Source organism: Lagenorhynchus albirostris, chromosome 11, assembly GCF_949774975.1.
Source record: "Lagenorhynchus albirostris chromosome 11, mLagAlb1.1, whole genome shotgun sequence".
Taxonomy (NCBI): domain Eukaryota; kingdom Metazoa; phylum Chordata; class Mammalia; order Artiodactyla; family Delphinidae; genus Lagenorhynchus; species Lagenorhynchus albirostris.
In genome coordinates, this window is record NC_083105.1 from 92,437,972 (window position 1) to 92,582,150 (window position 144,179).

Here is a 144,179-nt window from a genome sequence, read left to right on the forward strand (position 1 = left end):
GTGATATTCTATTGTATATATGTGCCACATCTTCTTTATCTATTCATCCGATGATGGACACTTAGGTTGTTTCCATCTCCGGGCTATTGTAAATAGAGCTGCAATGAACATATTGGTACATGACTCTTTTTGAATTATGGTTTTCTCAGGGTATATGCCCAGTAGTGGGATTGCTGGGTCATATGGTAGTTCTATTTGTAGTTTTTTAAGTCACAGAGCGAACAGTGTTTGAGCTTTCTCCAAGAATTTGCAGGACTACTCCTGCACAGAGAGGCAATTCTTCCCTCTGCCGCAGACCCAGCTGTTCCGGTCAGTGTGGCCCAAAACTCGTGTCTGCAGTGGCTTTCCAGGTCAGCCGGCCCTGGAAACTGCCTCCCTGGCTACATTTCTTTCATCAAGGACACGCTGAAGACTGTTCACTTAGCCCTAGGTCCCGGTCTGCTCTATGCGGTGGTTTTCTGGAGGCCACCTGATATCTTGCTAAGAACACCTAGGTTTCAAAGGAAAAAAATAATGTAGGTGTTTCCTGCTCCTCTAATCAAAAGTTTCTCAGTCTTTGGGAAATGATTTCACTTCTCTGAAACTCACCTCCTCGTCTCTGAAAGGCTAATAATTTTAAATACTAGTGCTTACCTCAAGGGAGGGTATAAAACACCAAATGAGATGAGCGATGTGAAAGGCACAGCACGAATATTAACCATCTTTGTTAGGTTTTGAGGATGATGGACGATGACTTCAAACGTTGTAAATGCTGACCTTGTAAGGACAGTGTGAAGCTTTTGGAACTTTCTCAAATATACAGATATGAATTTCAGTTGAATTCACTATTTATGTCTCTTCTAGCATCTCAGTTTCCAATCCGGTCTGGATTTCATTCCAATCATTTACTAGCCTTGGACAAGTTATTCTAAGTTTCCTCTTGGGTATCATGGGGATAATTAAACGTGTCTCTCAGGGACGTTGTGAGGATGGTTTGAAGTATGGAATAGAAAACATCACCTAGTAATGCTTTCACACGCAAGGTTTTGACCAAGGAAAGAGGTCCTTCTCTGGGAACCTAGAGACCGGGAACTGAGCAGGGGCAAAGGGAAGCCTGTCTCCGGTGCGGCGCGAAGGCGGATATTTGTATGTTCGTACTCACCAGCCTGGGGCGGCCTCGCGGGAAGAGCCGGGCGCTGGCCCCGGTAGGGGGCGCCCGAGCGCCGCACTGCAGCATCCTGGCGGCCTCTCCGGGCTGAGCTCGCGTCCTGCCGCAGTCCCTCGGCGGCTAGTCTGAGCGAGTGGCAGCGAGGAGATCCTGGCCGCTCCGCCAGCACTTGCCGCAGCTGCCGCCTCTCCCACCCGCGATCGCAGCCCATCAGCTGGGAAACGCCCCCCCCCGCCCCCCGCAGACTGGGCTGCGCAGCGTGGGAGGGTTAGAGGTCCCGGAGGACCGATTCCGAACTTGCAAGGGGACCGCGGCTCTCCCGGGCCTGGAGAGTATGAACAGGTGAGTGTCACGCACGTGCCCAGGTGGCTCTTTCGGGATTGCTTCCTGCAGACCCTTTCGAGCCCCTGAACGCTCGGCCTCTGGGGCGGTCCTCCTGGTCACTGGGTCCTCCCAGGCGGGGGTTGTGGATCACTGAGAGGGAGATGTGAGCGCCGGTGCCCAGAGCTTGACAGCGCCCTCCGTCTGAGCTGAGACCGACCGAGAATGCCCTTTTGACTTAGGCTGCATTTGCTCCCTAGGTCGAGAGCAAGTGACCTGCAGTCCACGATGGGCTTGTTTATCATTCCAGGATACCTGTTGCTTTCCGAGCAACGGTATAGCCAGGGGTCTCGTACAATCATCCTCATTCCTGTGCGTACTGCGTTGTGATAAGGGAGAATTTCTGACAATGAGACCAGGAAAACTTGATTTCAGAGCTAGAGAAGGAGCGGCCCAAAGAGAATCTCATTCCCACGATCAGACTAGATTCTTTGCTTCCCTAAACACCTGCACTTTATTTTGATGAGACCACAAATATAGAAGTTACAAAACTATTACCGTATAAAGATGCTTGCCTTTTTTTTCCAAAAGGAAATAGAAAGCATGGACCTTGATAAGTGTAATAGTCTTGGGATTGATTTATTATGGATAAATCATTATTTTTAAATAAATATGAAAATAGGGCTATTAGTGAACTAAATGTCATAGCCCTATTGAATTGTAAGCTCCTTGAAGGTGGCCATTTAGCATAACTGCGGGATGAATCAATGCATGCATTAATGTAACACAGAATTTGGAGTCTAGCTTTTTTCTCTTCTTCTTTCTAAGCTTTCTTTTGGTACCTTTATGTTTAGGAAAAACCTTTAATCTCTTAAATACCTAAGTGTGATTTTAGCTTTAGGAGTGATTAGAACTGAGAAGTTTTTGTCCCAATAAAGCACTGTCCACGTAAAAGGTGGATGGCAGCTTCAAGACCCAGCCAGAATATTTCTGCACAACAACGTGAAAAAAAATGTTTTCTTCCATCCGTGTTATGGAAGGTCTTGGATCATGAATTATTTTGAACATCAGAGACTTGGCAACAGGTCCCTCATTAAAACAATTTACACATTTATCTTTGTTTTCTATCTTTATCAAATGTAACTTTTCACATTTTCATGTGAGAAAATGTTGAAGGATATATGTCAGTTTTGTGTCTTCCTTTAAGGGATTTTTCTAAACATAACCTAAGATTTACAATAACTAGCTACATCTTTATGAGGTTATGTATGAAAAATTTAACCTACACAATTTTTCTTTCTTATGTGAAATTCCTATGCCTCTGAGGCCATTTGGGAGTTACTGAAAAATTTAACTTAACAAATGTTTTGGTTTTTTTTTTTTAAACCACATTTGATGGCTACTTTCTTGAGGCGTAAATCAGATAGTAAATTATTTGGATTTTTATGTGCATGGGAATGAACAGTTCTGTATGAAATAACAAATTGTTGTTTATACAAGCTCCAGACACTTGCATGTTCTATGTTTCAAAGAAATGCTTGCCATTCTTATTCGGAATTTATTTAGTTAATACATCTCGATAGATTATGCTTCTGTGATGAACCACTGAACCTTAAGCATAGAGGCCTTTTCTTCTTTTTTTCTTTTTGATTTTCAAATTTTCTTAGATTGTATCTTTTTCTTTTTTTAACATCTTTATTGGAGTATAATTGCTTTATAATGGTGTGTTAGTTTCTGCTTTATAACAAAGTGAATCAGCTATACGTATACATATATCCTCATATCTCCTCCCTCTTGAGTCTCCCTCCCTCCCACCCTCCCTATCCCATCCCTCTAGGTGGTCACAAAGCACCGAGCTGATCTCCCTGTGCTATGCAGCTGCTTCCTACTAGCTATCTATTTTACATTTGGTAGTGTATGTATGTCAGTGCCACTCTCTCACTTCATCCCAGCTTACCCGAGGCCTTTTCGTAATGAATGCATATAAAATGACAAATAATGAAATTCTTTTTATCTTTAGCCAAAAGTGTGGGACTGGACAAATTCCAGATGTAAAAGCTTCTGGGTTTTGTACTATTAATGATCACTAGGGAGTTTGTTCATTATTGGGATGAAGTAAACAACAGCCAGTGTTACTGTTGACCTTTCTGTCCTTCAGAGGAAGCTCTGGCACTGTGGAAATCAGCAAATACAAAATTTGTGAGGTACAGGTCCACAGTTTAGATGCGTCATGGAGACGATTACACGTTAACGTCTTTGTAGAAACACTTTTTCAGAAAGACTTTTAGTTTTTTCTTTCTCTGGAAAAGCTCTTTTTGAAAATTTGTAGATGCCAAAACTCTGGCAGGAACAGTTCATGTGTTTAGATAACAGACTTGAAAGTGAAGTCTTGTACTTAGGTTGAAAACATCGATAGCAGAAGTTCAGAATAGGGGAGCCTGCAATTCACGTGAAAAATGGGAGCCTTAATATGAGTGTGCTGAAATATAACTACAGCGCCAGATGAAGAAGAGGAAGAATCGTATGAAACTTTTGCTGGGTCATTTGTCAGGTCATATCTCAAGGGGCGAATGCAGAGGATGCCACATTTTTAGAGTGATTAAAATGGCAAATACCAGAGAAGAGAGCTGCACATGGTCAGGAGGGAAGGTGAGGGTCAAAAAAACATAAACAAGAACAGATGTCCCATGAAGAACCAGGGAAGATGATTGGGTCTCATTTTCCTAGAAAGTAGACATCTAGAATGGGGCAAAGATTCCTAATAGCTGCTTGGCTACTTGAAGGGCTCTGAGTGAAAGAAAAGAAAAAGTTGATATAATGCTTCTCCTCCCCCCATACCTGGAAGTGATAAATTAGACCCAGGATGGTTGTTAGATGCTTGTCTGATCAAAAAGGAAGGCTGGATGGATTTTTCCATTGACTCCAAGGCTTTTTCCAATTTTACATTTCCATGGTACCAAGGACCTAGGTGTCCTTCCTGAAGCACCCAACTATATAAAATGTGCTTACATTGTATATAATGTCATTTCCCAAGTGTCAGGACAGTACCAGAAACTAATTTACTTGAGGTTGTCATAGAAAAGGAATCAGAAGTCAGCACATGTCATTTATCTTTTGTGTACCAGGGCCTTGTGCCCAGAAAAATATAAAAATATTACCTAGATGTTATATATCAATTTTGGAACATGGGTATCTGTCACATGACTCAACCATGTGATCCAGTGTGAACGGAGATAAAATTTAAACCTTGGAATGCAAATTCAATCATATTACAATGGGATACATTAATATGAATGTGTATTATTCAGCCCAAAGGGAAATAAGAGTTCCAAATGTGACTCTCCCCATGTGTGTATGTATATTGGATGTTTGCAGACATGTGGTAAATACATGTATTCACAGGCAAGTATTTGTTATCAATGACTGACAAAAAACATTCTTTGAGGAAGTACTTTTGAAAATGCTATCTTGTGTAAAAATGCATTTTTTAGAACCAAACAGATCTATGTGCAAGTCCTGGGTCTATCACTTTTTAGTTGAATGGTTTACAGTGTATTGCTAGAACCTTCTTGCAGGATTGTGGTGAAGATCACCAGGGAAGATGTTGATCGAGTGAATGGTGCTGGTACGTAGGGGATGCTTCAATAAATATGAGTTTCTTTCTCCAGTCAGTTATGAATTCCCAAATCTCTTTTGTTGAAGGATTGCTGATTTACAATGATATGGTGAAACCAAGGGCTGGAACCAAAAAGATCTTCTCAGCTCTTTAGTTTGAACCACAGTGAATTGCCTACCAGCAGCCGGCATGGCTAAAAGTTCAGAGGTCAAACTGGCAATATTTGGGAGAGCAGGCGTGGGCAAGTCAGGTAAGATTTTTGCGGTGGTTGTGTGTGTGTGTGTGTGTGTGTCTCTCTCCTGTTCTCCTGTGTTGCTCTTTCAGGTGAAGCCTCTTTCTCTTTATCTGAAATTTTCATTTTGCATAACCAGGTTTTGTGTCCTCTTTTGCTTCTCTATGGGAAAGAAGCTCTGCTGGTAATACACAAGGCAATGGATACAACACAGGTCTTGGTATTCTGAGGAAGGATGTTCAACTTCCAAAGAAATCAGATTGTAGAAATCAAAAAATACATTTGCTCTTTTTTTCTCTATATGAGATCTTGAAGGGCCAATGTAATATCTCATCAATCTAGATGCAACTGGCTCAGTGTCGAGCATGTGTTGGGTGCTGAATAAACGCTTGCCGAGGGAATATATCTTTACAAGAAACAGAATTGTATTATCACCCAACACGTCTAAAATTGGGGAGGACTGGTGAAAGCTGGGGCGTGTGTGACCTCAAGTAAGATAGCTATTGCCAGAACCTCTGGGATGAATTTAAATGATCCAGTTGTGGCCCACGTTGGTAATTCAGAGGCTTTTGTATTTCACACCTCAGTAAAGGTTTGCAGACTTTAAGATGAAGGGTGAAATGGTGGAAGTGAAAATGTATCTAATCCAATTTGAGAAATGGATCTCAGATCTTATAATTAAATGTTAAGTACATGTTGGTGAAATATCAGGGCAACGTGGTTTTTCAGATAACGTTGCTTTGATCTCTCACTGGAGGAAAAACTCATAATTGACTTTGCCCATTGAGCTCTTGGCTCTCAGCAAAGGACTCAAACAGACACCTAGTAGGTGTGTGTTTGTAGAGGGAAACCCATTCGGATCATCCAGTACAAGTCATCCACATAATCTTAAACAAACACGCACGAGCAGCTTTGAATTCTGTGACCAACCTCTCTTTCCAAACCAGCTCTCTGGCATATTTCAGCAATAAATCTTCCCTATTCTAAGTCTCTCTCTCTCTCTCTCTCTCTCTCTCTTTTTATTTTCTCAAGAGGGCTCTTTTCTGCCATCACCCTTTCCTCCTGCTTGCCACTTGCTCTGGCCTCTGGCAGAAACCAAGCAAAAAAAAAAAAGATAGTTGACAAGGCTAAGAAACCGCCAGCCTTCAGGAGATCGAAGATCGTTAAACTCCTCCCTGTTAATCTCCTCAGTGTTTCCTGATGGCGTGAGAACAATTTCCGTAGCTGGTGGAAGGCTCTGGAGAGTGAGGAAACTGTTCCAGTGAGTGGAGGACCAAGGCGATGCCGTGTGTGGGAAGACATGTTCTAACCAGAGCTGGTCTAAATTTTTCACGACCGAGGGATCTAGACTTAGAGCTCAGTGTTTAACATTCATGCATGCAAAATTTAACACAGGCAATAAGGGAAGGGGAATTTTTACCCTTATATCATTTACCAAAATAAACTCTGCATCATTTGAAAAGTGAAACATAAAAATAAAAATCCAGTGGAGAGAACCACTTAACTCTGTGTACCGTATACCCACCCTTTTTCATCTGTATTATCTCAGAGCAAACTGGGTATCTCTTCCTGTCAAGGCTGATGCATCAGTTAGACCTCAGTTTCCTTTGTCTTCCCCCAAGTTGTTTCAATTATTTCTTCAAGGATTCTTCTCATTCTCTACTGACATTTTCCCCTCGAACATTTCTTTGTCCACTACTCCATCTTTTTCTTTTCTCCAAGGTTATTGAACTTGGGTTCTGCCTCGCTGTCTTAACATTTTTGGACTTCCCATTCATTGCTTAAACATGGCAATCTTCCACTGTGATATGCTGCTGAAACTGCTTTTGTGAGGGTCACCACAGCTCAATAACCGGCCAATCTAATGAATCTTTCTCAGTTCTGGTCTTCTTAGAACTCTTGTTACCGTTCAACATAACCACTTACGCTTTCCTAAAACTCCTTCCTTCCCAGGCTCCCATGACATCACACTTCTTGGCTTTCCTGCCACCTCTCCATTGACCCTAAGCAGACATCTTCATGTGCTGCTTTTTACTGGCCTACCTCTCTCAAAGATTGGGGCTCTCAGGTTCTACATACCATCCTCTTGTCCTCTCACTGCAGACCTTCTCCCTAGGGGAAAGCCCTCAGACCCAGAGCTGAAGATGACACCTGCACACAGACTCCACATTCTGTTGACCTTCGTTTTAATTTATGCAAAGGGCAGAAGTTGAACTTGTTCATTTAGGTCCTTTCCAACTCGAAAATCCGATGACTTTTGATTAATGACTGTTCTTTGGACTGGTTTTCCTGTCCACCTTATATACATTCTACCATGCGTGTTTATTTTCATTTAGGTGAAAATGACAGTGATAGACCACATGCCTTTAAACAATTGCCTTTTTGTCTGTCATCTATAAACAGACAGTGTTTTCCTATTTCAACATGAGGCTGTTTTCCTGAGACCTTGTAACCACACCTTCCGTTTATAAAGTAGACCGGTTTGACTTATGCATGGGAGACGGTTCTGAGACCTTTTCCCATAGTTCAGTGAAAACAACCATAGAGTACTTCACATCTCATCTCTCAACTTTGAAACCAGACTGTGAATTCACGTTTATAATAGTTCTTAATTAATATGGAGATCTCTGCCTAATCACTGTATACCACCTTCACCTTCCTATTGTACAGATTCAATTTATCTTACAAGTAACTTTTGTTTTTTTAAGTCTGCAAGAAATTATACCTGCTGGAATGTAACTACGGCTCCTCACTTACGCAAATGCCTCCCCCAAATGGTCATGACCCATCCGTGGGCTCCAACAATCCATTTGTCACCAAACGTTCCTGCAAAGGGGCGGCAGCTTGTGATCTTGGAGTGCTAGAAACTTGAGCGTCTCTGATTTGAACCTGGGTCTGTGTGAATTGCTTCAGAGGCTTCAAGCCTTACCTGACCCATCTGCTTTCCTGCACGCTCAATACCAATTTGGAATTTGGGGTAAATAAGACCATATTGGCCATTTGCTAATGGAGTCAAGAACAGGAGACCTGGAGTCACACTATTAGGTCTGACTCCCAGTTCTACACTTTATTAGCTGTGTGAATTTAGCAACTTTAACAAGGTACTTAAATTTTCAATTTCTGCAATTATATGAAGGATGTAATCGTGCCTATTTCAAAGAGTTGTTGTTAGGACTGGCTGAGTTATTACACGCAAGTCTCTTAGAACAGTACCTGGCACGTAGTAAGTGCTCAAGTATATTAGCTTAAGTTATTACAATTTTTCAAGGTGTGCTCTTCTTCATTTGTAAGTTGTCTAGTGAAACCATACAATCAAACATATATCTACGGGCTTCCCTGGTGGCGCAGTGGTTGAGAGTCTGCCTGGTGATGCGGGGGACACGGGTTCGTGCCCCGGTCTGGGAAGATCCCACGTGCTGCGGAGCGGCTAAGCCTGTGAGCCATGGCCGCTGAGCCTGCGTGTCTGGAGCCTGTGCTCCACAACCGGAGAGGCCACAACAGTGAGAGGCCCGCGTACAGCAAAAAAAAAAAAAAAAAAAAAAAAAGATATATCTACATTCAAGTGGATATTTGGGTTTTCAGTAAAAGTCAGAAAGCTTATAAGAAAAAATTTTGTATTACTTGTTCAGCACACCCTAAACACACACACACACACACACACACACAGACACACACACTTTCTCAGTCTCTCTCTTTGTCTTAAATCCAGAGTCTGGTTTATGTCAATTACAGCTTGACCACTGCTGATCATAACAATACTTCTCCTGGCTAATATCTTGGAAATCTTGGAAAAACAGCCAGAAGTATTATGGTGTCATCAATAAATTAACACCGTTAAATTTGAAAGCGCTTCTGGTATGTGGTGGATGGTTTCCTAAGCCCAGGTAACAGATAAGCCTTCCATGTTTAAAACAGAATTTAACGTTAACCAGAAGTCTTTGGTTGACAGGTTGACATTAGAAGCGTCAGCACAGGCGAAACTTAATAATGTGTTAATTACAAAACACGTCGGGTATGTGTACACGTGTATGTATATTGCAGTATTTACAGGGTCTTTTGTATCAGGAGGATTCTTCTTCCTTCTGTCTAGTTTTGGCAGTTCTTGCAGTTCTGTCTTCAAGTGAGCTTCCTGGCCTGGCGAGTTTGCTGGTTCAGCATGAGGAACACTGTGTGGAATCTTCAACGTGGAGAGCCAAGTTTTCCCAGCCCTTTGCTTCTTCTCTTGCCCCAGCAGAGTAAACGTTTCCCTTCTCTGGCTAAGGGTAAGGCAGCCAGTAATAACACGGCATGTAGGGCATAGATTTCCTTCCTCGTGTGTACCAGCCTGTAATGTGGCAGGCTCCAAGTAATGAAAGCAAAAAGACCTGCCATAAAACCTAGAATGAACACCACATTTATGTAAATGCTTCCTGGATTCACATTATTCGAATGTGTAGTAAGTGGGAGGAGTCGAGAGAAAAACAACTGAAATTTTCAGTTGCGTTTCACAGTTGACGTTCTCATTTTAGGACTGAAATATCGTGTGCCATAGCTAAATATATTTCTTGAAAGGGATAGTCTCAAAGTTAATGGAGTAATGCTTCTCTGATTCAAAACCAGTTGATGCACTCGTCCGTGAAGGCTTAAGTTCTTAGACTCAGGTTGCTGGGCTATGAATTGGGTGCCAAACACAAACAAGCATGGGATACCATTTCCCTTGGCACAAAGAGATTTATTTTTTCTTCCTTTTTCTTGTTCTTGTTTGCTTTCCCCCCTCTCTCTCAATCATTAAAAGTTTTAAAAAGCCTTTTTCATTTTATTTTCAAGTGGGACGGGCAGGGACAATTCTGATTTTAATTGTGACTTTTCCAATGAGCACCAGATACTACTTTAACATATATGTTTCTTGCTGGCTGAGTTATGTTTATGAGATCTCATATATATTAAATAAAGACAATATCAATAGCATCTTAGGTAGGTCAATTTCCTTATGCTATAGAGCTCAGCTGTGTGTTTTAGAACTTTTTCTTTACCCAAGTAGCTATACCAGTTCGTTCCCTTCATTTATACTTCATGGTGTAGTATGATGCTTCTTAAACATCGTCTTCAAAGTACTTCTAAAAGAAGGAGGCGAAAGATCTAGGGGGTTGGGTCATGCAAGCATCTCATTACAATCATGTAACTGTTTTGCATGTTTTATTACTTATAGAAATATAGGCAAATTTTAATATAGATCCACAATATGTCTATGTTTGTTTGAATATAAAAACAATTTTATCCCCAAATCGGTGACTAAAATGGACTCTCCAGGAAGATATAGCAAATTGATCTGTGACTTCAATAATGCCTAGGCTTTGGGTCCAGTTTCAGGACCACGAGCAGAGGAAATAGCCTCAGCTGTGTGCATCACATGAATGTGAGCACCAGCAATGGTCCTGTGCCTCACTTTCTACCTACTTACGTTGCCAAGCAGCTCTTCAAGTTCTCGTTTATTCTTGTTCTAAGATTTTACAGATTATTTATACAGATATAAGATATATATATATATACACAGATATATATATATAAGATATATATATAAGATATATATATAAGATATAAGATAAGATATAAGATATATAAGATATAAGATATATATAAGATATAAGATATATAAGATATATATATAAGATATAAGATATATATACAGATATAAGATATATATAAGATATAAGATATATTATACAGATATAAGATTATTCCATATTCATGGTAATTTTTCTTTAAATATTTGTTTAGGTAAAAAGAGGGACAGGTTGTATTTCAGGTGGGTACAGAAGTTCCACAGCTCCTGGAAACGTGTGTGTGTGTGTGTGTGTGTGTGTGTGTGTGGGTGTGTGTGGGTGTGGGTGTGTGAAGAAGCCTTTCCTAAGTGGTTGTTGAAATTTAAAGATTACTGGAAGTCAGGTCCATTGGTTCCTGTGTAGATGGTGGTTAGAGAAGTAATTGTTTTTTAATGGACTGGGCCAAAGGGAGGAAGGTGGCATTGAGACAAGTTTGGATAATGCTGGAAAAATAGCTGTTCTCTTGTCATAAAATACCGTGATGTGGTTACCTGTGTCTTTCAAGCATTTATATCTTCCTTTACCTGCAAAGATAGAAAAGCAAAAAGAGACAAACAGCCGAAATGAGTTTATTTTCATTTGATTCTTCCACCCCAAGAGGAACAGAAGGGTGTTTTCAAACTGCAGGTGTATACCTAAGGATATGTACAAAGTCAGACTTCTGTGCTAGGCTTAAGTCATGCAGACTTTTCTTGCGTGCCCAGGAAGTTAAGCAAAGATGAGGAATCGTGCATATAAGGACTTAGAAAAAGAAAGGGAAAGGAAAGAAAGAAGAGGAAAGGAAAATTAAAAGAATCAAAATCAGTTTTTTATTGGTGGGTAAACATTTTTGTAGGCTGGCAGTGGCCAATTCTTAAGCTTTTCTCCCAAGAAAAATATAATTAGGAAAGAAACAATACTGGAAAACAAAACAAAATCAAGAACTGTTTTTCAAAGTCAAAGTCAAAGTCTCTGTCTCTGCTTTTTTCTGCTGGGATATATTATCAAAATTCAATTGTCCTTAATTTTTATCTGATGGCTAATTTATTTATTGAAATATTTTGCTGTAGTTTAATTATCAGTTACCAATTGGTTCCATTTTGATCATGACTTGTTTTCTTGGCAACAGACAAAGACTAAATTTGAGGGAGGGAGTGAAGAAAATTGTAAATCATCCTTGTAATTCCCCTTTTTATTACTGGTATTTCTCCAACTCATGGGTTTGGGGAAATCAGCCAAATTTTCAAGGTGGTACTGGCCTTGAAGCCAAAATTCCAGTGCAAACGCATCCCTATTGCTCCAGCTGCCTTTAAAAATTGATGTGGTTTCAGAAAAACAGCCATAATTTCTTCCATCCCATTAAAAATGAAAGTAGTTATATTATGAAGACAAGGCAGCCTGAAATAGGTAATTTCAGCTTGGAATACGCAAATAGGTAAAGCTCCTATACATACACATGAGAGAGATTCTTACCTAGATCACCCAACTTATTGGAGCCTCAGCCACGTCTAGACTCCCAGTTTATGACTGTGCGAGGCTTTCGCAACTTTGCTACTAAGTGTTTTCATTTTGTATCACCCTGTTCCTTTCAAACACCTTTAATTAGGAAATGAAATGATCATTAGACTTTTGTAATATGAATTTTGTAAAAAAAAATCTAAAGGGTTTTATTTTCATAAGAAATTTCCAGTAATCAGTGAATTATCAATGCATGGCAAAGCCCCCTGGGAGTACGGGGTAAGTTGCCAATCAATACAACCAAGATTCTCAGCAACCTGTATATGTAGGAAAGTTCCCCTGTAATGCAGTATTCCATTTGTTATAGCTTTGGATCAAGAGTAAGAAGACTGATGAATCATCTTCTACTAAAGGGTACATTTTCCGTTGTTATCAAAAGAGAATATGATGCGCCATGTCCTGTCAGTATGATCTAATGAAAAAGAAAAGCACCCAACCGAACCGAGTGAAAGGATTGGGCTTTAAACTTCACCTTCATCCCATCCATAACTCTCTCTTTTTATTCATCCGTCAAATGATACTTTTATTTGCTTTTTTTTTAGCAGTGATGCAGGTCGGATAGGCTGTGAAGGTACTTTGAAAAGTTACACGTGTGATATAAATATGGTCCTAATACTATCATGCTTTTATTATGGAAATCCGTGCAGTTCTTCCCCTGCGTTCCTTAACATTCGTGTTTGGAAAAGCAGTATGGTCGGTTTTCCGGCTGTCCATCGCTGGAGGCTGGATGAGCACGCTCAGGTCAGTAGTTGGCTATGAGGGTTCCTCCACTGAGTGTATAACGTTACAGACTATTCAGAGGTTGTAGATTCTATGCTGAAGGAATTTGCACTTTCAAATGTGTGAAATGAATAGACATTAAGTCAGGGTGTTTTTGTAGGCTCAGTATATAAGGGGGTCAAAAAAGGAGAAGAGTTTAGGAAAATAATTTGGACTTATGCCTTACTGGAGAAGGAAATATGGCATGTTATAGAATTTTTTGATAATCAAATCTTATCCTTATTAAAAAATAAAGCTTTAAAACATTTACATATTTTTGATAGAAACATTTCTCAAAAAATATATAAATATATGTATCTATATATTTCCCTATAATCTTAAACTATGTTTTTATTCATTCATTCAATTATTCATTCAACAAGTATCTGTTGAGCGCCAACTTTGTGTTCTAGAATACCTTGCACATAGTACAGGATTCTTGTACATTCCAAAAAAGCAGAGTAGTAACTATCTCTGCTCCTTATTATATTCCCAGAGCAGATGAAGACTGGCTCCTCAATAAAGTGAATAAATTGAGTTAGAGTACGTGGTCTATATGTGCTATATAATTTCATCAAGAATCATATCTTCTAAATGGTCTCTTTATTGTTGCCAAAGTGGTTTCCTCTCCTGCACTTGAATATCTCTGGTAACAGGAACTCAGCATGAGAAGAAATAGACCGTTCTATCCTTGGGCAACTGTATCAGTTACAGTCTTCCAGAGAAACAGAAACAGAACCAGTAGAACACACGCGCGCGCGCACACACACACACACACACACAAATTACGTCTTTCTATATTTATTTGGGCTGGCAAGAGTGAAATCTGTAGAGAAAGATGACAGTCTGGAAAGTCAGGGAGGAGTGAATGCTGCAAGCTAGAGGAAGAATGTCTTTCGCTCTGGGAAAGCTCAGTTTTTGCACTAAAGGCCTTCCAGGAATCAGATAAGGTCCACCCACATCATTCAGGCTAATCTCTTGTGCTTAAGGTCAACTGATTGTGGATGTTAACCATATCTACAAAATACCTTCACAGCAACTCCTACAGTAACATTTGATTGAATAACTGGGTCCTAGAGCCCGGACAAACAGGCACATAAAACTATCACAAGTCTTCCTGTCTGTTACTTTACCTTCTTTGCAACCAAAGGCTGTTCACCAGTTTCTACTCACTGACTTTAACCCCTTCAAGTTCCACAGAGCACTTTAAATTCTTCTTCCTTATTGTTGACAGCCCTTAACATATCTGAAGATAAACCAGCATGCCTCCACCCATGCCTGAGTTTTCTTTTTCATTGTCTGGTTCCTCACAGTGATTTCATTTGCTCTGCAGAGATCACGGTTTCTGGTCACAGCGTCATCCTTGCGGTTCCACTCCAGCTGTGCACTCCACGAAGTGTAGGGCTTGGAAATGAATGCAGGCCTTTCAGATGTGGGATGCCCAGACCAGATAAGAGCTCAGCTGTGGTTTTGCTACTAGATACTTTGCTTCTGCTAAGACATTCTAAGGTCACTGTTGCTTTCAGGGTGACGGTGGGTACAGTGATGGCTCATGGGGTGTATACTGCAAATGAAGTCTTTTTCTTTAAATATATGCTGTTGCTGAGTCAGATCTTCCCATACTTGTACCTGAGTATGTGTATGTTCCATTCAGGTGTAGAAGTTAATTTTTAGCCTCTAAAATACTGTTTTGTTCAATTTAATTTACTCTTCTGGCTTGTCAGGAGCTTTTCGGATACAGCATGTGTATCATCCTTCTCTTCTTTCTGTCATTTGGAAATATGTTGGTTTTGGAACATTTTAGGCCCTGGATGCTCTTACTGAATCATAGAATTTTCCACTTTGGTATTACTTAGCTCACTGAAATGATGAGGAATCCCAGTGAGTTTTTTGGATAATTTTCAGCTAGTAAAGAAAAACAAAGGTCTTTGACTCTTGGTGTGGGGACATTAACACCATATCACATTACTTCCATGTTCATTAAATAAGTTCTGTTTAGATTTGCCATAAAATAGGTTGTCTGGGAGGAAGCCTTACACACATTCTTGTCTTACGATTCAAGGTATCTTGCTATATAAAGTGCATAACAGTGATCAACTTTTATTGGCCCACATATCTAGTCTTTACAGAAAGTCATTTTCCAGAGAATCATTCCAGGATATGTATGTTTCTGTGCTGAAATAGCTGAGTTTATGTGATGCAAATCAGAGCTGAATTTTGGAAAGAGTTTTCTTCCTTAGATTATACTGGTAGATATCAAACTTTAGCATGCCTCAGAATCACCTGGAGGGCTTGTTAAAATATATATTTCAGGTCACCACCTCTAAGGTTCTGATTCAGCAGGTCTGTAGTAGGGCCAGATAATTTTTTTTTTTTTTTCGGTACGCGGGCCTCTCACTGTTGTGGCCTCTCCCGTTGCGGAGCACAGGCTCCGGACGCGCAGACTCAGTGGCCATGGCTCACGGGCCCAGCCGCTCCGCGGCATGTGGGATCTTCCCGGACCGGGGCACGAGCCCGTGTCCCCTGCATCGGCAGGCGGACTCCCAACCACTGCGCCACCAGGGAAGCCCGAGAATTTGTATTTTTTAACAAATTCCCAGAGGATGCTGATGTTGCTAGTCTGAGGACCAAATTTTGGAAACCACTGTTTTAAGTTTGCTAAGTACTCAGTTTCCATTTGAAATAGGTGTTTTCGGCTTTGGAAAAGCATACAGCTTTTTGTGAGCTACATGTAATAAACATTGAGTGCCAGGCACTGTCATGGGTACCAATGATACCAGGGTAAATAAAACAGACAGGGTCTCTGCACTCATGAAGTTAACATTCTAGCGGGAGTAGACTAGGCCAAAAATTACTCTGTTGGGGCAGAGCAAATGTGAGCTTTTCCTGTGGTTCCTTAAGACTAGAATTTTTCATTCGCTTCATGGTAAGGTAAGTTTTGTTTAAAAAAAAAAGTGTAAAGCTCAACAACTGTGACATGCTGAGCTTTGATTTTAAGATGATACTTTGGCAACAGTAGGGGTGGGTTGGGCTAAACTACAGTGTTAAGAGTCTGGGAGTTAAACATGGTCGAAGACCATGGTACCAAATATTCTACTGAGAGAAGCTACGTAGACCACATAGGAACTGAACCTAATAAACTTGAGCCTATGAACACAATGCTCCATCACTCAATTAAAGCCAATGTGGATTAGCTTTAATTAATATAAGATAGTTGTTCTTTCTCCAACATTTGGAAAAAAACAATTTTCAATTGCTTGCTGACAGTGGCATTTATAAAACTTACGCAATGGTTGTGTAGACAGAACTACGATATTGAGAAAAGTTCATAAGTTTCCACTGTTTTGGATAGAAAGATAACATCTTTTTCTCAGTGATGCATTTCCAGGTTTTTTTTTTAAAATGTTTTTTAAAGTTCTCTTCTGCTTTATGCCGTTGGACAGTAATGTAAGTGGTGAAGCCAAAAATTAAAAAGTAAGAATAAAATTGTGAATATTTATCTGTCTGAAAAGCATTTGACTTCTTTTTCCATTAAGAATCTTGTAAATTACAACTGAACCTAATAACTGAGCCAGCTTCCTAGTCATTTGGCAACATGTGTTGAGTTAGATGTTTTAAAGGAAGACTCAACCACACTTAGTAGTGTGAGTAATGGTTATCTGTTCCAGTGCCTGGGACTATTTTTCCATTCATATATTTTATAATTGGAAACTGTTTTTCTAGCAGTTTCCAAAAGAGGTGAAATCAAGAGCACAGTAACCACACATTTAAATCCTTGAGTCCCAAAATTTAACCCATGATTTCTTAATGTCGCCCACTTATCAATTTACAAATAGTTATGAAATTCCTCCTATGTTCCCAATTATTCCACCCTCTTCATCCTCCTGCCATATGCCTAATAAAATGCCAATATTTGGGGGGAAGTCCAGAGAATTATATGATTATCCTCGTCTCAGGGACCTTAGTGTTTTGTTGGGCCTGTATGACTTGCAACTAGAAATCAGCTGGTGATGGATTCCAGCACCATGATTGATTTTGACAAATTTGCATCTTGAAATATTTTTAGAAAATTGTCAGAGTTGCAAAAACAAACAGAGAGCTCTTGTGTACCCTTCACCTAGCTTCCCCCAATGATTAACACCTCACATAACCGCAATACATTATCAAAACCAGGAAACTGACATAGACACCGTATCAATTGTATGGCATGGTTACAACTAAGCTGTAAATATTAGAATGATTGATTTTTGACTCAATTCAGGCTCAGGACCCTTTTGAAAAGACAACAGCGATACAGAAGGAGAGACTTCAGTTGTTTTAAAATTAGTAATTGTTTATTTTACAGTCTGTTTGAAACAGGCTTTTAATAAAGGCTATGGACTGTAATTTTGTTTGATGCATGTCTTACATGTGGAATTTATGGAATTCATGGAATTTATGAGATTTAAATTTCCTCCTCCATCAATTTTTTTGGGTATTATTTTTGTTAAGAAAATACATCATTTGTTCCAAGCAGTGTCCTGCAAACTGGAATTTGCCATCTGGATCCCCAGAGTGTTGTGTAACACAGTCCTCTGTCCCCTGTATTTCCTGTAAATACAGGAAATTGGTGGTTAGATCCAGAGGCTTCATTTTATTCAGGTTTTCTTGTTGTTGTTTTTTTGGTTTTTTGCAAGGTGTTATTGTATACTTCTGTCACTTAATGTCTGGTAGCAATTGAAGCTCATTGTCTAGAGTAGACTTTCTAGAACAGCACTTTCCAACAGAAATTTCTGTGGTGATGGAAGTGTTCCATACCAGTCTTTACTTATTAGTGGGAAGATTTTTATAAGGAGAAACTTCCTCTTAACCACTGTGTTGCTCCTGTGAGGTTCAGTTTATATAGGAAAGACAGAAAAATTGTTTAATTCTTACTCTCTATTATCAGCTGTCAAAATAATAAGTTGGTTCCTTAGCATTCTCCAAAAGTGATGCACCCTCATCTTCATGTGTTTTTTGTTGTTGTCATAATTTGCATTTTAATTTATTGTAGTTATTCTTGTTGAGGCTCAAATTGGTCAATCCTTGGCCAGAGGGGGTTTATTCAAATGAAGCTCATCATGGGTTTTCAAAAGGTTGAAATTCAGTAAGCTATTTACTATCAGAAATTTATTTTTTGAGGTCTGTGCAAGTTAGTATCTTAAACTGTACACAAGACAGTGTTCTAGCAGTTGAGTTCAGGCCATAAATGCTATAAGAGTCAACAAGAGGGAGAGAAATCAGTGGGAAATACTTGGGGAAGCTTTGAGGGAGGCGGTGGGAGACTGAAATACCATACGTTCAGTGAGATTTTTATGGTTCCCTTTCATTTCTTATCTTTCAAAATTATGATGTTTTCTTCATACCAATTCACATATGTCATTAATATTGGAATTAGGAGGGGAAAGAGGACAACCAAGTAAAAAATGAAAGGGATAGGAACTAACTGATGCTTAGGGAGGGTGAAGAGCCTTGGGCATCCTGCTGATTCAGTTGCAGGAAAAGCCCTTATAAAGCTCCCCAGAGCCAGCTTTTCAGTCTTCATCTCCCTTCAGTGGCAGGAACACAGGTTTGGAGCCTGACAGGCCATATATTAACTGTGTGTGTGGTCAGCTTACTTAACTTCAGTGCACCCCAGTTTCTTCTTCAATAAAATGCAGAAGATAATAACCATCTTCTATTAGGGCTGCTGTACGCCAAGCCCATATGAGATCTGATGATAACCAGCAATTGCAATAATTAGCTCATGTTTATAGCATTGACTAGAAGCCAACCGCTGTTATAAAACTTGACACATATGAACTCACATAATCATAACCACTCCTCTATGAATTGGCCCTGTTATTATCCCTTCTTTACAGATGAGAAGCTTGAGGAGGGCGTAAATAACTTGCCCAGGGCCTTACAGGTAGAGACGAGACTCTAGCAGAATTAGGACTCAAACCCAGGCAGTTTGCCTCTGGTGTCTGTGCTTTTATCCACAGTACTCGGAAAATTTCCAACAAAATGCCAATGCAGAGTTGTAGATGCTCAGCGATTGCCTTCTTCCCTTCTCCCTCTCTTGTCTTCTCTTCCTTGTTACTTGGGAACATTCATTTCGATTCATCAGTATCCATGAAAAGCCCTTTACTTCACTGGAACCATTACTAGGGAAAATGAGGAACCAGAACAGAGGAAACGGTGCTTAAACTACCAAGAGATCTTCTAGCTTTATATTACACTTTTCTTCAGCTCAGTTTTTAAAATAATACTTCTATTCCAAATTCTGCCTATGATTTCATGCTGAAACCACTTATTGGGCTTTTGAGGCGCAGCTGTATGCGAAGGAGGTGTTACGGGAGAAAGGCGGAAGTTGTACAGAAAAATGGGCGAGCTTAGCACTGCATATGTGAAAAATGTGAAGCGTGTTAAACATATTCGGTGGGAAGGGAGGACACATTAATAATTTGACCTGGAAGAGCCCCAAAAGCAAAACTCAGAAGCTATTTAAAAATGTGAAAGTCCTAGGATGTCAACATTAAGGAAAATACATTGTCAAGTCAAAAATTTTAAATGATGGGGTGTGTTAAAAATATTGGATCTCAGAGAGTTGCTTCATTACTTATCACAATAAGAGGGTGTTTTTTTTCTCCACTGAAATGCAAGATGTTCTTGTGAACCAAATAGCTGGAGGAATCGGGCTCCTACACGGGGCAAAATGCCAGAAGGCTTCAAACATTTTATGAAGGCAGATTGGATCCCATCAGATAACTGGAAATCTTTTATCTGCTATGAATAATTCATGATTAATTATTGCTGGAGACTTCTAGGTCAATAAATATTATTGAAGACTACGACGCTTCTTATAAAGGCAAAGGACCCCTGTCATCATTATTGATGATTGTTTTTGACTCCGTAATTCATTATGCAAATTTACATTATGGTGGTGCTATTTTGGGTGTATAATTGGTGTAAACAGCCTTGATGGCAAAGCAGAAACTCTACATATCGTTTTCTTAGGTCATTTTTTTCAGAGTCAGTCAAAAAGAGATGCTGTTCAGTACAAATTAAGAAATTCCTCAAGCCAACCATCACGAGAAAACATGAGCTTTTGTAAATGGGTTTTATTTAAGGCATAATGAAAGAAGATTTCTCTTGTATTATCTTTTATTTATGCAATGCAGCATTGCCATAGTTAGTAAGTGAACACTTTTATCTTATTGGGTCACCTTCAGGATATTCATCATAATTTCCCAAATGCCTTTGTCTGTGTGCTCAGCTAAGACTATTGTTTAGTCCTGTGTACCTTGTGCCCAGTTCCAATAGCATTCACAATATCGATAGGTTTTATTTCTAACATGTTCTGGTTTGAATGGCTTAAAAATTACTGTAGAGTAATTTTATTACAGTGAAAGGGTTTCATTTTATTGAGGGACACATGCAAACAAAAAGAAAGAACTTGCCAAGAAATATCAAGTTCATTTTAATCTTGGAATGCTCTTTCTAGAAAGATGTATCGATAAAGTTATCGATAAAGTTATCAAATTCTTCATGCTCCACGTTTTCAACATACTGGACTAGCCATTAGATCAAATTAGATAATTGAAAAATCTCCACTGTTATTTGATGAGTGTGTGTATGTGAGTGTGTGTGTGTGTGTGAGTGTGTGTGTTGGCTAAGAATGCTAGTCCAGAAGATCAGAACCTCAACCAATTATGAATGGCGGTGGTTTCTACATTTGAAACACATGAAAAATTTTGAGTTACAAATGGGCTTAATACTTAGTCTCTATTTAGTCTCATGTTTAGCTTTTTCCTCCATATGTGGCAAATCTAGAATATAGGAATATAAGAAAAACATATAACTAGCTCTGCCCTGGGAGTAGAGAGTTGCAATCTGAATGGGAAGATTGTAATGGCATACAGTAGACATAGTGGGACATGCAGGAAAAAAAAAAGAACACTCATGGTCTTTTCAATAAACGCCTCAGAATGCCATCAGGAGTGGAAACCTTTGACAAAATGTGTAAACTATAGAAATAAAAACAGTTGAATTATTTCAAAACATGCACATTAGAAAAAGGCTACCTTATGTTGCCACCTAGAGCCTCAGCCTTGCCTGGTTTATCTGAAGTAGATAATGAGATTTGGGACTTTTGAGCTGATGAGATTTTGAGGAGATTTTTGGACTTTGAGTAGATGCTGTAATGGATTGAGAATATTGAGGACCTTAGGACGGCATGAATATATTTGCATGTGGAATTCCCTTGCGGGGCCAGAGAGAGGAACGAGATGGACAGAATAATGACCACAAAGATGTCCACGTCCTAATCTCCAGAACCTGTGAATATGTTACCTTACAGGGCAAAAGGGACTTTACAGATGTGGTTGAAGTTACGAACCTTGACATGGGGAGACTATCCTAGATTCTCCAGGTGAGTCCAGCTTAATCACATGATTCCCTGACATTGAAGAACCTTTCCAGGCTGAGGTCAGAGGCTGAGGTCAAGGGGAAGTGTGGCGAAGAAGGGATGGTCACAGAGATGTAATGGTGCTGGCTTTGAGGATAGAAGAAGGGAACCTTTAGCCAAGGATTATGGATAGACTCTGGAAGGTGGAGGAGGAAGGGAAATGGATTCTCCCCAAGAGTCTCCAGAGAGGCACTAATGACCTGTGTCAGACTTCTAACCTACGGAAGCGTTAGATGGCAAATTTGTGTCTTTTTCAGGGCACTAAACTTGTGACCATTTGGATTCTTACTCATGAAAATGGAGTGTGGCTCCCAGAAGCTTTGATTTCATACACTAAGAGCCTGCTGAGAATCAGTATGCATTTCACAGGATGAGGTCTCTGAGTCTGTGCGTACATTTGCTCCCTTACCCTGACGTTCAGAATCATCTGTGGAAACTAAGGAATGGAGCCCAAATCAGCCTTGAGGGCGACCAAATGGAAGGGGATGATCAATATCCTGAAGAATCATCACTGGTCAATTTCCAAGTTTAGAGAATTGCATTGAGTGATCACTTGAGTGGGCGTGACCCAAGGGGATTTGAGTCCTGCACCCCTCTTGGTAAAGAAGGGGGGTGCCTTTGAGAACTACACCCAAAGGAGGCTGCTAAACAGGTCAGACCGTATGGACTGATCAATAGAAGCATGCTTACTGAGAGAGGACAGGAAGGTAGAGAGCAGAGGAAGTAGATCCAGGGGTTGTAAAGGAAAGAGAGCTGAGGCCCCAGGGCTGGAGCACCCAGACCAAGAGACAAAGCGGTTTGTGACCTTTAGGCATCTCTGCTTTCTATGGGCCATGCGTGACCTGGTCATATTGAGGACAGAGACCCAAAGCAAGCAAAGCTGGGGACACAGGATAAAAGACTCAGGCTCCTTGATACAGGGAGCTCCATTCTGGTGCCCCTGGATAACACAGGATGCTGTGCACTGCATCTTGCTCTCCGCACTGCCTGTGCCCGTGAACACACACACACTGAAGACAGATGGGCTAGAGACCTCTGCTCTGCCTCAGTCCGTGCAGTCAGGCGTTTATACAGTGCAGGGCTGACGTTCCAAGACGACTTCAATCGGCTTCTGACATTTTATTGTCTGGCTTTGCGGGTCCATAAGAAACAAATAAGAATAGTTTACTTCCTACAATGCCGGGCACTTGGCAAAGTATTTTATTTCTCTTATCTCATTGAATAGCTCACCACAACACAAAGAATGTAGGTCTTGTTATAATTTCTCTCTTCCAGACGAGGCTCAGAGAGGTTTAACAACTTGCCCCAAGCATCTGTGGAATATATAGCAGAGCCAGAACTTGAACCTGCGTCTGCTGAATCCAAACGCCAGCTCTTTTCAGTTTCAGGCCCCACTCCTATTTCCATCGAGAAGAGCAATCCAGCCACATCAGTCACAGAAAGCACATCTCTCCCAGGTGTTTCTCTCCCAGGTGTTTCTCACCCAGGTGTTTGTCTCCCAGGTGTTTCTCTCCCAGGAGTTTCACATTTAACTCTTGGTGATCTAAGAGATTCTCACTGGTCTCCAAAAGAGGCTGCATTTTGTGACACCTACTAATAACTAGGATGGTTTTACAGCCCAGTAGCCAGACTGCTGAGGTTCAAATCCTGGCTGCGCTAGGATGTAAGTTACAGAATGCAGGCATTTGTGTGTGTTTTGATCGGAGCAATAGCCCCAGCCCCCAGACTAGCGTTTGACACATGGTAGGTGCTAAATAGATATTTGGAGAATAAAAGACTGCTTCAGTTGTGACTCTAAGTATTAAGTGGAAGAATCCATGAACATACTTAGAACAGCACCTGACAACGAATAAGTGCTCAGCCAATGTAAGCGATCATTATTGTACATGAGATTGACACCCTTGGTCTGTGGTCCAATAGGTCTGGGATCCCGCAAGATGCCAGCCATGAGGAGGTTCGGTTATTTTACGATTAGAACCTTTCTCCCTCATTCCTGACCTTTCTTATTTCTCCTCTCATTCTCACCTACGACTGTTCTGTTTCAGAGGCAACAATGAAAGATTACACAGTATTTCTAAAATATAAACTGTGCTATGAATGCTGAAGAATAACCTCTCCTCTGCAGTATAGTTATGTACAAAATACCTTTCTCTGAATGAATTACTGACAGTACTTGGAGAGTCGCCATTTCTAACGGTCTTTGGAAACCATTTCTCAGCCCAGAGAAGTGGCATGGGTTTTGTTTTTAGTGTAAACCAGACGCTCACAGATCATCAAAAGCTTTCCCTTCAATGTGTTTACTGGAGTTGATTCTTAGTATATTTTTGGTGCAAGGTCCACAGTCTTGGTAGCAGAGGAGACGTGATTGACCTTTCCACCAGGGTTTTAAACTTGAGCAGTGTTGCTAATATGAACCCAAGTGTGGGGTGCATCTGTTTGAGAAATACTTGCTCAGGGGAAAAGAATGATTAAGACAAGGTGTCATTTTCTAGCATGCTGGTGCCAACCTTGTAACAAGCTGATAAGGTTAATTATCTCCTTCCAAGGAGCCAGGGTCAACTCTTCAGTCAGAAAAGCTCTGCCTGGGCAGAACGAAATGTTCTTTTATTTCCCCAGAAATAAACGAAAGCTCTGCCTCTACACCATTTCACTGCGATGGGCGGTGTGCCCCTTCTTCTCCTGGGCTTCTTTCTCATTTGCCTTAAGATGAATCCTGTTCACCAAATCGTTAACCAGAGAGGTCTCACTTATGTAAACTTGTGGAGGAACAGCCCCCCTTTCTCGGATTTTAAATGTCCTGAAAGGAGGCAGGAAGTGATGGGATTGTATTCCTCAGGTGGTCAGGGCTCACACACTCAGCTTTGGATGGGGCACGTTTGCAGCGCACTGAGCTTCATGGGCGGATGGCTGCATCCCTTCCACGTGCTTGTCTGTTTAGCTTGTAATGTGGCTCACGATACACAAAACCCAAAACCATCCGACTGAGTGGCTGTTCGCCTTACGTTGTCCAATTTAAGCCATGATCTGGGGACAGGAACATAGGATGGAACTGAAGCTGTGAACCTTCTGGGGAGGAGGATGGCGTATGGACAGTGTATTCATCATCAGGGATGCAGCTTCTAGGTAGCTGCGTGCCTCAGTTTGGTGCCACGTGGCAGCCGATGCTGTTTCCTCCCACCTTCCTGAACTGATTTTCTTTTGACCTCGGTTCAATTTGAGACCAAAAAATGCTGATAGAGTTGGGTAATTAACGAAACCAACAGGAGAAAAATGAATAAATAACCCACAGCCAACCTTGCTGTGCATTAACAAGGTAAGTGGAGATTTTCCCACGGGGGGCTACGGAACCAGGATACAGTCATTTGTAGGGCAGGGCGAAAGCCACCTGCTTAGCAGGAAAAAAACATGAGTGGGCAAAACCTATTCAGAGATTACCGATGACCTGTGTTGATCCAACTCTTTGTTTCCTAATGAGGCACCCTTGGCATCCAGGGCATCGCCCCTTATGTTTGAGGGGGGAAGGGGAGGGGAGGTGATCCTGTAGTGTTGGCACTTCCTGCCTTTTCTGACACCTTAGGCTCATTCTCAGCCATACTGGACCTTATCCAAAGCAACGCACCTGAAGGCAGTGCGGGAATCTCCTCAATTCTGCCACCGTCTCCAGGTGGCTAATTAGAATTTTTCCATTTCAACCCTTATTTGTTCATTAGCCAAGATGATAACGATGTGCAGAAGGGCTAGACCCGAGTCACTTGGCAAGCATTAATTTGAGAGGCTCTCAGGCTTTCTGGGTCGTGCATTACACGTTTCCACAAAGTGTATTCTGAAAGGTAATATAGGTAGATGTTTCAAAAACCAAACCAAACCCAAAACTCTCTCCATTTCTGATGGATGTAAAGGGGTGACTCCTTCACATACGTTACCCCATGCCATCTGGCAACCGGAAATTGGTCTTGCAGAGGTAGTGGATTTCGAGTTGGTGGCGAAATCATAACATCACCGGTACGATTTTCTCTGTGGATTTCATCAAGTTCTCAGTGGTCAGACCAGCAACCCAGGATCCTGCAGCAAGCAGAGGGTGAAAAATGGACATAGCAAGAGATCCTGCTGTCAACAGAACTGCTTTAACAAAATAAAGCAAAGGAGAACTTCCTTCTTGGCAACTGCCTAGAGAACATCATGTGAAGCATTCCTGGAAAGATGGGCTCCAGGCTTTTAAACGACACCAAGACTCTATATACTGTGCATGAATCTGAGCTAATGAAATACTAGTAAAAGAGTAAAGCGTTCCTCATACAGATTTCACTTGAACACCATTTTTTTTCAGGAGATCAGAAAACTTATTTTTTTCTTTTATTAAAAATAGTCTAATAAAACCTATTTTCAAAAGTGTAGGTTCTGAGGGGAGAATGTATAGATTTGGGGAACTGAGGGGCAGCAGACCATATGCGAGAGGGGGTAGGAAAAGGGTGTTTCAAGAGATCTGTTTCTAGTGACTGCGAAAGGATCATTTACAATCCTGCTGAAATGTCTTCTGCCTTTCCTTCCTTCACGGCAGGCCTGGAATGTGCCATTGAAGGAAGCCAGGGTTTGTTGCTTAGAGCCCAGCCTGGATCCTGTAAGTGTGTGTCAGGCAAGCTGTGGGAGTCCAACTGCACACTGTCTCTTTTTCACCCTTCAGCATATAATTTAGCATAATCCTCTGAAGCTTTCAAAACAGGGAAATAATCTTAAATCCTTGCACCGAGTTTGTGAGTCAGTGTTTTGATTGTTCTTGTAAAGGTACGTACCTTTCTTCCTGTTGGCAAAGCAAAAACCTCAGATTCAAATTATCTTGGAGGAGGGGTGGGAGAGTTGAGGATGAAAAGAAGCAAGTCTCTTTTCCCTGATTCATGCCTTTTTATAGAATAATAACCTGAGTCGTTTGCCTACCTCTGAAATTCAGGAACAGGAGCATGAATGCAGGGGAAGTAATAGCCAAGCGTTCGGAGGCAGCTTTCTCTCCCTTGCGATGGTATTTATAGTTTCCCGTACTTACAGTACTTTTCCCTCCAAACCAGACCCAGAGTCAAAATGCCAGATGATCAGAAACATCTCCCAGCTCTAGGTTCAGCACTCTTTCCGCTACACTGTATTGCTGTGTCTCCATTATTATGTCCTGGACCCACAGAGTTTCTAAAACTGTCATTTTAAGTGTGTCTTTCTTTGGGGGAAATAAAAGAGGGGATTTCAGTGTGGGAGCATGAGAATGAGTGCACAGATAAGACTGTCACATGGCAGAGAGGCAGGTATAATTCTCCACTAAAAGGAACCAGAATTCCTTGGAGAAGGGGTTCCAGGGCTGGGGTAGGCAAGTGAAAGATGAACGTGGATCATCTTGTGGCACCAGAAAGTAAGAAAGTGCTGGAAAACGAGAGAGGAGGGAAACATATCCACCAACCTGAAAGGGCTCCCGATGGCCAGAGTTGGAATAATTCGAGCAAAGCAAATAACAACATAAATCCAATAATAGTATTGATTATAATTCAATGGATAACATGGCTCTCCTTGAGTCCACACTGATATAAACAAACAACCAGCTAAATAAAGACGAAGAAATAACAAGTCTTCTTTACAAAACAATTCCAGTTAATAAATATAGAATGAATGAGAGGAATAGAACATTATAACATCACAGGAGTAATTTATGCAGGCAACCATGGATGGATTTCGTGGGTGAAAGTTTTAAGCAGAAATGGGACACTTGCATAGTTTCAAAAGATCTCCCCTAAAATAAACATTTACTAATTGCAAAGGAAAAAATAGTAACGTTACAATGAAGAAAACTGGCATGCACCACCTTAACCGAGTACTAAAGGGGAAATTAAATAAGAAAACAACTAAATAAAATAATAATCACTAGGTGCAAGGCATATCGACATAGTATGATTCACTGAGAAGGGTACATCATATCTGTGGCAGTCTTTCCAATAATGTATAACCTCAATCTAACCGTGGATTAACACCAGACAAACCCAAATTGAAGGGCATTTTGCAAAGAGCTGGCCAGTACTCTTTAAAAGTGTCTAGGCTGTGAAAAGGAAAGTCTGAAGAGCTGTCACAGAGTGTAGGGAGACTAAAGAGACATGATAACCGAACGCAATGTGACATTCTAGATTGTATCCTGGAAGAGAAAAAAAAAAGGACATTATTGCAAAAGCTGGCGAAATCCAAATAAAATCTGTAGTTTGGTTAATAGTATGGTATCAATGTTAATTTCTTAGTTTTGATAATTGCACCATGGTTACATGAGATATTATCATTACATGAATGTGGGTGAAGGGTGTACAGAACTCTCTATTTTTATAACTCTCCTGTAAGTCCAAACTTATCTCAAAATGAAAAGTTATTGCATCGGTGATATTTAGTTATCTCTCTGTATTTTTCAACACTGGAAAATAAATGAGCGTAAGGCATCCGGGACAGTGGCAAGAGAGCTGCTTATAAGAAAACTTGGCATTTGTTCATTCAACAGTTATTCGGAAGCCACTAGGTTGAATCACTGTGTTCGTTTCTGGGATTTAGCAGCTAACAGGCGAGACCGTTCCTGACAAATCAGTGAGCGCCAGCATGAAAGTACATGGTTCTATGTGAAAACACAGAAGCAACACTTAACTTAGGCTTGGGGGACCAGAGGTCACAGAGCTGAAGGTGAGTACAAACAAGCCAAACTGACTGGGTAAAGATGGAGTGCAGGGTTGGGGGGAAGTAACAGGCAGTAGAAACAGTGTATCAACAGTAGAAGCAGGAGAAAACGTGGAACTTTGGAAAAACAAAGAAATAGTGAACTTGGCTGGATCCTGAAGCTCAAGGGGAGCTAGAAAGGTAAGAATCCACCTGCCGATGCAGGGGACCTGGGTTCGAGCCCTGGTCCGGGAAGATCCAACATGCCACGGAGCCACTAAGCCCGAGCACCACAACTACCGAGCCTGCGCTCTAGAGGCTGTAAGCCACAACTACTGAAGCCCGCGCGCCTAGAGCCCGTGCTCTACAACAAGAGAAGCCGCCGCAGTGCGAAGCCTGCGCACCACAACGAAAAGTAGCCCCCGCTCGCCGCAACTAGAGGAAGCCCACACACAGCAACGAAGACCCAACACAACCAAAAATAAATAAATAAAATAAATTTATTAAAAAAAAAAAAGGTAAGCAGAAACCAGATGATGTTAAGAAGCTTGTAACTTAACCAAAACGTGAGGGGCAATGAGTAAAGAGCTCTAATCAGGGAGTGATGTTATCAAATTTACATTATAGAAAAAGTACTCTGGCTTCCTTGTGAGGACCAGATTATACAGGGAGGTGGGGCAGAGGTGGAGGGGTAGGGACACCACCTAGGAGGCTACTACAACAGTCCCAGCAAGGGATGGTGACAGCCTTGACACCACAGTGAGGGCTTTAAAGAGAAAGTGGACAGATTTAAGAGGTTTCAGGAAGGCATAATCAGCAGAGGTCAATGCTTGATTGCATGAGGGTGGTGAGGGAGAGGGAAGATTTACCGTGGAGAATGTTCAATTCCACATCTAGACTCCATACGTCATTTCTTAGGCTGCACATAGATTGGTGCTATCATGTATGGCAGTGGCCTGTGACTCAAATATGATTATCTGGAGATCTATGATGATGCTTGTGTGAGTGTGACAGACACACCTTACGATGACCCCTAAGGAGCCATGCCCCTTCCCCTTGAATTCACGTAGAACCTGTGACTTGCTTCTAAACAATAGAAAATGGCAAAGGTGATGGGGTGTCACTTCTCTGATTAAGTTACATTACATAAGACTCTGTCTTAGCAGACTGGAGTGAGAGAGACACCCTCCCCTTGCTGGCTTTGAATAAGTAAGATGCCTTGTTGTGAGACAGCTGTGTGGCAAGGAACTATGGGTAACTTCTAGGTGCTCAGAGCCCCCTAACACACACCCTTCTCCCCCCAACAGTCAGCAAAAAAAAATGAATCTTAGTCCCCAACCATGAGGAATTGAACTGTACCAACAACCCGAGAAGGCTTGAAAATGCATCTTTCCCAAGTCAAGCCTCTGATGAGACCAGAGTCCCCAGCTGACCCCTTGGTGGCAGCCCGGGGAGCCCCTGAGCAGTGTGGTGGGACAAGAAGCTGCGAGATACTAAAGGGTGTCTGAGCCGCTACGTTTGCGGCCATTTGTTATGCAGTCCCAGAAAATAAGTACACTTGCTCCAGATGCCTTTATTCCCTCTTTTGTATTTCCTATCTTTAGCTCTGTCCATTATCAGGGTCTTCAACCAGGGATCTTGGTCTTGTTTTTACCTATCCTTATATTTTTCAGCTTTTTAACCTGGAGGTTCCGAATATCAAAGACTCTCTTTAGCTCTAGTACCAGAACCTGGGTTAACTTAAAAATTAAGGAACATCTTACTACCTTTGGACAACCCTGTATTATGATGTGTGCATAACCCATGACCAGTGACATTTGCTTTCAGGTTTTGGAGCAGCCTGAAGGTCTTCCCACCGTTTAATCTCTGAGGACCCATCGTAGACCCAAGTTGCCTTTTCGTGCTCTCCTATGTCCCTTACCATAGGCCCTGTGGCTGGAAGGTCTTTCAGGCTTTACTTAAGGTGTCAACAGCTGCTTTAATTCTTGCAGTTCTTTGAACCCCCTAATCTAATCCCTAAGCCAGACTCTATATAATGCACACCCAACTCCTCCCTGTCTTTCTATTACTAAGAATAGTAACATTTAAAATTAATATTAAGAAGTGGATAGATGATTATGAAAAGAGCATATGTGGAGATGTACGGAGTCGAAGAAATCATATGGATTTCTTAATGTCAAGATCTCTGTTCTGTATCCTTGATGAAATAGGTGATAACTAGGAAACTGTGGCTTTCTGCCTTATTCATAAATTTTTGAGGATGGGATTTACCAAACTCTTCACTTCATAACCCTCACTTATTGTGAAAATTCCTCTCCCAGAAGCCCTTTCTTCCTAACAGTCTAGTTGTAGAATCATTTACTCAATCAATATTTATATACTAGTCACTGTCTGAGGCTCTGGGAATATGGCAATAAACAAAATAGTTAAGAACAATGGAATTTACATTATCAAGGGTCAGAGATATAATAAGAACATGAATATTTGCAATGTACATTATGTCAGAGTATGATAGCTGTGATGGGAAAAAAATAAAGATGGCAATAGAAACAGAGTGTTGAGAATTGCAATTCTAAATAGACTGATCAGAGCAGATGTCAGGAAGAAGACTGCATTTAAGCAAAGATCTGAAGAAAGTGAGGGAGTGAGTCATATGGTCATCTGAATAAAGAACATTTCAGGCAAAGGGAACAGTGAGTGCAAAGATCTTATGTCTGAAAGGACGCCAAAGAGGAAGCCCAGTTTAGCTGGAGAGAGAGGAATGGAGGACGAGAGAGGTCAAGGAGACTCTTGAGGATGGTGAAACCACATAGGGTCTTAGGTCACTGTAAAGACTTTAACTCTTACTGGAATGACATGAAAAACCATTGGAATTTTTTAAGCAGAGGAATGACATGATATGGCTTATGTTTTAATAACACTACTCTAATTTCTACACTAAGAATACAATACAGTGTGCACTGGGGGAGAGAGATTGAAAACAAAGGTAGGAACAGAGACCCCAGTTAGGAGACTATTTCCGTAATCCAGGTAGCACAGTGCAAATACAGAACATCTCTATCAACAAAGAAAGTTCTGTTTGACTTATCGAGAAGAGGGACAGTGTGGGATACCCTGGCTTCTTCTGGTGACTGATGTCAAGAGATCCCTTGATCTCTTTACTCTGAAAGAACATGTGGGGTTGGGGTGTTCTCTTAACGCCTGCCAGTGGAGAGCGGAGAGCTATGGAAGGGATAATAGATTCCTCCTTCTCTCAGGTAGAACATTTATTTCTCTCTAAGAACTGTAATTGGTGCTGGAAAAGCCCTTTGAAGGAAAAGCAAATAACATCTTACTCTTGATCACCCGTTACATGCTAAATACAATTTTAATAAGACATTGGTATAAGCACACATTATGTGTACCCATTCTGTGCTAAATACAGTTTAAATGGTGTCTCATTTTTATCTCCACACTAAGTGTGTAAAGGATACCTTCATTTCTTGGTAAAGCCACAGTTCAGAAAAAAATTAATGACATGTTCAGTGTAGGAGCTATAGTGCTGGAGCAAGACTTGATCCCAAAGACCGTTCCCTTTTCATTGATGTACTTGTACTGCCTCCTTTCTGAGCATCTCTTCATGCATGATGATCAAAGAAGAATGTTAATAGATTCCAAACCTTTGTCTATGTGTTTGTGTAACTTCCTCAATATATCTGTAGAGACACTGTGACCTTCTCCAAGTAGCAGTGGTTACCCAACCTTGGATATTTGAGCAGAACGTGCTTTCTTATCCTTTGTCAAAAGCCTATTCTGTTAGAGTGTGAAAGACAGGCATCTCTTCAGAGAAGGCATTAACTCTGGCCATGTGAGAAAAAGAAAACACTGGCGGAAGTACGTGAACATTGGATTGGGTGAAGGAGGGGGCAGAATTTATGGTCTTGACTTTGCCGCTAATTAGCCTTGTGACCTTGGGCAAGTAAGTTATCCAGCTCTTTGTATATCTATTTCTCATCCTTATAATAATACTACTGCTCGTCCAAGAACCCATTCTAGCTCTGTAACTCTAGAACCCAGCTTGGTGTTCTTTATCCTTATTTACTCTGGTGGGAAGAAATTTTCTAGGTTCCTGTACCTTTGGTATTTATTTCCTGATAATGCAGAGGAAAACAATATGCAGTCTTATAAAATTATGATAAAATCTTACTTCAATGTAGTTCCCCTAGTACAATGCAAACAAGGTCTCGGGGCTTCCCTGGTGGCGCAGTGGTTGAGAGTCCGCCTGCCGATGCAGGGGACGCGGGTTCGTGCCCCGGTCCGGGAAGATCCCACATGCCGCGGAGCGGCTGGGCCCGTGAGCCATGGCCGCTTGGCCTGCGCGTCCGGAGCCTGTGCTCCGCAACGGGAGAGGCCACAACAGTGAGAGGCCCGCGTAACGCAAAAAAACAAAACAAAAAACAAGGTCTCAAAGTATTTCATTTTGCTGCTAGAAATAGCCAAAAGACCAAGAAAAAGCAGTATATGTGTATGACCTTAATTCCCATTTGTACCTAACATTGTCACACTTAAGAGCTAACAGTGTTATGGCTGGTCATTGAAGTATGAGCAAATTAGTAATAGTGCTAAAACCCCAGACCTAAAGAACTTTCTGGCTGCCAGTCAAATCATACTTAAATGTTGCATTAATATATTCATATTTAGCATTTGGTTGTGCTAAATACTACATTTACTCTCAGGTTCGTTGTAAGCTTTGCTCTCCCAAAAGAGTAGTGCCTTTTACTTAGGATTCATCATGGTGCCTTAATCCTACTTGTTGACTGGAATGCTGGTTCTAACACCTCTTGAAATCCTCATTTTCCTGAAGTCTATTGTTACTTCTTTCCCACCTTCTCAAAAATTATCCTGGTCATAACTCCCAATTTAGCCTGGGGCAGTGGAAATTTTTACATATAGTTAAGAGACTTGAAGAGTGAGAGAGGAGATAGGCCGTCTAATGATCTCTGTAGGAATCTGAATTGAAGCCAAATTGTCCCCTGCGTTAATGTTTTTTAATAGGAAGAAAAAGAAGAAAGCAAAAGCGAGCACCCAAGTCCTCCTCCATTTTCTGCTTCAGAGCGAAGCTAACAAGAGGCTTTTCCTGGGTATTATTCCTTGACAGGCATCATTTTGGCCGTCCCCAGGGCCATCGACTCTTCCCAGCTGCTCCATTAATCTCCGGGAAATCCCCAGAGCTGCAACTGTCACTGTAAAATTAAATGCTTTGTTATTTTCTGCACAGTTCTGTACTTCGGCAGCTTATTTTCATTAATCGCAGGGCCTGTTCTTTGTCACTTATCCCATATGGCTGTGACAAAGTAGCCTCTGATCTTTAGTCTTTTTTTTTTTGCGGAACGCAGGCCTCTCACTGTTGTGGCCTCTCCCGCTGCGGAGCACAGGCTCCAGGCTCAGCGGCCATGGCTCACGGGCCCAGCCGCTCCGCAGCATGTGGGATCTTCCCGGGCGGGGGCACAAACCCACGCCCTCTGCATCGGCAGGCGGACTCTCAACCACTGCGCCACCAGGGAAGCCCTTTCGTCTTTTTTGTTTCTTCCTCTTCTCCTTCTGAATCAAGGAGTTTCCCCCTGTTCTTTCTTCCCCCATTCCTCCTCACCTTCTCCCCGCACCCTTCGTCCTCCTGCATCCCCTCCCCTCCTTCTTCTCCATCTCTCCCCCCTCCCCCTTCCCTTCCCCTTCCCCCCTCCCTCCCTCCTCCTACTCTCCTCCTCTCCACCCTCTTCTCCCTCATCTCTTTGACTCCAAGACAGATTCTCTAAATCATGTATCAGATTGATATCACGATTTTTTTTAAAAAAATTTATTTATTTATTTTTGCTGTGTTGGGTCTTCTTTTATATTTGGGCTTTCTCTAATTGCGGCAAGTGGGGGCCACTCCTCATCGCGGTGCGCGGGCCTCTCTTATTGCTGAGCACAGGCTCCAGACGCGCAGGCTCAGTAATTGTGGCTCACGGGGCTAGTTGCTCCGCAGCATGTGGGATCTTCTCAGACCAGGGCTCGAACCCGTGTCCCCTGCACTGGCAGGCAGACTCTCAACCACTGCGCTACCAGGGAAGCCCGATATCACGATTTTTTATTTTCCTTCTAACCTGTTTCTCCTCAGACGAAGATTTAAAACTTTAGAATTTAACGTGCATGGCTTTTTTATGTTTCCCGCACAGGGGTTAATCTTTGGCTGGAGCGCACGGCTCAGCAGACATCCAGACACTATGGATGGCTGTCAAAGCTGAACAGGAAAAAAATCAACCATTTCACTTCTCGATGTTGTCATCATGCTAGTGATTTCTTAATTGTGGTAACAGAGACCACACTTTGATAATAATACAGGAAGATCTTTTAAAATCATTATTGTCCCGAGAGAGTCCAACCTCAGAATTTTCCCCTAAGATACCTTATTATTGCTCAAAAGTGATGCCATCGCTTTCATACACACTTAAGAGGCTTCCTGACACTAAATGAAGTGTCTTCCCCCAGTGGCATCTGAGGAGATCTAGGGGAATGAGGGGTTCTCAGGGTGGATGGTCACTGAATTGAACTGCAAGTTCCTTAAGGAACTTCCCTACCCATTTTCATGTCCTCTGTCAATTGATTCTCAGCCTTTGGGTGCACGTTAGAATTAGGTAAGGGAGCTTCACAAATCTTGATGTCTAGGTCACAGCCAAGACCATTGTGAGAGGGGATTGTTAAGGGGAGAGGCTATTCGTTTCATAACTCCAAAGGAGAAATTGGTGATGAGAAATGACTAAGAGCTCTCACTGGAGGCCAAGTGATCACACAGTTATAAATTGGGTACCTGCCTAGCCGTCTCACTTTCTCCTTATGTGGAGCAGGTGATGCCTAGGCTCTGGAGTGAGACCTGGATAAGAACTAGCACTGACGCCTGAAACCCGCAGCAATGCTCTTGACCTTTCTGGGCCTCAGTTCTCTCATCTGTAAATGAGAATAATTATGCCTCCGGAGCCTGTGCTCCACAACGGGAGAGGCCACAACAGTGAGAGGCCTGTGTACCACAAAAAAAAAAAAAGAAGAGCACACACATAATGTGTGACACTTCCCAAGAACCTAATAAATAATTAAGGCCTTGTTTAGCATGATGACGCTGGTCTACACCTTGCTTCTGTTCCATGTGCCCTCTGTTCTCACAAACTCACAGCAGATGATCCAGTATTCACAATTCTTGTTCATGCCTCTATAATTTTATTTATGTTTTTCATTCTAACCACAAGAAGCTATCTTCTTTGACTGTTTACTTGGCAAAGTAATATTTATCCTTCCAGGCTTAGCTTGGTTTCCACCTGTGAAACATTCTACAACTTCCATAATCAGACTTAAGTTCTCCTTTGAACTTTGTACCTACCTTGAAAAGGGTAAAAAGTATGCTGATGGTTGAAAGGCCCATCTGTCTTCCCACTAGATTCTAGTTACTAAGGCCAGAACTAACTGGTTTTGTTTTATATTGTTTTATATCCTGGTGCCAAGCACAATACCCAGAACAGAGTAGCTGTTCAATAAATATTTTTTGAATGAATGGGAACAAATGAGTTCTTTTAATGCATTTTTCGCAAAAAAAGGTTGGAGTTGCCCAGAATGCTGTCAGGAGTCAGAAAGGAGAGGAAGACATGGAGAGCTAGGCCTCCGAAGGTGGAGATTACCTGGTAGTCAGAGAAAAGAAACTGGGAAGTTGAAAAGAGGGGGTCAAATGCCATTAGCCTCTCAAGGAAAAGTGTTGTGTTTTTATTTTTGGGTTTTTTTTGCCACGTGGCATGCGGGATCTTAGTTCGCAGCCAGGGATCAAACCCATACGCCCTGCAGTGGAAGCACAGTCTTAACCACTGGACCACCAGGGAAGTCCAAGGAAAAGTGTTTTGATTGTTTATTGAGGGTTCAAATTTTTATTCATTAAATTGAATTGAATTGCAAGCTTCCTGAGGCGCTTCATACTCACTTTGCTCCCCTTTCCCACTGACTCTCAAGCTGTCAGTGCATATTGAAATTATGTGGGAGCTTTTAAAAAAATCTTTTGCTGGGCTTCCCTGGTGGCGCAGTGGTTGAGTGTCTGCTTGCCGATGCAGGCGACACGGGTTCATGCCCCGGTCCGGGAAGATCCCACGTGCTGCGGAGCGGCTGGGCCCGTGAGCCGTGGCCGCTGAGCCTGTGCTTCCGGAGCCTGTGCTCCGCAACGGGAGAGGCCACAGCAGTGAGAGGCCCGCGTACCGCGGGGAAAAAAAAAAAAAATCTTTGGCCACATCCTAGACCCAGGCATCAGCATTTTTTAAAGTTCCCCTTCTGACTTCGGTGAGAAGCCAATGTTGAGGGCCATCGCCCAGCACAGAACCCAGCTTAGTTCGTTGCCCACAGTGAAGGCTCAAAGTCTGTTTTCCAATTGCATCACTGAACCTCTCACTCATTACCTAACTCCTTCCTAGCTTATCATAGCTGAGAATGAGAGCACATAGCAGTGTTTTCCAAATACTGAATTAATCAGACCTACAAGTCTTCAGAACAGACAGGAGCAACTCATTTGTAGCTTCAGGGAATGAATGTTTGTTTTTACTACTTTTCTGTGTGTGCTCATCCTTGCTGTCAGGTTAATATATTATGCTCTCAGAGTAGTAAGACAACTCTAAAACTATTGTGGCAGGAAATGGTGATTCAGGGAGGGAAAGAGCTTGAAGGGGGCCTCTGTTTCTGACAATTGATCGTTCAGGAATACTGTCACCCTTATCGAAGCAAACAGAATATTCTCCCATGAGGACATTGGCCGTTCAGCACATAAAGGCCTGTAGGCATTCCCCAAAACTGCTGCACTGGACTTAATTGTTAGTGTCAATGTAGAATTTCACAGCATCATATGGTAAAGGGAAGAATCCACAAGGATCAAGGTAACAATCACTCCCACAAGTGAGAGCACGTTTATTGCACGTTTGAAGACAGGAAGTGAAAGAAGAGAGGAGATTAAGAAGGAGTACCACTTTTAACTCTGATTTACCTTACCATCTTGGAAATCAAGGAATTCTGACTTCCAAACCAAACCTCAGAGCCTGTGGATTCATGTTGAAACACGCAATGCCAATATGCTGCTGATGGCTTCTGCAACTCTTGCATGCCATAGAGAGAAACATTTAAAAGCTCATCTTTCATCAGCATTCCTTGAGGGGGTGGATGCGCTGTGCCTTACAGATTGGCACAGATGAATATCATTAAGGAGATTGACTTTGCTTCCTTCAGAAGTGCATTACCATAGAAGAAGCAGTTTAACTCTTTAAACTTCACAGGTGTTTAATGTAGTACCTTGTGTTGCAGCACGCGGGGTCTTCCTTGCGACATGCGGGGTCTTTAGTTGTGGCATGTGGACTCTTAGTTGTGGTATGCATGCAGGATCTAGTCCCCGACCAGGGGTTGAACCGGGCCCCCTGCATTGGGAGCATGGAGTCTTACCCACTGGACCACCAGGGAAGTTCCTCTTATCCCAGCCTTATGTAACATCATAATTATGGGACAGACGTCCCATCACCTTTGCCATATTCCATTGGTTCGCAGCCAGTCACAGTTTCTACATTCAAGATGTGTGGGGCAGGGGTTTGCACAGGTTGGGACTCATTGCTGTGACTATATTGTGTTTGCTGACCACAATATTCTGAACAGGCATTTTACAGAAGTTGTTGATTTATTAGAACCAACTCAGTAAAGGTGGCATAGTGTGAAGTAGAAGCGAGAGCCCTGGGATTAATGTGCTTTGCAGTCATGTAGCTCCGTGACCTTAGACTAGTCACTTAAACTCTGAGACTCAGTTTTATCTCCAGTAAGATGGGAACAGCTAACATCTACTCTATAGAACTGTAAATATAATATTACATGTGTATTTGAAAGTTCCTGTATGTTGTTCAATCAGTCTTAGTTTCCATTAAAAAGAGTGATCGGTAGAGATTATTTTAGTATGTCTGAGTCCTTTAAACCCAAGATCAAGTCACCAAGATTAAATTCTTTTTCATTTAACTCAATTTCTGGAATTTCAGCAACCTATCTGGAAACAATACAACTTCTTTTCTCTAGTACGTATGAACTCCTCTAATAAGCGTGCAGGGGAAACCTCCAGTTGAATCCTCCAGGGCCAGATTATATAGACGGAAAAATAATCAGACAAACAGAGGTAATTGAATTACTCGAGACTTTCCCCCTCCCTACGAAAAGGAAGAAAGAGGCACAGTTTTTACCATGGAGATTATAATGAAGGTCTTAGACTATCAAGCTATAGCTCCCAGAATCCTCTCCCAGCTCATACTATCCCTTTTTAAGGAACGCATTTGAGGTTTAGGTTGTTAACGGGCACTATTTTAGGAATATGGAACATACCGCTGGACCAGAGAAATTAAATATTTCGTGTTCTATATTCTACTTGTTGAAACACTGCATGATTTGGATTCAGTTTGTGTGTAGTCTAGCAATTGTGGCAATCAACATAAGATCTAAATGTTTGGGGGGAAATGAATATTATATAAACATAGCCACCAGGAAAAAAATGATCAGGGGCGTGCATCCTTCCCTAAGACTTTGCCGGCTTAAGGATAAAGTAAGCGTTTGGGGAATTGTAAGGAGGCTACTTGTGCAGTGTTTGGTCTGTGTTTGACAAATGACTGGAGCTGCTTTTCTGTCACTTTCCATCCGAGTGTTATATTAGGTTACGGGAAAATAAAATTACATCTAAAACAGAATATCATCTTATGCCTGCCTCCGTTCTTCCTTGTGGTATTTCAGATCATGCCAGTTAAGGGAGACAATTTAAGTACCTCGGTTCATATTCTGAAAGAACTCCTGAGGGTTGGCCCACTTAAGAAGTAAGAAGTACGGTCACCCCCAAACTGACTTGATAATAGGCATTTTTCATAATTCCCCTCTGACTGCTTTTGCGACACACCCTCTGTCATTATGATTTGCTGTCATTGGATGCTATTAAATTCATCAGTTCAAACACACTCTCTTCCCAGGTTTACAGCTTGTAATAACGATCTGGATCTCTGTGCATTCCTGATAAATTAGGCCCGTATGATCACGTAGCACGCATAGGGATTAAAAAGTTTCAGACATTCTGGCTTATTGTATCTTCTCTAGAAAAACGTGTCGCAGGTCATACTTCTTTTTTGAAGAAGAAGCAAGCCGATAGTTTAGAAAAGCAAACAACTTCTGTTCGAGGATAAATAACACCTGCTTTCCTGCAAAGCTAGTCCTATATACAAAGGAACATCTTTCCCTTTTATTTGGACTGGGCCCGTTTGGTTTAATCACCTGTCACTGTGGTACTGATATATTATTTGCCTTATAAAAAATACAAAATGTAGACTTTTTAAGAGATTAAAATTAATAGAAACAGAAGTTTGAATATTTTCTCCCTGCATCCCTTTGGAGACTATTGGTGTGTGTGAGGAAATGGGATAAAAGGTGTTGTGATTCACCCCTTTCTTCCCTTCCCTGATTTGTCCTCAGCATCATATTCTGACTGCTAAGTGTCACTGGGTTTGATGTGGGTGTCTTGGTTACGGGAGTTGGGGAGTGAAAGCGGTATAGAGTGGATTTCCATAAATTCACATCACACATTTTACTTTTGGAAAAGTTACTTGGCTTCCTACAAAAATCTGATAGGAGGACAGAGATATTAAGTGTTTGCTTACAGGCTCCTCATTAGGCTCTGCAGAGAAGATGAAGAGATACATAGTTGAAATAAAACTGGGCATTATTCCCAGCTGGGTTCATGGCAGGCGAATCCTGAAATGTGTGAGTTTAGGGTTAATCAGGACGAGCTTTTTCTTTCTATGCTATTCATGGGCCTGTGTAAGAACTGTGCTTTTTATGGATTTAGGATAAACTGTAATAAAATAATTTTTCTAAAATGATATGTGCAGGTCAGTTATTTAAAGAAAAGAAAACATCTTAATAGCTTTATAATTTTTTGAAATCTCAGAATGACAGATTGTAAAATAAACATGCTGTAAGGCATAAAACTTTACATAACATCAGGGAAAATATTCTTCCTAGGTTAGGAATGGTACACCTGAACAAGAAGTTTGGATCAAATACCATATTTCATGCCTTCATTGGCTTTCTTTCACTAGCAATTGAGATAGATGCTTACACTTTTTTGGCTGCTAAAAAGAAAGGCTTTTTTTATCAGCATATATTTCCAGAAGATGACACCAATTTTTGAGTTGTAAACAAAGTGGGGAATGAGTATACCATTACACGTTTAAATTTGTAAACAAAATTATTTTTGTTTAGCCTTTACTTTTTACAATTCTCAACTAAGTTGATTAGTCAATTTGAATGCTATAGTGCTTTCTTGATCACAGATTATTATGTTCTCCCACTTGTCTCACAGGTTTATGTTAAAATTTAAATGACATCATGACTGAAAAGGCATTTTTTAAACCATTAAAGATGATATGATATGAGTTATTATTACATTATATATTATTACATGATATTATTATTATATTTCAAGTTATTATTATTACATTCATTGCAATTTATGGCTTCCAACCCACATAGCTTCCATCCCACTTTTTCATAATGTTTGCACACGAATCTCCCTTTATTACTTTCTTAATGAGATAATGTCTGTAAAATATTTTGAGGTCATCAGGAAGTGAAAGATCATTATTGTGAAGTCAGAAAGTCAAGACGAACAGTTTATATCACTCGACATTGGTGTTGTTCTGGAATCAACGTGGATATGTAGAAAGTACATGTTTTGCAATTTAGCAATTGACTCACTTTTCCTGGAATTATATATCGTTTAATGGCTTTAGATGAGGAGAGAAGAAATAAGCCGTGTACCTTATGATGTGATCTTACATCTTGGAGTCCATATTCGATTATTTTTTACCTCTGAAATTCTTACTACCCAACAGCTATTCTTTGATTTCATTATGGTTAACCCTTGGGACTTGGTGTGGATGGAGAGTTCTTTTAGCAAGAAGCCAGACCTTTTTCAAGATTAATCTGCCTGTTGTTTTCTTCTTCTGAGATAAAATTATCTCATGAACTGAAATTTAATTCTTCCAAGTATAAAAGAGAAAATGATTGAATTTCCTGGTGGCCATAAAGACATTCTTCCAGAATTTACTGTGTGAATAGCAGAGCCATTTGGCCGCACCTTTGCAACGACCTCCCAAGGGCATTTTCCACCTGGCTGTATGTGTGACCTCACTTCTCCCCTTCTTTCTTCCATTCTCTACTCTCTCCTCATTGAAGTAAGCTTAGAGGGCTACCCCAGCAGGCTTTTATCATTTCCTTTCTTCCTATATGGGATGAAGAGTAGGTTCACCCAGACATAATAATAAAATCTAACATTTATTGAGCTCTTCTGATGTTCCGGGAATTGTTCTAAACATTTTATGTATATTAATTAAGTCTATAACAACTCTATGAAATAGTTAACAGTATCCCTGCTTATAGACGGGGAAACTGAGGAGAGAAGGTTAAGTAAGTGGCACAACCAGGATTCAAAACCTAGCAGCCCTGGATCCCAACACCCTACACTGTGTCCCTACTATTGCTTATTGCTCTGTCTTTAAGTCTGCAAAGCTCAGCTATTAGCCATCTCGATAAATGGCATACCTGTGGACACGAGGAAGGAAACAAACCCCATGCCCGCTTTTGAATTGGATGTGAAATTTCATAAAAGGGTTCTAGCTTAATATTTCACAAATTGTTCAGATCATTAAGATTCTTCAGGAAGAAGAAGACTCCCTTACTGGAGGTTGGGTTCCTGAGTTAAATTCTCATGACTCAGTCATTATGGGAATCGCTCTGGGCCTCCGCTGCCTTGTGAGTGTTGAAGGCTTTCTTTGGCCTGCTCTGTATGTGCTGGTTCTAAATGAAACCAGAGTCTCAGATGCAGAAGGTGAACCAAAAACAAATTTTCAAAGCTATTGATATCTGTGTTTGGTTTCTTCCCAAGGGAAAAAGAATAAGTGGAAAAAATGAATGTCTGGATGCAATAGAATTGTCACTCTTAATCATTTTGTACATATTAGAAGAATTGAGACTGGGAATTTATGAAATATTCTTATAATCCATGGTCTGCCTAACGACCTTCCACTCGGAAAGCTAGGGGCCTCCCCTTCCGTCCCTTACCACATCAGAGGGGGAAGATATGTCCCCATGGAGTCTTTTTTTTTTTTTTTTTTTTTGCGGTACGCGGGCCTCTCACTGTTGCGGCCTCTCCCGTTGTGGAGCACAGGCTCCGGACGCGCAGGCTCAGCGGCCATGGCTCACGGGCCCAGCCGCTCCGCGGCATGTGGGATCTTCCCGGACCGGGGCACGAACCTGCGTCCCCTGCATCGGCAGGCGGACTCTCAACCACTGCGCCACCAGGGAAGCCCCCTCATGGAGTCTTGAGTGAGGCTTTTACCTATGAGTGAGGCAGACAGCCACCTCGGATATTTGTGAGTAGTGCAAGGAACAGATGGCGGTTCAGTCACCTAGCTCCTAGCAGACAGGAGGGCTCCACATACTTCCTATCACCTTCAGCCAGTGTGACTTCAGTCTCAAAGCCTGTGCCTCCAGTTACAGGGTGTTGGGGATGATTTACTGGATTTGCCTTAAGGGCATGGAGCTTTTCATTTGAACATTCTTGGCCACGGTCTGTGGAGCTACTACTTATAGGAAGCTGGGCTGTCAGGACTGTGCAGAGAGGCAGGTTTCCTCTTCCTGCCAGAGTCCCAGCCAGGAGCTCCGGCCTCCCCACTCAGGGCCCCAGCTCTCCCACCTCTCACTCCAGGACAGGAAGGAGTAGTTTGAAGAAGGCTCCTGAGGGGCCGAATGGCCCAAGGCAGGGGCTCTCAGGATCCGCGGTGGATATGCCTTGTGGGTTCATTTCACACTGAAAATAGGGCTGCATCTTTATCTTCTTTTCTGTTGTTTTTTTTTTTTTTTGGAAGTATATTTGATTTACCGTGTTGTGTTAGTTCCAGGTGAACAGCACAGTGATTCAGTTATACATGTATATGTATATATAGCTCTTTTTCCAATTCTTTTCCCTTATAGGTTATTACAACATATTGAGTATAGTTCCCTGTGCCATACAGCAGGTGCTTGTTGTTTATGTATTTTATATATAGTAGTGTGTTTATGTTAAACCCAAACTCCTAATTTATCACTCCTAACCCATCTTTCTTTATAATTGGATAATTCAGATCTTTGTTCACTTCCTATATCAGCACTTTGCAGTAAAATTCCAAGGTTTCATGTGGAATTCCTCTCTGTTGGAAAGGACAGTATTCCATGAGATTTTTTTTTTTTTTTTTTTTTTTTTTTTTTTTTTTTGCGTTACGCGGGCCTCTCACTGTTGTGGCCTCTCCCGTTGCGGAGCACAGGCTCCGGACGCGCAGGCTCAGCGGCCATGGCTCACGGGCCCAGCCGCTCCGCGGCATGTGGGATCTTCCCGGACGGGGGCACGAACCTGCGTCCCCTGCATCGGCAGGCGGACTCTCAACCACTGCGCCACCAGGGAAGCCCCATGAGATTTTTTGACTTAGCAGTTTAGAAAAAGTTAAATCCCTAGCTAAGAAATACTGTTATCTTTTTCTTTAATTTTCTTGCACTGGAAATCTCCCCAGATAGGTTCATATGGGTGAATTTCATGTCACTTCCTTCTTCTTCCCCAAACTACTAAACTCAACCCATCTGCTTTGCACTACATTACGACTTTGGCCTGGCCACTGACCCTCAAGATCTGTGTCCAAGCTTGTGCAGTGCTGTCCTAGGCGCTTCACGCAAAGTCCAGAAACGATCTTTTGAAGCTCCCGCTGAGCAGTGGAGAAGCTGCGATAAAGTGTGACTATAACTGGAACTGCCCACCCTGCATCCCTCAGTGCCTCATTTGCTTTCTCTGTTGATTGGTAATTTTCTCCGAGAAAAGCCATGAATCACTCTGTTGTGGCTTTCAGAGATGGCAATTGGAATAAGAAAACCCGTAGGCATTTTCTCACACTTCTCTTAATACCTTGATATTTTTGGATGTTACGCGGCAGCAAGCAAATGTTTCCTAACAGTTTTTTGGAGAGCGATGCAACCTAAATATGGAAGATCATGCATTCAGCGGAATAAGCCAGACACTTCAGAATTTTTTTGATAGAAATTCAGAAAATCTTTACATTTAACTGTAGCGTGGTGGGGCAGAAAATTGCATTTGAGCAGGTACAGAGCTCTCATCCTGGACTTGAACAGTGATTGATGGCAGAGGCCTTAATGTAGTTCTACAGTTCAATTTAGTTAGGTAAAAGCAGTGCCAAGCCCTAGCTTTCAGCCCTTCTGAACTACATTGGTTTTGGAGATCCTTTTCTTCTAAACTGCCTTTGAGATTGCAAAAAGTTATGGCCGATCAGGTAAGGAGAAAATCGCTGCTGTCTTTAGAAGCAGTTGTATTTGATTAATATAATACAAATTTAACTAGGACAATGGAGGGGTTGACCTTGGTCCCAGGATAGCTAAGTAGTAGCCACCCACAGCAGCCCCCAGCCAACACACATACACACTCATTCCTACCGCCCTCTCTTCCTCACCACCTCCCCCAACATAATCACACATTCTCTCTTGCTCTCTGCCTTCCCTTCTCTTCTTTCTTTCTCTCCATCTTGAATTTTTTAATTTAAAAAAAAATTTTTTTTTGGCTGCACTACGTGGCTTGCAGGATCTTATTTCCCTGACCAGGGATTAAATCCGGGCCCCAGCAGTGAAAGCCCAGAGTCCTAACCGCTGGGCTGCCAGGGAATTCCCTTCCCTTCTGTCTTTTCCTTTCACATTTCTGATGTCCAAAATCTTCATTTAACAGGGGCATGGGGAAATAATTGTATTTTAGGCAACACACTAACTAGAGAAAGCAGAGTTATAATTTCAACACAAACTTTTAGTAATTAATTAAGAAACTTTTACTGTAGGCATTCACCTCTTCTGAGATAAAAGAGTTGACCTGATTTTTAATACAACTGTAACTCCAGAAAAGAAAACAGTTATTTAGCAATAAATAACTTTTCTTCAGGAAAGCATAGTTTTTTCACATCTCTAATAGGTTGGTGCCTTTACCAAATCTCTACGTAAGTTGAGGAACTTGGAGAATGCTGCTATGCACGTGTCCTAGATGAATGTCTTGGAGGTTTGTAGGGGTCAAACTTTCGTTTCAATGCAGTCATTTAAGTTATGTTTATGATTTGGCCCTCACATCAGGTTTCATTATCCGTACTTTACAGATGAGAAAGTTGAGGCTCAAATAGAATATGTAACTTGCGTAAGATCACACAGTAAGAGATAAACTTGGAACTCAAGTCCAGGCCTTCATGAATCCAAAGCATATTCTCTCCCCAAATAAAACAACAGTCTATAAAATTAATGAAAAAAGAAAAGAAAAGAAACAGACGGATATTGTCTTGTGTACCTTCCTTGATATTGTATTGATCGTTTCTCATACTTTAACTTTGCAGAGTATAGATCAAGTCTATTCATTACTGCCAAGCTCCCAGTCTTCATATTTTTACTACAGTCTCCCAAAATACATAACAGTAAATATTGCAGAAAACCCGATGGTGTCATTTTAAGTGGAGTGGGAAAATACAATGTTTCAGTCAGAAGAATGGTTGAAATGAATAAGAAGAGTGTAGTTAGTGAGTTTCTAGAGAGCTTAAAGCTACTCTTGAACTTATTTCATTATAGAATCAAGTTCTTAACACATAGTCAAAATGAGAGAATTGCAGTGTATCCCTCCATTATCATTTAGCTTTCCCCTTTCCTGTTCCAATATAGCAGTAAAAATGTGAAATCTGTTCCCTCAGTCATCCAGGGAAGGGTTTCAAACTCTTTGGGAAAAAAAGCTGAAAAGGGCAGATCTGGGGATGATAGCATGTAAATGTCTAAATATATGCTTCTAGCTCCCTTTGTTCTATGTACTCTGGGTTTCTGGTTAATACAGCAAAACAGTAAAGTGTAATAGCATGCTTTTTTTTTTTTTTTTTGCGGTATGTGGGCCTCTCACTGTTGTGGCCTCTCCTGCTGCGGAGCACAGGCTCCGGACGCTCAGGCTCAGCGGCCCTGGCTCATGGGCCCAGCCGCTCTGCGGCATGTGGGATCTTCCCGGACCAGGGCACGAACCCATGTCCCCTGCATCGACAGGCGGACTCTCAACCACTGCGCCACCAGGGAAGCCCTAATATCATGCTTTTAAGCAGCAAAAATAATAGATGATACAAGTAGAAAAGAAAGAGATGGAATCAAGAGAGATCACAATTTTAGTCTCATTTTGTCTCTTGCTTCTTTATTCCTCATGTCCTTTATAGGTTCTGTCTTTCAATATATATTGTGTATATATATATGTATATGTATATATTTGGTCTCTACTCTAGATTTTCAGCTGTAGCCAATGTGTTTATAGGCTAGGAGACTGATAACAAATGTTCCTTTAAGCTGACAGCTTAGGTGTCTTTAATTTTAAAATACTGTGATTGTTTTTGCTGCCTTTCATGATCAAACATGGAGCCATTGGACTTATCAGAAAGAAATACAATGTGAGGTGCTCTATTAAGCAGTGGTATGAATTTCAGAAGAAATTCATAAACAGGTCAGCTAAATTACAGAGGGAGAATTTTTCTGTATGAGTTTAAAAATTTTTAATTAGAAATTATCATGCCAAAATATATTCTTAAATTTATTTGAAAGTAATCAAAAGGATTATGAACACCTGTATATCATTTAGATGTAGAAAAATTAAGTGATGACGTTTTCAATAAAATCAATCATTTTCACACATTATGATAACATTTTAATAAGATATCAGAAAGGTGTAGCCACCCTCAAATAAATGTGTTTACAAACAAATGTATTTACCCTTTTTGTTTGTATTATTGGTACTTAAGAGGTGTGAGGGGTAGTTAGTCAATGGGAGTGTATTCTTTTATTGAAAGATCAATTATTAGAAAAGTTCTCTAAGGCTATGCATTACCCAGAAGACGAAACTAGATTAATGTAGTTTTTTTAAATTAAAATATCTTTAAAGAATACGAAAGAAAGTACCAAGTAAAATTTTGTGTGTGCTGGTATTTTAAATTGTATCCTTATAATCATGAAAGATGAGTGGACTTTTTTTCTTTCCATTATTTCCTAAAGTATTTATGCATCGTGGTAGGCAGTTTGAAAGATGTCAAACTGACTAGCCTTCTGACCATTTTCAAATTGCAGTATACCTAAGTACCTGACCTCCAACAGAGAAAAACTAACTTTTTCAGCATCTATTTTACAATTTTCATTGTTCGGTGTCCTATTTTAAGCTGATATGGATCTGTGCATGTTCGCATACACAAGCAAGTGCGTACACTGAAAAATAACAGCAATAGAAGCATAATACCTATTATGGGGAGATGGAAAAGCCCTCCTATGTTCTGCAAATGTCTGATAGCATAGGAATATTGTGTTCTGTTCTGGGTACCAGTGATAAGAAACACAATCAAAATAAGGGGAAAGAAAGGAGGATCACTTAGGAGATTTAATATTATTTATAATATGAGGAACTATGTGATATAAAGAAGGGACTGGAAAAAAATAGGAAAATTTAGGTTTCTGCCACATGCCATAAATTCATGAACTTTCAACTAAAATGTGTAATCACCTAAATAAATTAGATGAAAACAAAGATCAAGAATCACTTATAATATATGAAAAGTTTCAATCAAATTACATTTCTCTTTAAGAATAAATAATGGTAGGAGACTTCTGGAACGGCTAAATGAGGAGCTCTGTAAATTCACCCTCCCATAAAAGCAATGAAAACACTGGCAAAACCATCAAAATCAACTTTTTAGACCACAGGAAATTAACTGAAATCTTGTAACAATCTGGTAATAGTTTATTTGGGAAAAACTGCTGAACCTCATTAAGAACTATAGGGTTTGTGGCATTTTAACTTGATCTGCTATTGTTACTCTCTTCCCAACTCTGCACAGTAACCTTGAAAACCAGCGTCACAACCACATAACTGTGAAAAATGGCAGCCTTGGAGTCAACGGAGGAGCAGTCAGGTTGGGTTTGGAGCTCCACAAAAAGTTCTACCTATGGAGCCTTGTCATCATTTGATTTATCTCACAGCCTGGGGTGTTGTTATTTGATCTGACTCAGAACAGCTGCTGGAGGAAAAACCCTATCCCCAGGGCATTTGTCAAAAAAAAATCAGTAGTGATTGTTTAACATTACAGACAAGCAACTAAAGACTTAAAAGGAAGATAAGGGAAATGTGACATCCATAGGGGGTTTTGAAAAGCTCTAACATGTTCCTGGGGATCTAGAAGGTTGTATTCATGTACAAAGTTATATGCATGCCCAGAAAAGATGTGAGAGGGCCTAAATCTCTCATCTCTAGCCAATCTTGAAGCTCTGTGCAAGTAGAAAATGAAGTCTAAGGCAGAGTTATAAACTGACTGCCTGGGCATTGAAATCATGTCCCAACACACAGGGAAAGTCTGACAAAAAAGGTTGGAAGACTTATTTTTTCAAGACTTTTAAAGAAGTCTCGGACCAATCACTAGCTGATTAATAAGTTAACTGAACAGATACTTCAGCTGTTATATGCTACAGAGAATACAAACTTTGCAAGATTGGTCTGGGAAAGTTACAAAACAAACAAACAGCAACAACAGCAACGACACAAAAATAATAACAACAATGACAACAAAAGTACTTTTTTGGGAAGGAGTGATCTAACTTCAGAGTTTCCACATTATATTATTTTAAAAGTCTAGTTTTCAACAAAAAATTACGAGACACACAAAGGAATAAGAAAGTATCATCCAGACACACACAGTCAATAGAAACTGTCCCTGAGTGATCCCAGATCATGGGTTTAATAGACAAAGACTTTAAACCAGCTTTTACAGATATGTTCAAATAACTAAAGGAAATATGTCAACAGAATTAAAGGAAAGTATGAAAATGATATCTCACCAAATAGAGAACATCAATAAAGAAAGAGAAATTACAAACAAAGAGCCAAATAGAAATTCTGGTTTTAAAGTTACAAGAACTAAAATGAGAAAAATTCACTAGGAGGACTCAACAGCAGATTTTAGCTGGCAGAAGAAACAATCAGTGAACTTGAATATAGGTCAGTTGAGATTATCCAGTGTAAGGAACAGGAAGGAAAAAGAAAGAAGAAATATAAATAGAGTCTCAGGGACCTGTGGGACACAATTAAGAATACTAACATACATATAATGGGAATCCCAGAGTAGAAGAGAGAAAGAAGCAGAAATATTATTTAAAGAAATAATGGCCCCCAAACCCCACAAATTTGATTAAAAAAAAAAAATTAGTCTCCACATCCAGGTAGGATACAAACTCCAAGCAGGATAAACTCAAGGAGATCCACTCTATACATATCACAGTCAACATTTCAAAAGGCAAAGACAAAGAGAGAATTCTGAAAGAAGCAAGAGAAAAATTATCCATTGTATATAATGAATCCTCAATAAGAAAAACAACTAACTTTTACTCCAAAGCTATGGAGGCCAAAAGGCAGCGGAAAGACAACCAAAGTGCTGAAAGAAAAAGGCTGTCAATGGAGAAGTCAATATCCAGCAAAACTATGCTTCATAGAGATTAAGACACTTCCCCCAAAAGAAGAAGCTGAGGGAGAAATTGTCTCTAATATATCTGCCTTACAAAACATACTAAAGGAAATCCTTCAGGAAGAATTGAAAAGACACAAGGGAGTACTTGATTCCACGTGAAGAAACAAAGAGCATCAGTAGAGGTAACTGCATAGATAAATATAAAAGGCAACTTACAGGTATGTTTTAGTAAAAGGATCCAGGTTAGAAAGGAAGAAATAAAACAATATCTGTTTGCATATGGCATGATCCTGTATACAGAAAATCCTAAGGAATTCACACACACAAATCTACTAGAAGTATTAAATGAGTATATTGAGATCTCAGAATACAAAATCAAGTTACAAAAATGTTATATTTCTATACACTGACAATTAGCAATTCAAAAATGAAATAAAGAAAACAATTCTAGTTAAAATAGCATAAAACAAATAAAACGCCTAGGTATACCTTTCACAAAATAAGTGCCATACTTGTACCCTGAAAACTACAAAATGTTGCTGAAAGAAATTAAAGAATACCGAAGTGGAAAGGTAACCCCTGTTTATATATTGGGAGAATTTCTATTGCTAAGATGGCAAGATGGCAGTACCCCCCAAACTCTTCTTCAGACTCACTGTAGTCCCTATTGAAATTTCATTTGACATTTTTTCTGAAATTCGTAAGTTGATCCTAAAATTCACACAGAACTTCAATGGATCCATAATATCTAAACGATCTTGATAAAGAAGAACAAAATTGGAGATGCACATTCCCTAACTACAAAGCTACAATAATCAAGAAATTGTGCTACTGGCATAAGGATAGAAATATAGATCAATGGAACAGAACTGACAGCCCAGAAATAAACTCATATTTATGACCAATTGATTTTTGACAGAAGTATCGAGAACAATTTAATGGAGAAAGGATAGTCTTTCCAGCAAATGGTTTTGAGACAACTGAACATCCACATGTAGAAGAATGAATTTGGACATGTACCACACCGTATAAAATTTCTAACTCAAAATGGATCATAAATCTAAATATAAGAGCTAAAAACATAAATTTTTAGAAGAAAAAAGAAAAACTAGGAGTATTTGTGACTTGGGGTTAAGGAGTAGTTTGTTAGATATGACATGTAAACACAAGCTACAAAAGGAAAAATAGATACATTTGACATCACCAACATTAAAAACTTTTCATGCGTCAAAGGATATTATCAAGGGCTTCCCTGGTGGCGCAGTGGTTGGGAGTCCGCCTGCCGATGCAGGGGACACGGGTTCGTGCCCCGGTCTGGGAGGATCCCACATGCCGCGGAGCGGCTGGGCCTGTGAGCCATGGCCGCTGAGCCTGTGCGTCCGGAGCCTGTGCTCCGCAATGGGAGAGGCCACAACAGTGAGAGGCCCGCGTACTGCAAAAAAAAAAAAAAAAAAAAAAAGGATATTATCAAGAAAGTGAAAAAACGACTCAGAGCATGAGAAAGTACATTCAAATAAATTATCTGATAAGGGACTTATATCTAGAATTTTATAAAGAAACTTTACATTAAATGATAAAAAAGATGAATAACCCAGTTTAAAAGTGGACAGAGGGTTTGAATAGACATTTCTCCCTGGAAGACATACAATAAACAATAAGCACATGAAGAGATGTTCAACATCATTAGCCATTAAGGAAACGCAAATCAAAACCATAATAAGATGTCACTTTGCACCCACTAGCATGGCTATAATGAAAAACACAGATAGTGATAAATATTGGCAAGGATGTAAAAAAAAAAAATGGGACTCTCAAACAATGCTGATAGGTATGTAAAATGGTGTAGCCCTTTGGAAAAAAAATAGCAGTTCCTCAAAATGTTAAACATAGAGTTACTATATGACCAAGCAATTCTTCTAGCTATATACCCACCCAATAGAAAGAAAACATATGTCTACGTAGAATTGTGTACATGGATGTTTACAGCAGTATTATTCATAGTAACCCCAAAATGAAAACAACCCAAATATCCTTAAACTGATGAATGAATAAACAAAATGGTATATCTACATAATGGAATAGTTTCAGCAATAAAAAGGAATGGGTACTAATACATGTTATAACATGAATGAGCCTTGAAAACATTAGGTTAAGTGAAAGAAGCCAGGCACAAATGATCACATATTGTATGATATCATTTATATGAAATTTTTACAATAGGCAAATCTTTAGATACAGAATGATCAATGGTTGCATAGGGCTGGGGGGTGGGTGAGGTGGGGTGGAGAGTGACTGCTAATGGGCATGGGTTTTCTTTTCCGGTGATTAAAATATTCTAAAATTAGACTGTGTTGACGGTTGTACAACTCTGTGAATACACTAAAATACATTGAATTGTACACGTTAGACTGGTGAATTTTGTGTTGTGATAATTATAATCTTCTAATAAAGCTATTTTTAAAAAGCTATTATGACAATCTCTAGGTCCATCCATGTCACTGCCAATGACATTATTTTGTTCTTTTTTATGGTTGAGTAATATTCCACTGTATATATGTACCACATCTTCTTTATCCATTCCTCTGTCGATGGACATTTAAGTTGCTTCCATGTCCTGGCTATATATATAAAAGAGATAACTAATAATCTACTGTATAGCACAGGGAACTCTACTCAATACTCTGTAATAACCTATATGGGAATAGAATCTAAAAAAGAGTGGATATATGTATATGTATAACTGATTCACTTTGTTGTACAGCAGAAACTAACACAACATTGTAAATCAACTATACTCCAATAAAAATTAATTTTAAAATGCTATTATATAGCTTAAAAATGTAAACAAAAAGTGTTAGGTCTTATACATGTTAAAATACTCCATGAAAATTAGAGTGCTACAAATCATTATTTTATCAATTACTAACATAATTTTTATCATTAGGATGTTTAACCAATACTCCCATTATTTTAGGTAGGTTGCACTCTTCAAATGTGTTAATATTATTTCCTGTGGAAATACATCACTTACAAAATACTCATTTGTATGAGCTCAAGGAAACAGAATAATTTACAATAATTTTATTGACATTTCAAGACCTTTTCAGGTTAACCTAAAATGCATTTCAAAATAATTTAGTAACAATATAAAATTAAAAGAGAGAACAATTGCTTTGTAGGTGTGTCTATTATATATTTACTTTGACTCATCGTCGCTCCTAACCACATTCTTACTAAAGCGTGCTTTCCTGTTTTCATTGTGTTCCTGCCCCACTGAGAACGCTTTATCGATTCCCCTTAGGCTTCTCTGCTGGCCATGCAGGATTTCCCACAGTCTAACTCCAATCCAGAGGCCAGCCTTATCTGCCGTTCTTACATAAACCCTGTAAATCATTCAAATTATCTGGTCTCTGAACTCACCTGGCATTTATTCATCATTTATTTCATCAGTCTTTCAATGAAAACATTTGTTCAATGTCTACCATGTATCATAACTACTATGATCTCAAGCTCTCGATATGTGGCGAGAAATCAGAAGACCACAAGACAGAGTAAAAAATAACAGTATTAATCAATTCAGACAAATGCAGCAAGGAGGCCAAACTTCAGCTCCAATCACCAGCTCTGATGACAGCTTCCCAAACAGAGGGATACACACATCCCAAAGCAAGACAGTGGCACCACACTGCAGTGATTCTCATAAGCCAGAGACCTGCAAATCTTCGTTCATGTCATGCAGTGATAAAACCAATCAATACATCAGTTAAAGCCTCTGTGTTGGTAAACCAAAGAGAATAATAACCTATGCATATAGCTGAGATTTTCTAAATCTCACTTAAGTTGTCTGCAGAGCTTTAGGCCCCCAGTCAGTCAGATAGGGTTCTACTTCCCCTGGTTGTGAGGGAAGTGATTTCGATTTTTAAAAAGGGATTGTTTAGGATCATTTTCTCTTTGGGGAGCTAAAGTAGTTAGTAGGCAGAGCATATGGGAAAGTTTTGGTACCTTCAGTGAGAGCTAGAAATGTCATTTTGACCCAGAGTGCCTTAACACTGCAGAGTTCTGCAGGCTTCCTTAAAATGCGGCTGCCCGTCGTATGCTCTACAAAACACATTCATTCAGAACAAAGGTCTGTGACCAAAAGTTCAACTAGAGTCTAGCCTTCAGATCAACATATTTCACTCAGAGATTGGAATCACTGGCCCCTGCATGTTCGTGAAATGCCCTTAATAGCAGTGATCCTAAAGGCTACAACTCCAGAAAGTGTGACCTGAAGAAGTTATGAATATTTCTTTTTAAAAATAGACTATGTTTTAGAGCAGTTTTACGTTCACAGCTAAATTGAATGGAAAGTACGGAGAGTTCCCATATAAACTCCTAAACCCCACCCCCTCTCTGCCTTCCCCAGCTTCAACATCCCACACCAGATTGGTGCATTTGTAATAATCAGTGAACATACAATGATATATCATTGTCACCCACGTTTACATTAGGGTTCACTCTTTTAATATTTATTTTTAAATGATTTAGAACATTAATTTTATTTAAATAAAGTTGTATTTTTATGTTAAAATGGTCCTAAGTCTTATTATCATTAGAATAGTTGAATTCAGTTATGATTGCCATTTCTGTATATGTATGTCTCACTTTATATTCGATGGGGTTTACAGCAATTAAAAATACAAAACACTTTGCAAGCTGGGTCTTACTATCTGGTCCCCTCAGAATTCCTGAGCTGAGATCTCTGATACACACACACACACACACATGTGCACACACACACACACACACACACACATACTTTTAAGTGGATGATGTGTTGGTGTGTGCCCTCCTTGTTCCATTGCTTATGTGGTGTCTGGCTTCTGTTAATGTTCCCACCTCCTGCTCTCCATAAGAAGTGTAGATTAATCATTAAAAGAGGAAGTTTAGTACAGACCAGGAATTGCTGTCACATGAATGACTGACTAGAAACTCATAAAAATAAAATTCTGTACACATTTAAGGGGGAGCCCTTTATAGCTAGAAGGAACGCTATAGATCTGTCTTTATAGGTTGGCGCTTATTGAACCTGTCATGAGCTGAAGCCATTTAAACCTCATCACTTCAAGCCTTATAGATTACAGTCTGGGCTTATGGTTCATTTCACTGGCAAACCAGAGGTAACTCCCATTCTCTTGTTTTATTTCCCTGCCTTGGTATCCCTTTGATTTGTAAACTAAATCAAACCGTTTCTTCCCAAAAGTCATTAAAATAATGTTCTTCTCAAACAAAGGAGGAAACTTTAGTGTATCAACAGAGCACACCCTTTGGTTGGCCATCTGTCTACTTGTCTGTCTGTCCATCCATTATCTATCTATGTATCATCTATCTGCTTATCACCTATCTATCTACCTACCTGTTCATTTAGTTATTTAAATTTGGTTTCCCAGAAGAAAAGCAGCCTAGTGATGGAAAGACCATGGATTTTTGAGAGGGCTGGGTTCTGTCCCTTACTTTGTACTTGGGAAGACAATAAGAATCTGCACCTTTGTTTACTCATCTGTAAATTGGGGGAACTAATATTAACTGTACAGGGTTTAAGGGTTAAGAGGGATCACGTATTTGGAAGTGACTTTATTACCCATACCGCAGCAGTGAAATGTTAGCACTGCCGTGGTGGTTGAGTGGGTGTGGAGCTGTCATCCTCTCACATCAGTCTCCAAGAATACATTTGAGAAACCACTCACTTGGAGCAGGAATGCAGCCTGTGAACAGGGACCAGGGCAAACTAACAATCCATCACTGCGAATACAGGGCACCCATAACATGACACCAAGAAGATGGAAACCTTGCTGTTTTTTAAGGCAAGTTTCCAAAGTGCACTCACTCATGTTATCTCATTCTTATTTTGATCATCAAAACAACCCAATGAAGTAGTCCAGGCACTGGTTATTGGCTCCATTTTACAATGGAAAAAGTCTGGTGAGCCAAGGGCTCCGACGAGGTTCTGGAACTGATGAGCATTAAAGCTGGATGGAGGCTGAGTCTTTAGACTCAGAACAGGAGACGTTCACTGCTGGGTTGCTTGCTTGCTAAGTAGGCGAGCCGACTGAGCGAGGCAGAGGCTGGACTGAGCTTATACTTCATTCTGGTTTGCGGTGGATGATTGAAGCTAGAGGGGACACATCCACACCATTAATATTGAACATGAAAACAACACGTAAATCTCAGGCAATGTAGCCTTTGTAGGAGATCAGGGAATTGTACACATTTTGTTTAGGTGCAGTGTACTATTAAAGCGGAGGCTTGGAGCTCTGTGTGTGACAACAAAAAAGGCTAAGAGCTTAACTGGTTAACTAGATGAGAAGCAATCATAAACCGAACTTGCAAATATAATGAAGGGGGAAAATGAGGTCGAAAATTGACCTTACCTTCTCTCAGGGCATAATTTCTAATTCTTATTCAACTTTCAAAGGACAAATTGTAAATTTGTGTTGCCAGTCTGAAAGGCTTTGTCCTTGATTTGGGTAAAGAACCAATTAAAACATTATTCACTTTTATAGCCCGAGGGGTGTAAAAAGATTAAACAAACAAAAGATACCACGTGATGTTGTGTCTTTATAAAAATATTAAAACGTGAAGTCTACATGAAAAAAATAATATTATTTGGATGTAATTTATATAACAATATCATCTATCTTAAAAGTTTATATCCATTATCCACCTTTTTTTTTTTTTTTTTTTTTTGTGGTACGCGGGCCTCTCACTGTTGTGGCCTCTCCCGTTGCGGAGCACAGGCTCCGGACGCGCAGGCTCAGCGGCCATGGCTCACGGGCCCAGTCGCTCCGCGGCATGTGGGATCTTCCCGTACCGGGGCACGAACCTGCGTCCGCTGCATCGGCAGGCGGACTCTCAACCACTGCGCCACCAGGGAAGCCCTATCCACCTTTTTAACAGCACCTTTTTCTATTCCAGCTGCCATCAGAATCAACTCAAGAGGCTGCTTGTTTCTGAGGCACATTTAAAGGGTTATTTTATAGGTTATTTTATAGCCAGCATATATGCTGGTTATTTTATAGGTTATTTTATAGCCAGCATATATGCTGGCCCCTCCAGAATGTGAATCTCAGCGTGTGGTCCTCAGAACACCAACGTCAGTATCATCTTGCACATGCAAGTTCTCAGGCCCCACCCTAGACCTACCAAATCAGAAACTTTGAAGTTGGGGTCCCTGAATCTCTATGCTACAAGCCCTCCAGGTTATTCTGAACTTTGAAAACAGCTGCTCTAGAAGAGACAGGCATTGTCTTGGGGGTGGGTTAGGGTTCTTCCAAGGCAGAAGAGGTTAATAACAATACAAATGTCTTTGGAATTATTGCCCAAATTATAAATGATGGGTTTTCATGGATCTAAGTCCTTCTCCACCCTGTACATACAGAAATGAGTGTTCTGAATTATCTCCAGTGCTGTTCATGACTGTACAGCACCATATCCTCTCCCAGTTCTCCTGTAATTAGTGACCTACACCAAGAGATGGTCAGGGGAGCTTATTATAGTCATGGAGCAGACCATGATCAAAGCACCTCCTTCTATCTCTGAAGATTGACAGGGAGAGATGGAGAGGATATGGTTCTAAGATTAGCAAATTGCAGAGTAATCCTGGGATGTTGGAGAGAGGGCGTTAGCTGATCCCTGAAAGCAAAGTTAATTTTCAGGGAATCTAAAAATGTACCAAGTTGGGAGTGTTATGGTTATTGTTATTTTTTAACCTTCTTGGGTCTCCCCGGTACTAACTTCAGGGCACCATGACCCCAGTTTAGAAGGAAAATATTCTGCTTGTGAAAGCTTGCAGAGCAAATCTGGGTAGGGCTGTTATTTAAAGCCTCTCTGGTCACTGCATGCGGCACATGAAGGCACTTTCCACATGGCAACTCTTAGCACCACCCATGACAGCAAAACCATTTGCCTAAGGGCAGGCGGTGCATGGAAGGAGGGAGCCCAGAATGCCACATCATCCATTCTGCGAGGACCCTTAGGGAGATACAGAGTGTATATTTTCTGGAAGTACAGTTTATTATGTTGTTTGAAAATGTTACTCTGAGCAACAGATGTTATTTTTGGAGGCCGAGCAACTTTATTTTAGTGAAAAAAGGTCTTGGCAGAAGTTAAAGATTGTTGGCTAGAAGAAGGGGTTGGTATATGGGCTTCCAATCTAGTCTCTTGAGTGGTACTGGGACAGTTTGCATGCAGAGGCACAGGGCTGTAATTTGCAGTCTTCGAGTGGCTGCTGCCCTGTCATGACTAATGCCATCAGGGCTCAGCAGGGAAGCAAGGAGCCTTCCTCTCATCTTCAGCTCTCAAGTGCCAAAGGGAGAAGAAATGTGGTTGAGGAGCTGATTGTGTCCTCAAATCCACTGGGGGTTTCGGGACACTTCATTCCCCCTCTTTACTTAGCTCAGAGTCTGCTCTGGTGGAGCAGATTGAGACCTTGATCCTCAGTGCCAAGAAGATTATTTGCTATTTGCTCTTATATTTAAAATTTCAAAGTGGCACCCTGGCTTTATGAAGAGAGCACTTCAATGGAAAACTTCAATCACACCCTTTTCGATTCTCTCCAGGGACAAAATGTCAAGTTTCCCAAGGAAATTTAGTTTTATTTCTATCTTATTCTCATACACCTTTGACTATTTTGTGCTACTTAATCTCTCTCGTGGATGGCAAATTACTGAAGGACAGATAGAGAAGGAAAATTCAATTTGACTGCTTAGTGGGCCAGGGGGGATCCAAGTGCAGAGAACTGAATGGAGGCTGTATTGCCCCCAAGGCTGGTAGCCTTTGGATGAAGGCATGGTGAGGCTTGGGAAATTCTGTTATTGACCATATCAAAGAGACCCAACCTGGTGGGTGGGGACACAGAGCCTGGGGACACACTGGTGGTGATCAAGAACATCCCATAGGTGCTGTACCAAGACACCAGATGATCTGTTCATTTTGGATCAATATCTTCATCCAAATTTAAGTGTTCAGGCTTTACTCACATCCCTTAGAAGAGGGAGTTCATAAGAGCTGCTTATTAACAGGCTTTCAGAGTCTCAGAAAAATGTTTCAGGATCAGAGTAGACTCTTGTGGTGAGCTGGAGGTTGACTTTATAATAGACCAAACACTTCGGTTGTTTAGGGAAACTCTAAAGTTTGGCAAATAGACAATGAGTTTGGAGCTTACTTCAAAAGCACTAAAGAGGAGGATGGACAAATCCAGACCCCATGGCAACAGAGGTCCTAACGGAAAACTTGCTTCACTTAGGATTGGCTCAGAGATCAATGGAACAGGATCTGCTAGAGTCAGACTTCATTAACTCTGCTATGTGTTCTGGTCAACAAACTGAGTAATTTCAGATTCATTTCTGCCCTTTTTCTGCTCTTCTCTGTCTCAAATGAAACCACATTTCCTAGGCTCCCATGTCCTTTGCCTTCCTGGTATGTTTGGCCAGTACGAGGCAATGACAGAAGTTTGAAGGGCTGGAAGGAGGGAAAACCACCATATGTCTCCCTCTTTCTCTCTCTGCTCCTCGCTGTGTTTCCTGTAGTATCAACATTTCCTCTTGAGCTCTCATTACCTCAAAAAAGCCCCTCCCTCCATGAGCCCATCTCCCACAAGGCAGTCTCCACTGACTCCAGCCCCTTCTGGAAGTCTTCAAACGCTAGGCCCTCCACTTCCTCCTGCTGTCCCATCACCTCTAGTTGTGGTTATAGCTTTCTGCTGTTGCCTCCCCGTCTCCTGACCGGCTTCTCAGTTCTTCCACTGTTTTGGATAACAATTTCCCTCTATTAAGTGCCTTCAGTTTGAAAGATCTATGGTGGTTTCTGTATTCCTGGCAGGACCCTAGGGTACACTTCCACTGAGCAGATGTGGAATTGCATCAGAGACCATATGATTATTAAATTACTCTCTTTCCCCTGTTTCAGATTTATGTCCTATCCTCTACTGGAAACATTTCCCCTTTCTAGCCTTATTGTTCACATCCATGTGGAATTTTAGTTCCTCGGGGTCATTGTGTCCTTTTCATCTCAAATCTATATATTCATCTTAAAATTAGCTGGCATTGTTTGAAATACAACCTAGGAAAAATGGCTCAATGAGTCACAAAATAAAATTATAAATGTAAATTCCCATCCTTTCTTCCCTACAGCCTGGGTCATCCACTTTTCCAACTATGTTATTCCTTTCTGCTATCTGAATATCAGGCCACCTGGCAAGGGTAATGTCTGCTTGAGTTTCTACAGTGCTTCTGGCATTGTTGGCTCACAGCAAAAAGAAAGCACTCATCTCCACCTACATCTGTCATATTTCAACAAAGGGCAGAAATGCCATATCACCATGAAGCTAGAGATCCTCATTAACACAGCCAGGGGCTCAAGAGAAAACAATAACTTGTATTGTTTCAGCAAAGTTTGTCAAAATTCTTAGCAAAAATTTAGGCTTACCATGAATATCACTCTGTGAAGCTACTGCTAATGGTAGAATTTAAATTTTTCATAATACATATGTACATTATAGGACTCCAAGGTCTGGTACATTATAAGGAGTCCTGGGTTCCATTATTCATGGTGCCAGTAATTAGCTGTGTGACCAGAAGCAAGACTTTCATTTCTGGGTTCATTTTCACATTAGTGAAATAAGGTAATTGGACTAGATAATCTCCAAGAGCCCAGAAATATAAAGTTATAACTGTATAGTAAATTTGTTTTTTTTTTTTTTTTCACTGTTCATGCTTTATTTTCCCTCCTTGAGAACAAAAGAGATTGTCATGAGCAAAGAAAGAAAAACTTTTCTCTGCTGGCTTTTCCCACTACAATACTCCCATCCATATTACCCCTTTTTTCCTTTAATGTGTGATGCATGCTTAATATTATCCTTTTGCCCTAGAAGCAGTGCTAAGTGTGAGAGAAAAGACCAATGGGCTTTTGGTTCTGCGTGTTCGGTTTGTGTAGTTAGTATTCATAGACCGAAGCTGTCCCACTCTTCTTAGCTTGGAATATCTTAGTTTTGGTATACTGGAAGACTTGATCCCCCGATTTTTTCCTTTATTCTGATTGACCCATCCATGTTTTATCCTGGTGGCAATGCCTTGTCAGGGTTATGTATGGGCCTTGGTCAATTTTGCGCATAACCAGAGTAGTTAAACATTTCAACTATGAGATTCGGATTCTTTTGCCCTCAAACCTTCCTCTTCCCATTCCCCTGCCATTGTCCTGTGTGAGGACCCCTAAAGCTTCATGAGATTCATTTTGATTAAGATAGTAGCTCGTCTTTCAAATCTCAGTTTATTCAACACTTCCTCAGGAAAGCTTTTCATTTCTACCCCTAGCATGGGTTAGAGCATGCTTCTACGATGCCCTCTACCCTCTTTACCAAGGAGAACAGCTACTGGAGCCAGACTGGTTCTAAATTCTGCCTCTGCCAGGTAATAACCATGTGAAAGTTACTTAAGCTTCACGAGACTTAATTTTTAAGATTCTGAAGTGAGAATAATAACTGCATATACGTCCGTGTTTGGGGGGAGGATTTTTCATGTAAAACACTTAGAACAGTGCCTGGCAATTGGTAAGTGCTCAACAATATGGTTTGCTGTTATTATTATGATTGTTATTGACATTATTGATTGTTTATTTCTCTCATCACCAAACTGTAACTACACGAGTGCAGAGATTGTGTTTCTTCTTGCATGGTCAGAGTCCAAACTCCTAACACCTAATAGGTGCTTGATAAATATCTATTGAATGAATGAATGAATCCCTAAAATCTCTTTTAAAACGCATGTATTTCTAGGAGAATTAATTGAGTACATCAGCCATTCACACTGAGTGAAGGGAATCTGGCTAGTTCCTGAAGAGGCAAGATATAAATGGGAAGAAGGCAGAAAGAAGGTCCAGAGTATGGACAGCAGGTCTGTGCACTGTACAAGGGGGTTTCAGTAACTAGCTTACCCCTGAGATAAGAGAGTGCTTCAAGGGGAGATAGAGGGGCTCCAAAGAATATACTTGCATTGACTATGAGGTTTTCCTTACAATTGCCCATATATGAAGGCTTTGCTGTGTGATGCAGTGGCATACTTTATACCAGATAGACTGGAACATTCAGTGATGTTTCTACTTGCAAGAAGCATGATTCCTTTAGGCTTTAATGCTTACTGAGCATCTCAAGATGTATTTTTCCAACTCAGTTCTTAAATTTTCATCTCCACTATGCTACCATCCATGTGATGGGGGCAAATGGATTCTTAATTTCCAACACTCAATATAATGTCCTCAAATGTCCTTGAACGAAGTGTGATCATAATCAATATGACTCCTTGTCCGTGCCAAGTATTTTATTGTACAGATTTTTTTTTACTATAATAACCTGTGGGATAGGTAAGTATTATTATCATACCTGTTTTAGGGATGATGAAATTGTGGTTTAAAGGTTAAAAGACATTTCTGAGGTCACACTCCAAATTCTGCATACCTTCTAGTGTATGGTTCTTTTATGTTTTCTTTATGGATGGAGGCTTTACAAACTTTTCCAAATATGTGTGCTTTAAAGAGCCATATTTCAGTGGTACCTGCACATCTCTTGCATCTCTTCAGTCCTCATGTGCTGCATTCTAGCTCATGAAGTGGCCTGGGACCAACAAGGCTACTGTGCTCCCCAACAAGGATCACAGTGCTGCAGACTGAGAATTAGTGAAATCCGCACAACCTAACACTATTTCTTTCAGTACAGTATCAAGGAAAGGATTTAAAACAAAAATGACACAAATGTGCTACTATATATATAGAACACCCCAAAAAACCTGCTCAACTACAGAGAGTATATCCGCCATTCTAATGAAACATATTTGCAGATTTATACAAAGAAAAATAGCTATGAGCATTTTTCTCTCTGTTCGTTTTCCAACATTTAAGGTAATCTCTACTGCTCTCTTCCTTCTTATGTGAACAATGGACTATCACAATTTTCCTTCGTTGTCTAAGGCCTCGGCTAAGTCTCCTAGCCACCAAGTCTCTCTTTTTCCGTTCTCAGGAAGATAAACTTGGTTAGAATTTTTTGTTGTTTGTTTTGGCTTTGGCCTGATTTATTCTTGCCTCCATAAATATAAAATGCCTGAAATCAATAACTGACATAAAGAAACCACAAATCCTGAAAAGCCAAATACATACTTTAAAAAATACATATACATAGTTAAATCAATCATTAATCATTGTTCTCCTTCCTGTAAAAGTAAAATGAATCATCTTTATGTAAGAACCAAAGATTCATTTCTGTATAGCAAGGCAGCACATTTTTCAAAAGAATGAAATACTATTTTTGTTGTGCTCAACAAATAAATGATGGGGGCCTGTCAAAAGGACACAGGAGCCAGCTTGAAAGGGCACTTGCTGGACAATTCTGGGACAAAATATTGATAGTAATGGATTACAACCTTGAATAAAATAAGAATATATGAGTCTATGTTGATAAAAACAATAACTTACGGTAGAATGCCAACCAATAAGTGTAGAAAGAATGACAGATTTAGAAAACTGCCACTTGGGAGCCATTGTACTAATTGATTAAGGTAAGAGTCATCCACGGATGCTGAAAGTAATGGGTGAAAGTTTCTTGAGGATCAGGATATTTACATAGTCTTAGAGGATCTCTCACAAATTATTTATTAATTGCAAACAGAAAAATAACAACTTTACCCTGAAAAATGCCACCTAAATCAAGTGATTAAAGTTAACTTCACCAACGATGGGACAAACCAACAACATGTGTCTTCTGATATGATTTACAGAGAAGGACACACTGTCACTTCTGTTGCATTTCTGCCCCCAAATGCATAAGCTGAATCTAGTCACAAGGAAATGCTAGACAAATCCAGTTGAGGGACATTTTAGTTTGTCTGTATTCAAAAACTGTATACTCTTCAAGATGCCTTGTACTCGTTGAAAATGTCAAAGGCTTGAAATATATTTTTTTAAAGACTAAAGAAATCTTCCAATTTAAGAGCGAGTAGAGATGTATAATAACTAATTTTAATGTTTGATCCTGGATTAGATACTGGACCAGGAAAAAAAAAAGTAAATACAAAGTGCATTATGGGGACAATTGAAGAAATTTGAATAAGGACTGTGGATTAGATAACATTATTGTGTCACTGTTAAATTTTCTGATATTGGTAATTATTTTGTTACATTACAAAATATCCTTATTAAGTATATATATTGAAATACTTAGAGGTAAGGATGCACAATATCTCCAATTTACTCTCTAATGGTAAAGAAAAATGCAAATTATATATATTATATATCATATAAAGAGAAAGAGAGAATGATAGAACCAATGGAACAAATTGTAAACAGTGAGTGAATCTCAATAAAGAGTATATGAGAGTTATTTATTCTGTTTTTGTAGGTTTTTTCTAAGTTTGAAAATATATTCCAAAAAAGTGACCCAAAAAATCGGAAAGCAAATTTTCCCATCAGCAGATGGCATCATTTGAATTTCACTGTGATAAGAAAGAAAAGCCCAGCTTCCAGAAGTAAGCAGCCTAAGTTCTCATTTCCCAGTCATCAGTTATCTTTGTGTGTTTTGGAGTTAGAGTTCTTTTTTGTGGTTTTGTTTTTACTTTTTGCATCCTTAAGTATAAGGTGGAAGCCAAAAAGAGTAAAAATGGGACACTCCTGGTAAGTTTAGAGCTACCACTTCAGGGACAGGAAGCAGTTGATCAGTTTTAGTACCATATTTTCATGAAACAGGAATATGGTTGTTTCCCAAGAATGGCCATAAATTATATCCTTCAAGTCAACCCCGGCTAGTGGGAATTCGTATGAAAAATTACTTGCTAGTTCTCAAGCTTCTTGCATGTCCCTGCTGACATTTTGGCAAAGCAAAACTGGGGGTGGCTGGATTGTAAACTATTTCCCCAAATTACAAAATATTTTAGAGCTGATACCAGACCTACACTCTTATCTGCTGACTGCAAATATTTTTAAGCTATTCTGCTATGTCCTGCGCATCTTCCTCAAATGCAATCTAAGTGGCCTCTTTTCTTTTTCCTGCCTTCTTGAACCGAAGAGATCCAGAGGTCAGAATGAAAAACAGCCCATCCGCTAAAGGGAAGACCCTAGAGCAGGTCCAAGAAAAGAAGCTGAAGGGGAAGACAGGGTGAGAGATGTTTATTAATCTGTAGCTGGTCCTTCTTTTCTCATTTCATGACAGGCGAGGGATACTTTACGGCAGGCACTGGTTTAATACATTACCATGCATTTTCTCATGTAATCCTTTAATATTTCTGAGATGGGCACTACTTTTATCTCCATTTGGCAGCTCAGATAACTGAAGTTTAGAGAGTTAAAATCATTTGCCAAATATGAGCGGTGGGGTTGAGATTTGAATGAAATGCTGCCTGACTTCAGAGTCTCATTAGGCTTTAATTATCCTGTTTTATTAACTGTAATGAATACCCTGCTCTACTTGTTCTTCCCCCCCTGAGGACACATGGTGCAGTGATAATGTCATCCACTCCTGCAGAATTTGTTGCATATCTTGGTTTAGACAGAAAATACCAAAACTATTATCTGTTTTCTGAACCCAGTGATTTCATTAACTATTCCTCCAACCTACAAGCCAATAGTATTTGATCTTCACACTGTTACCTCTCGGTTATACTGCAAGATTTTTTGGGGACCTCTCACTGTTGTGGCCTCTCCCGTTCCGGAGCACAGGCTCCGGACGCACGGGCTCCGGACGCGCAGGCTCAGTGGCCATGGCTCACGGGCCCAGCCGCTCCGCGGCATGTGGGATCTTCCCGGACCAGGGCACGAACCCGTGTCCCTTGCATCGGCAGGCGGACTCTCAACCACTGCGCCACCAGGGAAGCCCCATACTGCAAGATTTTGAAGTGACTTCTTAATCACCAGAAAGATGGAGATTAACACTTTTTTGAAGTAGGTAATCATAATACAACTGCTCGAAAACTGATGTGGCATTTGTGGTAAACTTCTGTATCAGGATGGGTAAACCTCTACAGCAATGTTTCTAACCTGAGGTCCAGACCCACCAAGCAGTCTTCAGAGGGTCTGTCAACTTGTATGGGAATACATTTCATCTTCATTTTCACTAACCTTTAAATTTCATTTAAGCGAACTTTAGCCTTGCCTTCCATTACAAATGTTGATACAAAGCACAGTGTTGTTAGCAATACCGGTAACTGTCACCCATAGATACCACAGATATTTTCAGTCATATATATCAGTTGCTGCTGATATTTCAAAATGTCATCTATACTCATAATTTACTTGAAATTATGATAATTCGTAGATAATTATTAATTAAACTCGTGACTAGATCTTATTTAAAATGTTAACAAAGAAGCATGTAATTGCTATATCAAAAATTTGTGTTTTAAATATTTTTAAAACAGTACATCAATATTTTAAAATATTTTAATAGTAGTATTTCAACCTAGGTTTTATTTGTAATTACACTTTCTATGTTATATATTATAAAATATTATTCTGAGAATCGATATACAGGCTATGCCAAAATGGTCCATGGCATGAAAATGGTTAGGAATTCTACTCTGTAGCATGAACCCCTTCATAGCCTGAGTGGGGAATACCCTGGCTTAACAACTGGCTGCTTTCAGAGTCCCCCGGAAAATTGCAGTGACCCCAGGAATGGAGAAAAGCTCTAAATGCTAGAACAAGATGATTGTTAGGTCCTACCAAGCGTGTCCTACCCAGTGCTTCAGGAACCTTCTCCTCCCTTTAGCCCTCACCCCTTCCAGGTCCCAGAAGATTGGGCAGTTATTATTCTGCCCAGCCCCACTGCCTGTACTCCTTCCTACTCAATTTCAATGAAAGCAGCTCTTCTGGCAGCTGCTCCAGTGCGACCCCAGTGCTCTGGGGAGCTGGGCCCGTGTCAGTAGGCCACGGGGGTAGATCAGAGCCAAGACTCTTGTGATCCTCTCCACCCTCATTTTCATGTGAAAACGCATCCCAGGAGGACTTTGCTGGAGGGTTGATTAACTTAGCCATATATTTACTTTGCTGGAAACTTAAGTTGTCCTTTTATGTGTCATTTTCTCTAATTTCATGTTTTTTCATCCTTTATTTTCCAACAGGCAGATTCTGGTCACACCTACAGAAGTGGCCCCAGGTGTGTGCATATTTTTCTGATAGTTACAATGCATCATAGACCCTTCCTGAAAATGAAGGACGAAAAAACTTAGTGGTGTTTATATATTCTAAATACAATGCCTGCTTCCTTTCCTTTTTGTTTTTTGTTTGTTTTTTCTTTATATTTTCTTCATTTAGGTTTCCTTATTTGGTCTCTTTATTTTATTTTATTATTTATTTATTTATGCAGTCTGAATAGGTCTTAGCTGAGTTTCTCATCATAACCGATCATTTTATACATATACTATTCAGTTTCTTTCCCAAGTCTCTATAGAGCAAGGATCAGTGTGACATCAGTGTCTAAATGCCTAAGCATGTGTAACTTATATTTCAAAAATGGAAAATGTGTGATACTATCATCACATTTAAATTAGCTTCTCCAAGGCTCCTTCATCAAATATTAGGGCAGACCCATTCTGAAGTTTAATATATCTTAAAAACTGTAATGTAAAAATTCTGCTTGCATGCAAGTTTTTAAGTCTTCATCTGACCCAAACAATATCAGAGGTAATGTTTATAAACGTGATTTCTGAGTGTGACTGAGGCAAGTTTTAATCTACATTATTACCCTGTTGGGCAGGGGACCAATGAACTGCCACATTATGGAAGCACCAGAAGACTTCTGGCCATCAGTGGATGTCTATGGTAGCTTCTTGTAGTTTCAGTGTTTTGTTTTGTTTTTTATAAGTTTATTTATTTATGTATTTATTTTTGGCTGTGTTGGGTCTTCGTTGCTTTGCACGGGCTTTCTCTAGTTGTGGAGAGTAGGGGATACTCTTTGTTGCAGTGCTCGGGCTTCTCTCTGCGGTGGCTTCTCTTGTTGTGGAGCACAGGCTCTAGGCGCGTGGGCTTCAGTAGTTGTAGCTCGTGGGCTCTAGAGCACAGGCTCGGTAGTTGTGGTGCACGGGCTTAGTTGCTCTGTGGCATGTGGGACCTTCCCGGACCAGAGCTCGAACCCATGTCCCCTGCATTAGCAGGTGGATTCTTAACCACTGTGCCACCAGGGAAGTCCAGTTCCAGTGTTTTTTACATTCTGCAAAATTTTCACAAATCAGACTACTCTAGCTATTTGGCCAAATTTTCCTTGAAGAAAATGAAATACAATCAACCCCTGATTCTTTTCTAATTATTGGGGGCCACTGCTTCCTTCATGAGGAATAATAATAAAAATAGAATTTGTTTGGCTTCATAATGCAATATGTGAGTTTTTACAACAGAATCGCCCTCCTAATTGCTTTGCTCTGGCCAGTTCTAAAAGGAACTTGCCTTAGCTGAATGGCGGTGTGACATGATCCAGAACCGGATCAGGTGGTTGAATCTAAGGGCAATCTGGACACAACTTCTGTGCTCTGTTGATGGCCAGGGAGACTCAGTGGTAAATGACAAGCCAAAAGACAGGGCTCAGGAATATATATCTGGATTTGTTTCCAGGGGCTGCCATAACAAAGTACCACAAACTAGGTGGCTCAAACGACAGAACTGTGTTATCTTACAGTTCTGGAGGCAAGTCAAATCAGGGTGTCAGCAGCACAGCTGGTTCCTTCTGAGAGCTGCAGGGGAGAATCTATTCCTGCCTCTCTCCTAGCTTGTGGTAGCTTCAGACATTCCTTGGCTTGCAGACGGTGTTCTCCCTGTGTCTTCACACTGTCTTCCCTCTGTATTTGTCTATCTCTGTGTCCAGATTTCTCCTTTTTATAAGAATGTAGTCATATTGGATGAGGGCCCACCCTAATGATGTCACCTTAACTTGATCATCTGCAAAGACCCTATTTCCAAATAAGGTCATATTCAAGGGCACTGGGGGTTAGGACTTCAATATCAATATCAATTCAACCCATAACAATATCTATCTTGAAAAATCACCAGAGACAATAATTTGTAACTATGAGTAAAATTTATGGGAATCCTATAATTTGCCTTCAGTGAATTTATTTATTCTAGACATCTTATTTAGATGATAGGATGTCAAAAGTAATGCACCATGAATGTTCTTTTTCTGTAAATTATCAATGCTATTCAATTATTCCTACGTCTTCCAGGAACTATGGTTCCCTATTGTTTTCTCATAGACCTTGTTGGCATTTTTCTGAATTTCATCACTCTCCCTTCATTTTATAAACACTAGACTCTCCCTCTTTTATACTGGATAAGCAAATGTTTAAAGAGTGAGTAAAGGATCTCTTTTGTAAGTAAAGTACGTGTCTGGGGCCCTGCTACTTGGGAAACTTAATTCAGTTTCATTCATTTGTAATATTCAAAGTCTGTACCACTGCTTCATATATTTCAGAATAGTAACCATCACATTAGATGGTTAGATACGGTTAGATATGTTCTCTTAAAGTAGCATACGATTGTAATCAAATTTAAAACTAAGCGTCCATCACAACTCCCCCCTTTCTTCCTTTCAAGAAAACATAAAGAAACCTGGGCTAAACCTAGGGCTCTGTGGACTTGCTGGAAAAACACTGACCCAGAAAATAAATGTGTAACAAGTCAAATTTTTTCCATTACTTAAGGGAAACTGTGGTGGTAATTTTTTTCTTAATCTCTGGGCTAAGTATAAATCTGTGACTCACCCAAACTACCTCATACTTAGACCATAAATATTAGGAGTGATGACTTATAAGGAGGTCATGTTGACGTGTGGTGAGTAAATGCTTGTCCACACATATTAATTTAACAAGAAAATAGCACTTTCCTAAGTAGCATAACATAAACAGTAGAGAATTTAATATAAGTGAAAAGCAGTGTTATTTCTGAAGAGTTACTATGACAAAAGAATCCTTTTTTCTCCTCCAAATAGTAATACAATTTTATTAGGCTTTAGTATCTAAGAATATGTGTATAAATCTGGTTCCAATCAAAAAAAGTTCTATTAAATTTCCAATACTATGGGAAAATTAAATTTTAAAAACTATATTTGTTCATTGCAAATTTCTATTCCTAGTACATGGGAAACCACAGGGAGGTGTTCCAGCTGGGTTGGTTTTCTCAATTAAGGTTGTCAGTGTTAAACTTCAACCCTAGGGGGCTTCCCTGGTGGCGCAGTGGTTGAGAGTCTGCCTGCCGGTGCAGGGAGCACGGATTTGTGCCCCAGGCCAGGAAGATCCCACATGCCGCGGAGCGGTTGGGCCTGTGAGCCACGGCCGCTGAGCCTGCGCGTCCAGAGCCTGTGCTCCGCAGAGGGAGAGGCCACAGCAGTGAGAGGCCCGCGTACTGCAAAACAAAACAAAACTTCACCCCTAGGGCACTGCTACATGACTTGAATTTCAGTGACACAAATGGGGTGATGTCATGTGTTCTTTGTCCTTGGAGCAAACCCCTACTTTGTTTCTCTCCCAGAGATGGCTTGCTTCAGAGTCTACTCTGTTAGCGAAAATAAAACACTATAGATAACAGCTTCAGAAAACATGAAAAGCCCACTTATTACAGTAGGTGGGACAGATATATCACTTGGTCTCTAAAGTAGGCGAACTGGTACATTTAGAAGTTTTCTAAATCAATGTAGACAGCCAGAAATATTAAATGAAAGGCATTAGTTTCCATTAGTAATGAAATTTCTATTTCTGTGACTTTGCTAATGCTGGGTTCTGCTTTCCTTTCTGCCTATTCTAGTAGTACATCCTTCTCTGCTTTCCTCAGATGGCTTTCCAAAATGACCGTGGCCAATTTTCCCATCACTCAACAACAGTAATTAGCAATGCAAAACAAAATAACACCAACCTTCTAATATTTTTAGTTCCTGGGTTATTTCATGTGCCACTTGGTTATCTCAGAAGCTATTTCTCTCCAACCTGCAGGCAAGAGGGTGGTCTTGTAGTTAATTTATTATCGTCATGGTGACAAGCTCAGGACTTAGCCCATGGGAAACACTTGACATTTATTGTAAAATGACATGTTTACAATCAAATGATGACGGCAATTTGAGTCATAAGAGTAAAAGGTAACCCATAGTCCATCGATCCCTTCACAGGGAGGAAAGACCTCACCTGATTTATGCAGAAAGAGCAAGCAGAATAAAATGGAATTAGGTTGACCTAATCCCATCAGCTTTCTCTGCTTAGAATTGGGGGGTGAGGGAGTTCCCTGGCATCCAGTGGTTAGGACTCCTCCCTTTCACTGCTGAGGGCCCTGAGGGCATGGGTTCAATCCCAGGTTGGGGAACTAAGATCCTGCAAGCCACTCAGCGTGGCCAAAATAAATAAATAAATAAACTTCATACATATTTATAAAAAAAAAAACACAGTTGGAGGGTGGGAGGGATGGACACTTTTCCTGAGAAATTGTTGTCTTTACTGGTAGTGCCCTCTGGTGGATTAACGGTCCTCTTGCGTCACTCAATTCCTGGACACTCTATTTTACCTTTAGCTACCACTTAGTACTCCCCCACCTCAGCATGAACAGGCTTTTCTTTCAGTGACTTGGGATGTTACAGTCTACTACAAATATTGCTGGTGTGTGGTTTGTAAGAGACACCTAAGGTGAATTCAACTGAAGTGAATACCAGTTGTTACCCTTCCAAGTCTATCAGATGCCAGTGTGGGTGCAATTTAACTGTTGCGTGCAAACCCTTGGCTTGAGTGTGTTTATGTAAACAGTTCAAAGCTGTGGACTGTGTGTCTGGCAAGTTGCTTCCAAGACACAAAGGAGAAATCGGCATGTTTTCCATTTACAAGACATGTGGTTCTTATTGCCTTACAGAGATTGGTCTTTGTTTGTACTTCATTTTATTTTTAAAGTGAGTTTTCCACAGTGAAATAAAGTGCGTTCATTATAGGAAATGTTTAAAAGACAGAGGCAAAAAAATTATCTGGAATTCCACCAAAGCCAAGACAGATTTTAGATGTAGTCTGACAAGGTATCCTGCTTCCCTGGAGTGTATAACCTCAGGGAACAGGCATTAATGGACTGAGGATGAGCATGTCATTAACCTTCTTCGCAGCTGTTTTCTCAATTCATAAAGTGCAATGATAATACAGCATTTGTTTACTTTCATTTTCTGTCTCAAAATAGGTCTGCTAATTGCATAACAATAATAGCAGCTATTTATTTAGTTAGCACAGAATTTCAAAGCCTAACCCGAGAGTCACCATTTGCCTCAGGGAGTACAGCAATTTAGCCCAAAGTCAATTTTTCCCTATAGCCTCCCATATCTCTGCCAGGATTTGTTCTTGTCATAGTAATAACTACCATTTATTAGGTGCTTATTACACAAGATAATACAGTGCTTAAGTATGTAGCCCGATTGAATTTTAATTCTGGCTTTTCCCCCTAATAGCTGTGTGATCTTGGATGAGTCTAAAGTCTGTTCTGCAGTTTCCTCCTTTGTCAAGTAAAGGCCCTGCCCCGCAGGGTTTTTAGGAGAAAATTAAGTCCCTAGAACAGATCTGGGTACCTGGGAAGCACTCTGTAATTATTAGATGTCATTATTACTATATTGTGATGATATATTAGACATTATACTACATTCTTCTTTATTCATTATGCCATTGAACGCTCTGTACCTGGGAAGCACTCTGTAATTGTTATGTAACCATAACAATCCTATGATTGTTATAGGCTCAATCCTACTAAGCCTGCGCTCTAGAGCCCGCGAGCCACAACTACTGAAGCCCGCACGCCTAGAGCCCATGCTTGGAAAGTCTTGAATTGTTATGTGATTGTTATGTAACCATAACAATCCTATGAGTTAGATATTCTTGCCCTGTTTCAGACAATGAACATGAAACAGAGAACCTCAGTGACTTGTCCAAATCACATGGCAAGTTACCCCTAGACCTAAATCCTAGCCCAGATCTGACTACCTATAAAGCCTGAGCTTGCCATCTTATTTTCGATGTGGTTGGATGTGGTGGGTTAACTATTACTTTGTTTCTTTAATTTTTATTGAAGTATAAGCTATATATAGAAAAATGCACAAATCATAAGTTTAAAGCTGTGCCAATTTTCACCAATGAGATCACCTGGGAAGTCAGCACCGTAACTTTGCCAGACCTTGGAAAGTGCCCTCGTGCTTGCATCCAGTCTCTAATGCCTCCAACAGTCACTGCTAAGTTCATTTCCAGCACATAGGTTGGTTGGCCTGTTTTTAAACATTACATCCATGGAAGTATACAGGACAACCCATTTTATGTCTGACTTCATTCACTTAGTTTTACGTTTGCAAGATTTATCCATGTTACTGTATAGCGTTATAGCCATTGACACATCACAATGTACCCATTCTACTCTTGGACATTTGGAAGATTTCCAGTTTGGGACTAATATGATGAATATTGCTACCAAAATAATGCTTGTACATGACTTTGGGATTGGAAAGGATTAATCCTTTCCATTGGGTTAATACCTAGGAGTGGAATTGTTGGGTCATAGCGTAAGCATATTTTTAACTTTAGTATTTATTGCCGTATACTTTTCCAAGATAATTGTAGCAACTTACACTCTTTAGAGAGTTAACTTTTAACCTATATAAGAGAATTAGAGGCCACTTTTTATCTTTAAAACCATTAGAACAAAAGATAGTTTGATCTAAATAATTTTTGGATTTAAAAAATAAAATCAATTAATAATTAGTTGCTCCTGCAAAGCACACGAGTTTTTTTTTTTTTAATAAATTTATATTTATTTATTTATTTTTGGCTGCGTTGAGTCTTTGTTGCTGTGCGGGCTTTCTCTAGTTGCGGTGAGCAGGGGCTACTCTTAGTTGAGGTGTGCGGGTTTCTCATTGCGCTGGCTTCTCTTTCTTGCTGAGCATGGGCTCTAGGCGCGCGGGCCTCAGTATTTGCAGCACGTGAGCTCAGTAGTTGTGGCTCGTGGGCTCTAGAGCACCGGCTCAGTAGTTGTGGCGCACGGGCTTAGTTGCTCTGCAGCATGAAAGTACACAAGTTTAAATTTACTTACACAATAAAAATAACTCATTTTTGACATAGTTAAATACCATAATGTGAATGAAATATCAAGAAATTAAAAGAATAAAAAGAGTAAGCAGAGTTGTGGTATTTACAGCAAAGTATCTCATGGATGGAATAGATAGTTCGCTTGCTGGTGTGCTTGGAAGCATGTTATACGGTCATCCATAAACTGTGTTTTCCACACAGAACCAACTGTTTAATATCAGAGATCTTGTCTTTATTAATTAGGAAGATTGTAGGAAGACAGAAAGGGACCACATTGGAAAGTTTTAATATTTTTCAAATTCTTAGTAACAAGTCCATTGCCCCAAAGAAATCTTACTTTGAAGTGCAAAATGTTAACCAGAGGAGCTGCTGTGGCAGAAGCAAAAGTGAGAAACCTCAGATCTCCAGCTGCACTGCCTTCCCTTCATTGCTCCCGAGGACGACAACAGATCCGAGGAGCATGGCACAAGGATGTGCCTATATCCTGGATGACAAAATGCACTCATCTCGCATCGCCTCAGTCAATTGGTAGCAACTAGCAGGATCAATATGTCAAGAAGGATCATAGGCCATGGTGAGAGCACTAGCAAAGTATGCCATGATCAATTAGTAATGTCTGCCACAGGCACAGAAGGGGATAGTAAGGGTCTGTAGGCTGGCCCTAGATATCATTTATACACATATACATAAGTATGTATACACACTGTCTTTTAAATATTTTATTTCCTATTAACTCCAAATTCTGTAAAGATGGCTAATGTTCAGTACAGATAGGCTAAATACTGACATAGGAATCACCTAGGTACGCATATCTTTCTGTATTTGTCGAAAACATCTTTGGGGATAAATTACTAAAACTGGAGTTTCTTGCATTAGCGTTAAATCTCCCATACTCTTCTACAGAGGAGAACTCTGCCCCGCCAATGTATAACACAGGTCACATTCTGCCCTGTATTATTGGTACTAGTGAGCATCCACCTCCCCATCAGAACTGCAAAGCCCTGGGTATAAGTTCTGTTTTGTGTGTCTATATTTCATTCCCCTCCCCCACTAACAGCGCCTAACATGGTGTTTCCTTTTTCTATAATAGATGTGGGTACATATTTTTTTGCTTTAAATAATAATGATACATTTTAATATTCTAATGAAATGCTAAGAATTAAGTGTCAGAATTCAGCTTACATAAGGAAAGCCTGAGATGAATTAATAAAAAAATCGGAGAAAATTTTCTAGAATTTAATATAGAGCAAATAAACAAACAGTGCCTTGTTCTTCTCAGTTACTTTCAGGGACAATAATAACAGTTAAAGGACCACTAATGAGTTTCATGGAACCATTGTCCAGAGCATTGATGTTCACTGTAGAGACCAAAATTTCAGAGCTAAATAGACACATTAATATTGGAGCAGGAATATATGAGTTTTAAAAAAATCTCTAAATACCTATGGAATCGGTAGTTTTAATAAAAGTGACCTTCTTTAGTTCACTTCATGTCCCCTCAGTGCCTCTGCCCCTGGCATCAATGGCTGATTTATCAAGTCACCTCACATAAAGCTTTTTCTTTAAATTGTTAATACGCTAAGATTTTTCTTTATGAAGCTTCTTGTGCTGACATCACTGGCATTCCCCATCATTTGCTGGTTTTGGGTTTTGGGTTTTTTTAGGTCATTTTTGGTTTGGGTCTCTACATTCTTTATTCGCCTCTTCTTGTTTTATTCCAGTTAGCATTTCTGGTGGTCCTTTTGGAAACCCCCAAAGTCCCCATGATGGCCAGTCTGCCTAGCCTTCTGTGTCCTTTGACTTTATTACCTACAATTCACTTGCAATTTGTTTTGAACGCACCTGTAGCCTTGTCTTCTGGAAAACTTCTCCCTCTGGCTTTTTCCTTTCAGTTCAATTATCTAAGAAGATATTGCACTCACGAAGGTTTGGCAGTGTTTTCTCGGATCTACCTAACCTCTCTCTCTTCGAGAGGAGATCTCAGATCCCGACGCACCTCCACGTTATTCTGAGGGAATCTGATGTACTTTACATATATGTTTGACATCTTTCATGTACACAGACAACTATTATCCATCAAGACTCCAAGACATGCTGTCTGGTTCCAGAGACACATTTGTATAGAAAAGGTAGAAGGCTCAGCCCCAATTTTACGAACACACATTCTTCCAAGTAAAAAACAATTCAGTGGTTTCTCTTGTTCAGCATTTTAATACATGAATTTCTCACAGTCTACCATCTAATGTATTCAGATCTTTTCTTCAGTTAATTATTCTGGAGCAATGCTTTGTTTTCTGTTGAATGTTGCTAAATAGTTCATCACATTTTGATAGAGGTATTCCGGGTCAGTGGGCATAATTTCAGATACAGGTTCTACATTTACATGTTTTTTTTTTTTCAGAGTTTCAGTTTCCCCCGTCTTGTGTCTGTATAAGAGGATGCTAATTTATGCACTCACCATTCTGAAAAATAAATATATCTGCACAATTACAGTTATAAAATGATGCCACTTTCCCTCCATCTTTATTCAGATTATTTCAGTTTGAATTAACTAAAGACCATTCCTCCAAATATTCATCTCATTTGGCTTGTAAAGACACAGTTTAGTTAAAGAATGTTGCAAAAGGCTTTTTTCTTTGAGCAAAGTTTACAATATGAATTATGTTCATTTTCAGGCCCAGATTTTCATCTTTTTGATCTATAATATTAACTTAAGGTCAAATAATTCTGTAAACCAGAGCCAGAGAGTCTTTCTGGTCACCAGTATAATTATAACTTTCAACCAATGTTTACCAGGGGATAGTGAATTCATTTTGTTAAAATGAGATCTGGCATGAACCTTACTCCAGGCTTAACTGAAGTAAACATAACCTTTTTTTTTTTTTTGAGGTTTCACTAAATTAGATTTACAAACTGGACACAATTAAAAGCTTTAGAATACCAAGGAAAAGGCAGATTTGAGGGGGACAGAGATTTTCTTTTAAGAATGTTTGACTAAAATAAAAAAGAAAAGAAAACTGAAGAGAGGGGCTGTTAATGTAATATTTCTAAGTTGATTTGCTTAAAGCTAATCTGCGTGTTTTTGAACGGTTTGCCAATCCAACGCAAAGGCCAAATCCCTAAAGGTAAACAGGATTTGGGAAGCCGCCTGCTCAGGAATTCAAGGATTAGCCCTCACTCTGCTTTTGACTTGCTGCTTCAGTCTAAGTGGGTCCATTCCTCTGTGCCTCAGAGAAATTGCTTCTGTTTACATACACATGGTTCTTAGGTAAATCAAAAGAGTAACACTGTACCTTACGTGAGGGCACAGCAGATAGAAAAACAGACTGACCTTTCAAGCTGGTGGGCTTAGATTTGATTTTCCATACAGCAGCATAACCAACTGTGAGAGCATAGACACACTGCTCAAGCCATTTAAACTTTGGGCACCTCACCTATGAAAAGAAAATAAAAATACCTACTTTACCTTGCAAGGATCTGGAAAGTATATACAGCGTGACCATGTTAGTTATCATCCAAACCAAAAATACTTTTGAGTGTACAAGCCGCATTTTTAAAAATTATGCCAAGGCAATGGCAGTAAAATAAGGCTCTCCCAGACAAGCCAGAAATATAATGTAATATAAACTAATATAATAGCTACATATAATATAATATAAACTAATATAATAGCTACATATAATTGCTACATATAATATGTTAAATACAACACAAGATACATATAATATTTACCAGTACAAGGAGCCTGGTACATTGCAGAATCTGGTGTCACTTTCTTTACCCTTTATTTTGGAACGTTTATACTTTTTAAAACACTTTTATATGTAATGTGGCATTTTATAATCACAGCAGTCTTGTAGGATATATTTACTTGTTCTCCTTTTACAAATAAGAACACTAGAGCTCAGAGAGCATAATTACCTTGCTTGAAATTCTTTGGAAAGTTACAGAGGTGGGACCCAAACCTAATTCTTACCATTTCAAGTAGAGTGTATTGTATTTCCCTATACCACAATTTCTCCCAAAGAGCTTGTAAACACACTTTCTGTGTAATTGTGGGCTCGGGTGGTTGGTATACATTTTTCTAAAACTACCTAATTTCAATCTCTAATCATATCCTGTGTTCTGAATGAACTGAAAATCGTCCATTTTTATGAGTTTATTCTGAAACTTCAGATTTTGTGCCGTGGACTTATGGTCCACTGTGGGGTTTTGCTGCTGCCTATGTATTCCCTTGTGTGAAGTGGAAGTTCCAGGGGCTTCCATCAAGCATTGGAAGTTCTTCACTGTTTGTCCCTGAAGGTGTCTGCTGGCTTTGGTATTCAGGCAGGGCCATCCCTCTGTGCTGATGAGCTTGAGCACATCTGCTGTTGAAATCCCCTCATCAGACTATAGGATGTGCTCAGGTCCACTGGCTCTTGATGACACACCCGTGGCACGTTCCGAGCCACGGAGCAAGCTTTTGTATGTGCTCTGGGTCCTACTTGGACAGTGGCTCTGCGACCCTGTTTGAGATGCATCTGCCCACTCATCCCATGAGCTACTGCTACTGTTCCTCCTTAGTCACGAGGGGCCTGGAGAGGGCTCTCAGGACCAAGACAGGTTGCGGAGGAGAGGCGTCCCTTTGTTCTAAACCTCCTAAAGCTAACCAGGAATTCCCGTGCCCCTTCTGCAACATCTCTGGCTCAGCCGAAGAGGAAAGGGCTATAGCTCCACATCAGCACTTCTTTCACTTACTTTTCTCTCTGACCTCTCTCTTCCTAGACTAGAAAGAGTGCTTATCTCACGGATCTAAGGATGGGGGTGTTTGGAGGGCGAAGGGATAGACAAGGGGTTCTGTCTAATTGTTAATGCCAAAATCTTGGTCACTGGAATGCTAAAATCCAGGAATAACTGTCTGGTTTCTCTTTGTATTATATTTGTGCTCTGCCTTACCTTCCCTTGCGGGAGTGAAGGTCAAGGTCTAATTTAAAGGGGAAAAAAGAATGGGAAAAAAATCCAAGAAATCTTCTAAAAAAAAAACCACTTGAGTAAATGCTTCACATTGTCCCCCTCTTTCATTTTACAACTTTCTTTCCTTTTGTTCTACTCTTCTTTCTGTGGCATTCCACATTTAAACTACTAAATAGTAAATGAACATCTTAAATTTCTGTGATTAAAAATAGTATCGTCAAACAAAATGATGACTGATAAATGTTTGAAATGGGTCCATCTCTGTGATTTTTATGTGATTCAGAACGTTTTCATAATAGCTTAAAAGCCTACATTTACTTCTCCATTTCCTCTCCTCTGTATTCTCTTGAGCCCACTCGAATCAAGCTGCCATCCATACTGTGATTTCACACAGCCAAATGCAATTCTCAGACCTCCTCTTACTTCCTTGCAACATTGAAACAGTTGATCAATCTCTTCTTCATGAAAGACTTTCTTTGCATAGCTTCCATGATTCTAAACCCTTTACGATTTCTTCCTACTTCACCTTACAGTCATCTTCACTGCTTTTACCTCATCAACCCAACTGCTAAAGCTTAGAGGTGCCCCAGAGTTCAGGGTGCTCCTATATCTATACGGTCTTCAGGTGACTTCATCTAGTCTTGTGTCTTTAAATACCATCTTTATACTGACATATTTGCAAATTTATATCTCTAGCCTGGATCTCTGCCCTCAACTCCAGATTCCTATATCCTCTACCTCTTCACATCTCCATTGCATGTCCTAAAGATATCACAAACTTATCTTGTTCAAAACTGACTCCTGATCTTTCCTCTAAAATCTTCCCTACTCATAGTTTTTCCCCATGTAAGGAAAAGGCACTTCATCTTTCTAGTTTCTTAGGTCATAAACCTTGGAGTCATCCTCCAACCTTCTTTCCTTCTCATACTCTGTAGCCAGTCCAAAAGCAAATCTGATTATTTCCCACCACCTCCATGGCTCCTCCCTGGTCCAAGCTGCCATGATCTCAGATATCACAATAACCTCCAAATTGTTCTCCCTACTTCTTCCCTTGCCCTCCTCCCGATAGTCTATTATCTGCAGAGCACTCAGATCATATCACTTCTTTTCTGATGTGTCTCTGCCTCCAATCAATGTCCTTACACGCCAGTGGATTTTTTAGTAGTTTAATTTTATCTAACAAGAGGGACTGGTATTACATTTTTTAATTTCTTCTCTCCCCACACTCCCTCTCTTCTCTCCTCCTTTAGACCCCAAATATTATTTTTATTATCCAGAGAAGATGCTAGAAAAATTAAAATAGAAAAAGAGACTAGTTGATAATTCACCACCAAATAATCCATAGTTGACACTCAAATTACACCACATGAGTGTTATCAGCCATGCACACATATTAGGATCATGTATATAATAAATAAATGAACATGACAATCATTTGGTGAGCTTTTAAAATTAATTTATTTCAGAACAAAGGTAATTATAAAGTGAAATCTTCTTATAAAATACCCTAGTGAGCAACATAGAAACATTGTTCTGTGTTCATTAATTTCTAGATATTAGATATTGGTCTTGCCTCACAATTTACTGTTAGAGAAATTGCTAGCAAGAGAATATCCTTGTGTCATTTGCGTTGAAAAGAAAATAAGACTAGCAAAGTGAATCTGAAGTATAACTTGTTCATTTGAAGAAAACAATGACTCTGGGATTATTAAGACTAAAAGATAACACATGTAGGTTTATGAGTATATGAAAAAATTTAACACATTTTTATTTATTAGTAGAGGATAATTAAGAGTATGTAATCATATATATGTGTATATGTCTAAAGTTAGGTGAATATGAGTAACTTGAAAGAGTTAGAAAAAACTAAATAAAACTAATGGTGAAATATTAAATACTTGTTAGTTGAACTCTGTTTCTAAGTCCTATGATGCCAATGTAGGTCAGTGAAATCCATTTCGCATTGCACACATGAAAAATACTAGAATATATATCACATATGGCTGAGCTGAAAGAACAGTGAGAGAATACTGAAAAGGCAGAAATAACAGTAAGATAAAGAAGCTCTGAAACCTACTTATCCTGTAAAATATCTAAACAACCTTCCAATTTCAGCCCTGAAATGTAAAGAGCTTCTAAATCATCACTCTTATCCTTACAACAGCAACAAAAAAGCTGAACAAACAAAATCAATTACCTTTTTTGGTCCAATCAAAAAAATTGAAGTTGCTGAGCAATATACCATATCCTGAAATCTAGAGAGAGACATGTGAATACAGAAAATTATAGCCAAGATTAGCTTACCTAGACATAAGCTAATGGAACTATCACATGAACAGGCAAGAGACAAAAAATCACACAATCACAATAATAGGTGAAGAAAAAGCACTTGACAAAATTCAGCACTCATTCATGATGAAAACTCTCAGCAACCTAGGAACAGAGAGGAATAACTTAATAAAGAATATCTACCCCCAAAAAACCCCAACAGCTAACATTATAATTAATGGTGTGACACTAGAAATTTTCTTGCTAAGATCAGAAACAAGGAAAGGATGACCTTTTCACCACTCCTTTTCAACACTGTATTGGATATTCTAGCCAATGCAATAAGACGAGGAAAGAAAATAAAAGGTATACAGATTGGAAAGAAGGAAATAATGCCATCACATATATGTAGGAAATCCAAAAGAAGAGACAAAGAGAAAGAAACCTCCTGGATATAATAAGTGATTATAGCAAGGTTGCAGCATGAGATTAAAACACAGAAGTCAATTGCCTTCCCAGAAATAGAGACACAGATGTAGAGAACAAACGTATGGACACAAAGGAGTGGAAAATGGGCGGGGGGGGGGGCGGGATGAATTGGGAAATTGGGATTGACATGTATACACTAATATATATATAATAGATAATAGGAACCTGCTGCATAAAAATAAATAAATTAAATTAAATTTTTAAAAAAGTCAATTGCCTTCCTTTATACCAGCAACGAACAAGTGGAATTTGAAACTGAAAACATAATATTATTTTTTTTAATTTATTTATTTTTGGCTGAGTTAGGTCTTTGTCGCTGCACATGGGCATTCTCTAATCGCAGTGAGCGGGGGCTACTCTTCATGGTGGTGCGCGGGCTTCTCATTGCGGTGGCTTCTCTTGTTGCGGAGCACAGGCTGTAGGAGTGCGGGCTTCAGTAGTTGTGGCGCACGGGCTTAGTTGCTCCGTGGCATGTGGGATCTTCCTGGACTAGGGCTTGAACCCGTGCCCCCTGCATTGGCAGGCAGATTCTTAACCGATGCACCACGAGGGAAGCCCATAATATAATTTTTTTTTTTGCAGTATGTGGGCCTCTCACTGTTGTGGCCTCTCCCGTTGCAGAGCACAGGCTCCGGATGCACAGGCTCAGCGGCCATGGCTCACAGGCCCAGCCGCTCCGCAGCATGTGGGATCTTCCCAGACCGGGGCACGAACCCGTGTCCCCTGTATCGGCAGGCAGACTCTCAACCACTGCGCCACCAGGGAAGTCCCCATAATATCATTTTTATTAGCACCCCCAAAATGAAATGATTATATAGAAATTTAATAAAATATGTATAAGATGTATATGAGGAAAACTACCATACTCTGATTTTAAAAATCCAAGAACTAAATCCATGTTTATATATAGGAAGACTCAATATTGCCAAGATGACAACGTTCCCCAACTTGACCTAAAGATTCACTACAATCCCAATCAAAGTCCTTGCAAGTTATTTTGTGAACATAGACAAACTAATCCTAAAGTTTATATGGAGAGGGAAAGGACCCAGAATAGCCAACACAATATTGAAAGAGAAGAACAAAGTTGAGCTGAAACTACCTGACTTCAAGATTTACTATACGCTACAGTAATCAAGACAGTGTGGTATTGGTGAAGTACAGACAAATAGATCAATGGAACACAATAAAGACCAGAAATAAACTCACATAAATAATGCCAACTATCTTTGACAAAGAAGCAAAGACAATACAATGGAGCAAAGATAGTCTTTCAACAAATGGTACTGAAACAGCTGAATATCCACATGAAAAAAAAAATCTATATACAGACCTTATACCCTTCACAAAAATTAAGTCAAAATGGATCATAGACCTAAATATAAAATGAAAAACTATAAAACTCCTAGAATATATCATAGGAGAAAATCTAGGTGACCTTGGGTATAGCAATGACTTTTTAGATACAATACCAAAGGCACAATCCATGAAAGAAATGATTGATGAAAATCATTAAAAACTTCTAAATTAAAAACTTCTGCTCTGTGAAGGGCACTTTCAAGAGAATGAGAAGACAAGGCACAGCCTGAGCGAAAATATTTGCAAAGGATATTTTGATAAAGGACTGCTATCCAGAATATACAAAAAACTCTTAAAACTCAAAAATAAAACAACACCACAATTAAAAAATGGGCAGAATATCTGAAGATACCTCACCAAAGAAAAAACACAGAAGCCAAATAAGTATATAAAAAGATGTTACACATCATATGTCATTACAGATTTGAAAATGAAAACAACAATGATAAACCATTCACACCTATTAGAATGGCCAAAATCTCACTGACAACACCAAATGCTGGCAATGATGTGGAGCAACAGGAACTCTCATACTATACGACATTCTGGGAAAAGGCAAAACTACGGAGACAATAAAAAGGTTAGTGGTAGCCAGGAGTTAGGAGAGAGGGAGGGATGGCAAGGCAGAACACCTAAAACTGCTCTAAAAAATAAAGTCTATTTTTTTCAAAGGGATAAAGATCTGAACAGATGCCTCACCAAAGAAGATATATGGATAGCAAACAATTACATGAAAGATTATTCCCAACCTTATCTGTCATTAGAGAATTGTAAGAAAACAACAGTGAGATAGGATCCTTAATAGGATGGCAAAAAAAAAAAAATCAAAAGAAAATTGACAATACTAAATGCTGACAAGGATACAGAGCAACAGAAACTGTCGTTCATTTCTGATGGGAATGCAAAATGGTACAGCCACTTTGGAAAACAGTTTGGCCGTTTCTTATAAAGCTAAATGTAGTCTTACTATAATCCAGCAATTGTGCTCCTAAATATTTACCCAAACTATCTGATAACTTATGTCTACATAAATACCTTCCTGTGAATATTTATGGCCAAAGCATAATTGCCCCAAATTGGAAGCATCCAAGATGTTCTTCAGTTGGTGACTGGATACACTGTAGTATACCCATACAATGGAATATTCAGCAATAGATAGAAATAAGTTCTCAAGGCAGGACATGACATGGAAGAAATTAAGATGCATATTGCTAAGTGAAAGATGTCAGACTGAAAAGACTATATACTGTATAATTCCAATTATGACTTGACACATTTACTGGTGGGTAGGAGTGAATTTTTCCTTCTGTAGTACTGGAATAGCTCCTTAACTAGTCCTCCTGTCTCCAGCCTTACCTTGGCACTGAAATAGCAGTGGCCTTTATAAAACAAAAAGATGATCATGTCATCTTTGTGTTTATAATATCTTAATGGCTTCTCATCATCTTAAGCATAAGTAGAAATATCTTAGCTTGGCTTATAGGTTGTTCATAGTGTGGGCCCTTTTCCAACCCAATCTCTGACAATTCCTCTCACTTACAGTCTTATTTTGCCAAGCTCTAGTTCTCCATACAAACTCTGACTTTTTTAAGGCTCCATGTTTTGTTTTTATCTTATGAGGTTATGAAGATAGCAGTAGGAGTGGTGATGGGGCTACAAATGGAGACACCCAGTTGCTAGAGGTAAGTCTTCAAGACCAGAGTCATAGACACAGCCTCTTAAATCCATTTGTGCCCATATAGGCAGGAACCAAAATGAGTCTGGAGCAGAGGCCATGTGTGAGAGGAATAACTTATAAGATCCTTGGTTCTTTGTAAAAGAAGGCATTCAGTGGGGATCATATGAGATATTCCTCTGCTTGTCTGGGATATTTAGTCATTCTGAATCAGTTTTATGCTCCAAGAAATTCCATATGTTTCCAGTTGCCAATTTCTTGTGTGTTCTCGTAATATAAGCATAGGAAAAGAAATTCAGACATTAACACCATACACGTTCCTCTTCCAAAAAAGAGTAAAAATTAAAAATTAGAATTTTATATCCAAATCTCTTGAAAACTTTAGAAAAATACTTAATACAAGACAGGTAATTCTTCTTAAATATAATGGCTTGGTATAAAATATTATTTTAATGAAAATATAAATTATTAAATTTAAAACTCTGGCTTAGGAAATCTGGTAATTTATTTCTTAAGGATCACTTATAATTAAATTATAATTAAATTGAATTATAATTAAAATGAATAATGATTAAAATGAATAATAATTTCCAACTTATATAAAACTGGTTCGAATTCCTGGGCACAGAATCCATAGCTTTTGACTTATTAACCTTCAAAAACAAATGAAGAGATAAGCCAAATCAGCTGATTACCATATTTCAAAGTTAATTTCTCTTGTTTCTACTTTCAATTTAAATTCTGGAAAATTTATTGTTATTCAATCATAAAGCTAATTTTTAATTTAATATAAAGTTTTTTCATACATACATACTTTACATACTCTACAAGCATTCTCAAATCTCTACTCCCTATCAAACACGTTAAGAATTATAAGTCATGGTCCTGCTTTTTTTCCCATTCTCATTTTTCATCCTAAAGCACTGCTGTCAGTACCAAATCCTTACCTTACCATTCCATACCAAAGTAAGTCAATTTTCAAGACTTGAAATGCACTGAAGCTAGACTCCAAGGCTAGGTTTTCAGATACAAAAGCATCTCCCTAATAATTCTTGGAGATTACACCATTTATCTTTAAAAATTTCCTGCACAGAGAACTGACTTTAATTCTGTAACTCTTTCTCAGAGTGATATTTTTGTCAGAATGCAGGACAAGTCAAAATGTTCAGGCTTAAATAAACAATAATATAAAAGCAATCCTTAGACCCCCATCTGGAACTAATTTACATCTCATTTGAACTTCTGGCATTATAAAGCAACCACTTTTATACTGCATTAATTTAAAATTCCCATTAAATTGCTCAATCTCCATGTTTTTATGGGGCTTAAATGTTTTTTATGTCAATTTATTTTGACCATCACAGGAAATAGAGCAGGGAGTAGGGGATGGGGGATGGGACTGCTTCAGAAACTATGGCTATATGAACAAATTTTTGTCCCCTGACTAGATCTGTTAAATATTTTAGTTCAGCTAGAAATTTTAGGAGTTGATAAGGAGGAGAACATAAGAATCAAGAGAAGTCACCATGAGATGACATTGAAGATAGATAGCACTTCTGTGCTAAGACCTCTTTTCTTTATCTACATTGAGCATCTTAACTATGCCCATTGCATTTGCCAATCACTAGAAAGTATCATTCTAGCAATTATCAACTCTCTCCAGCTTCATGCTATGATGTCAGCTGCCTATGGGACAGTGCTTAGCAGTGACTGGGACATGACAGGCATTTAATAAATAAATGTTGAATGTATGATAGATGGGTAGATAAATAGAAGCATAGAAGATGGATGGATGGATGGATGGATGGATGGATGGATGGATGGATGGATGAATGGATGGGTGGATGGATGGGTGGATGGATGGAGAGATGAGACTTCTCTACCTGGATGTTTTCATTAATGTCTCATGTTCAACGTGTTCAATCCAACCTCACTTGCACTTAACTAATTTCTCCATTATATTCTGCCTCAGAGAATAACTCAGACTTTTATTCCATATAGACCAATCCCTCTCTCACACTTTGTACAACTAATCAGTGAACAATTTCCATAGGTAGCCAGCTCAAATTGAGCCATCTCCCTACTCAGAACCTGTGTGTGCCCACAGATTTCACTGTAAAATCCAAGCTCGTCAATGTGACATATAAGCTCCTTCATAGTCTGGGCTGTGAAGAACCTCACAACCTACCCCCTACATAGCTCCATCCACACACCACTCAACCTACGCTGAACCGCTTGTGATTCCTAAATGAACCAGGGTCTCCCATGACTCATGGGAGGCCTTTGAACATGATGCTCTTTGCTTACAGTACTCTCCCTAAGTTAGCAATTTCAACTCATCCAAGACCTAGCTCACAATTTAGGTCTAATATGAAGTCATTGCAAAGATCTTGCTTAGGGAATCCTCTGTCTTGCTCTCTTTCATGTCTAGCACAGTGATAAATAAATATTTAATGATTAAATAAATGTGTGTAAATCTCATATATGTGGGGAGGAGAGAAAGACTTAATGAGAGAGCCATACAAGAAGCATTTGAAAATATTAAATTTAGATATCAGTAAATCTGAAATCTGATTTCTGTGCACAAATCTTTGCTCTGAGCCCCTCTCCTTAAGATCTGACATTTCAGAGGATGAAAAAGAATATATATGTATAATTGAATCACTTTGCTGTGCAGCAAAAATTAGCCCATTATAAATCAACTATACTTCAATCAAATTTTTAAAAATTAAAAATTAAAAAAAAAAAGATCTGACATTTCAAGTCACACAATTTCCGGGTGCTTTTTTTGTCATCTCATTTCCAGGGCAGCCTATTTCCATAACCTTTCAGTGAAGAAAGGGCTTTTAGTCTGCTTTGACTAGGGGTCCTGAGATTCCAAAGTGCCACATTCTTGGTTTCAGCCATATTTGCAGCTGTTAAGCCCAAACTTCAAAGACCTGTGCTGTCCCCTACAGGTCCTTCTAGATCAAATCTTTGTGCTGAGATTTCCATAGTTCAGTCCTTGATTTGAGGCACAATGGCCCAAGTTTCTTGGGGGAGGCTAGTGTAGTCAGAGAAAGAGAAGCCTGCTGAAAGGAAGAACATGAACTTGGGGCTTGGTGGTTGAAAAGAGACCCAGGAATAAAGTACAAAAGACCAGAAGTGTCAGATCCAGGGGGTGGGGAATAGGGAAATTTTATCTGGAGGCTTGATTTGACAGGAGGATGATTGAGGTCAGGGTGAGGGAAGGAAAAAGGTAAAACTGAACTTCCTCTTATATTTTAGCCAAACCCCATCCATCTGAAAGATGGAACAGAAGCAATCGTAGGATTGACACTTTATACATATGACTCTGATTTTGTCTATTACACTTTCTCTTCTGGAAAACACAAGAAGGTTTTCTCGCTTTGAGGCACTTAAGTCGGTTAGACTCACCTCACTCTGGCCTTCCTTCTTTTACCCAGGCATCATAACAGGACTTAGACAACATTCTAAATTACCCACATGTCTTTTGATTTTTCCTGGAACATGCAAAAGTGCAAATTCTCAGCTCCTCGAAAATAGGAACCGTGTCTTATTTTCTGTGCTGTCTTCTTCACTGCCTAAAATGTTTCCTGACATTCTATTCTGTGTTGTTGAAAGAAGGAACTTGTTAACGACTGAGGAAACTAGTAAGAAAACAGTTGCTTATCATATACTACTTTATGTCTGTATCATTGCACACTTTTTTCTTTTGCTCCATCTTTTAAAGACCTTTTCAAGAGAAAAACAAAAATCTTATTTATATAAAATTTCCTTCTTGCATCTTGAAATTCATATTCTCTTTCTGTGTTGCCATGGTTTCTGGTCATGGATATTCCCTCCACTGAGGATGAAGAACTCTAGTCATGAACAAAAAATGCACTCTTCAAAGCATGCCTCTTTGTCAGATGTAAGCTCATAGGGAAAACAATTCCAACCATTCAGAATTAAATCATATCCATAGAAATATTAAAATATAGTGGTAAATATTGGACATTAGAAAAAGCATGCATTTTAAAGTCAACAAACCTGGGTTCAATCAGTTCTGTCACTTGACTGCTCTGCAAAATAGACAAGTTTATTTACTTTTCAGTTCAGGTTTCTTATGTGTAAAATAGGAACATTAATTCCTACTTTTGAGAGTGTTTATGAGAAATAAATAAGCTTGTAGTCAATATTCAATACAAACTACCCTTTTGATAGTTAGCATTCCAGAAGTTCCATTAGTGTCTTTATTTAAATCATAACTAAAATCTACTTAATGGTATTTTCTAAGAGTATATACACTTGAATCCAACAGCTCATATAGTTATTAAATAGGTACTTAGTTCTACAAAATTAATGTATTCAGCAATAAACTATCTCCACAGGTCTAAGGTAGAATTCGCTCTATTTCTGTAAGTAAGCTCATTTTTATTTCCCTGACGCTTATGAAGACTGAAGGTTTGGAGTTAAACTTAGGGCTGATAGTAGTATGAGGTCTGGGGCTGTGGTTTCCTCTGGCCCGAGAGAAGGGGCCTGGAGGGTCCTGTAGGTTGATGAATCAGGTTTTCAATAGACATCTGAAGTAGGCATTGAACCTGAGAAGTGGTGCTATATATTCACTGGAAGTTCCGCTGTAAAGAAGATGTTTTCAGATAATAAAAGCACACTAGAGTACCAACCTGAGTACAGTAGTAATACGGGGGCCAAATAATTTATCCAGATTTTAATTGTTTCCTCATTGGTTTCTTCAAATATTTATTGAGCACATATCATGTATCAGGCAGTATGCCAGCCATGGGAGATAAAGGTGAACAAGGCTTAATCTCTGATCTCAGGTCACTCACAATTTGTAACACATAAGGTAGTATAAGTGAATAATTTACAAGGCAGCTGTGCACGTTTTATAATAGAGAAGAAACAAGTGACAATTTCACATCACATAGGGAGTGATTAACGGCTTGGGAAGGCCAGGGGAGACTTGAAAGAGGAGGTGATCCTTCACTGGTTACCACAAGTAGAAATGCTCTGGTGAATAGTAACATTATCTATGAGTCTATTGCTTTCTAAATACATCTTTTTCCCTTTCATTGATTTAGTTCCATTCTGGGTTACCTACTTAATATGCTGACTAGTTTTTAGCTTCTTTGGACTTTCCAGGGTGCAAAGTTAAAAAAGAAATCAGCCTGAAATTATTTATGGGACACTCAAAATGAGTAAGGATCTCTGCATTGTATTTAAAATAATAATTATTAACCTTGAAAGCAACCTTGAAGAAACATACAGCAAACCACGTTCCGATGAAGCCAAATGATACCATCAGGATGATTGCATTTTCTCCCTGTGTGTTAGTACACCATGCATTACAGAATGAAAGGAGTAGGGTCAGTGCCCCACACGAAGGCAAGAAAAGAAGCCCAGGAGTGTTCAGAAGCGTCTAGAAACTCACTTTTTTTCTAGAGACATTTCAAGCCTTTATTTTCACCAGGGTTTTGATCCCTTTTTTGGTCACAAAAGCAGTGTTAGGTGACTAAACAATATATTTTCTTCAAAATAGACCCTGTTTCTAAAGTACATACAACTTTCTCCCTGAAATTTTTCAAATTAAGAGTCTAGTAACAATAGAGGAGTATACCAATAAGACTTGTCAGCTTTCTAGTGGCAAATTCCTCATTTGTAATAAGAGGGGCTTCCACTAAATGAGAGAGGGTGACACACTGGTGTCAGACAAGTGGGCACATATTTCAGGAAGAAATGTAAATAATCTGAGCCTCAATTTCTTCCTTGAGGTACACACATACCTATAATATGTGTATCCATATACATAATCACATGCATATATTCCATGGTATGGGGCAATGAAGAGTAAACATATACATGTAAAGATACAGCACAGCACCTGATCTGATAGCACACACTCAATAAAGGAAGGTGGATAACAATACCGAAAAAACTGCACTATTTTTTTCTTACTGTTTTCCCATTATAATTTTTATGATATTGTTTAAATTGAGGCTGTGCTTAGTGAAGTGAGGAAACCATTCCAAGTGGTATTAAACTCTTTCCTCTTTCTCTTTTTCATGATTTTTCACATATTTTACTTATTGTGACATTTTCCCTATCACTCATGAAATTCAAACTGAAAGCAATTTAGTGTTGACTCTTGCCACCCATTTAAGCTTGGTAATGTATACCATTGTTTCACATTTTTTGCTGGCCAAGTAGTTACAGTGTAAGTAGTGTAATGAAGTAGAAACGGGAAGAAGAGGAAAAGAGAGACATTCTATCTTCTATGCATCATAATTTTGAGAAGTTTCACAAATGGGATACTGTGTAAGTTTATTATAATGTTTTTTCATGGTTTTTAAGCTTTAACATGTGTATTAAACATTGAGAAGTTTGGTTGTAAAAAAATAGGAAAAATAATTCAGATAACGGGCAGTAAATATACTTACAACCCAGAATGGACTCTGATTATGCTAGTATTATCCATATCTGCTTTCTTTTCCTATAACAAAAGTTTTTGTTTGTTTTTCACAGCATAATTAAAACTCTTCGTGAAATAATTGCTCTAAATTTAATAGACTCTTGTGGAAGGTCATTTAAAAGTATTTAAAAGTTACCTGGTCCTACAATTTAAAAATAAATATATTTTGTATGAAAGTCCTGCAGGTTACCGAATAAAAACCATATACATCACTTAATACATAGTCATAATAACTTTTCATTATGATATGAATGTAGGAGATAATGAGCACCATCTTAGCACAATATGAAGTTAATGGTTTTCACTGGGTGTGTTACCAGGATCAAAGGCAAGTTCAAAAGTTAGTCAAAATGGGCAGGTGAAAGTTAATGTTCCTTGAAGTACTCTCAATTGAAGCAGAAATTCTTTTCCTATCCTAAAAATTCTGACCTAACTATTTTAAACACTTTTCAGCTGGATTTTTTCCCAAGATAATCAACTGACCACGATTCTATAAGCACATGATAATTTTCCCATAATAAATGCTTATCGTTGTATGCTACTGAGTTTGGGGTTGTATTTGTTACATGGCAATGCTAACTGATACAGAAAGAAAGGAAAGGTTTCATAAAGGAGGTTATATTTGAACTAGATTTTGAAGGATGATTAGGATTTTATTAGTTAGATAAGGACTTTCAAGGCAGCAGTAACAATGTGATTAGAGGCATTAAGAGATGAATATGCGTGATGTTAATAAGGAGTACAATCAGTCTGGTGGGGTGATGTAAGGAGTGCTATGGGAAATGATTGAAATTCATGTTGCAGAGGTATATGAGGATCCAGGAGAAGCAAAAGAATCAACTATGAGCCACAAGGTGATATTGCTATCCATATATTATAGATGAAAAAGCCAGAGTTTGGAAAGGACAGGTAATTGGAAACTGCTTTAACTGAGAACACATTCAATATGCATCAGTAAAGAGATAAAAGTTCCTTTCAGACAAAAAGACTAGATTTTTAATAATAAGGATACATCTTTAAGAGACCTAGAGAAAAGACAATGATCACAAATATTTAGGAGGTCTCATATGCTTAAGTACCTTACAACACAGTTGTATTACACAGATTGTTAATCAAGTTGTTTCATGATTGTATAAGTGAAAAATAATGACATACATAATAGGATTTTTTTTAAGAATATGAGTCTAAAAAGTAACCTTTGAAAGTTCTGTCTGAATCTCTCTCGAATTTATCTCTTAAATTTTTTTAAAGTATAAGAATATCATGTGTGTTAGTTTTCATTTACCTTGAAAAGTTCATTTCTTTCTAAAAGTTGGTTTATTGCACAGATTACATCCAATCCATTTTCATTTAAAAATATCATTCTAGTCATTAAAGCTGGTACTTCAGATGTCTGCCTCATCGTGATAATGACATCAGCAATTATTTTGAAAAACTATCCCAACCTTGTTAACCTTTAGAAACAGTATGGCTATTTTAATATAGAAACTTTCCCATCTAACTCTTGCTTATAAACAGAATTTTATCCTATTTATTTATTATCTTGATGTCGCTTTTAATAATATTTCTTTCGATTAAGTTCTACTTAGTGAATTTTCCGTTTTGTTGGAAACTAGCTTACATTGATAATCATGACAGACAGGAAATAACCTAATCAACTACTATACCTATTATTGCTCATTCTGCTTTAGCCATACTGGCTTGCTTAATATTCCTTGAGCATATCAAGCACACATTCCTGCTGTAGGGCCTTTGCACTGGCTGTTCCCTCTTCCTGAAGCACTGTTCCCCCCACATATCTTCCCTCATCTCTTTCTTCTATCACCTTCTCATCAAGAATTACCCTGGTCACATCAAGAATTACCCTGGTCACCCAATCTTAAATAATAACTCTCACACCCTCATCTCCCAATGCTGAATCCCCCTTACCTTGCTCTTCCTATTTTATCTGATAGCACTTAATACCTCTAACAGACTATTGTAATTTATTTATTATTTTTATTTTTTATCTGTCTCCTCCTAGAAGAATATAAGCTTGGTAAGTTCAGAGATCTTTGTCTCAATTGTTTATTGGATTATTGCAAACACCTAAAACAGAACCTGGCACAGAGAAGTCACTCGAAAAATACTTATTCAATGAGATGAGGTCAGCGAGCGTTTGGGGAAAGATGTGAGAGTTCGTTCAAGTTTTAACAGAATCATTGGCTGCTGTGTGGAGAGTCGTGTAAGGGAGTACTGGGGGGTGCAGTTAAAATAGGGACACCACTGAGAAAGCAATTGTATTATCGTTAAGAGGTAAAACCATGTGATGAGAGTAGTCGTGGTGGAGGAGGTGAGACTTGATAAGATATATCCCATATGAAAATTATATTTCGTAATAAAATTATAATAAAACTAGGGATGAAATAATACTGGTGAAGTTTTGTAATTGCATCAATAAATGGTGAATGTCACTTACGCACCTCAGACAATTTAAATAACAATAAAGCCTTTAGCAGATATCATTTCCAAAGATGTAAAATTATTTTCATTCTTTTGACTAATAATTGTACATTATGATATTATTGAAAACTTAATAATATATAAAATGCATTTGTCTTTTCCATGAATAATCTGTGAGAGATGAAAACATGTTTTCAAAAAATGAATATATGACATGTCCATTTTTCAAAATGGCTTTTGATGATTTTTACTGCATTTGAAGTAGATTGAATTTTTTTTAAATGTAGGATTCTTTTGTTAAAATAACCATGACATAAAGATGTAGATCCCTTTAAAAATGTGTAGATTGATTTCATTGATTGAGCCGAGCAGCACTGCCCATTGCAAGGTGACAATCTGAAACTGAGCCCAAAACCCAGAAGTCAGCAGGAACGACGTTATCAACAACAAAATGATAACTCAAAGGTGCACAAGAATCATTTTTATATTCTTGGAACAAATTGTTTAAAACCAAACCCCAGAACTAATTTACTCCAATATTAGGCAAAATTCTAACAAGCTTGTTAATACGGCTTATCCATCTTTGGAATAATAAAAGTAACAAAGTACATTTATAGATAGGTTATTAGAGGTAGTCTCGGAAACCGTGGCAAAAAGATAAAGCCATGGGGCTTTCCTGGTGGCGCAGTGGTTGAGAGTCCGCCCGCCGATGCAGGGGATGAGGGTTCGTGCCCCAGTCCGGGAAGATCCCACATGCCGCGGAGCAGCTGGGCCTGTGAGCCATGGCCGCTGAGCCTGCGCGTCTGGAGCCTGTGCTCCGCAACGGGAGAGGTCACAACAGTGACAGGCCCGCGTACCGCAAAAAAAAAAAAAAAGAGAGAAAGCCATGGTATTTCAGGGAGGAAAATATTATATATGCGTGTATATGAAAAATTATATTTATATAACCAAAAATTAAAAATACGCAAAAGCCCTAGCACTTTAGAATTGTTTTGCCTCAATGACTCTACAGCTTCTAAAAGTATCGCCACATAACTACACAGGGCACTAATCAAGATTCTTAACTAAGATCCAGACATTTAAGAGTGATTTAGTTCTACTTGGTATACTTGGTTTTGAAAGGCAATGGCCTGTCTAAAACATTTTATAAAGATTTCTTTGAGAAATGATTAAATTTAAATGGTCTGGGAACTGGGGTACTTCAAACTTCAGTTATGTAAAAAATTTTGTTAATTTTAATAGCTCATGGCTTGAAGATGCCAGATAAATGAATTTTTCTAGGTCACAACCTTTTGAGTTAAAACTCCATGTTCTGACAAAATGTGAAACTCTTTGAATACTGTAAGCAGTTATGTTGACTAACACTGACAATTGAAAAACAGAAGAATATCTGTCTAGGGCTTACAGTTTCTTACATGAAAAAAAAAAAAGACAGTCTCAAGAGAGTGGACAGTGACAGACTCTGCAAGTTGAAGATCAAACCACACGTACACTCACTGTGGGAAGTATTATAGGGTCAGTGGCCTTGCTACTTTAGGCACTGCAAATATTTTGGCTCAAATTCGGCCTCACACTCTGTAATTAGAAAGAACATTGCTGCTTTCAGTCTCCAGCCAAGGCACGTTTACTTGTAGTCTGTTTTATGAGGTTTTCATTGCAATTTGCACTGGGATCTCTCATATAAACCACTGCGGTAGGAGGGTATATACCCTGTTGATCTTAACAGAGGCAACAGACAAAGGAGAGACTGACAGTGACTTTCAACTCAATAGTCTTGTTTCTCCAAGGATTATCTTTATAGACTACTACATAAAGGACATTTCAGTAAAACTACCATAATAGACATTTTTAAATGATAAAATACAGTAGACATTGATTCTTTAGTTAAGGTCAGTGGGATCCCAGAAAGACCATCAAGGGTATTCAAAGGGCTGGTGAGCCTGCTGAAATTATATACTAGACTGTGTGTATATACATTTTTCCAGGGAAAGGGTCCAAAGCTTACATTCTATTTTTAAACTGTCTGTGATACTCTCCTCCAAAAAAAGATTTTTTTAAGATTAAAAACCATTGTTTTCAACTATAATACAAGAATAAGAAAATGTTCAGCATGTGTCCCATCGGTTTTTTAAGGACAATAGAATCCACCTCTCTCAAGCATCGCTCTTTTTCTGACTCACCTTCTAGTTAAATATTAGCCAGATGGCCTTGGCCTTAAATTCAGTTTAGACAATGGAGAAATTACAGGCTTCGGAAACAGCCTCTTGAATTCACATCCTGACTCAGCCACTAACTAGCTAGGTGAGCTTAGTTAAATGAGTTAACCTCTCAGAGCCTCAGTTTCCTTATCTGAAAAATGGGGTCAATCCTAGCACCTGCCTCTCAGGGGTGAAGCGCTGGTCGAGGAGATCATGCAACTGAAGTGAACAGCATAGTTCCAGATCCTGACAGTAAGTACTTCATTGGCCTTACTTTTGAGAAGCTTTAGTGATTCACTAATAAAATCTGTAATTTTGAGTATTTTTTATAATACAAATATCTTTTCATTACAGTAAAAATTATCACATTTTAACTGGTCTTTATCGATCATTATCAGTATTCAAACTTTAGACATCCATATTGTAATGCTTTATGGCTACATTCATTGTTTTGCTAAAAACTGTATATGTGCGCATTTTCACATTGTGATGTTTTTAACTCTGTGACTAAAGGAACAAATCTAAGATGTTCATTAATGCACAACAAACCATTAAAACATGACACCAATTTTTAGGCCACAATATGAAATTTTAAAAATATCTGAATAAACATAAATCGATATATCGGGTTTGTATTGGGTTTATAGGCCCAGGAAACATAAAACACATATAGTTGTATGGGCTATTTCTCTTTCCTGATGAGGGTAGGAACTATAAGAAAATTAACAAATTTGATTGAAATGTTGTTCTTTTTTTCCACAGCTCTTGTAGTGAGATTTCTGACCAAACGGTTCATCTGGGAATATGATCCCACCCTCGGTAGGTCAAATTTTGTTTCATCCTTCTCTCTGATCAAAGTTTTGACCCAAAAGAGAGAATGACATTTTCTGTTGCAACATTTTTAAGCATCTTGCAGCTATTTGGGAAGTGCTGTATCAAATCACGCGAAGAAGCCCTGTAAGAAGATGGATGTGCGTTGCATGCCATCTGTGCTTAGAACCCTGTGGAATTTTAATGCATAGAATGAAATCAGGTCAAACCAGAAACAAGGAGGAAATGGGTACAACTTGATGCTCTTCCATCAGTAAACGTAGCATCATTCTAGTGGGAGAAAGAGGATGCAGCGGTCGTGGCTAATTGGGTGTGGGAGAGAATGGCATGGGGAGGAGAGGATAACAGTAATATAAAACTTGTGAATGCTCATTTTGGGAAAATATATAAATAAACTATGTTCCTCCCCCTCCTCTCTCCAATGAATCTGATTTAAGCCTATTTAAAAAATAAAAAAGCAGCAAAAATTGATATCTCTGGATCTTGAAAGTAGCAGTAGTGTTCATGGATGAGGTATTCATCACATGTATTTTTCATAGTCCAAAGCAGAGTACTTATTCGTAATCTATTTAGTTCTCATCTTCAAAATAACACTGAAAATCCATGGGTTCCAAATAAGCTACAATTTGACTCTGAATTAAGCCTTTGAGTTTTTGTTTGGTATGCTTCGGGACCTCAGCTGGTTTTGTAAAGGTCAATGTCTTTGAAATGCATATGAAGAGAGAGAGGCATACATCATTTCATTACCAGGCACAGTGTCCCAGACCGAGCTGGCCTTCCTCAGAATGATGAAGTGGGGCAAGGTGATTCCTGGTTTGTTTTTTGTTTTCGTGCTTATCACTACAAGGTTACACACATTCGGTTTAAAAGGGGGCTTTCTTTCCCCTTGTGCCTCCTTTCATTGCTTTCACTCATTCATCTGACAAGTATGTATTAAATGCCTCCTATGATGATTCTAGGTGCTGAGGATAAATCAACAGGCAGACGGAGAAAACATGGGCTTTGGTTGAACTTACAGTCTAATGAAGAGAGAAGAGTCAAAAAACAAATATATACATGTCAAATAGTGATAAGCATTACAAAGGGAAACTGAACAGGGAAGGGAATAGACAGTGATCTTATATTTTATCTAATCTTTAACTTTTTAATCTATAGAATTTATTTTACTGAGAAGTAATAGGTGAAGACCCAACATCTTTTCCAAATAGTTGACCGTCTTCCTATTATTTATTGAACCATCCCCACCTTTCCCCACTGCTTCCAATGCTGCCTTTTTTTCATACATGGGATCATGCATGTGAGGTTGCAGTTCTAGATTTGCTTTTCACATCCAATGCCAGTACCACACTGTTTTGATAATTGTATGTTCCTGAGAACATGTTGAAACCCAGTAGAGAAAGCCTTCCTTCTTTACTTTTTTACAGAATTATCTTGGCTACTATCTCTAGTTTATTCTTCCAGGTCAATTTTTAAAACTCTATCATAACATGACATAATTTTTATTGGAATTGCATTAAAACTATAAATTACTTTGAGAAGATTCACAGCTTTAAGATATTTAATCTTTTAATCTAAGAGAACAGCATGTCTCTACATTCATTAATCATCTCTGTTTCTGCTTTTAAATAAAGTGTTTTTCAACATCAATAATTTTTGACATGTTTTAATATAGCCACAATCTAATCTTAAGATGATATATGTGGATCTAAAAACGCACTTGGTTTGAAAAAATCATTCATTATCTATTGTTTGCCCCACCTAAGTAAATGCTTACTCTCCTCTTATATTTTTTTTACTTATCTAAGTTTTATAAAGATTATAGTCCCTGAGAATCTTGATAATTTATGGGAGTTTAATAGAAAAATACTAATTTTATTTAGCTGTACCAGTACATCTCAATGAAAGATGAAGCTTCTAAAAAATGATCTCATAAAATTTCTGAGCTCTCTCTGAATACGTTCTAGTAACTAATGCTCCTTTTTAATTAGTCTTGGGTGAACCATTTTCCCTTTGGTTTTATTCCTTCTGAAAAACGACAGCTATTAATAGAAATCTCCTGCATCAGTTATCTGTAGCTCGGGCTTCCTTCACTAAGAATAATGAAATTTGGGCTTCCCTGGTGGCGCAGTGGTTGAGTCCGCCTGCTGATGCAGGGGACACGGGTTCGCGCCCCGGTCCGGGAGGATCCCACATGCCACAGAGCGGCTGGGCCCGTGAGCCATGGCCGCTGAGCCTGCGCTTCCGGAGCCTGTGCTCCTCAACGGGTGAGGCCACAACAGTGAGAGGCCCGCGTAGCGCAAAAAAAAAAAAGAAGAATGAAATTTTATTGAGTGACCTTGTACCGTGCTGCTCCAAAAGGATTGCAGTTGCTAGGCAACAAGAGTGCTCATCTGACTTCAGGAGTATCAGATAGATGACTCACTCCCAGGTGAGGCTTTTATTCAGTCACCCTGGAAACTGGATGTGTGTGTGTGTGTGTGTGTGTGTGTGTGTGTGTACACTCATGTACTAGAAGTCACTAATGTTCTAGCCTACAGGAGTTTCCAATCCATCTGATTCAAGATGAATCAAGCATTTCCTGTATGTAACTCCATACTATTATTATAGAGTTTCAAAACCACCACCCAAAGGGAAAGCTACCTAGAAAGTAAAACGGCATATTTGCAAAGGACAGTTTTGAATTCTGAATGCACAGCCTTCCTCCAAAACATGGGCCTTTTTTCAACCTGTAACAGAATTATTGCTCCATGAGACGCTGAAGACGATGAACACCACTCAACATGTTAACAACACAGGAATATCTATTGCTCTGAGCTAATTCTATAAAGAAAATGCTTGCTACAGATAATTCTTGCTTCAGATAATTCTATAAAGAAAACAGCAAGTGATTCCCAAAATTTAGATATTTTTTTTTAAGGAGAGGAACTATCACAGGAATTCCAGTTAGGGACGGAGGCTGAGGAAAAATTAAACATTCGGGTGGCACATACATTTCATAAAAGAAGGAAATATTATTAGCCTCCAAGTGTTTTGAAGGATATAATCTAAGAAAAAATTCAATCCCTTACATTGGACAATTTTAGTTTTCCTTAAATTTTTCTCATTTCACCACAGACCAGTGAAATCTTTGTCAGAGGCCAGAGCTGGTCTGTGAATTGCATTCGAAAACCACCACTGGAGCCTACAGGATTTGGGACTTGGACCACCTAGCCAGGAAAAACCCCTGATGGATGGAGGTAGCAGCAGTGTTCTGGGTGCAGCACAGCTGCTGTGTTCTGATTAGATTCCAAAAAAAGAACTGAATCTCTACCTCTGAGAGTCATATTACCTTCAGAAAATGCTGATCATGGTAGAGAACACGGACAAAGGCTTAGATCGTGTACAGTTGTGTGTGTACGTGTACTTACGCTTGTTGGGGGCAGTTGGAGAGAGAGAGAGACTGCTACTACCTAGGAGGCACCCTACTCTGTGTTTGAATGGATTATGGTGTCTACTTGGTTAGTAAAGGCTCAGACAAGAGTGAGGGTAGGAAGTGGGAGACATATTGGACACACTGACACTTTGATTTTGAGATTGGCTCTTCCTGCCTGCGTTACAATTCCCTCTGCTTGGAAAGGCTCATTCTAAGAGAGAGACACACCTGGAACAAATGCTCTCAACTGGATACTAAAGCAGAGGTGCTCAGACAACTCACAGAACTATTTAATATTGGCACAGCAAGGAACTTTGAGATCGTCATTTGGCAAATAAGGAAGCAAGTCCAAAGAAATAAATTTATCCAAGATTACGTGGCTAGTTTGTGGTTAGACCAGCAATAGAACTCCAGTTAGTACAAATCCCACTATAGCATAAATAAACATTACTGTCATTGTTACTGTACTAGCCAAATGTCCATATTAATATGTTGAAATTTGCAGAAGAGCTAAATCAGTGAAAGGATTAATCACACAAAACATCCCTTTGAGCATCAGCTTCTTTTAGTATACAAAATATACTTCTGTTTATAAAATGGTAATGAATATAGGTTATAAATCATGTATCTCTCATATACAGTGAACTTCAGATATATGTTTAATATATATATATATTTAATATGCCTAATTCCATCTTGAAACTAATATTGACCTTACAGTATACAATATTTGGTTCACTTCAAAGTATCTCTTAAACAATCATTCTCCCTAACATTCAAGAAAAAAGACTAAAAATTATCATTCTCTGTTAGTATGAAAAAAAGAAAAGTGTTTCCACCCTCCAAACACATACACATTTATTCTCATGTTTTAGAATGAATAGTAGAATTTCACTCCAAAGTACTTAGTACATCTTTTAGAATTATCTTCGGATAATTCTAGCACACGATGTACAAGGTTTTGCCTCTGTAAGCAATATTTCCACTGTTTTACATGTAGACATGGGTTCCTAATGAGAGAGAGAAGGGGCTTAAAGAAAAAAATGCTTCAAATGGCATGAAACCAGTGTTCAGCTTAGATGAAATCACTGCTGCCACCCGCTGCTCTGTCTGTGGCGAACATTCCCTCATTTCCTGCCTTTCAACGTTTCTGTTTCGGTTAACAAACCGCCAAAGAATCGCACAACTTCATACCATTTTCATTATATTTTATTCCCCCCCTACTGTGACCTTCTGTGGTTGAAATACATATCCTATTTATCATGGGGGCAACTGAGAAAAATGTCCCTGTCAGACAACTTTTGGTGCAAAGAGATGGGCTAGAGCCCAGAACTCTTGTTTTCCAGGCTCCAGGGCTGATGCCAGTCCTTTGAAAGGGAAGGCAGTGCAAAGGTCACTGCAGAGCAGTGGAGAGAGAAACAAAAAGGGCATGGATCCTAGCTGTGTGCTGCCCTCTGGCCTCTCCTCTTCAGGCTGGAGCACTGAAGATGAAAAGGAAATAACTGAGAGAAAACTTCTAGATGAGTAGCTACTGTAAATGGTATTTTAGAGCATTCAATTAGACAAAACAATAATCTCCCATTTAACATAGAAGAGTAGGGGGATGGAGTGATCTAGAATTGAGAATCATTGTACATACCACATAGGGATTACGTATTATAGGAAAATGACAGTAACGTAAAATACACTTGTTAAAATCTATTGAACATAATCCCATTTTCATTTTTTAAAATGGAGGAATAGTGATTCACAATAGTATATTAGTTTCAGGTGTACGACATCGTGATTCAATTTTTTATAGATTACACACTATAGAAAGTTATTATAAACTATTGGCTATATTCCCTGAACTGTACATTTATTTACAATAGCCAAAATATAGAAGCACCCTAAATGTCCATGGCCAGGTTATCATTTATATGTGGAGTCTAAAAAAAACAAAACAAAACAAAACTTCATTTTAAAATTTTATTTTTCAGAAAATACATTCGCAATGGGCCATGCCTATGGCAATGATCATTATACACGGCTGATGGCAGGTCGAAGGCTAGCTTGGCTATAGCTTATGCTGCTTAGTTAAGTTTCCTTTCTGTGGCTTCTATTTTGAGTAGGAGACTTGATTTACAACAAAGTTACTTAAAACTGTGGTCAGAAAAGAACTGTAAAATAGTTGATGAGCTGAAGAAATGAAAGTCAGAAACATGAGACAGATAGAGAGGAAATGAAATAAAAACACTGGTTTACTGGCTATCCTGATGAGAAAGAAACTTCTAAGTTTTAGTTAGTTGCTTGGTTAGTGATTTGGGTACTTGAAGCGCAAATAATTGAGTTAATACTTCAGTTAATCATGCTGCTGTTTTCCTGGCACCATGTCATGTGTATGTGAAGCCTTTATATTATTTCACTTTATTTTTCCTGCATCCCCTCTTCTGACATTCATTGCCCTCCTCTTTCCCATAGGTACATAATTAATATGGTTGCTACATAGCACAGTGGTTCAAAGCCTAAACTCCTAAAGCCAATCTTCTGGGTTCCAGTCTCAACTGTACCTACCACTTAACTCCTGTGTCACCTTCAGCAACTTATTAAATGTTGTTGTGCCTCAGTTTCTTCACATAAAATGGATCTGATAGTAATACATACTGCATGAAATATTTGTAAGGAGTAAATGAGTTAACATAAGTAAAGCGTTTAGAACCATTCGTGTTCAAATGATAAGCAGTATGTGCTAGCTATTACATATTTTTTGAAAGAAGTATTTTTCTATATATGCATATACTTTAAGTTTATATACATTTTATCATGCTGTAGATCTACCTATAGAGGTAATCATGTGGTTTTTTTTCTTTAGTCCTTTAATGTGTTAATTGCACTAATAGTTATAAACACTTTGCATTACTGAAATAAACTCTACTAGTTTATGATGTACTTTTCTTATTACACTGTTGGATTCAACTGGGTAATATTTTATTTAGAATTTTTGAATCTATGTTTAAGAATAAAATTAGGTTACAATTTTTTCTCTTTTCTCTTCATATTACTTTTGCAATACTTGTTGGAGTTTGTGTAATGGGTAGCTATTCTTTTTTTTTGTTTTTCTAGAACAGCTTCTTTAATGTTTAATAGCAATCTCCTATAAAGCCAATTGAGTGTAGTTATTTCATTATGACAAAGAGAAATCTACAATCAGCATTTAAATTTCCTTACCCACTATTGATCTACTTGTGTTCTATTTCTCATTGCAACAATCTGCGTATTTTTTTCTCTCACAAAATTTATCAAGTGTTTGAAATTTGTTTGGTATACAGTTCATAATATTATTTTATTTTTATTACTATTTCACCGGAATGTGTAACTATTTCCCCTTTTTATGCTAAATTGTTTGATCGCACCTTCTCTCTTAATTTATTAGTCAGTATTGCCAGATTTTTACCTTTCCTCCGCCCACCTTTTTTTTTTTTTAATTTTTCAAGCACCGTGCTTTGGTTTTGTCAACCTTATCTAATGTTTTCTCTTTTACTTCTTTCCTCATATCTTCTTGGATTTATTCTGTTTTCCTCTTCTAACAGTTGAGTTGAATAATTTGCTCACTTTTTTCAGTTCTTCTTTTTTGTCATGTCATCATTTGGAGTAAGACAAGTACATTAGCTCACTCAAACCTGCCTCTGGTCTCTTCCCCCGCCTCCAACCTGATATATTGTTGTTATCTAGAACTGTAATTCTGGATTGCTTTTGTTGTAGTTTCATTGCTTTGCTTGACTCCATTAGGATCCTGAATTCAGTTTTGCTGATGAGAAGCCCAGGGTCAATCTGAATCACATGCTTTTGTAGGTGATGTGCTTTTTTCCTTTAGACCCTTTAAAATTTTCCTCTTTGTCATTGATATCCTTACATTTTGTTGTAACAGGTTGAGACATGGGACTTTTTCCCTTGTGTGTCCTGTTAGTTCTTTTTTAAAACTTATTTTATTGAAGTATAGTTGGTTTACAATATTGTGTTAATTTCTGCTGTCCAGTGAAGTGATTCAGTTATACATATACACATGCTTTTTCATATTCTTTTCCATTATGGTTTATCACAGGATATTGAATATAGTTCCCTGTGCTATACAGTAGGACCTTGTTGTATATCCACTCTATACTGTCAGTCCTTTTGATATGAAGTTGTTCAATGCCTCTCATCCTGGGAAATTCTCAGTCACTACAACCTCAAATATTTTCCATTCTTCTATGGATTTTATTCTCTCTTTGAGGCTCATTTTATAGTAGAAAATAACATGTCTATTTCTATTATCCATATCTCTTATATTTTACTTTCACATTTGCCTTCTTATCATTTACTAGTGCTTTCAGGGAGAGTTCTTCAACCTGAACTTCATCAACTTAATCATTTATTGAGTGCTTTATGACAATTGTTCTAGTTTTCATATAGAGCAGCACCATTTTAACTTCTGGTTTCCATTTCACGTTCAGGGGCACACGCAGCCACCTGGTGCCATTGGCCCTGCTAACTTCTCCTGACTCCAGCAGAGCTTGGGGACTACTCTGATATCATCTTACCAGTCTCCGGCTGGTATTGAACTGCTGCCATTTTTCTACCTTGAAGAGGCAACATGAACTCTGCTTTGTTCCCTCTCCCCTCCATGCTGCCCAGCCCTCCTCCATGTTGGGTAACTGTTCCTCACCAACCCCCAGTCACTGGGGTCCAACCACCTTCTACTGCCCCAAGGGTCCCTCATAGCTTTACACAGTCATTTTTTACATGGATAGCCATCCACTTCCCTCTAATGTTTATTACATTCCTAGGGTTGAGGTCTAGAGAGAAATGAACAGCTTCTGTCTATATGCCATCTTGTCTGGAACAGGAATTAACATGATTCCAGAAACTGGAGTTTTAGGAGTATGAAGGTAGAATGCACTTGTGGGAATCACGTTCTCATTTTAGGATGTAGAGGCCTCATTCTAGAAGGAAGAGAGCATCAGGAAGCTGGCCTCATAGGAGAATAAAATAAGAGGCAAAGACTTCCTGGGATGCACATTCCCTTATGCTATAAAAACAGACATACTCCTGTGAATAATTGGTAATTCTAAGCATCAAATTAAATCATGCACTTATTTACCTTTTCCCCTTCTTTTTCACCTTTCCTCAGAATCAACCTACCGACACCAAGCAACCATTGATGATGAAGTTGTCACCATGGAGATACTAGATACTGCTGGCCAGGTGAATGAGGAATAAGCTAAAGTATTTTCTGGATCAAATAAAAATGAGATGTGCATAATATGAACAAAATTAAGATACTTTCCTATAACTAACTAATGATGCCTAAAGACTTTTTAAATTTAATTATCTAGTTATTTTAAATACAATATTAACTTATTTGCAACAGTATTAACTTATTTGCAAATGCATCCTTATGTAAATTACCCAGTATTCCAAAGGGGTTTTGAAAATATCATAACATTCACATAATATCATCTAGAATAGAATTGCCCACCTATATTTTGGGGAGTTGGAGAGATCTCCCAAAACTCCCATTGGAATGCTGTGATAAAGTTAAACATATCATTACTGGAGAAGTTCTCAGAGCCTTAATATGCTTATGTATAAGGTGAATCTTTAAGAAATTTACTATATATTATATTCTAAACTTATATGACCTTAGAGTCTTTTTTTGGAATACTTCATTTTAAGAATCCCTTCTGTAATATTCTTTTCAGACCTCACCACATCCGATTGAAAATTTGAGCCACACCATTGAACAATAGTAACTTATTTTAAAATGAAACTAATATAAATTTGTTTTGTAGCCAGTCGTTCTGAAATTATAAAGAAGTTCATAGGTAGGTTTGGTTCCCAAGATTAGGCATGACCACTAAGAATGAGACTTAGGCAGCTAAAGGATTTCATGGTTCTTTTCAGTTACTTGGGATCCCAAGAAGACTTGAATTAAAGTATTTAATCCAAGAAATATACTTGCAGCTAATTATACAGTTTTCCTTCTCATCACTACCTGCTCCCTATATATGCTCTCACCTTCCAGCACTGATTCTAAAGAGAGGCAGCAGGGAAATACCTGCCTGCAGAAATCATTTGAGCCTATAAAGGCAACGCATTTTCAAATCACACATGCTGCCTTCTTAGGAAGCAGGGATCACCCACTTTGAGAATCACTGCAAATGAGGTTCTGTCATTATTGGGACTGCATAATATCTGGAGGGTGTTGAGATAGAAAAAGAAGCCAAAATCCCCAGGCTTTGAGTTTGACTCTCTATACAAGTTTTCACTGTTTTTCTGTCCTGGGGGCTAATTGTCTCTAATCTGAAGAGAGAAAAAAATTTAAAAAAAAAAAATCAAAACCACTTCACTATGCCGTGCCTCTAATTCTGATCTCAAAGGATGGGATTAGGTCTACTTGTCTGTTACCTATGGGCCAATTCTTTATTTGTGATGAAAAGTCTCAGAGGCAATATGCTCAACTAAGAGTATAATTTCTTTATAGTTCTTGGGATTACACACTTAATGATGTGGCAAGAAAAAATCAGAAGCCGAAAGTTAGGTTCTATGCAGTTAGAAAATGTTTAGTTCCCTAAGTAATGCTTCTACTCCAAACTGATTGAGAAGGTCAGCTTGTTCAGGCAGACTACCAAAAAATTTTAATGACACTGAACATAAGGAATAGTCATTAAGGGATCACCGTTAGCATCTGCAGCATCTATACATGGCAATTACTGCCAGGTCTCCCGACTGCCGTATTTTCCTTGCCAACAGGAAGACACCATTCAGAGGGAAGGACACATGCGATGGGGGGAAGGCTTTGTGCTGGTCTATGACGTTACTGACCGAGGAAGTTTTGAGGAAGTGCTGCCACTTAAGAACATCCTGGATGAGATCAAAAAGCCCAAGAATGTGACTCTCATCTTGGTTGGAAACAAAGCTGACTTGGACCACTCCAGACAGGTTAGTACAGAAGAAGGGGAGAAGCTGGCCACAGAATTGGCATGTGCTTTTTACGAGTGTTCTGCCTGTACCGGGGAAGGGAACATCACCGAGATATTCTACGAGCTGTGTAGAGAGGTACGTCGCCGGAGGATGGTCCAGGGCAAGACGAGGCGACGCAGCTCCACCACGCACGTCAAGCAAGCCATTAACAAGATGCTCACCAAAATCAGCAGTTAGGCAGCTCTGTTCCTGTGAAGGCCCTGCTCAGGTGGGTTGGGTAAATGGAAACACTTTCTTGCCCTTTTTCCCTTTTTCTCCCCTCAAATAAAAGAAAATACTCCATTCCTTGTTCTGACTCTGGGAAACATCTGGGCTTCCCACTGGTCCCAGCCTCCCATATGCTGGGAAGTTATAGAGTGTTTTAATGCAATTTCAGTGCTGACAATCTCTCTTTTGCCTGCTTGAATAAAATATGCTCTTTTGCAGTTTGAACATGTAATCACCAGATTCTGCAACGGCTGTGTTCATATTAAGCTATTTTTAGGCATCTTCACCTTGCTTCGATAGGTGGAAGTCTTTTCAGAGGCATTTTTAAATTCCATTCCCTGTCAAAGTCTACAAATGATCACCCTATAAGTCTAAGATAATAGAAAATACAGTGAAAACACAGGAAGAGTACCTAAGATGTTGGACCAGGGAATAGAGCCTTAGTTTCTATTTGAAGTGAGGATTTTTCTGAATTATCTTAAATCATCTAGTTTTTCTTTAACCCTTGTTTTGTTCTTAAATTCAAACATGCTCTCACAAAGTTTTCCATTGTCATAGAGAGTTTCATTTCAATTTGAGTTGGTTCTCTCCTTGATCTATTGATCATTGCATCCTAATTCTTCTTCTGTGGCTCCAACAAGATTTAATTATAACAAAGGCAGCAGGACCCCTCAATTCAAATCCTCCTGGACCATTTCTCACCAAGCCCAGGGCGATGTAAAGACGAAAGGAATCTTTTCACCAAGCCCTGACTTTATTGAATGCTAATTGCGGATTTGGAATTAGAGGTGTCTGGTTCATTTCTCTCTCTGCTTATCATCTTAGAAGAAAGACAACATTCAAAACAACAGGAAAATTAAGAATGAGGCTTAACTACCTCCGTTGGGGAGCCCAGGCTTTGTGGCAGGCACAGTAAGAAGAACCAGCCTCTGATTCATTAAGTTGGCTATGTGGCTTCTAATATTTCAGATAAATTAATTCACTTAGGAGAATTCAGAAAAGAATGAGTGATTAGAGTTCCCTATACCTGAATAAATGCGTATAAAACAGATTCTTATATTGAGAAAGCACAGTCTATAATTGGTAAAGCTTTATGATTCTTTTTTCCCTATTATGCCCCCACATATCAAGATTTGGGCACTTTATTTTAGAAGAAAATATATATCTTTTACATATGTGTGTATTTATAAATGCATAGATATATGTATAAAAATTTGTAAGAGTTGGAGGCTTTAATTCACCAATGCATTTGGACAACTCAGTGTAACTGACTATTTTACGTGAATATAATAAAAAGCATAACTTTCACATTCTGTCACCTTCAGGCAGTCTTTCTTGTGATAACATAAAAAGTTTGTAGTTTTAGGAGAGACTTCAAGAGATTGTTGGGTTGCAGAGCTGACGAATCAGTGAATGTGATATAGAAAAGAAGCACCTGAACAGCTCTGTTCTTGTGAAGGTCCCGTGGAGGTGGGTCAGGAAATTGGAACCACTTGAATATAATAATAGCTACATTTTTAGAGTCCTTAGGTGCTATTTTAGGCGCCTTATGTATTATCTCATCATATTCTCACAATACCCCTATGCAAGAGATAGTATTATGATCACAGTTGTAGGGATAAAGATTCTGAGCCACAAGGGAAAACAAGTTTGCACAGCTACTTAGTGGGCAGAGCCAGGATTTGAACCCAGAGAGAAAAAGTCAGACGGTAGAGCCCATACTATGATCCACTAGGGTATATTAGTAGGCTGAGATATGGCTCTTGTTCTTGAGCTGTGGGATGAAGATACAGGAAGGAGAAAATGTAGGGAAGACTTGTTTCATTTATGCTTTCATTCATTCACAAACAAATATTTACAGATAAACTGGGCATGTAACTTGACATGTTAGTCCATTTGATGGTTTCTGAGCTGAACCTTGAAGAATACAGTTGATCCTTGAACAATGGGGGGGATTGGGGTGCCGACTCTCCACGCAGTTGAAAATCTGTGTGGAATTTTTGACTCCCTCCAATACTTAATTACTAATAGCCTACCGATGACCAGAAGCCTTACCAATAAAATAAACAGTCGACTGACACATATTTTGTATGTTATATGTATTATATACCATATTCTTACATAAATTAAGCTAGAGAAAAGAAAGTGTTATTAAGAAAATCATAAGGAAGAGAAAATACTTTTACAACACTGTACTGTAGTTATCAATACCGTAAGTTTACATCATCGGTTTACAAGATGAATCATCTGTCAGTACCTATAGCCATATTGTCTTACATGATACAAAACACTGTAGATGTAATACATATTACTAACGCTAAATGTCAAAAATGGAAAGACCATGTGAAAAAGAAATTCATATTTATTTCATGCATTGATAACGAGGAAGCTGCAATAAGAATGCTTTATGGTAGCCTAGTGTAATCAAAATGATTGCTTCACGATAGCCTAGCCTATACACTAATGAATGAACGGCTATAATAGTATGGCATATGGTATTACAGTCATATTCATAATACAGTATTGGAAACATTTACATTTTTTAAAAAAACACTTACCCATGACGATAGGCTGACAGGTAATTTCTTCAATTAGGAGAGAGCAGTATACTGTACTGTAATGTAATTTTTTGAACACAATGTTATAAAATGGTAAGAAAACTAACACATTATTAATTTTATATTAAATATCACTCACCTTATGCCTATGTAAGGATAGCCTAGTATCTACATGTTTTATGCATTCATGACATACCTTTTTCTTAATTATTTCGATATTTCTAGGCTATGAGTTTTGTCGGCAGGTTTTTTCATATTATCACAAATCTCCAAAAATCTTTCCAGTATGTTTGTTGGAAAAAAAAAAATCCACATAGAAGTGCCCCATGCTGTTCAAATCTATGTTGTGCAAGGGCCAACTGTATGTACAAGTTATCCAGGAAAGAAAGATGGTGAAAATATCTAGGCAAAAAGAATAGCGTGGAACCAAAAGATGGAGACATGAAAGGTGATGGTAAGTATAGTAATTAAAAGAGTTTGGAGAGCCACGTGTATCATTCTTCAGGAAGAAAAGGGAAGGGATGCAGAGAGAAGGGATTAAGAGAAAGAAAAAGGATAAAGGATTTGGAAGTAAGAAAAAATATCAAAAATTCATAGATCTACAAGTTTAGGTAATTGCATCTTAAAGGACCAAGTAGGTAACTTGGCTGTAATTCATCTTCAGTCCATTTAGACAAGGGTAGGGAAAATGAGAGCAGAGTAAAATTGTTTTTAAAATGTCCTCTTCTAGAAACATAGTCTCTTTCATTCTGTTGTACTATACTTGGAGATGAAGCTCAGCTAGTGCCCATTAACAGCACGCTCCTAAGGAGGCCTAGTGTGATACCTGGATGCTACCTTAAGTCAAACACTAAGGAAGTGAAATTCACAGTCACCAACACCAGCATCTTCCTTAGACATATGCATACAAATCCAGACCTGTTAAAACATAGAACCACTGGCAAAAGTACCAAGTGGTAATTACAGAAGAACATGAGATTGCACAAATATAAATTAGTTATTCCTCTCATGCCTCAGGTTTATCCACAAATGAAGATTATAAACAAGTCGGTTTTTTTCACACAGTATTTTAATGATGGAAACGTGTGTTCTTGAACAATAATGATGAGTTGTTATCATCACACTACTACTACCAACGTTTGCTTTTTGGTAATTGCTTTTCTTTCAAGAGTCAAGACTTTTTTCTATATATTGTGTTTGTACTCATATGCCTCACAGCGCAGAAAGAAGAGACCCATTAGTCAGGACCTTTCTTTTAAATAATATATGTAATACGTACATATACAAAGATAAACACAACATCTTGCATTCTAAGTATGATACCAAACAAGCTTTCTTATTAAAACAGCCTATGCTCACTTTGAGGATAAGGAACTAGTCAGTTCACTTGGCCAGATTTAATCAGAGTAAAGTTGAATTCAGAGTAAAGTTGTCCTGAGCTAATAACTTATTGGGACAGTCTGAGAAAAAATAAAGACAAATATTTTTTTCTCCATAGGTTTGACATGCTACATTTAGCAAATTCTGTATTCCGACATATATGGGTCTATTTTGAGACTGTTTGTTCTGTTTCATTGGTCTGTTTGTTTGTTCATGCTCTAGAACCATGGTATTTTAAAACTTGAGCCTGGTAATATAATTACTCCTGTTATAACATGTTTGTTTTTTTTTGGTCAGAGAGCATTTGCTCTTTATTTTCATGTAAATTTTATGTTCACCCTGCATTACCATGTAGTAAGGGCGGTAAACTTGCTTCTTTGTGACTGGAATAATGATACTCCCAGGGGTGATCAAAATTAAGAATAAGTTTTTTGGTTTGGACATTACTGTACTCTGGGACTATATAACTGTTGGGTCTAAAAATAGAATCAGAAGGAAGATTTTCTGTTAGTGCTTAGAACCCAGTGTCTATTTTTTCCCAAGCCTTATTGAGATATAACGGACAAAACATCGTGCAAGTTTAAGGTGTACAACATGATATTTGATACATGTGTGTATTGCCAAATGATTACCACAATAAGGTTTGTTAACATGTTCATCACCTCACATAATTACCTTTTCTTTTCTGTGGTAAGACTACTTAAGGTTCACTGTCTTAGCAACTTTCAAATATATAAAACAAGCGGTGTCAGCACCCAACAATACAAAAATTGCAATGTCTGGCATCTAGTCAAAAATTACCATGAATGCTGGAAATAGGAAAATATGACCCATAAACAGGAGAAAAATCAACCAATAGAAACATACCAAGAAATGCTAGATGATAGCATAACAAACAAGGAACTTAAGACAGTTATTATAAATATGCTACATATGCCTAAGAAGGTAGAAAGAGACATGAACATTATGAGGACAGAAATGAAAGCTATAAACAAGGCCTAATTGTAACTTCTAGAGATGGAAAATACAATATCTGAAATAATAAAACACTGAGTAGGATTAACATCAGATGAGATCCTAAAAAAATATTACCAGTGAACTTAACGACATAGTACTTGAAACAATCCAAAATGAAGCAAAGAGAGGAAAAAAGACAATAATAAACAAAGAATAGGTGACATCTCAAACAAAATCAAGCAATCTAACATACGTATAATTATATTCCCAGAAATAAAGGAAAGGGATGGTGGGATAGAAGAAAGTATTTGAACAAATAACAGTGAAAACTTTCTCAAATTATAAGCTCACAGCTCCAAGAAACTCAGTAGACACCAAGTAAAAAAAGCAGAGGAAACACACCAAGGAACATCAAAATCAAATTCCTGAAAAATAATGAAAAAGAACATTTTAAAAGCAGCCAAGGGTAGGGGGTACTGGATGGAAACACATATGTACAGTGGAACAAAGGCTGATAAAATGTAATTATATTATTTGAAGGTAGGCAGTAATAAGTTGAATGAGTATATTATAAATCTTAGAATGACCATTAAAAACAAAAGCAAGAACAAAACCATAGAGAGATGTAGCTAATAGGTCAATAGTGTTTATAGAATGGAATCATAAGAAATACACAATTCAAAAGAAGGCAGAAAAAAGAGGATATAATGGAACAAATAACAGATGGGATAAACAGAAAATAAGAGCTAGATGGTAGCTTTAAATGTAATCATATTTTTAACTACATTAATTGTAACAAGTTGGAATAGACCACAGAGGGTCTCAAGGGAACATTTCTAGAATGACAGAACTAGCCTATATTATGATTGCTGTGGTAGTTATATGACTACATACATTTTCTAAAGCTCGTCAATTTGAACTTAAAATTAGCTTCTTTATTGTATGTGAATTATATCTCAAAAATGTTGAGCTGAAAAAGAAATATATCTTTCAGTTGGGAATTCAGCAAGGAGGGCACATCAAAGAAAGCCATCCTGAAAATTATTTAAAACAAATGTTCAGGGGAGACCAAGATGGCAGAGGACTAAGACGCAGAGATCACCTTCCTCCCCACAAACACATCAGAAATACATCTACACGTGGAACAACTCCTACAGAACACCTACTGAACGCTGGCAGAAGACCTCAGACCTCCCAAAAGGCAAGAAACTCCCCCACGTACTTGGATAGGGCAAAAGAAAAAAGAATAAACAGAGACAAAAGAATAGGGATGGTACCTGCACCAGCGGGAGGAAGCTGTGAAGGAGGAAAGGTTTGCACACACTAGAAGCCCCTTCGCGGGCGGAGACCTCGGGTGGCGGAGGGGGAAAGCTTCGGGGCCGCGGAGGAGAGCGCAGCAACAGGGGTGCGGAGGGCAAAGCGGAGAGATTCCCGCACAGAGGATCAGGGCCGACCGGCACTCACCAGCCCGAGAGGCTTGTCTGCTCACCCGCCGGGGCGGGCGGGGCTGCGAGCTGAGGCTCGGGCTTCGGTCGGAGCGCAGGGAGAGGACTAGCGGCATGAACACAGCCTGAAGGGGGTTAGTGCGCCACGGCTGGCCGGGAGGGAGTCCGGGGAAAAGTCTGGAGCTGCCGAAGAGGCAAGAGACTTTTTCTTACCTCTTTGTTTCCTGGTGCACGAGAGCGGATTAAGAGCGCTGCTTAAAGGAGCTCCAGAGACGGGCGCGAGCCGCGGCTAAAAGCGCGGACCCCAGAGACGGGCGGGAGACGCTAAGGCTGCTGCTGCCGCCACCAAGAAGCCTGTGTGCGAGCACAGGTCACTATGCACACCCCCCTTCTGGGGAGCCTGTGCAGCCCGCCACCGCCAGGGTCCTGGGATCCAGGGACAACTTTCCCGGGAGAACGCACGGCGCGCCTCAGGCTGGTGCAACGTCACGCCGGCGTCTGTTGCCGCAGGCTCGTCCCGCCCTCCGTGCCCCTCCCTCCCCTCCAGCCTGAGTGAGCCAGAGCCCCCGAAGCAGCTGCTCCTTTAACCCCGTCCTGTCTGAGCGAAGAACAGACGCCCTCCAGCGACCTACACGCAGAGGCGAGGCCAAATCCAAAGCTGAACCCCAGGAGCTGTGAGAACAAAGAAGAGAAAGGGAAATCTCTCCCAGCAGTCTCAGGAGCAGGGATTAAATCTCCACAATCAACTTGATGTACCCTGCATCTGTGGAATACCTGAATAGACAACGAATCATCCGAAAATTGAGGAGGTGGACTTCGGGAGCAACGAGATATATATGTATATATGGGTCTTTTTTTCCTTTTTTGTGAGTGTGTATGTGTATGCTTCTTTGGGTGATTTGGTCTGTATAGCTCTGCTTTTACTATTCATCCTAGTGTTCTGTCTGTCTTTTTTTTTTTCTTTTTTTAATTACTTTTTAATGTTTTTTATTTTTAATAACTTTATTTTATTCTATTTTATATTTTTCTTTCTTTCTTTCTTTTTTTCCTCCCTTTTCTTCTGAGCCGTGCGGCTCACAGGGTTTTGGTGCTCTGGCTGGGTTTCAGGCCTGAGCCCCTGAGGTGGGAGAGCCGAATTCAGAACACTAGTCCCCCAGAGACCTCCCATCTGCACGTAATATCAAACGGCAAAAGCTCTCCCAGAGATCTCCATCTCAACACAAAGACCCAGCTCCACTCAACTACCAGCAAACTGCAGTGCTGGACACCCTATGCCAAACAAATGGCAAGACAGAAAAACAACCCCACCCATTAGCACAGAGGCTGCCTAAAATCATAATAAGGTCACAGACACCCCAAAGCACACCACCAGACGCGGTCCTGCCCACCAGAAAGACAAGATCCAGCCTCATCCACCAGAACACGGGCACCAGTCCCCTCCACCAGGAAGCCTACACAACCCACTGAACCAACCTTAATCACTGGGGATAGACACCAAAAACAACTGGATCGACGAACCTGCAGCGTCCGAAAAGAAGACCCCAAACACAGTAAGTTAAGCAAAATGAGAAGACAGAGAAGCACACAGCAGATGAAGGAGCAAGGTAAAAACCCACCAGACCAAACAAATGAAGAGGAAATAGGCAATCTACCTGAAAAAGAATTCAGAGTAATGATAGTAAAGATGATCCAAAATCTTGGAACTAGAATAGAGAAAATACAAGAAACATTTAAAAAGGACCTAGAAGAACTAAAGAGCAACAAACAATGATGAACAACACAATAAATGAAATTGAAAATTCTCTAGAAAATATCAATAGCAGAGTAACTGAGGCAGTAAAACAGATAAGTGACCTGGAAGGTAAAATAGTGAAAATAACTACTGCAGAGCAGAATAAAGAAAAAAGAATGAAAAGAATTGAGGACAGTCTCAGAGACCTCTGGGACATTAAACACACAAACATTCGAAGTGTAGGGGTCCCAGAAGAAGAAGAGAGAAAGAAAGGGACTGAGAAAATATTTGAAGGGATTATAGTTGAAAACTTCCCTAATATGGGAAAGGAAATAGGTAATCAAGTCCAGGAAGCACAGAGAGTAGCATACATGATAAATCCAAGGAGAAACACGCTAAGACATATTAATCAAACTATCAAAAATTAAATACAAAGAAAAAATACTAAAAGCAGCAAGGGAAAAACAACAAATAACATACAAGGGAATCCCCTAAGGTTAACAGCTGATCTTTCAGCAGAAAATCTGCAAGCCAGAAGGGAATTGCAGGACATATTTAAAGTGAAAGGGAAAAACCTACAACCAAGATTACTCTATACAGCAAGGATCTCATTCAGATTTGATGGAGAAATTAAAACCTTTAGAGACAAGCAAAAGCTAAGAGAATTCAGCACCACCAAACCAGCTTTACAACAAATGCTAAAGGATCTTCTCTAGGCAAGAATCACAAGAGAAGGAAAAGACCTACAATAACAAACCCAAAACAATTAAGAAAATGGTAATAGGAACATACATATCAATAATTACCTTAAACATAAATGGATTAAATGCTCAAAACAAAAGACACAGGCTTGCTGAATGGATACAAAAACAAGACCCATATGTATTCGGTCTACAAGATACCCACTTCAGACCTAGGGGCACATACAGACTGAAAGTGAGGGGATGGAAAAAGATATTCCATGCAAATGGAAATCAAAGAAAGCTGGAGTAGCAATTCTCATATCAGACAAAATAGACTTTAAAATAAAGACTATTACAAGAGACAAAGAAGGATACTACATAATGATCAAGGGATCAATCCAAGAAGATATAACAATTGTAAACATTTACACACCCAATATAGGAGTACCTCAATACATAAGGCAAATGCTAACAGCCATAGAAGGGGAAATTGACAGTAACACAATAATAGTAGGGGACTTTAACATGCCACTCTCACCAATGGACAGATCATCCAAAATGAAAATAAATAAGGAAACACAAGCTTTAAATGATACATTAAACAAGAAGGACTTAATTGATATTTATAGGACATTTCATCCAAAAACAACAGAATACACTTTCTTCTCAAGTGCTCATGGAACATTCTCCAGGACAGATGGTGTCTTGGGTCACAAATCTAGCCTTGGTAAATTTAAGAAAATTGAAATCATATCAAGTATCTGTTCCAACCACAGTGCTATGAGACTAGATATCAATTACAGGAAAAAAATCTGTAAAAGATACAAACACATGGAGGCTAAGCAATACACTACTTAATAACCAAGGCATCACTTAAGAAATCAAAGAGGAAATCAAAAATACCTAGAAACAAATGACAATGAAAACACGATGACCCAAATCCTAGGGGATGCAGCAAAAGCAGTTCTAAGAGGGAAGTTTATAGCAATCCAATCCTACATCAAGAAACAAGAAACATCTCAAATAGACAACCTAAGCCTACACCTAAAGCAATTAGAGAAAGAAGAACAAAAAACCCCCAAAGTTTGCAGAAGGAAAGAAATCATAAGATCAGATCAGAAATAAATGAAAAAGAAATGAAGGAAGTGATAGCAAAGATCAATAAAACTAAAAGCTTGTTCTTTGAGAAGATAACAAAATTGATAAACCATTAGCCAGACTCATCAAGAAAAAAAGGGAGAAGACTCTAATCAACAGAATCAGAACTGAAAACGGAGAAGTAACAATGGACACTGCAGAAATACAAAGGATCATGAGAGATTACTACAAGCAGTTATATTTCAATAAAATGGACAACCTGGAAGAAATGGACAAATTCTTAGAAAAGCACCACCTTCCAAGACTGAACCAGGAAGAAATAGAAAATATAAACAGACCAATCACAATTCTGAAGTTGAGACTGTGATTAAAAATCTTCCAACAAACAAAAGCCCAGGACCAGATGGATTCACAGGCGAATTCTATCAAACATTTAGAGAAGAGCTAACACCCATCCTTCTCAAACTCTTCCAAAACATAGTAGAGGGAGGAACACTCCCAAACTCATTCTGCGAGACCACAATCACCCTGTTACCAAAACCAGACAAAGATATCACAAAGAAAGAAAACTACAGGCCAATATCACTGATGAACATAGATGCAAAAATCCTCAACAAAATACTAGCAAACAGAATCCAACAGCACATAAAAAGGATCATACACCATGATCAAGTGGGGTTTATGCCAGGAATGCAAGGATTATTCAATATATGCAAATTAATCAATGTGATACACCATATTAACAAATTGAAGATAAAAACCATATGATCATCTCAATAGATGAAGAAGAAACTTTCGACCAAATTCAACACCTATTTATGATAAAAACCCTCCAGAAAGTAGGCATAGAGGGAACTAACCTCAGCATAATGAAGGCCACATATGACAAACCCACAGCCAACATCGTTCTCAATGGTGAAAAACTGAAACCATTTCCACTAAGATCAGGAACAAGACAAGGTTGCCCATTCTCACCAACATAGTTTTGGAATTTTTAGCCACAGCAATCAGAGAAGACAAGGAAATAAAAGGAATCCAAATCGGAAAAGAAGAAATAAAGCTGTCACTGTTTGCAGATGACATGATACTGTACATAGAGAATCCTAAAGACTCTACCCGAAAACTATTAGAGCTAATCAATGAATTTGGTAAAGTAGCAGGATGCAAAATTAGTGCACAGAAATCTCTTGCATTCCTATACACTAATGATGAAAAATCTGAAAGAGAAATTAAGGAAACACTCACATTTACCACTGCAACAATAAGAATAAAATACCTAGGAATAAGCCTACCTAGGGAGACAAAAGACCTGTATGCAGAAAAATATAAGACACTGATGAAAGAAATTAAAGATGATACAAACAGATGGAAAGATATACCATGTTCTTAGATTGGAAGAATCAACAGTGTGAAAATGACTCTACTACCCAAAGCAATCTACAGATTCAATGCAATCCCTATCAAACTACCAATGCCATTTTTCACATAACTAGAACAAAAAATTTCACAATTTGTATGGAAACACAAAAGACCCCGAATAGCCAAAACAATCTTGAGAAAGAAAAACGAAGCTGGAGGAAACAAACTCCTGGACCTCAGACTATACTACAAAGCTACAGTAATCAAGATAGTATGGTACTGGCACAAAAACAAAAATATAGATCAATGGAACAGGATAGAAAGTCCAGATATAAACCCATGCACCTATGGTCACCTTATTTTTGATAAAGGAGGCAAGAATATACAATGGAGAAAAGGCAGCCTCTTCAATAAGTGGTGCTGGGAAAACTGGGCAGCTACATGTAAAAGATGAAATTAGAGCACTCCCTAACACCATATACAAAAATAAACTCAAAATGGATTAAAGACCTAAATGTAAGGCCAGACATTATAAAACTATTAGAGGAAAACCTAGGCAGAACACTCTAAGACATAAATCACAGCAAGATCTTTTTTGACCCACCTCCTAGAGAAATGGAAATAAAAACAAAAATAAACAAATGGGACCTAATGAAACTTCAAAGCTTTTGCACAGCAAAGGAAACCATAAACAAGACAAAAAGACAGCCCTCAGAATGGGAGAAAATATTTGCAAATGAAGCAACTGACAAAGGATTAATCTCCAAAATATACAAGCAGCTCATGCAGCTCAATATCAAAAAAACAAACAACCCAATCCAAAAATGGGCAGAAGACCTAAATAGACATTTCTCCAAAGATACACAGATTGTCGACAAACACATGAAAGGATGCTCAACACCACTAATCATTAGAGAAATGCAAATCAAAACTACAATGAGGTATCATCTCACACTGGTCAGAATGGCCATCATCAAAGAATCTAGAAACAATAAATGCTGGAGAGGGTGTGGAAAAAAGGGGACCCTCTTGCACTGTTGATGGGAATGTAAATTGATACAGCCACTATGGAGAATGGTATGGAGGTTCCTTAAAAAACTAAAAATAGAAGTACCATATGACCCAGCAATCCCACTACTGGTCATATACCCTGAGAAAACCATAATTCAAAAAGAGTCATGTACCATAGTGTTCATTGCAGCTCTATTTACAATAGCCAGGACATGGAAGCAACCTAAGTGTCCATCGACAGATGAATGGATAAGGAAGATGTGGCACATATATACAATGGAATATTATTCAGCCATAAAAAGAAACGAAATTGATTTATTTGTCGGGAGGTGGATGGACCTAGAGTCTGTTGTACAGAGTGAAGTAAGTCAGAAAGAGAAAAACAAATGCCGTACGCTAACACATATGTATGGAATCCAAAAAAAATAAAATAAAGAATAAAACAAATGTTCAACATCTCAGAAGAGGTTTTTATTTTGCATCTTTTCCATTCTTAATAAAGTATCAATATTTTATTTTAAAATAATAGTTTCATTTAAATTCTCCATGCTCCTATATCATTTCAGGCTCCCTGGCTTCAAGTACCTTTAGTCACTAGAGACCCATTTCAAGAGAATGCCATTCTGTTCTCTTGTGAATCCAAAGACACTTTTATTTTTCCTTAGGAAACACAGATGAGTGCTTGGCCTTATGGAGTGTGGGAGTGTGTGTATGTACATGTGTCTGTCGAATCTTTACCTGTTTTCTGAGAGAAGAAAATAATTTGATTTATTCTATGAAGGAGTATTTTTAAGAATAAAACCTCGCTGTTTAGTAATCTAGGGAAGTGCTTGTTGATGCCTTCTTGATGCTTTTATGATTTATCAGATCCTATAAACATTGCCATAAAAACTTTTATTCTGTCATGCTCTTCATCTTCTTACTGTTAGGAGAAGCAAAGAGCTTATTGAGAGAAACAAGGTAAGACATTGAAGTAAATACAGGATATTGATTGCTTCTCTTCCCTGAGTTTCTGAGTCAATCTATATAGTGGAAGTGTCCAACTACAATTTATGTTCCTAACATTTGTTTGTAAATTGGTTTTTTGGGATGCTGAATGCAATATCCCTGGCATACAAAGTTATAAACCACATTTAGGTTCCCCAGATTGTCCATGGCAGCCTATTAATCGATAACATAGCACTTTTCTTTGTGAGAAATACATTAAAAAATAACATTTCAAAACAGATAAATATCTTTTCTGCATCCTCTCATCTTTCCCACACATTTTGGTGTCCTCCTGTCCCTTGAACCCTTCACTATATATACTTTCTTTGGGGAGTGGGGCAAATCAGGTATTTTTTAAGAGGATGATTCATTACACAAACATATCCAACTGGCGATATTTCAAATAGCCTAGAAAAGTGAAAGGAAATATTTTATGCAAAATAGAGGAAGGATTTTTTAGAAAAGAAGCATGAATACAGTTTATATAAACATAGGGGAGACAAAAGGAACTTGGTGATCATCTAATCCAACAGCATTTCCCACAATAACAACTTTCTTGAGTCTGTAGACTGCTACTAGTCATCATTTAAAAAAAAAAAGAGAATTATGTTTCAAATGATTGGAACAGGGTATGTTAATATAAGAAAAGCATTCATCCATTCAAGTATTAATATTATGCTAATGAATGTTGCAAATCAATAAGTGTTGCCTAAACTCACTTGTCTATGGGGCTGCACCTCACAGGACTAATGTTCCGTGAACTATACTTTAGGAAATAATGTTTTCATCCCATCTTCAAAGAATGTCTTCTACATCATCAAGGCTTTCCATCAATAATGGAGCATTCTCTGCTCTTCAGGAGTGTCCCTTTGTAGGACGTTCTGTCCCTTTAAAGGAGTCCAGTGCAATGAAAATAACATGTGAGCCATATATGGAAGTTACAATATTCTATTTTAAAGTTATTAGATTCTTATTAATTGCCTAAATTTAAATTATTTAAATTAAAAAGGTTTACATTTAAAGTAAGAAAGAAACACATGAAATTAATTTTAATATATTTTATTTAACTCAATATATCCTTATATATGATCATTGCAACATACAATCAATATGAAATTATTAATTCATGAGATATTGCACAATTTTTGTACTAAGTTTTTGAAATCCACTGTGTATTTTACACTTACAGCCCATCTCAATTTGGACCGATCATATTTTAGGAGTTCAATAGCAACACATGGCTAGTGGCTACCCTATTGGATGGTACAGCTTTAAAATAGTTTAACATCTATTGAGTCTTAATACTCCTTTATTTTGAACAAATCCAGTCACTAAAAAATTGAAATCAGAATCCTAAGTTTTAGACATGAATGTGTTCTTAGAGATCATTTAATGCAATCCTCTCAATTCTACAGCAAAGTAATGAAAGAGTGATGGGATTGGAATGCAAGTTACATTCTGCTGGCCCCTGATATACTATACTATTTTAACATGGAAACATTATGGTTTGAATTTATAAAAAGAATTGCTGGCTTTACTTAAAAAAATCACTACAGAATCCCCCTTAAAAATTGTCCACCTCCAGAAAATTTAATAAGTGGTTCTTTAAAATAAAAATTCAATTTGCAAACACATTTTCCAGACTTCATCTACTGCACAAAGTGATGCCACCTGCTCATTTTTAGTGCCAAACTAAAAACAGGGAATCTTTTTTTAGATTAAAAAGCAACGCTTGTCTGTTGCTACATTTTATTGTATGAGGTACTTAAGTCAGCAGTACAAACATATAATAAACACAGCAACCACAGCCAAGTTAGCAGTATGGTGGTCCTTCTCCATTTCTCTCAGGAGAAGGGGCATCCAGCTTTCATTCATCTGCTCAGCCTCTGTCCTTAAGCCAAATGATATCACTTAAAATTTGAATCTTAAAATTCATTTTGCTAGTTTCTCTAGTCAACTCATTCTACTGGCCTTGGGGAAAAAATAGAAAAACATTAAGACATGTAATAGGCAAATTGAGATTTAATTATCTATGCAATCTTTATCAAACAATTCTTAATGGAAAATTGGGACATTCCATATCCATATTGACTTTCTGCAATAAGTGTGTTTCTAGTTTTGCTCTTTTAGTATTTTTTTTTCTTTTTGTATTATTAACCTAATCTCTAGTTAATAGTCAATATGAAGCACCCAAGTCAACCAGTGCACCAAATGAAAGCTTTTATGGGAAAAAAAGAATATAATCCAAGGACATGTGAGAACAAAGCAGACAAAGAACTACCCATCCAGATATCTCATGGATAATGACAAAAAAACAAACAAGAGATGTGCTGCTCTGATTATCTTTCCAGTTGAAATTAATAGTGAACCAACATCCTATCTCCAGCTACCACCTTGGCTAGAAACAATCCATTAAAATCACAGCTCAAAGTGGGGAACAGAAATTATGCTGGACAAATAACGATGCTGATAAATGATCGGATCGTGACGATAAAACACCATGAGCAATTAAAGCAGATTGGAACTCTTCTCACCAACTCTAAGTACTGGGCACCTGTCCACAAACCATATTGCTGTATCTGAATTCTGCAAAGACTAAACCCTAAACTACATTCTGGGCTGCCAACCCACCAACTTTATAATAATACTTGTTTAATTAAAATGGTATAAATAACAAGGCCACCATCAGACACCTGAATAACAAAGTCTCTCTATTCATCTTGTTGTTTTGTATCCAGAACAGACATTGTCTCAAAATAGCCTTGGCATCAACTTATCAGGTTCCTTTAATGGGCAGCCCTTACTTAAACTGGGCAGAAATGCATCCAAGTTATCAGGGAAGGAGATGGATACATTAATTTCTGATTCTTCCAGGGCAGTATCCCAAGAGGTCAGTGTCTCCCAGCAGCCTGTAGATATTTAAACTGTTAAACACCCTGGGACATCAGAACAAGGACCTCTGCACATTACCCTGCAGAGAGAAAAAATAAGCACTCCAGAGCTTGCGAGGAGGTGCCAATGCCGAATCTTACCTGGAAAGAATGGTGATTTGTGCTATAGCTAAAGGAAAAAGGGAAAATTGTTTAACCCAGATGCTGGGAGAGTCATGGAGAAATAATTACAAATGTTATCTGAAGCTCTTTGCATCTCAAACGTCCAGATTATTCTGCATAACAGGAAGGATCTTGTATCTAGGCACCAACAACTCAAAGTTATAAAATCTAGAAAGTATTGACCATTTGGAAGGAGGCTTAGACTTCATACTTCTTAGTATGCAATAAAGCAAAACAAATGCACAACTACTTTATTGGAAGTGTAGAGGAGAGATAAACCTAAAAATGTCTAGCAAGCAAACAATAGTATATAGAAATTCATTGATATCCATCATACAAAAACTTACTTTAAAAATCAACAATATTATGTCCACTCAGTGTTAAATTTGTTTGATTTTTTTTTAACTTAATAGGTACTTGTAAGTGTGTTTGACCATCTAATCTTATTTTTGTTACACAAAGTCCTTGAACTTTTCCAGGGCAAGTTCTTCTATCATGGGGATTTTCAGGAACTTTAACATAATGGCTCAAAAGGGAGTACAATATATTTTACTTTCTTCCTTCACAGAGTCTTCCAAATATATATGCCTCGTCTTTAACAAACTCATTTCTGTGGCACGTAAGAAATACACAGCTTGTATTATTACATTTTCAGTCATAGCTGACAGAAATTATGCAATCTAGCTTAAGCATGATTGGAAGTGTCAGGAATAAGGGCTTCAGACATTGATGAATCCAGGGAATTATCTCTCTTCATTTTCTATTCACAAGACAGAAAAAAATAGTTACTCGTCAGCCCAGGGGAAAGAGTATTTGGAGATATTTTCTGCTGGGAAAAAGATTTCAAAGACCTTGATTATCCTGATGTGTGTATTAGACCCATCCTTAGACCATTCATTGTGTTCGATAGGTTGCGTACTCTAATTACTCACAGTCATGTTTACTGCCAACTCCTCTGGCTGGAGAAAAGATCAGCTGCACCCAGATAACACACACTGGTTTCCCTAGAAGAAAGAGAGGCTCTAGTTCTAGGTGAATGGGGCTCTAGCACTGGGTATTTTTGTTTGTTTGTTTCTAAACCATTGAGGAAACAAAATGGAGCTCCTTGTGAAACTGCTAGTGTTCTGGAGGAGGTGTTTCTCTTTGCTGCTGTCACCCAGTGGTGAAAAGGGACCATTTCTGGCTAAAGAACATAGCCTGGCCTAGTGTTTTCCTCTACTATGGCCATCGCCAGCTGGTAGGCAAGGACTCTCAACTCTCCATTCTTTGTGGATGGGTTGGGGCACACTGGTGCTTCCTGACCTGGTAAAAATATCCCTGGGAGATTTGCACTGGTTTCCTGTCACTCAGAGGCCAAGCTCAGCTCCCTAGAAAAGCACTCCAGAAATTCCTCCTAGGTGCTTCCTGTGATCCCTCTGTTCTAACCAAAAGAAACGGCATCCAGGGTCCATGCCTGGGTGGTTTCAGTCCACATCTCCTCTTCTAGCCCCACCATTTCATCCCTAGAAACATAAGATCTTCTTTTTTGGGGGTAGGAGTTTATTAATTTATTTATTTTTGCTGTGTTGGGTCTTCGTTTCTGTGTGAGGGCTTTCTCTAGTTGTGGCAAGCAGGGGCCACTCTGCATCGCGGTGCGCGGGCCTTCACTATCGCGGCCTCTCTTGTTGCAGAGCACAGGCTCCAGACACGCAGGCTCAGTAGTTGTGGCTCACGGGCCTAGTTGCTCCACGGCATGTGGGATCCTCCCAGACCAGGGCTCGAACCCGTGTCCCCTGCATTAGCAGGCAGATTCTCAACCACTGTGCCACCAGGGAAGCCCAGATCTTCTTTAGATTCTCTGTGTGAATTTTGTTTGGCCGGTGCCTCACTGTTAGCTCTTCTTCTCATGATTTTTGAATCAGAGCCTCTGGATACTGTGTGTTTAGGTCTCTGGAGTTCCTCTATTACCAAGTCATGTAACTAGCAGATTCCCTCATCTTAAAATCACTTTTTACTTATGATTTCCAACCCTCTGCCCACCCAGACCAGCTGTAAATTTCCTTTCTCCCATTTGGAAACATCTTATCTCTGTTACTATATTCAGGGATTCACAAGGCTATTTATAATTTAAAACATGCCTGCAGACTTCTGCTCTATTTTCATATATTCACGTGTTAACATAGGACCTATGTGGAAAATCATTTCTACATTTCACAGTCATCTTTCTAGGTGAAGTTTATATTTCCACAGTCATTTTCAAACCAGGGAAATAGCCTGCCTGTGATTACGCTGCTTCCTGTACCTAGAATATTATTTCTGTCTCTGCCCTTTTATACCTCCAAGTGTTTACACTCAAGAGTCTACTTCTAGAAAACTATTCTAAAGAAAGAAAAAAAATGCAGCAAAGACTTAATACCAAAGGTATTAAGGTAATTGCACTGTCTCATAACAACAACAAAAACAACAACAAGAAAAAAAGAGGAAGTCACTTATATATCCAGTAATGAGATTTATTTAAAATTATAGTATGGGCCAATACATTTTATATAGACATTGAATATTATTGACAAAGTTTTAAAAAATACAAGAAAGTGCTTACGACATTTTTTAAAAGATAAATGGGATATAAATAATTCAGATAAACCTCAACCATGTTAAAACTATGCATAAAAAGAAAAAAAACTGAAATAAACTGGTTATTTTTTAAAACTAGTTATTTTTTACTGGATTATGGAGGACTGACTAGTTTGGGTGTTTGTCAAGTAACCTGCATACGCGTAACTTTTAGGATAAGAAAAATAACCTATAGACAGTATTAAAAATAAATACAACCTAACCTTAAGGATTCAGCTTAAATGTCATCTTCTCAATGAAACTTTCACTGATCTTTCTCCTTTTTCTTCTTTGTGTTAACAGATTACTTAGCTTAACAATGATCCCCTTTTGACTCGTGCTGTGGTGATTTATGTTTTTGTCAGTCTCGTGAACCAGATCACCATTCATTTCATTGTAGAAGCTGTGCCTTGTTTGAATTTGGTTTCCATAGCCCTGAGGACAGGGTCTTCTAAAACCTTAGTACTCATTGGCCGTATGTTGTATTAAATTGAAAGCGTAAGAATTGTCGTTCCCTCGGCTTTTAGTTACTACGGCTTCTACCTTCTATATTAATGAGCTTCTGAGGATGCGGCGAGGGACAGAAAAAAAAAATCAAACCAGCATCTGATCACGAACAAGAGACATCAGATATCAGCTACCTGAACACAAGATCAGTCTCTGGATGAAAATTGCCATTGTTCCCAGAAAAGAGTGAAAGTAAAGGGACAAAATACCAGAAGTAGAATTATAGCCCAATGATAAAACCAAAATTTAAACCTCGGGATCATATAATCCGTGATATCTCTCCATAATGAAAATGTCACTTTTTATTTGACACGTCTGCATCCACTCAGTCACGATCAAGGCTTGGTTCTGACCCTTGATTCTAGCCATGACTACGGAGCCAAAACCACCAGCTTAAAATGCCCAGTTAGTAAAGTCAGTCATTTGTTTCCATGGGACCCAAAATAAACCAGTTGTTAAGATATTTTTAAATCTTAAAATCTTTAAAATCTGAGGTTAGTAAATTGATCTGTGGTCTTGCCTTATTCACACTGCAGGGTTGGACCGACCTCAGTCAGAATTTGGAAATAAGCAGTTTGCTTTGTCTCCTTCACTTTCCCTAGGGGAAAGTGGGGAAAGGGGGGTTTAATAAATTCCCAGCACATACTCACTTGCTCTCCAATTGAATCTGTAGCTTTAAGAAAGTCAGTTCTAACAGTGGTCGTTATTTGGACTTTTCAAAATGGTGTTATTTAATGCCAGTCATATCAATCCAATTTCTTCTAATTTTCTCAGAGCATTAATTACTTCAATCTCTTCTTCCCTCTCTGTTTCTGTGCCCAGACTTTCCAGAGAGCAGCTTTGTTCCATGGAGAGCAAAATGGCCCCTAAGTCTGAGTAACTGACTTCAACATAAAAAGGAGGTTCTTTATTGCACCATTTGTTTCATTGGACTGCAAATTCGGCAGTACTTTGTTCAAGCACTTGGTGTGAGTGCTGGTAAAGCGTTGATATTGGCCACATAGGCTCCAAGCACAGGTGTTCTGTGCATTGTTCAAATGTCCAAATAGCAGTCAGACTCTAGTTGCCTCCTCTTAAATGCCTTTAAAATGTTGACAGGGCATATATTCTGCCACATAATCTTATGTCCTGTTTATTGTGAATCTACATCTGTATAATTGTCTCACGCTTCTTTACTGAACTTTAAATGATGTCTTTATATACTCTTGAACCTAAGACAGTACTGAGAACAGAGTTGCTGCCACATGTTTCATTTACTTGAAACCAGAAAAGCGCTTGTCAGAATATAATTTTTATGACAAACTTATGATGTTTATTAGTACTGAGAAATAGTAACTATGACTTAAATAGATAATGAACATAAGTAGATAAAGATAAACACAAATGGATAATGAAGCCCTTCCCTACCTAACGGACCCACTTACCTATAAATATAACCCATAACACTTTCTTTTTCCTGAATAATTCAAAATTACTTGCTATAATTTATTGGCACTGAAGACAGCAAAAATTGCAATCCAAAATGTATTTAGTATAATGTCAAGTCATTTCTTCCAGATATAGAAACAACCAGTGATAAATTTCCAGTCATCACTGATGAAAGGACTGGTGTCACCCAGATGCCACATCTTGTGTTTCGGGACCATTATACCTTCAGTGTGTCTATGGGGGACCCTCTTGGAATCAGAGGCTAATTACTTCCTGAAGTAAACACCTGTTGTTGTCCCAATGTTTTAGAGACTATAAGCCTACAAGTAATCAGGAAATGTTTCCAACTTACTTTTGAAAAACACACCAAAAAGTAGTCCTTTGAGTATGGTTTACACTTGCTCATAAAGTTAGCAAGTGTAAGTTTGCTTACCATCCAAACTGAAGCACTTTGGAGCAAAGGAGAGGATAATTAATAAGTTTACCAAGCAAATAGGCATAAACTAAGACTGTCCCAGGCAAAATGGCTTCTGTGTTCATCTTACTCATAAATGCACTTTGCCACAATATCAAGGAAAGGTAATTTGTGCCTAAAAGTATATTATTGCTCTAAGAGTACCATGATTTTCATCAAAATTTTGCAGTCTTTTACTGTCTGCATCATTTTCTCCTGACTGCTGTAATCCAAATGTCAGTCAAATATATAGAACTCACGAAGATGCACAACAGAAAACTCAAAATCTGAGCTGTCCAACAGCGGATGTGATTTCCTGATACTGCTGGAGTCTGTCTTGCAAGGCATGGAGAGAAAGGGTGCCAAATGGGGAACTTGACCTCTTTCAATGCTCTATCTCTCCCACCCCGAACAATACAGTGAGAAATAGAATCAACTGTTTTGTCTAGACAGTATCAATCAATGTCATCCATTAAAAAATGAACAAGCGTGGAAACTAATAATGAGAAAGTGAACTTGAAGTGCTCACAGTTATCTAATTGCACACATGTCACCACACAGAGAAGCTCAAAATTAATGCTTAGTTCTTGCTAATGCCTTCAAAGTATGTGGCTTTTATAAATCCACAACCCCTGCATAGGCAGAGCCCCCCAAAGCCATTGTGATTCTAGAGTTTGAATCTTTGGGGAAAATAAATAGAGTAAAAATATTTTTATCCCACATAGTTGAATTTAAAACATGAATCTTGTTTTGTAATGAAAAAAAGATATCGAGTTTGAAATGCTTTTGCTTCAAGACCTCAGGGAAATTATTTCATTCATTTTGGATGACTGTTCTGTCCAAATGAATGTGCACAGGTCTCAAGAGCTAAGGTGCTCCTTAGCGCCTAAGGAGACAAAAGAAGGCAACGACTCCATTCCCGTGGGTAGCCTCGCCTCCTGTGATGTGGAAGGAGAGAGCCTAGATCCCAATCTAAATCAGGCACATTCAATATCTTTGTACTAGAGAAGGCATAAAAGACTGGTCAAGGTCAACTTCTGGTTTTAGTTACACTCAGTATCAGTTGTTACTATGCCAGGGTCTGGCTGATGATAGACTATTATAATAGCTTCTGGGGGAAAATATAACTAAATCACTATAGCTTAGTTAATGTTCTTCACAAAAGGCTTACATATTTTCAATTCTGTAGTCAGAGAGTTTTCATTCTAGAAAAATTGGAAAGAGCTTGCAGAATAAGAGTGTTACCATGCACTCCTTTGTAAGAAGAAGCTTAAGTACTAATAGATTTCGTGGTTTACTTAAGGTCACCCTGTGTGTGTGGCAGAGCTAAGGATGTACTATACGGGTACCTTCTGTTTTGTTAGGCTACAGGGAAGTGAAGGATATTTTTTGGCATTTCAAGAACATTCCCACAATGTTTTTGGTGAAGAGCACACTGTACGTTTTAATATATCACCCTGATCAGTATTGCAAAAGTGTGGTCTCCAGACCAGCAGCATCAACATCTCTGGTGAACTTATTAGAAGTGCAAAGGTTTTGCTCCCCCCCAAGATCTCTGTGTGGAGCCCCCAAAATCTGCTTTAACGAACATTCCAGCTCATTCTGAAGCATGTTAAAATCTGAAAACTATTGAACTAGTTTCCCAGTATCTATATAATTGGCAACATATTTAGGAGATTCCCTTCCCACCTCTAATTTAAAAGAAGAAACAACTTTGAAATCAGGGTAATCTGCTCACTTAAAGGGTCTAAAGGGTGAGGAAATAGCTGAAATTCATCATTTATTCATTTCATTTATTCACACTGACCAATTATAAACTTCATCCTATAAGTCACCTGTCTGTGTCTTAGGGATGGGGGAAGAAGAAACCAAAAGAAAGTATAAGGTAGGATTTCATCCTTGAGGAGCTCAAGTAATACCAAGGTAAAGAAGAAACTACACTTAACAATACTTTCAAAGTGATGCTTGGTAAAGCCACTATTATCTAGTCATTAACTGAGACCCTCCCTGCCATCCTCCAGGTAAGATACTTTAGAATTCCATAGCTTATGAAAGCTTCCAGCTCTTCCCAAGATTCCGGAAAATTGTTCTTGTGGTCACGTCTGTCTCTTGATAGCTGATCTCTCCAGTCCTTGATCCTTTGGTCTTGATGTGAAACACAGTGCTCTTCAAATTCTAAAGATCAAAGTAAAGTAAAATATAAAACACTTGCCCATGTTATTCATGAACGCAGTTAGTTTCAGCAGGAGATTTGAGGGTGATGAAAAAGGGTTCTATACTGAAGCAAAGAGATTCCAGCCACAGAAAGGATTTTCCTGTACCTAAAAAGTGTTTATGGGGCTTCCCTGGTGGCGCAGTGGTTGAGAGTCCGCCTGCCGATGCAGGGGACACGGGTTCGTGCCCCGGTCCGGGAAGATCCCACGTGCCGTGGAGCGGCTGGGCCTGTGAGCCATGGCCGCTGAGCCTGCGCATCCGGAGCCTGTGCTCCGCAACGGGAGAGGCCACAACAGTGAGAGGCCCGCATACCGGAAAAAAAAAAAAAAAAGAAGTCTGTGTTTGAAGCATGACCCTGAGAAAATGTTTAGGACTCCAAATTTAGACCATTTGCTTAGTGGTGATAGTTGAATCCTCAGGAGTCTATTCAAATAGCTAGAGAGAATATAGGAAGAATGTGCTCTGAGGAAAGAAACCTTCATCTATAGAGGATATGAAGTAAAGGAGCCAATGAAATATTATCAGAGGCACAAATTCAAAATAATACAAGGAGATAATATTAAGAATAGCATGGTTGTTACTAATGATGAATGCTGCAGAGGTTAAGGAGACTGAAAATCCATATGAAATCTATTGTCTCAAATGAACTGAAAGTCATTGAACTTGTACAGAAGATACCATAGAGCAAAGAGTTTGAAAATTATATTGGCAGGGCTAATGGGTTGGAAGTAAAAACTCAAAAACAGTAAGTTTACCCTATTCTGCCCACTCCCCACTTTAACATTCTTGGGAGATAAGATAGGAATTTGATTGCCTAATAATATAAAGATAACGAATTTTCCATGAAAAAAGCCTTTTTGACAAAATTTTTTGAAATAATTTATATTATCAAAAGCCAGCCAGGACATACCGTTGTCCATGGCAAACTTGGTGAGGCTTAACCAAGCCCTTTTCCTACCAAGCAAGAGGATAATGGAATCACTATATCAACGTGGCTTTGATGACACCATCAAGTTTTTACTCGAAGAAAGTTGGTTTGAAAGAATGCTTAAAACTTTATAACACAAAACATATTTCAGAGAGTTCTTGATGGAGGTTTCAGATTAAATCCTTTTTAAAAAGTGAAAAGAGGGCTTCCCTGGTGGCGCAGTGGTTGAGAATCCGCCTGCCGATGCAGGGGACGAACTGGGGTTCGTGCCCCAGTCCGGGAAGATCCCACATGCCGCGGAGCGGCTGGGCCCGTGAGCCATGGCTGCTGAGCCTGCGCGTCCGGAACCTGTGCTCCGCAACGGGAGAGGCCACAACAGTGAGAGGCCCATGTAACGCAAAAGAAAAAAAAAAAAACTGTCATCAATAGTTAAGAGTTAGACAAAACACGAAACATATAAACAACTCTTTGCAGGCACTGAACAGCAACTGGAGCATAGCTCCAATCCTTGACAGAAGGAGAGAAGAGAAGGTCAGCCCTATGCTCTTCCTAGCTCTCCTGGAGGGCATCTTCCAAACCTCAGTGCAGGAAAATAGAGTCCAAACAAAGGGCAGTGGTTCTTACTGGCAAGAAGATGCAAGTCTTTGGGGTTTCCAGGGCAGGTAGGATTTGAAGGGAGTGTCCTCAAACAATAGAGAACAATAGAGTAGGAACTCCAAATATCTGTGTTAACAATTCCCTTCAGGTCCATGGCTAACCTCTAAGCTGTATACCCACAGGGCAAAATTCCCAGAGGCCCAGCAGAGAACACCACACAAGTCTGGGGAGATAGAGGTTGGAGTTTGGGCTAAACCAAGGTGCAGAGACCTTGGTGAACAATCTAGTCTTTGATTCCAAGCCCAGAAAGGTCACACCTTAGAAGAAGGGGCAAAACAAAACAGACTTGCTCCAACAAAGTCTAAAATCAGAGTGATCTGCCAATAATTGAACTGACTGTCAGAACAAGATTTATACCTCTTAAAAGGAAGACATGATAGTGTGGAGACTGACAATGTATCATGCAAAATATGATTAAGCAGGAAAAGGTGATAAAAGAGCTTTAAAAAATTAGTGAGATTCAGAGATGATTCATGTGTAGGAGTTAGTATGTAACATAATTAATGTGATAAAGGAAACAATGTGATAAGGAAAATATAGACAAATTAGATACAAAATGGAATATTTAAATATAGAATATGAATCTAAAAAATTAAATGGGAATTCTAGAACTGCAGCTTGCAATAACTGAAAAATATCTAAAATGAAGAACTCATTGAATAAGTTGAACAGCAGACCAGCAGAGCAGACAGGATTAGTGCATGCAAAGACAGTTTAATAGGAAGTGTCAAAACTGAAGCACAGAGAGAAAAAAGAATGGAAAGAATAGATCATGTAGGATATTCTCCCAAAGTCTGACACCTTTCATTGGAGTTCCAAAAGGGGATATGAGAGGAGACGGAAGGAACATTTGAGAAATATTAGCAAGGAATTTTTCAAGTCTGCTGAGAGATATCAACCTACAAATTCGGGCTCACTGAACACTACGACAGGACAAATACAAACAAAATCACACCAAAGCACTGCATAATCAATTGCTGAAAATCAAAAAAAGAGAAAATCTTAAAAACAACCAGGAAGAGAGGCACGGTATTGAGTGCTTCCAAAGGAGCCAGAAGAAGACTGACTTTCCCCATCTTCTCCTATTTCCTTCCTCCCTCCCCCTGTGCTGGGCAGCCCACAAATCCCCACCCCTTTCGCTAGCAAATAATTCTCTGATATCATTTGTCCTCATAGGCCCCACATTTTAAAGATTTTGTCAAAGACAGAAAAATGAGAAGACTAAAGAAATATTTCTGGACCAGAATGCTTCAGTCCAGATGGCCGCAAGCTTCACAAGGTCACCTTTGTCCGTGGCCACTCACCTAGTGCCTAGAACAATATAGGCCACGGAGGGATGATTCCATCAATTTTTTTTTTTTTTTTTTTTTTTTGCGGTACGTGAGCTTCTCACTGTTGTAGCCTCTCCCGTTGCGGAGCACAGGCTCCGGACGCGCAGGCTCAGCAGCCATGGCTCACGGGCCCAGCCGCTCCGCGGCATGTGGGATCTTCCCGGACCGGGGCACGAACCCTTGTCCCCTGCATCGGCAGGAGGACTCTCAACCACTGTGCCACCAGGGAAGCCCCCCATCAAATTTTAAATTATGAAATCAATGATGAGTATTGAAATCTGAGTCTAATAGACTATGACCAAAAATTATGGAAGTAAACTCTACTGTAAATCAGGAGTATATTATTAACATTATTTAACATTATAAACATCGTTTAAACATTATATAAATATATAAAACAATATTTGTAAGTGCTCTAAATCCATTCTGAAAGACTTGTATGAGAAAGAAATCAAGATTCCTAATAAGAGTCTACCTGATACGGAAATCTGTCTGACACTTGCAAATATTATAATAAATCTTTTTTTTTAAATGTCAGGTTTTTATAATTTGTCTTTCTAGACAATCACATTTCAAGCAAGGAAATTGTTTTCTAGATATTTTGTCATGTACTTGAAATTGCTTTAAAATTGTCTTTCACTGTAAGGCAAATCACTCAGCAAGGCACATTCTTTAAAGTTAAAAAATGGCGGGGGAGGAGGGGTGGAATGGCAAAATAATTTTAAATTGAAATTCCACCCATGGTATTACATGCTCTTTGATCTTGCCCTCAAACAGTAGAGCCTGAGGAAGCATCACTAAGATTGATCTTAATCTTTAAAGAATATAGTTGAACATAAATGGCTTGAATATCAGAGAAAAGAAGACAGTTCACCATCTCATGCTAGTAGTATCTAATAGCAGTAATATAACTAACAGTTGGAGGGTCTTTCCCAGAATAATCACAGTAAATTTGGACCTGCTGAAAAGAGTACATTGGTTCAAACTTCTGAGTTTAGTTATAGCGTAATATTTTTACTTTTTTTTTTTTTTTTTTTTTTTTTTTGCGGTATGTGGGCCTCTCACTGTTGTGGCCTCTCCCGTTTGCGGAGCACAGGCTCCGGACGCGCAGGCTCAGCAGCCATGGCTCACGGGCCCAGCCGCACCGCGGCATGTGGGATCTTCCCGGACTGGGGCACGAATCCGCGTCCCCTGCTTCGGGCAGGCGGACTCTCAACCACTGCACCACCAGGGAAGCCCAATATATTTACTTTTTATTGAAGTATAGTTTACTTACAATATTATATTAGTTTCAGGTGTAAAAATATTGATTCACTATTTTTATAGATTATACTTAGCCCAGGATTCTTTTTAATTTAAAGCTAAGATGGCACACGCACACAAATAATACAGGTAATTAGAGTTTTTAAAGTTGAAAACTTATATTACAATAGCTCATTGTTAGCTTTTAATTATTTTGTTTCTTTGATAATCCTAGACAATTTATTTATACCATATGTTTCCGTTTGAAGATACTTAAGTTACCTCTGTAGTACTACATCTATTATACATAGAGAAACCAGTGGTATGAACATTTGATGCTGGCCACAATTTCATCCCTCTGATATGCCCTCTGGGAAAGAGTGTTACTTCTGATATTTTTATTCATTTTGTTTGCAGACCTCTTATTATATGTTATGTGGGCCACAGTGTTATTATACAAGGTACAAAGATAAATGAGACAAATTTCTGCCCTCAGGGTTCAGAGTCTACTGGAAGAGAAAGACAAATTATAACATTTGATATTATATAACATTTTATTGATATTGATGTAATGCTGTGCTTTGAGAGAGGTAATTACAGACAGAGCATCTGATCCAGCAGGATGGGTGTGAGAGGATTCAGGACTCCATGGCAGAGCATGAACCCTGGAATGACATCTTGAAGGCTGAGCAAAAGCCAGCTCAGTATGAGAGCTGGCAGAGGGGCACAGGGGTGGAGTGTTGAAAGAAGGGTAACTGCTTCAAGAAGGATCATGCACAAAACATACAGAAGGAGACTAGTAGGCCATCTACTATAGTCTGTCAGCTGGGAGCAAAAAAATAGGTGCGTATAGGCAAAGCTGGCTTGGCATAGAATTTTGCCACCGTTTAGCATAAATATTCATGAAATGATATAGATACATATGTCTATACTGGCTAACAAAACTGTAGTCTAGTATAATGTGACTATTACACAATATGTTTGCAATGAATAAAACTTTCAGATGCTCTGGAAATTCTCTCCAACCTACCTTCTTTTAAAACCCTGTGATATTTGTTTTTCTCTTTCTGACTTACTTCACTCTGTATGACAGACTCTAGGTCCATCCATCTCACTACAAATAACTCAATATCGTTTCTTTTTATGGCTGAGTAATATTCCATTGTATATATGTGCCACATCTTCTTTATCCATTCATCTGTTGATGGACACTTAGGTTGCTTCCATGTCCTGGCTATTGTAAATAGAGCTGCAGTGAACATTTTGGTACATGACTCTTTTTGAATTATGGTTTTCTCAGGGTATATGCCCAGTAGTGGGATTGCTGGGCCGTATGGTAGTTCTATTTGTAGTTTTTAAAGGAATCTTCATACTGTTCTCCATAGTGGCTCTATCAATTTACATTCCCATCAACAGTGCAAGAGGGTTCCCTTTTCTCCACACCCTCTCCAGCATTTATTGTTTCTAGATTTTTTGATGATGGCCATTCTGACCGGTGTGAGATGATATCTCATTGTAGTTTTGATTTGCATTTCTCTAATGATTAATGATGCTGAGCATTCTTTCATGTGTTTGTTGGCAATCTGTATATCTTCTTTGGAGAAATGTCTATTTAGGTCTTCTGCCCATTTTTGGATTGGGTTGTTTGTTTTTTTGATATTGAGCTGCATGAGTTGTTTGTAAATTTTGGAGATTAATCCTTTGTCAGTTGCTTCATTTGCAAGTATTTTCTCCCATTCTGAGGGGTGTCCTTATGCTAACACATATATATGGAATCTAAGAAGAAAACAAAAAGGTCATGAAGAACCTAGGCACAAGACGGGAATAAAGACACAGACCTACTAGAGAATGGACTTGAGGATATGGGCAGGGGGAAGGGTAAGCTGTGACAAAGTGAGAGAGTGGCATGGACATATATACACTACCAAACGTAAAATAGGTAGCTAGTGGGAAGCAGCCACATAGCACAGGGAGATCAGCTCAGTGATGTGTGTCCACCTGGTGGGGTGGGATGGGGAGGGTGGACACAAGAGAGAAGAGATATGGGAACATATGTATGTGTATGACTGATTCACTTTGTTGTGAAGTAGAAACTAACACACCATTGTAAAGCAATTATACTCCAATAAAGATGTTAAAATAAATAAATAAATACTTCTTCCAAAAAAAAACACCCTGTGATAGAGATTTTGTCATAAATCATGCTAAATACTCCACTCATCTAGTTATACACTGTAACTACCTTCTTTATAAGGTAAGAGGACTGCAGGGATCCTATTCAAGATAGTACATTGCGATACAAATATTGAAGGTTATTCATGTGTGGAAGGAAGTACTTCGCACTATTACTTCTCCATAGTCATTAGGACTGAACCTCTTGGGAGCCAAGGAAACATCAACTTCCTCTGTAGTTTTCCTGGGTAACCTAGATGTACCTCCATTTGGGCTCTTGACTAATAACAGAAGACTACCAGCTCCCACAGCTTTTCCCTTGTCTCAAACCACCTTATTTTAGGGTCGCAGATGTAGGTTCATATTTGATGGAAAGCTGTTTTATTCCTAAGCATCGGGGAGAAGGTAAACACTGCTTTTTTTTAAAATAGTAAGAATCAGTGCAACCTGCCAACCATTGTTATTCATAATGACTTAAACACAAGTCCCTCTACATTCCTGTTTCAAACTCAATTTGCTTACAATTCAGGTAAAAAAGTCAAGATGCCAGAATCGATAGATGGTAGAGTGGCCCCGGATAAAGGCAGCAGTGAGAGGCACTTTATACTTTCAGATGATCAAGCCCCTCTATTTAATGCTGGAGTTTGTGTTTAGCATAGTTTGTGTTTCCTTTCTCTATAAATTCCACTACCATAATCACCAGCTCTAAGCAGAGCTGGGCTCTAGTTACATTTTATTTGTATAATCAACTCCATCTAATAGAAAAATGGCAATCCTGCTTTCAGGATTGATAAATGTTGCCTTTCTGGCTTGAAAAGGGTTTTGTTGTTGTTATTGTTATTTTTAACAAAATTAGGAAAGGAATAGGATAGATTTGAAGTCTAACGTATTTAGCATATTTATTCAAATATTGTTGAGATTTCTGAACCCAGTTGTCATGAAGAACTGTGTACCTTTAAATGATCACAGCTGTGACTGAAAGGATAACAGACAGCTGATCAGTGAAACACGAAATAGATTAAATACCAGAAAGAATCATAGATCATCTCCTTAAACATCCTTCGTTTATAAGTAAAGAAACAGACCAGAAAGGATATGTGATATTTCAAATGTCACCGTGGTGGTGAGTTAGAATGCTGGATGATTCCATAGCCTAACCGTTGAGCTAGTGTGCTTGGTATACACACATTAGACTAGCATTAGTTGACAAATATTGGTGGTTAGAAGTAATATGCAGCACTGCATTTATCCATTCATCATTTCCTTTTCAGTTCTTCAGAAGGATCTAATGACATACAAAGGCATTTTGCAAAAGAAGAGATTAAAATACACAGAAAATAAAAGCCTTAAATTGTATGAAGGCAATCACACCAAGTGTTCCTTACTTCTTGTGGTACCAATATCACCTAATCCTAATATCACCTAAATCAATCATTTTCATTCTTTCAGTGTTTATGAGAATTATACCGTATTATAGTATGTCTTATTTTAGTGAATTAATTTTATATTTCCTTCCAGAGGCCCAAAAGATTCCCATACCTTTCTTTAAGTACCTCACAAGACTCCATACAGGAGAGTAGAAGTATTAAGTAATTGAAATGTCAACTGAAAAAAATGCACAACCTAAAAGTTGAGAATTATGTTTTATCTGGCTGGCAAAACTGAGAATTTAAGCCGGGGACGCACCCCCTCAGGTAGCTTTGAGGGACTCCTCTGAAGAGGTATGGGACGAGCCAGGATATACAGGAGTTTCTGCAACAAAGACCACGTAATCGGAACATCAAATGCTTACTGTTAATTAAAGAAAACCAGACGTCTCAAGTTAATGAATGTAGCCCTTTTCTGTGTATGGGAAAATACAAAAGTCTGGGCTCACTGAAATCATTCCTTTGATGTGCACCTCAGCTATCTGGGCCAACGTCCTGTGTTTTCCCATCCTGAGTTTCCTCAGGGTCATTGGTGGGTGGGCTGCAGTGGCTGAGGGCTTGATGGCGGGCATCCTGTTTCTATCTTGAGTTCCCTCAGGGCTCACCATTGAAGTGGCTGTAATATGATGGCTTGATGGCTGTAACATCCTTTGTTTACTGATATGGAGGGAAACGTTTTTTCATTGACAGAAATAATGTGAAAATATTGCATGTCTCTTATTTCTAAAGGCATTGTTTTTAATGTAAAAATTTTTGGCCATCAGAGTAAAAATGAATAGCCACTACAATTCTACCTCAAACTTAATTGGGGTGGGTTTCTTTTAGCAATAAGTAGAATGCATCTATCTGGTCATTGCTAGATGATTGGATTGAATTCATTTCAAGCAATCCCATATGTGAGCAGTAGCAATGTCAGTATCAGACATTCATCAGCATGCTATAATTTTCAAAGAAAAGAAACTTCAGCTTCCATTGTGCACAGTCAATTAACTTTTATGAGTTCTTGTGACACCAATAAAACCTCTGACTCCACCCCCAAGAGCTCATGTAACAAGATTGAGTATAATCAATCCAAAAAAATTAACTTTGATAACCAAGGAAACATAAAAACCAGTGTTTTCAAGTAGGAAATTGAATACATGAATTTATAATTTCACTCAGCAATTCAAAATGAAAGGTCAAATCGTGTCCCTGGGCCAGGAAGTAGGAATGACTATTGCTAAACAGTAATTTAATAAGTGAATAAGTGGCCAACTAATCTTGCAGTCCTGGTAACTGATTTCTCTATGACTATACTGGAAACAGATTTGCCTGGAAAAGTAGAAGCTCTCATTTTATTCATACAGCCTAGATTTCACATCAGACAAGACACAGACATTCACAAGCATTTGCTGCTAATGTTTTCAATATTTGCTATTGAGAAAATGATACTTGAGATGTCTGTAGGAATGGTGAATATTTGATTAACCACTGTACACTCTGATTATTTTTTTCAAAGCACTAAATAGGCATATATTAAACTAAAAAGCATAACATTTTCAAACTAGGATCCCAAGCTGTGTTTCTGAATCTGCTGATATTAGAAACAAATTTGTGTGATGAGTCTACCTATAAAACAAAGGCTTCTGATTAGATTTAGAAAAGACGAAGAGGAAAGGTAGATTTGGACATTCAGATAGGCCACATAGAGAAAGCAGCATTCTAATGGCATCTAAACATATACTACATTATGCATATACATTCTATATTGTACATATCCTTAAACTAAATATGTATATCCTTAAAGAGAACTGATAAATGCCATAGCAATGCATAAAATTCTGAGGCTGTGAGGTTAGCAGAAGGAGAGTAAATACTAAAACTTAGAACAAATTTAGGATTTCTTAGGATTCATGATAAAATGTATGCTGTGTATCCAAAGACCCCCATCCCTTCCTGCTTTAAATAGGTTCTAATGGGGGAATTCTCTGGTGGTTCAGTGGTTAGGACTCTGTGCTTCCACTGCCGAGGGCCTGGGTTCAAGCCCTGGTTGGGGAATTAAGATCCCACAAGCTATGGGGCACGGCCAAAATAAATAAATAAATAAATAAAGTAAGTTCTAATGGAATGCTTAGTAGAACGAAGATTTTTTTTTTTTTTTAACTGAAAGATGAGCTACTTCTTGCAGTGGCTGTAGAGATGTGTGGATCAAAAAAAGAGGTGAAAAAATTTTAGGACATTGAAAAATCTGTAGGTTCACAGGAATATTCCAGTCAAGAAGAAGAAACTTATGATGCAAAAGACAGAATGAAACTGTAAGACAAGTAGGAGTAAACAGTTTTCATGTAGAAGGGACCCGGTATATCATGTTTAGTTTGCAGAATGAAACCATAGAAATTTAGCTTAGCGCCAGAAATAGTCCTAGAACCCTCACCGCACAATCCTTACTTCAATGTGCTTGTAATTACACTGAGCAAAAGGGTTGTGTTTTTTCTTTGGGGGGGGGGTTGTTTGCTTGTTTGTTTTTTTTAACTTTCTTAGTCCCTGAGACAGTAGGATGTTATGATCTTACTTCTAAGGCAGGAAAACAAACAGCTATATCCTAAGGCATTCTTTTCTCCACCAGGGCCTGTTCTAGCTACAAAACTCGACTGATAAGGCTCCTAAAGCCAGAATTCCAGTGAAAAGGAACTTTCCCCCGTCTACTTCAACCTGAAAGGAGTAATCAAATTTGAAGCTACAAAGATAATGTTTCTCTAAACAGGTTTACTCCATAAATAAAGGTATCAGATTTCTTAGTCAATTTTTCTTTCCCTGAAAGATAAAATGTGATAATCCCATGCAATGAAACCAGTTAGAGTCATTAAAAAACACAATATTTCTTGTCCAAAAAAAACCTTGGGAGAAGACATATGGGGCTTTGGAATATAAGGAAAAAGAACTGTTCTAAGAAATGGAGGCAAAGCAAGTGACCCAACTACAGCACAGGTATTAAAATTTTTTGTCAAGCATAAGCTATGGAATCAGGTAAATATGGAATCAGGTAAATATGAGACGCATTTCCTGTTTTCACAGAACTTAGGAGGAAACTAAACAAGTAGTCCAGTAATTAGAACAAAGGACGCTGTATGTACACCAAAGGAAACCATAAAGGAAACGAAAAGACAACCTACGGACTGGGAGAAGATATTCTGCAAATAATGCAACTGACAAGAGCTTAATTTCCAAAATATGCAAGCAACTCATACAATTCAACAATAAAAAAACCCCAAACAGCCCAATCAAAAAACAGGCAGAAGACCTACATAGACATTTCTCCAAAGAAGACATACAGATGGCCAATAGGCACATGAAAAGATGCTCATCATTGCTAATTATAGAGAAATGCAAATCAACACTACAATGAGGTATCACCTCACACCAGTCCGAACAGCCATCATTAAAAAGTCTACAAATAATAAATGTTGGAGAGAGTGTGGAGAAAAGGGAACACTCTTACACTGTTGGTGGGAATATAAATTGGTGCAGCCACTGTGGAGGACAGTATGGAAGTTCCTCAAAAAACTAAGAGTTGCAATATGATCCAGCAATCCACTCCTGAGCATATACCCAGACAAAACTATAGTTCAAAAAGATACACACACCCCTATGTTCATAGTAACACTATTTACAATAGCCAAGACATGGAAATAAGCTACATGTCCATTGACAGATGAATAGATAAAGAAGATGTGGTTTATATATATATACAATGGAATATTACTCAGTCATAAAAAAAGAATTAAATAATGCCAACTGCAGCAACATGGATGGACCTAGAGATTATCATACTAAACAAAGTAAGTCAGAAAGAGAAAGACAGATACCATATCACTTATATGTGGAATCTAAAATACAGCACAAATGAACATATCTATAAAACGTAAACAGACTCACAGATGTAGAGAACAGACTTGTGGTTGCCAAGGGGGTAAGGGTGGGGGAGGGAAGGACTGGGAGTTTGGGGTTAGCAGATACAAACTAGTATATATAAGATGGATAAACAACAAGGTCCTATTGTATAGCATAGGCAACTACAATCAATATCCTATTCAGAATGGAAAAGAATATTAAAAGTAACTGAGTCACTTTGCTGTACAGCAGAAATTAACACAACACTGTAAGTCAACTATACTTGAATTAAAAAAAAAAAATGACGCTGTATGGAGGACTATAGCCGGAAACCTGGCAGGGTAGTAACTGAACTTTACTGCACATTAGAATCACTGGGGACTTGTTAAGAAAACACAAATAGATGTTCCCCAAACTCACAGCTTTTGTTTATTTGTTTCTTTTTTGTTTTTTTAATATATTTACTTATTTACTTATTTATTTATGGCTGTGTTGGGTCTTCGTTGCTGCGCACAGGCTTTCACTAGTTGCGGCGAGTGGGAGCTACTCTTCTTTGCAGTGTGCTGGCTTCTCATTGCAGTGGCTTCTCTTGTTGCAGAGCACGGGCTCTAGGTGCACGGGCTTCAGTAGTTGTGGCGCATGGGCTTTGTTGCTTCGTGGCATGGGGGATCTTCTTGGACCAGGGCTCGAACTCGTGTCCCCTGCATTGGCAGGCGAATTCTTAACTACTACGCCACGAGGGAAGTCCCAAACTCACTGTTTTTGATGAGCAGGTCTTGAATGAGGTCAGTAAAGTTTTATTTCTAACAATTCCCCAAATGATGCTCATCTTAGACTTATACTTTGAGAAGCACTTTCTAAGGAAGCAAGGAAATTCTCCTGGACGTTTAAGCTTATTTAGTTTATATGATACGGGAAAGCTGAGTATAAAGTACAATTATAAACTTATTTTAAGCTATGGCTATCTAATAGAAACAAAGTAGCTCAAAAACAGTCATTAAGTAAAACTTCTGTTCCTGCCCATGAACCAATTCCACTTCTGCCCAAGATGAAATAACTGATACCAAGTAATTCTTCCAAGGTGAACAATAGTAAAATGTGACAAAATATATGAGGAATATTTTCAGATGTTGTACAACAGGCAGCATAAGATTATTATCTCTCCAGAGGAAAATCCCTCAGAGAGGAAAATACATGAGATGAACCAAACAATGACCTTAACTTGTTGGCTGGGACACATTCCTGATTGAGGTGTAAGATGGCCCCATGGGTCTCCATAAGCTGATGAGGCGGAAATCATCCTGATGTTGCCATATTGGCTGAATAGGGCAGGTTATCAAAGAGAAGAGAGCTACAAAAAAAAAAACTTTGTATGACTCCTCTTAAGATTTCAGCCAAATACTAATATGCACATGCATAGGAGAAAGATAAGTGAGGTCTTCCAGGGACTTGTTTCTAGGGGTCTATGATCTGAATGGAGATTCGAGAGCTGTACAGGAAGACATAGACATTTTAACGAGCCAGAACAGAGAAACCTTGCTGAATACATACAGGGCTAAATTAAGAGCTACTCTAAAAGCACCCTTAAAAAGCTTAAAAACAAACTTCAAAATGATCAAGTTACCAGTGAGTTAACTGCCGACTGAACAATATGAGGGTGTTTGTACCAGCTTTAGCCTATCGATAACCAATGTTGTGGCTGGACTGGCCGTTCAGGTTCTTGTTACAGTTGCAAGAGGCCCTCAGCAATAACCATCAGGAAACTTTGAAAAAAGAATGAGGTT

General features: G+C 38.9%; 1 protein-coding gene across 2 annotated transcripts; it reads left to right on the forward strand.

Annotated features, from left to right (window-relative positions):
• Positions 1-1,276: 1,276 nt before the first annotated feature.
• RERG (RAS like estrogen regulated growth inhibitor) lies at positions 1,277-108,618 on the forward strand. Of its 2 annotated transcripts, XM_060165378.1 has the most exons (5): positions 1,277-1,489; positions 5,171-5,334; positions 96,621-96,677; positions 105,251-105,324; positions 106,873-108,618. In XM_060165378.1, exons 2-5 carry the CDS (start codon positions 5,274-5,276, stop codon positions 107,278-107,280), a joined length of 600 nt encoding a protein of 199 aa, XP_060021361.1. In that variant the 5' UTR covers positions 1,277-1,489; positions 5,171-5,273; the 3' UTR covers positions 107,281-108,618. The 2 variants fall into 2 exon arrangements, with proteins under 2 accessions (XP_060021361.1, XP_060021362.1); XM_060165379.1 differs by lacking the exons at positions 1,277-1,489; positions 5,171-5,334; positions 96,621-96,677 and adding an exon at positions 104,637-104,770.
• The last annotated feature ends 35,561 nt before the right edge of the window (positions 108,619-144,179 follow it).

Coding starts and splice junctions, on each gene's coding strand:
- RERG (XM_060165378.1), top strand. CDS start 5,274: ATGGCTAAAAGTTCAGAGGTCAAACTGGCAATATTTGGGAGAGCAGGC. Junction 5,335..96,620: donor AGCAGGCGTGGGCAAGTCAG/GTAAGATTTTTG, acceptor TTTTTTCCACAG/CTCTTGTAGTGAGATTTCTG. Junction 105,325..106,872: donor TACTAGATACTGCTGGCCAG/GTGAATGAGGAA, acceptor CCTTGCCAACAG/GAAGACACCATTCAGAGGGA.